Genomic DNA, 122,240 nt, shown 5'->3' with positions numbered 1-122,240 from the left:
CCTATTAAATTAGTCAAGGTGTTACCATTGGGTTCCTTCCTCATCACGATATTCATTTTACTTTCTTTTTTTTTTTTATCCAATTTGCTTATTGTTATTAATGTAATAATGTGTAAAGATTGTAAATTGTCTGTCTTAATCAAAAATCAAAAATAAGAAAAATGTTTATATTCATGAAAAAAGAAATTATAAAATAAAAATTATAATTTATAATTCTGAAAACATAAATATATTCGTCGAGAAGTCAACTTTAGATCGATTTTTTCAATATTTGGTCTCAAATTTTCCAAAACAAAAATAGGATGAAGATGACGTGTCAAATAAAAAAGTTGGACGAGTTCATAACTAAAATTAATTAGTGTTGGGGAAATTATTTTTCAGTAAATATTTCATGGTAAATTTAAATCCGTTTTTTAATATTCTTCCGATCATCACACTGACGGATGGTTAGTATAATATAGATCGTTGAAACTCGAAAACATTAAAAATGTTTAATTTTTTTGACCGGTTTATTATAATATATTATATTTGCTGTCTGTACTCTGTGGTTAATGTCAAATAGTTATTAAGATGACATATTGACATGGTATTTCCGTACCAAGTTTAAATAAAAGAAGTTGAGTATATCATTAAGACATTACGACCTTAGCTGGTCTTTAAATAATATTACCTATTACCTATTAATTACCAAATAGTATGCAAATGCAATCAACAAAATATACAATTTTCAACATAAATTGAAATAAATTAAATTGTGTATATGTGGCCTGCTAAAGTAAAAGTACTAACTAGTACCTTTTTTTTTTGTAGTAACTGGCCTAGTGGCTAGTGGCCTATGTTTATCATTGAATAATTTGAATAATTACATAAATTACATTTTTATGAAGCCACCCCGTGTAAAATATAAATTTTTCATTTGGTGACACTGTTGTATGGTTAGTACCACAGAATACCTAAGAAGTTTACCGAGGTAGTTTTTGGTAAACGGTTTGCTAACGTTTCACTTTTCCATGACAATTCACTATTGTTTGATTACATTTATACAATCCATTATTCCTATTTAATTGATGCGTCTGCCACTTACATTGGTCGTTTGCACAATTGCGATTGCCACAAATCACAATTGTACAATTGTACCTACTGACTAGTGACTACAACTGACTACTTAATAGCATTTTCACATTGCAGTATTGCACAATATTTCTGTCGGCTTTTTAGTTTATCTACATTTTTTATTATTTTCGTATAATTTAATTTAGTGAGTTTTCAATCCAAAGAATTCGTTCGAAACGTTGTCCATCAGTAAAATTGAAGTTCATGTGTGGTAGGAAACGCATAACTGAATATAGTGAGACGTAAGTTTTCATTAACGTTTTAGCGTTTAGGTGATGCTGTGATTTATACTAGCCACATCAATTATCTGAACCAAATTATGGTATAACTTAATAATGTGATTTATATACCGTAGTGCACCATGTCAAGAAGCAAGAGCCGTAGTCGCTCTAAGAGCAGAAGTCGCAGCCGTTCGCGCAGCCGTAGGACATCACGCAGCTATTCTAGAAGCCGTTCGGGGTCAAGTCGCAGCCGCAGTCGCAGCAGGAGCAAGACGCCAGTCGATAAACACAGGCTCCATGTCAGAGACATTGGTTAGTACTTAGACTACATTCAGCAGAACTAAATTCATGATTTATTTACATAGTTAAATCCGAACATAATAATATTTATTTATTATACAATAATAAAACAGTTTTAATGAAATAAATGTACCTCACATAACAAAGTTTTAATTAAGTATAGGTACCTAATCATTATAAACTCCAACTCTTAGATAATATTTAATTTTTTTGGTTTATTGGTGCTTTAATGAGTATAAATCAATCAAATTAAGTTTATTGAATTTATTTATATTAATGATATAGGTAGGTAGGTACATTTTATTAAATTGTAGGTATTTTTAAAGTTATGTATGCAAACATATTACTATGTATTGAAAATAATTAAAAAATATATTATTCTAAATTTAAGCTTTACTAAGTAAATTATCTGCCTACGATTACTAACGTCTTCTCCTTGGTATTTCACAAACAAATATCTTCACAAAGACCTAAAAATTCCTACACTTAATCAATTAGCAAAAGCACATTACTCTAAATTTCACTCCAACTTAAACTCTCACAGTAATCCATTAATAAAGCAACTTTCTTCCACCTCACTTCCTGGCAATGTACGCAGAAGACTAAAAAGGCAGTGGCCTAGAGACCTGCTAAAATAATTTAAAAAAAAAACCCACTACATCTAAAATGTTCTCGGTTGGGTGGTGCTGCTGAGTGCCTGCCCCTAAATGCTAATTTCTGTTATTTCATATTATATTAATTATCAAATTTGCCCATTGTGCATAATGTTGTATAGATTGTAAATTACTTAAATATATAAATTTAAAAAAAAAAAAAAAAAACCTAAGTAAATTAATTTATTCCTATGCAACATGAAAATATTTTATATAATATATAATATGATATTTACTAACAAAATCTTCTAGGTTATTTTTTTATTAGATAATGAAATATATTATTGTAAATTTCAGTTAATTACTGATGATGTATTTATTCACTGAATTAGGAAGCAGCATAACGAGACGTGATATTGAAAAAGAGTTTGAACGATATGGTACATTACTTGAAGTATGGATGTCAAGAACCAGACCAAGTTTTGCATTTGTTGTATACAAAAGAGATAAAGATGCAGCCGAAGCACAAAAACGTACTAATGGAATGTAAGTTGTGGGAAATAATATTCAATAATTAATATATTGTTTACATTAAATTATATCTAAATCTTCAGCATAATTATCTATGTTAATAAGTGTATAAAATTAATTATACATGATTTTTCAGTTGCTAAACTTCAAATATGTGGTACAAAATATTTTTATACTCACATTTATTGTCTATTAGTTAGTATAGAAAATGTATTGTTAGCAGTTAGCATTTAGCTGTGTTTAGAGGAAATTGATCAATTATAAAACTTAAAGATAAGAACATTAACTGTGTTTATGTATAAGGTTATTTTTATAGTTTATTTATTTTAGCGCGTTTTGTGATTATAAAATAGCCCAATTTTAAAATGCTCAACTAGATAACAAATTGAATTGATTTAAAAAACCAATATGTACCTTGATTAAGTTTCATATTAGTCCAATTCACTATAATTTTTAAACTAACAAAGATTAAATTGTTAGATATGTCTTATACTTATAAGATGATGATTACAAATGTAGATATTATACTGTCCTCTTAAGATGATGAGATGATTAATTTTACACATGTTTAACATTCTATGTTGTTATACTCAATACAATGTTATTTAAAATTTCAAACTATGGACTAAAATTAATCAACACCAGGCGCGGATTCAGAGGGGGGCTATGGGTGCTCGAGCACCCCCTGTCATCTAGCCACCAACAAAATAAATTTTTATTATAAATTATATAATTTGTTATTTTTCAAAATAAAATTAATAATAATAATAATTTGGGTGCTTTTCTTATCGCCGTCATTACGACAATAATAACTATTATTGTTAATTGTTTTTGAAGTATACTCATGTGAATATAACGACACGCGTCGACGGTGATAAAAGAACCGATAACAATTATTATGAAAAAAAAGTTAGCACTATAATAAAACAAATAGGAAATGGTAATATTTAAATAAATAGTAAGGTGTAACAATTTTTTTTTTTTGAGCACCCCCTGTTAAATTTTTCTGGATCCGCGTCTGATCAACACATTATGCGTTTACTTGTCAGGTTAATTTTTAATATTTTAATTTTAACTTAAAATTTATGTCAGCTCTTTTTTCTCTTTCTTTCCCAGGTAAATTATTTTTATTTTTATAGTTTTTGAATAATTTTAATAGTTAAACCACCCATTACAAAATTCATGGAGAATATTATTTTTAAGAGAATGACAAATAATAATAATAATAAAAAGCGGGTAAGTCATGGATGTCGCTCTGCTGTACAGATGGTTACTGTAATGGATGGAATTAAATTTGAATCCCATGATATTATATAATTGTATACGAATAACGATTCTGAACAGAAACGGTTTATCTGTCTAGGATATAATAAAGATTATTAAAAAATTTCAAATCTTAGATATAAAAGGAAAATTTTTTATGATTTTCTAGCATAAAATAATTTATGAATTATCATGATAATATGTAGGTATGTTGTCAAAATTCAAACTTTGAATGCTTGTAAAAAAAAATTGTGATTATGCATTTCTTTTATTTTTCAACTGCTATTGTAAAAATATGTTAGGAACCTTGTATTAAATTTTCAAATCTTAGATATAAAAAGAAAAACTTTTATGAATTTCTATCTAAGATAATTTGAACATTGCCGTAATTTTTAAGTATTTAGTCAAAACTTGAATTTTAAATGCTTATAAAAAAAATTGTGTCCATGTATTTTTAATATTTTTCAACTGCTATTGTTAAAATGTGTTAGAAATCTTGTATTACATTTTCAAACTTTTCTACCCTACAAATAAATTTTTATCGATATTTAAAGAAATAAAAACCAAAAAAGTTGAAAAATTAAAATGTCAGTAAACAGCTCAAAACAAATCTAAATATTTTGAAAATTTTATCAAATATAGAAAATGCCTACATAAACATTCAGTGAAAATTTCAAGTATCTGCAGTAATTTGTTTTAGAGTTACACCAAAATGAGATAATTGCTAAATGAGAAATCTAGTGAAAATCCAATGTTCTAAGAATTTAAATTTCAAACGCTCTTAAAAATGTAATAATGTCTGGTGGAAATTTTTTTTGCGAAGAAGATTGACAAACTTGTAAGGAATCTTGTATTCAATTTTCAAATCTTAGATTTTTTTTTTTTTTTTATTAAAGTAGAAAAAAATATACAATCTGTATAACATAATACAATAAGTAATTTAGATAATATTTTTACCAGTCTGGAAGGCTTGAGGGAAGGGAGAGTCCATTGACACTACTTCCAATATGAACTTTGGTTAAATTAAATTTTTATTGTACATAATAAGTGTATTTATAATATAATTTTGATTTATTTAGTTAGAAGATCACGTGGCCATTTTCGTTTTAGACGACGGGGAGGGTTGTCAGGTAGGGTTTTAGATGCTAGCTTGGCGACTAGAGGATTAGGATGATTTAGGACATTTTTGTGGAAGTTATTGTAGTTGTACAAAGCTAGTGCAGATATCGTTGGAACGTTGAGATCATGGTGTAGGGATCTGTTACTTACATACCATGGAGCGTTTGTGAGGAGACGAAGGTTTATGGATTGGAAAGCTTGGAATATTTTCAGGTTAGACATTTTTGTAGAGCCCCATAATTGGATACCATACGTCATTGCCGGGCGTATCAATTGTTTATAAATTAACATTTTGTTTTCAAGTGAAATTTTAGAGCGGAGTAGTTGCCTTAGCTTGTGCAGACGGAGATTTAAGGATTTTCGTTTTAATTTTATATGCGTTGCCCAGGTCAGTCTTTTATCTAGATGGAGACCGAGGTACTTGACTGAAGTGCCCATAGGGATTATTTTGTCATTGAGGTAAACGGGGGGAATATTTTTTGGGCTGAGAGTAAAGGTAATATGAGTGGATTTGCTTTCATTTATTTTTATTCTCCATAAGTTAAACCAGTTTTGTAAGTTTGTTAGGTGGTCTTGGAGGTTATTTATGGCAGAGTCTAAGTTATGACTGGATGAGGTTATTGCAGTATCGTCTGCAAAAGTAGCTAAGTTGGTGTTATTTGATTGAGGTAGATCAGCTGTATATATATTGAACAAAGTAGGTGCGAGAATGCTGCCTTGAGGGACGCCTGCTCTTATAGGATGAATATTAGAATACTCTTCCTCACATTGTACTACGAAGGAGCGGTTTGTGAGGAAAGATTTTAAGGTGAGGTATAGTGGAGTGGGTAGAAAGAGAAGTTTATAAAGAAGGCCTTCGTGCCAGACACGATCAAACGCCTGTGCAACGTCGAGAAAAACCCCTGAACAAAAGTTTTTTTGCTCAAGGGAAGAAGCAATGTTGTCAACTATTCTGTGGATTTGATGGAGCGAAGAGTGATTGGTTCTAAAACCGAATTGAGCGTTAGGAATAATATTTTTTCCATTTAAAATTGGAAATCTTAGATTTAAAAAAAAAAAATTTATGAATTTATAGCTTAAAATAATTTGCGAATTATTGTGATTTTTGCGTATTTTGTCAAAATTCAAACTTTGAATATATGAATTTCTTTTATTTTCTACTGCTATTGTAACAATATGTTAAGAGTCTTGTATTAAATTTTCAAGCTTTTCTACCGAACAAATAAATTTTTATCGATATTAATTTAATAAAAACTAATAATGATTGAAAATTGCAAATATAAAATACTTATGAATAATTCAACTTAAGCTTAAAATTGCATGGTGGATAGAATATAATTTTCATGTATTTCATTTGTATTAAAGTTACATAAAAAACCAAAATCGATTTTGTTGTAAATTGATTGTGCGTAAAATTTACCGTTTTACCCTTAATTTTTAGTTTGTTTATCCCGATTATTTAGAAAAATATTAAGAATTTTTTACTTTTGACCCCCCATAAGTCTCAAATAGATTCACTTTCTGATCGAACGAGGTACTAAAGTCAAAAATCGAAGCACTTTTACTGCCCCAAAAAGTGATGACAGATACAAAAAATTAAAAATAATAAACAAAATAAAAACACATTATGGTAAAATCAATACATTCATCGCTCTGCTCAGAATCTAAAATCCAAGGCTGGGCAAGTTAATGATTTTTTTTTAACTCAGTTAAGTTAATATGAGCCAATAACAAAAAGTTAATTTAATTATAGGTTAACTCAGTTAAGTTAGAAATTTATTTATTTTTATTTTATTTAGTTAAAAAAAAAATTAAATTTTTTCTACGTAAACTTTATTATTTTACAAATCCTGAAATCCCAAAACTAAATTTTGGACTATAACTATAGAAACATTTTTATACTTAATACAGCATATTATTGTATTTCATTGAACTTTTCATTTCTAAAAAAAAGAACAATAATTACATATATATAATAACTAATAAGTAATAAATACCAAAAAATAATGAATTGGTTTTTGTTTATTTTTAGTCTTGTTTGATTTTTTCCCGAAATGATGACTTCAGTTGTCACTCGTTGACAACAATAATATGTTAATATTTTATTCATGAAAATGAAATTGACTGAAATAATGAAATGTAAAAAATTAACTTAACTTCTTCCGTAAAATGAAAATCAACTCATTAATTTCAAGTTAATTAAAAAATAAATTTAATAAGTTAATAGTTAAGTTAAGTTAATGAATATCCAAAAGTAACTAGTTAAGAGGACGTTTCACCCGCATGTATTGTCTCCGTCTTACAAGTGCGTAACATTGCAAAAACTGTTTCACACGGGAAACGACCGAGAAAGATACAGTTATAACTAAGTTACAAAATTTTCACCACATAAAGAGGAGAATTTTGTCTGTGCAATATCGTTTTTATTTTTTCAATATCAGAACTACAAAAAAAGTTATTCATGTTTAAAAAACACAAAATTAATGTATTATAAAACAATAAGAATTTTTTTTGTATAAGTTATATTGAAAAAATAAAAACGATATTACACAAACAAAATTCTCCTTTTTATGTGGTGAAAATTTTGTTTCTTAGTTATAACTGTATCTTTCCTGGTTCTTTCCTGCACAAAACAGTTTTTGCAATGTTACGCACTTGTAAGACGGAGAGAACGCATGCGTGTGAAACGTCCTCTTAAGTTAAAAAGTTAAGATGAAATTAACTTTTTAACTTGTTTGCCCAGCCTTTTAAAAATCTAAATATTATCTCAGAATAATTTAATTATCAATTTTTTATGTTGAATGCCAAGTCAAATAGTTATAAAAAATAAAAATAATATTCCATACCCTCAAAAATCATAAAAATAAAAAATTTTAGTTGAGTATGTTTATCCATGTTGCGTGTGGGTCTGAGAGAAATAATTATTGCACTGACATCTTTTTAAGTGGTCCCTTTACACCTGCTGTGTTGTCTCCGTCTTATTTTTAAAATTGTTAATTGTATGTACATCTTGTAAGACTTATAGCTCGCTTCAAAATTATAATATAATAAAAAGCCCATTATTCATGGGCCATGAGGTTATCTAAATAATAATCTTACCTTTGAATTTATAAGAGGCCAATTCACTCTGATTTTTATGTTAACGGAGCTGAATCAAATCTGCTTAGCGTAGAATTTGTTTGTAAGACTTAGACAATACTGCGGGAAAAGCGGGTCCTCTTAAATTATAGTAGAGCATAAATCATTTGTATGAACCAAGAGAGTAGTGGAAATTAAACAACAAAAAACAAATATAAAAAAGCGGTTAAGTAGATGTTGCTCTACTGTACAGCAGGTTACAAGTGAGTGTTACTGTAATAGATGGTATTAAATTTGTATTCAGTGATACAATATTGTGTACAAAATACGATTCTCAGCGGAAATACTTGTCAGTTTAGTACACAAGCACAAAAAAATAAAACAATTATCACCGTAAAATCAATACAATTATTACTCCGCTCAGAATTTAAAACATTTTTATTTAAAATTTAAACACAATTTTTCTTTTTCATTGCTCTTAAGTACTTTTTTTTTGTGCCAAATATTTAATTATTACTAATAATAAGAATTAGATTGTTCATATAATAGAATTATTGATTCCAATACTGAAAATATTTTGCTTTGGAGTTGATCGCATTTTCTTTTGTATCCCTAATAAAATGAGAAAAAATATAACTATTTAAAAAAAGTTTATAAACAAAAATTTGGTGTCCACCATTCCAATGAAAATAATTAGCTACAGTGCTCTCTAAATATACAGGGTAATTTTTTTATCGAAGAACACTCATTATTTAAAAAAGTATTGATTTTTTTCAAAATATTTTTTTACATAGTTTCAGGTTGTTAAAAAACAAACGTTTTTATTAAAAAATTATATTTTTAAATATTTTTTATCCTTATCATTTTTTAAGTTTTTTATTTTACTTTTTTGAATGACAACATAGAGCTTTAATTTCATATTCCAAAGCGAAATATTTTTCTAAGTATTTTGATTCATAAAAATTGAATTTAGGACGAGTAGTTTTTGAGTTATAAGTATTTAAAGTTTAGACAAGTGGAGTAGTGGACAAACATTTTGCGGGGTAACCTCGTACCATTCCACTCTGCCAATCTAAACTTTAAATACTTATAACTCATAAACTACTCGTCCTAAATTTGATTTTTATGAATCAAAATACTTAGAAAAATATTCTGCTTTGGGATATGAAATTAAAACTCTATGTTGTCATTCAAAAAAGTAAAAAACTTAAAAAATGACAAGGATAAAAAAATATTTAAAAATATAATGTTTTAATAAAAATGTTTGTTTTTTAACAACTTGAAACTATGTAAAAAAATATTTTGAAAGAAGTCAATACTTTTTTAAATAATGAGTGTTCTTTGATAAAAAATTACCCTGTATATAAAAAATAGTTTACTCTTAGTACTGATTTTAGTGAATTTAAAAGTATACTTATATGCTGTAAAAGTGACAAATTTGTTCTCTTAATAGTCTTAATAATAACTAATTATAGATAATAAGTATGTAATAATATGTACCTATATCATATTATGAATATTTTTCTAAATAATTGGTTAATGTTTCATCCTATGTGTTTGTATACAGGGAGTTGTATGGAAGCTTCTTAACTGTTAGTTTTGCAAAAACACGTGGACTCAGTCGCAGGTCATCAAGAAACAACAGCTACCGTGATTCACTTAGATGCTACTCTTGCAATCGGGTAGGACACTTCTCACGTTCCTGTAAAGAAGTCAACTATGGTTACAGACGTTAAGGTAATTATGTTCAATGATTAGTAAATACATTTTTCTTTGGAAATATATTAATTCTTATTTATGATGTGTATTTCTCTTATTCTAACTTTATATTGATGTATAACTAATGAATATCAATTAACTTATACAATAATACATAATCAATTATTTTAGTTTCGCTAAAATTTAAAATAAGAAATTAAGAAACGATCAGGCATTGGTTAATCAGTAAAATAGTTAAAATATAATTTATATTATATTTTCATATTTTCTAGGTGTTGTAATACTTGATAAATTAATCAATGATATTGAGATTTATTTTGTAAATAATATTATAATATAATATTTTATTGGTGTTGGTTCATTTTATTATAGAGGTGTTAAACTATTATTGCTTGCAGTTTATTTAACAGTTTTTAATTTATATATATACTTAAATATGTTTAAAATGTGTAAATTATTTAAAGTTATATTAGTTTTTATACCTACAATAGTCTCTTTTATAATATCAATAATTTAAGTTTAGTTGTATTTTTAAATACCAAGTATGCAATCATTTAATGAGTTGAATTTATGCTTGAATTCAACTTTTTAAAAATTATTATGAGGTACACAAAATTTATTTTAATTTTAATTGAGCAAATACATTTTTAAGTATATTATTTTTTATCAGTTAACATGCTGTTTAGTTATTGCTAACGGGGTGTAACCGGTCTATTTAACTTATGCTATAACTTTGTATCTATTAAATATTTTTAAGTTTTTTTTTTTTTTTTTTTTTTTTTGTAATGATTTTAAAGTTCTGTGCTATAATTTGTAGATGTTGTATTTTATTTTATTCTTTTGCAACTAAAATTAAATAATTTTAATTTTGTATTAAATTTTTTTCTTATAATCTAAGATAGCTTTTTTTTAAATAAGTATTTAAAAGCAATTTTAGCGTTTAAAACTATTAACTTGGTTACATCATTGATTTTTAAACAATTTTTAAAATTTGTTAAAATTCTAATTTTTTTGTTTATCTGTGTTTTATTATCATTAAAAGTTTAATTAATCAATTACTATATGTTTATATGATGGCGTTAAATGCTCCCACTATGTAGTTTAAAAATTTAAAACCGTTTTAACGTCATCATGTAAACATGGTAAATTATAAATACATATATTTTATTATTAATCATGTGATGCATACCACTACCATTAGTCAAATAGACCAGTTATACTCTGTATATAATATGCCATAAAAATTATTGGATTGTTAATTTTAAATATTATCATATGAAACAAAATCAGTAAAAAAAGGAATAACAACTAAATAATGAAGTTGAAGTAAAGGTAGAGTGTTATACTTGGTTTAAAACCTTATACATTAATTATTTTTTAGCGAAATATTAAATACAGACATGTGGCTTTATATTTAACTTTTGCCTTTTATGTGTAATATCATATTATAGTATATAGATACCTAGTTAATAAACTAGATATATTTTTAAATTTTGAAAATGATATGTAATGCAATAATTTACATAGTTTAGATGAAATCTATTATGTAAATAAATCATCAAAATTTATTTTTTAATTTTAAACTTCTTAACAAAGTGGTTCTTTTATCAAAGAACATTCATTATTTTATAATGTTTTTGAATAACTAAACACAATTTGTATTTCTTATTTTAAATTAGAATATTGATTGAAGTGATTTGTGATGTGAAATCATATTAGGATGAGTAGTTTATGAGTTAATATTAAGTATATAAATGTTGGTTCACTACTCTATATAAACTTTAAATATTTATAGCTAATAAGTATCCAACTATTGCTTGGATTATTAAATAAAAAATATATGTCCTCATAGATACACAACAGTAAAAAGCTTATAAAATTATTAAAATGTATAAAATATAATAAAGAGTATTATTTAAAAAAAAGTAATAAATGTATGATAAATTTTTTCAAAAATGTTTTAGATAAAGATAGTCATATACAGTAGTCATTCGATAATTTGAAAAACTACATAAATCGAACTTATCGATAGTTTTAAATATCTGTCGGTAAGACTCACACCTACAATTCAAATTTTTTTCCTGAATCTATAATTTGAATTTCCTTAAATATGAATATATGTAAGTTCATATGTACAATCTATTATTAGAAATGAAACTAATAATGATGGTGATTAAAATATATTATCATATTTTACTTACCTAATCTAGATAATTTTCACCTCTCTTTAATTTGAATTAGTGTATTTTCCCCTGATTTATTTGAACACTCAGGAAGTCGAAAACCTCTATAAATTGAATTTTTAGCTCGGTCCCCTTAATTTTGAATTATCGAATGACTACTGTATTATAATCATCTTATATATTCTATTAATGAATAGTGAATTAATTTATTATTATTGTTATTTAGTGTAACTAGTGTATTATTTATATCTGTGATGTTATACGAATTACTATCAATTATGTTACTTGCTTTGAAGAATATCTTATTCTTATTGCTGCTTTTCTAACACTTAAACTCTAACTCTCTTACTAAAATTTTATTTTTTTAAATATGAAGAAAAAGACAATTTCTATTGTTAAAATAATTATATTATGAGCTATTTTATAGTTCAAGTTGAAAAGTTATTTATGTTTCAGACAGTTCAAATTGTGTTTAAAAAAAAAAAGTATAACATTGTTTATTTCCAATTTTATTTACTAATGAACTAAAAATTATTTTTTAACTCAATAAATTTTGCTTTAAACACTTCTCAAACAAAATGTATATTTCTACAATATGAAAACATATTTTTTTTCTTGAAAGTAGCTATTTTGTTATAAATATTATGGCATGTGATTTTATTCTAAAATAGTAGTATTGACAGTAATTATTTTGAAGTTGATATTTTAGTATTAGACAAATAATTTAAAAAAAGATTATATCTCTTTGACTCTTTATATTTCCTTTTATATTTAATTTTAAAATTTTGACCAATACAAATAACTGATTAGTAATACTCTCTTGACTTGAATATCATATTGCATTTTACACATGTTCATAGTTTTAATATATAAAATAAGATGTTTTTTTTTAAATTTCAAGTTCAATTTACTTAAAGGCAAACAATTCATTTGTAATATATAATTGTTATATACATTTACCATTTTAAAAATTTATTTTTTAATAAAATTGTGTAAAATATCTACCACCCACAAATATAATAAAGTATAAAATTCTTCTATATTCTTCCTGAACTCTCCAATTTATATTTTTCTGTAAATAAACATCAGATTATTTTTTATTGGACTAATTATTAGCAAATAACATCTGTAACTTAATTTAACGTAAAATTTAAAAAAAAGTAATATAAAAAAAATTTTTTTTGTAATTATTTTTATCCTTTTGATATCTGATTTAATTTTATCCATATAAAATAGTTTGAATTTTATATTCATATAGGAGGAATGTGAGTTGTTATGGTTAAATGAACTTAATTGGGGCGTCATTTGCCAATGATGATGATGGTGTTGTTGATATTGATGGTGTTGATTTGATGGTGTTGATTTGATGGTGGTCATGACACCAGTATGTTCCTCATTGTTGGCACAACATGATGGTGTGGTAGATTTTTATACAGGGCGAGCTCATCAAACGCCGTCCAATTTGTCAAAACTGTAATATGGTAGGTATAAGGTGTGTATTTAATCAGTGAAATGGAAAGTCTAGGATGTATAATTTTTTTATTTGACCTGTTCTATAATTTATGTTGTATTAATTTGTACTGGTAATAGCCTATGTCTCAAACAATTAATGCATGCTAAGAAAACAATAAATATTTGATTTTTCTTTTAAATGTTTAACTATTTGTTGTATCCAGATAACAAATGTATTATTTATTTATTTAATATGTATATATACATATAATATATATTATTTATATTTTCATAAAATATGATCAATATTGAACATTTAAAATATTATTACATACATATCATATATAATATGTATATATGTATATATATATATATATATATATATATATGTCTATATATGTATATGTACACTGTAAAGGATATTCTCTGAAGACAAATGAATTTGAAGTGGTGTGGTAATGAAAACTATATTATCATAGCAATACAAAATTACTATGTTTTCATAGGATATACTGTATAATGTACTGTATTGTATGTATTTATGATGAATATTAAAAACATATAAAAGAAAAAAAGTTATTTAAGGTATTTCTTCAATTTAAATACTACAGTATATGATTTTACAATAGACTTTAATATTTTTATTATTTTCACACTATATAATAATTGAATTTTAATTACAAAATGTATTTATGTTTATACAGGTGCTGCTGACTCGACATCACCTACGAAAAGGATTATTTGTTTATAATATTGAATAATATTCTCACATCAGTTTTGAACGATAGTAGTTTATATTTTTATTTTCATGAGCCAGAACTTATATATTGGTTATTATGTATCACTTAATTGATTTTGTTTGCTTATTTCAACCTGGATTTTTTTAAAATATTATTACACCTACTTAAATGAATTCAATTTATAGGTATGTTATGAAAATAAATCTTTTTTTATAGTTGAAATATTTTTTTATATTTTACCCACTTAAATAAATTAAAATAATTTATTGTCATTACTTAAAATTTATATACACTAACTAAAACAGCATCCTTCTTTACAATTGTAATTAATTTACTATTGATTTTATTTAAACAACAATAATTTCTCCAATGAATATATTGGTTTTACAATGGTATATTTATATGTATGTGTTTATTATTCTTTTAGTCTTTTGGATCAGCAAAAATGCTTAAATCTTCAACTTTGATAGTAGTTTTTGGTAGCAAATCTTATTAAGTTTGTACATTAGATTTATAACACAAATTTTCTGCACTTTTCAAAATAGTCTAGAAAAAACAAATGATAAAATTTTTTTTTATCTATGTAGTTAAAAAGATTGAAAATAAAATACAAGATTCTTCATAAATTTAAACTAAAAATATATATTTTGCTCATAGTTTTAATTGATATTTAAACAAAAAATAATTATTTTAGTTATTTTGTTGTAAATCAAATTTTGTCAATGTTGGGTTTATAAGTTAATAAATAATAATAGTTTTGATAAAATTATAAACATTTATCCCTAATATTTGATAATTCAACTTAATGTTCTTTGTTCTTCATAAGTAGTTCATATTTTAACAGAAAAATAAGTGGGTTAGTGAATGTCTGTAGTACAGTAGGTTTCAAGTCAGTTACCTACTGTAATAGATGGTATTAAATTTGATTTCAATGATATAATATCATTGTATATGAAAAAACGGTTGTGAGTGAAGACGGTTTGTCAGTCATGGATGTTTTATACTATATTAATTATATTGTTATTATTAAAATAGATATTAAAAAAGAATTTAGGTAGCTATGAAATAAATCTCAAATTAATCAAATCAGATTCATTATGTACCTGGCTCATTCATACAACATACTAAAAAGTTATGGTATAAGTCAGTAACAACATTAACTATTAAAAATTAAAATTAGGATATAAAGTATACTCTAGAAATTTCAAGTGTCCACTATGAATAATTTTTTTTAACTATAACATTATAACTAAAATTGTATTAATTGTATTAAGTATTCAAGCTTTTTGACCTAACGAATAAAATTTTATTGACATTAAAAAAAAAAAAAATGTCTATAAATAACTTATAAATATTTGAGATGTTTTGAAAATTTTATCAAGTTTAGGAAATACCAATATAAACATTCAGAGAAAATTTCAAAATTCTACAGTCACTCATTTTTTATTAACTAAATAATAATATCAGTACAAGAGAAATCGAGTGAATATCGAATGTAAAAATTTGAAATTCAAACGCACATAAAAATTTAATTTGACTTTTTGTAGACAATTTATTATTATTTCGAATTGGTATTTGACGCTAAAACTGATCAAAGTGGAATATTTATTATACATGTAGCATGTAGCTATAATAGCATTGATTTTAAAGTATAATTATATTATATTATTATCAAGTATAAAGTATTTATAATCAATGCTAATAGCCATGTCGGCACTTAATACATATATTTATAATATTACATACGTTTTTAATTTTATTCAGAACATTATTAGGTACCTATATGGTATATACTAAATTCAGGTATATAGGTGATAAGTACCTATCAAAAATATGTATCATGATTAATGACATATTAACCGACTACAGAGTGATAGACTGATAGCATTAATTATAGAATAGATTTTATAATCAATGGTGATAGCTACTTCCCCTCAATTATTCTAAAAAATTGCAGTTATTATTTTTAATTTTTAGAGTGTTTTAATATGCATGAAGTCTGATGAAAATATTTTCAAATTCTTGATATTTTTTTACATTACTTCAGGAGTGACCTGTGGAGGTACTTGCTTCTGTTTTTCAAATAAGAACCCCCCTTTACTGCAAATTAATTATTAATAATTTTTTGAAAATGTAGATAGATATTCAAAAATTCAAAATATGAACTAGAAGTTTTCGAGATATTTAACTTTTAATTTCTAAATTCTAAGCCTAAATTCATTTAAATTTTGAATTAGGTACCTACATCAAAATTTTCAAAAAAAAATATTTACTAAATAATTTAAAGTAAAGAAGGGGTTTTCATTTCAAAAACAGAAGTTTGTGTCAGCACAAGAAATTCCTTAAGTAGTAAACACAAATTCAAGAATTTAAATTAATTAATTCTTAAGAGAAAATATGTTGCTATGTGATCATGCTTGATGAATCACTCTGTATATTAATTAAGTATTACCGGTACATCATCTTATAACCATCCATAGAACTCATAAGGGTTAACACCTATCAAAATGTTATATTATAAATTAGAATTTATGTGTTTCATAAGTAGTCTGTATTCATCTGTTTGCTTCATGGTAGATCTAAATATCAGAATAAAAAAAGGAAGGCTAGCCTTAAACATGAACCTATAATAGCATCATGGGCGCCCATTGGGGGGGGGGCAAGATAGTGCACTTGCCCCCCTCTGGACAAAAAATAATATAAATGGGTTGTGTATGATGAGCATTCATCATGAAAGAGTGAACATAAACAAGGATATTTTCATTCAGGATGTCATTAATATGTTTGGAATAAAACGAAGACATTTGAATTTCTTATTTACCGATACGGAATAATATATTAGAATATTAGATTATTTTATTTGATTTTCTATTTTTTTTCTATATTAATTAAAATGTTTTTTAATCAACTGTACCTATATATATATTTATTGGTAGATAATAGATGTGTAGGTGTAAGTACTTAATATATATATATATATATATATATTATATAGTAGTTACTCGATAATTTGGAATTTAGGGGACCGAGCTAAAAATTCGAGTTACTGAGTGGTCGAATAATCGGTGAAGAAATTAATTCGAATTAAAGATAGGTGAGAAATTGTATGTAACCTAACCTGTTTCACTGTCGCGATCATTTTTTTTTTTTGTCAACGATCTATAAACACGTATACTTTACGGAACTCATTCCGACTGACTACGTTTTTTATTCGATTTCAACAACTGTTTGTTTTGGTAAAACGGTACGATTAAAGTTTAGGTTAAGTAGGTAAAGTAGGTACTATAATTATTATATATTTTAATTGTTGTCGTTATTAGTTTCATTGCAAGTACGTAAAGTAAAATAGATTGTACATAATCTTTATACATATAATCGTGAAATTCGAATTATTAAAGTTATTGGTTCTGGAAAAAAATTCTAATTGTAGAGTGTATTCCACCGACAGACATTTTGAATTATCGAGGAGTTCAGAATACATGTATTTACTTTTACAATTATAGGTTTTCCAGGGTACTAAGCGTTTCTGTTCAGTTTATGGAGTACCCGCTATTATCGAGTGACTTCTGTTATATGAAAACGTCAACGCATATTGATACGTCTGTACGTGTTTATATCTGCTTACTTTAGGTATATAGTCACTGGTATGACTTAACGCGATAACTGTCAGATATCTTTCGAAAATAAGCAGCCAAGCAGGAACCTATAAACTGCAGGTCTATAGCTAGCCATTGTAACTAACCGGTTGTACACAAACGTGGCAAACAAAGTTTTGAAAGAGCTTATGGGTAGGTGTTGGTAACCATCTATATAAATATAATGGTATATCCCACGATATACCTACACTATTCTCGTGTATTTAGTATTTCTATTTTTATGTATACCTATATATTTGTGTGATATGGTATTTGCGCGCACGCTCGCTCGAGAGTTGGGTTATTGTATATTACGCATGTGTTATTGCGTAATTGCGCGCGCACGATCGTTTGTGTTTGCGAGAGCGTATAAACGCCAAGAGCAGCCATCAGCATCCGCTGGATAGAGTCAGATAAGCGCGGCTACGACACGGACACACTGGAGCCGCAAATGCTTTGGTTGACGTCACGCGCGGCGTTGTCAGTACAAACTTTCGAACGGTAGTGCGCCCATCGGCGGTGGGGTGATGTGTGCCGGGGTGGTGCATGGAGGGCGCAGTAGTGAATTGCGCGCACGCGCACGCTTTCGTGTGCGTGTGTGCGCGTGTAAGGCAAGGCCGAGAAATTTGTCGGCGAGGGTGGTAAGAGTGAGCTGGTGGCTACGATGAGGGGAGGGCACGGCGACGGTACGGTATGTGTACGCTTTCCCACGATCGTGTGTGTGTGTGTGAGAGCTTTCCTGTTTGTGTTGTGTGTGTGTGTGTGAGCTTTTCCGATCGTATGTGCGGGTAAGCGGGTCGTGGTGTCGAGGGTAGCGGTTGACGGAGTACGGGGGGTAGTGGTGCGTGCTAGGTGCGCGCGTGTCAGAAGGGGAGGCGCGCGATTCGGCCGCCGCAGTGTATAATAGTGGTAGTAGTGTAGCTCTTGCAACATTCCGTGTACAATATCTTTCTTTTTTCTTTTTTTTTTTTCTAAAACAATTTTTTCGCTTTCCACGTCTACCCATTAACAATAATTATAATAATATACACATTATGTTTGGTACAATATCCATCGCGTTGTAAATATATCTATGTATAATACATAAACAATATAATATATAATCATCACGACAATTACAATTATTATTCATCTGATCCGCTGCGGCACTTCGACCCCGTCAGCGCGACCGCCATGTTACCGGAATCTGGTGAGCACACACACACACGCACACGTACACACATACACACATACACTCGTACATACACACACACACGTGCACTCACACACACTAATGTAATATAATATAGAATATGTAATAATATGTATATTCTATCACGATATATATAACGTTATATATTATATCGTATACGCCACGGTATTTTTTCAGTTCTTGCACTTATCAAACATCATCGTCGTCGTTGCCGTGTAATGATCGTCGTTTCGGATTGTAGTCTATTTTTGACGTTTTATCGTTTATTTTTAATGTTTAATATTATTATCGCGGTGTAATCGTCGCCCGTTCGTATCACTGGAGAACATTCGCGTTCGACGATTATTCCGATTTCGTCTCGGGGGTAGGTAAACGCGCGCGCCGGTCTGGGTCAATTTTTTTTTCGGCTCGCCGTCGTGTCTATAACAGTTGTAGGTTTGTAGGTATACGCACTGCGCTCGGACCCCACGACGATACCTTCTCGCGTATCGTAAACGCTGTCGTCGTCGTCGTCGCTCTGTCGGGATGGTTCGTTATCGCAGTTAATAATATTATTTTACGACGATTTACACCACAACGACAGTTCGGACGATACCTTGGATGTCGGAGTGATATACGTGACGAAAAATGAAATCAAAAAATGTTATATAACACTGTCAGCGACAGACGACCCACGGGAATACCGTCTATTACAGTGATAAGTGGTATCGACGTATTATTATTATTGTGACAATATTATAACACGTCTCCCAAAAGTCGTAATAACGTTACCTACACATCATTTTTACCACAACACTCCACCACCGCCGCTGCAGTCATGTTGTCGCCAATCGTGCACTTTTCGACTATGGATAACTGGACACGCATACTACATCTGCACTGTCTACCGCAGGATGCACCGCAACGATGAGCATCTACTTTAAATAATATAATGGATTCGCAACGGTTCCGATGATGTTTTCCAGAGTAATTCGTATATATTATGACATATAGTATGCACACTCGCACCATTTAGATTTCCGAAAACCGACCCTCCATCGTCTCCTCACCGCCATCGCAACGTGAACGGTCAATTTTGGTCGTCCGTCGATGCTGTAGCGTCTCTCTTGTTTATTTATTTTTTCCCGATAGATTTCTCAAAACATTCAATTGTCATCATGTGTGAGTTCTCTCCCACGATGGACACGGCGGTTCGTTTATGTGCTCAATAGTAACAATAGTTCGAAATGATCGTAAATCGCGCGTAATCTTATCGCCAAGTCGATCGTATTTTTCGTGTGTTCTTTATCGCATAAAGCGCTAAACGAGTGGTACGCGAGTGTAGCAAAAGTCTAATACCCGTCGTCCTCCGATCGATATGCGTCTATGATATATTTTTTTATCGATGTCGTAATGTATATATCATGAGGTACAATATTATTACAGTAGTATTAATATATAGTAGTATACAGTAGCATAGTAATTATAACTAGTGTTAATATATAAATTATTACAATGGTGGCAGTAGTATCAGCTAGTATCAAACACAATACAATGGTATTTATGATGCATTATCGACTATTAAAGAATTGTAAATTTATGGTTTGCACTTTTCTCCCGTAAATATGGACGATATTTTGTTAAGTAATAAACTACATTATTTTTTAATTTATAATATGTAAAATCTTATGATTTTGAAATACATCCCTAATAAGCCATAATATAACAGCAATGCAATCAATAAGTTGATTTTAATAGCTATATAATATAAAGTTTTTACTTACACGTATTTAGTATGCGCTTTACGGTTAAAATATTTTAATTTTCACAGATTAGCAAACAGATAAAAATTTGATAAACCGTCAATATTGATTTTCACACCTATGAAATAAATATAACAATAGTTATAATAGTTTTTATTATTTACTGACTTTTAAATAGCACTATATATAGTTATAGTTTATTCTATATAAATGTATAACTGTATAAGTCTATTAATATTATCGATTGGACACATTATTAGCGTTGATTTAGAAGCCATTGAATATGTTATATACATACAACATATAATACTTTTATACATATCAAATAGGTAATACGATAATAAGAATGTTTTTAATGAAATCAACTTTAAAATCTAAATGCGTACAATAAAATGTATTTTGAAGAATAAACTACCCAATAATAATAGTTTGGAAAATAAAGTATTGATTAATATCTATTTTAGAACATTTTAAATGGTATTTTCTACGAGTTTCATGTTTTTGTAAGGGAGTGAATATTATTTATTTTTGTAACTACTTTAATCAGATGAATTCATAGTTACCGTCGTCTTGTTAGTTTTAATTAATATATAATATATATAATCTAGTGCATTTTATCATATTATCTAATTGTGGTTTTACCTATAATGTGATAACAAAGCTATTTAAATAATAATCGTTTAATGAGACATTTATATATTTATGTGTAGGCTGTGATGTGTGACAGATAGCAACAATGGCGGTGGGCACGTACTACTGAAGCCCACCCCCACCACAACCTGGAGCCCTTAACCCAGGCATCGCTGGTGCTCACCATGGCGGTCGCCATCATCCTCCTTAATATCCTCATAATCGCTACGTTCACCAACATAAGAGGTATTATTATTATAAGTGTTTACCATTTATATGAATTACTTACTGACATAATATTGTTGACATCACTGAGGTAGTTTAAGACACAATTTTTCAAAATTAAACAAATATAAACGAGTTATTTTAACATAATGTAATTTCCAAAAAAAAGTATTAAGCTTTTTATTTGATTAAATCCAATTTTTCTAACTACTCACTGTCTGTATATAATGTAATAGGTGGAGGAGAGGTGATGAATGTATACTTGGTGTCACTGGCTCTAGCCGACCTGCTCTACGGTGTGCTCGTAGTGCCATTTTCCGTGTATCCTGCACTTGTGCAACAATGGGTTTACGGGAAAATTGCTTGTAGAATAATCGGATACATCGAAGTCGCACTGTGGACCGTGTCTGCATACACACTTATGTGGATTAGTGTGGACAGGTAATGATTTAATGAATTTTGATTTTATACAGGTTATAATAATAAATAATGGTTACTCAGATTTAAAAGTTATTGTTTCACCGGTAAACCAACAAAAACTACAAGATTTGTTAATTGAATTGGTTCCATAAAAGTTAAAACATTTTATTCCAGACACACAATATTAATAATGGTGTTAAATTGCCTATACATGACGCCGTCATAAGACATATCGATTGACTGCTTTTAAAAATAATTATCGAGTACTGGAGATTATTTTAAATTATTAATTAGTTATTGGCAACTTGAACTATAATTTAAATTTAAATACTGCATTTTTCCCAGACAAAATGAATTTAGTTCCTTAAATCATAGTTTTAAATGATAATCGCTATAGGCCTATAGTCTAATATTATATTTCTAAAAGAGAAATCGTCGAATATTGAACTAAAAGTTTAATATTTATTTATAAATAATATCCCATTATTACGTTATTTGAATTTGAAATAAAGAGAGTTGAAGGACAAGTTATAATACCTATAGGTTGATTTTTATTGTTGAATTTCTAATTATTCAGCTTTATCAAACTTTGTAAATGCTTATAAAAATAATAAAAACTTTGGGTTTAAAATATATATCAAATTATATTTGTATATTAAATTTTAAAATATTAGCTATTGAATTTAGAAAGTTTAAATTAAAATTTAATTTTTTTTAAATATATATTTTATTAATAGGTATAAAATCCGAAAAAAATACTTTTTATTTCCCCTTTAGGAATAATGTCGTGGTTTAATATATCACCTATCGTCAGCTGATATAATGATAATTTTACAGTGAGTTTGTAGGCATCTTTATGCTATACAATTGTATACAATATTATATAGGTACCTAACATAATAATAAAATAATTTATGTTGTAAATTGTAAATTGTTACGATATTTATATATGATTTTAAATGTCTTTTCCATCGGGTACTGATACGTTCTATTTATTCTATATTCAGTGGTAAAATCTCAATTGTACCAATTTTGTACGTACGCAAAGAATACGTTCCACGTACTCACGCACCTGCACTAGACACTACCCAAACATAACGATTAAATTGTTGTATGTAAATTGAAGGGAATTCCTCGTATATTTGTTTTAAAAATTACTTCTTAGTTATTATTTTATTTTATATTCAATATTATGTAATTATTAACATTTCAGACAATATGTATTGAACATTATATTATGGTTTATCACTATAACTCCAGACACATATCATTTCTAGGGTCTAGCACACCATTTTTTTTATTCTTAGTTCCACTCACAAAAACTGTATAATATAGTTATACTATCTACGAGGGAAATATATATATATATATATGTATAAATATGCTGCAGTTTGATTGCATGTCTGAGTCGCGTCTCGCGTGTTCTGCATTTCTGCACGTTCGTTTTATCGTAGGTATGTGTTTACATTCTTCTCGGAAATGACTGCAGCACGGGGAGGGACAAATTATATTCACCAAAATATAACGCATCAGACATTTTCGTGTGCACAACACCGCATTATGATGCCATCACATAAAAATACAAAATAGCTTAGTGAGTCATGAAATTATGCAGTGGTATCATTGTAGTTAACGTGCATCGTATTGTACTAATCCACTTTCCATTTTTCTGATTACATTTTTTTCGCTCACGATTGGATATCAATATTTAGTAAGTTCGAGGTATGACAAAACTCAAGGAGAACATGTTCTGCAGAAAAAAGTTTGAAATATTGAATTTTAATATAATATTTCAGAGGGGGGGGGGGGTTCAATCGGGTTCGAGATTACGACAAATTTAAGAAATCGACGTTCGATACATTAAGAATCTATTATGTATTGATATAATGAAAGTTTATTGTACTGTTAATAGTTAATATAATACATTCTTACAAACGTAACCAATCTAATATTATACAACAATGAAGATTTGATAGGGTTAATTATTAGACATAGCAAATTATATATTAGACTTTAATATAGCGTGATATAATGTACAGTTCTAGAACCACGTCTGTTTATATTTACAATAATAAATGATACGTTGAAGTATAATATATGATATAATATTATTAGATGTTAGATATTTTACAATACATATTATACAAGATGATGCTTTTATCGCAGAACACTCGACATTATTCTGCATATAAATCTATTTAATTTACGAGAAGTCATAGAGACATAGATTGAAGTGTGCTCGAATCTCGCTCTGGCTGCAATGCACACAACAATACGACATAATTTATTTTATACACGGACACTACATGAATAAACCCACAATGGAATAATACGTGTGCGCGCGCGATGGTTTTTCACAGGTACATAGCAGTACGTAAACCGGTCCGGTACTTTACGGTGCAGACGCGCACCAGGTGTCAGTGCTGGATGGCGTTCACGTGGATATCGTCGGCGATGCTCTGCAGCCCACCGCTGCTCGAGTTCGGTGATCCGGTATTCGACCAGGACACGGCGGTGTGCATGCTCGACTGGCAAGGCATGGCGGCATATTCGGTGACGCTGTCCATACTGGTGCTGGGGCCCAGTCTGATCACAATTCTGTACACGTACGTGTATATTTATGGTGCGATCAGACGGTTGCGACGTGGCTTTCTAGCACACGACAAGGTACGACATAATATTATCATATATCGACGTTATAAACATATATAAATTATATATTAAGACGATATACCTATATACACGCGTACATAAACCATATAATATTATAGACACGTACTGCAGCCCTGAGTACACTTGCAGGACGTTATAGCCGGAGGGTTTGAGTAAATAATAACTATACGGACAGTCGTTTAGGAAGGTCTGTGGATATATTTCAGACTTGTTAAACATCATCTATACTGAGTGACCCAGAAGTCAATACTTGATTGTGCACTCCCACCAATAAAAAATTACAGCCCTATCTGTTATAACGTTAAAATATTATTGGTTATTATAACTACACTGTGGATTTTATATGCAATAAAACCCTCTATCGTATACTTATACAAATGTATAGAATAAATGCGTGCAATATGCATAGATAATATCAAAATATGCACCAAAAAGGAAATGAAAAAAAACCACTCAATAGTTTGTTTACACCTGCAAACGCAGTACATTCTTACTTAATATAAACTCAAACTATCCACTGAAAATAATAAAAATAATAAAGTTCTAAAATTCATGCCTGCAAAATGTAATGTATATAATATAGGTACTCTTTTTCTTGTTTAACTTTTTATCAAATGTAGGTTAAAAACCTGTGTTATTGAAGCCTTAATAAACTATATATTAAAAAAAAAGTTTGTTTACGATTTATATATTCGCTATGTACGTCCATTCAAAAATTTATATAAAACTAGCAGGTTATTTAATTATATTAATTAAATAAAAAATAAGTGTTGTAGTAAATAATAAATATTAATTGTTCATAAATATGAGTAGGTAAATGACCAGTATTTATAGTTCTCATAGGCCATAGTCATAGTAATATATAATCAAGGGAATCAAGCAGCGTTAAGTTATTCATTATGAAGGTATGGAATTTGTCTGCTTGAATACAGAAATGAATGATCTAAATTATAAGACAGTATTTAAAGTTAGAGGACATGTAACTATAGTTATTGTATGCGTGCAAACGATTAAACGATGTATTGTATTAATTTTATCAAAAGCTCGTTAATAATGATTCACTTATAACCACTCTCTCTCTCTCTCTCTCTCTATATATATATATATAACGATAACTAGATATTCATCCGGGTTAATAGTGTGAATTATCGAATTCATTTCGTGTAGATGAAAATGGAGATTATATGGCAAAAACACCAAGAATCCATGAAATATGCATTTCTTGTAGAAAAAGTCAATTATGTGCACATAATCCATGATATATTTTTAAAATGGGTATAACTTGCCTATATATAAATATATAACTTAGTTCTAATAGTTTATAATAATTATACATACTGATAAATATAAACAATATTTATTAGTCTAAACACTGTATTTTTTAAATAAATTATAAAAATCTGAGTATAACACATAATACTTAAATAATCATTTTTGTGACTTGGTGGTGCGGACGGTGCATCGCATAATTTTTAGTCACAAATTTACTCAAAGAGCCGTAACTCGTTTCGTCCAAAACTAACTTTTCCCGTTTCGACCAAAGCTATTTTATTCGTTTTAAAATTAAGTATACAATGGATTTTAAATAATATATATTATATTATATAATCTATCCAGAGTAAATCACGAGAGGAAGCGATAAACACAATATTTATTATACACTATACAGACTCGTGGTTATTTTAAATTATATAAATTTAATGCTGCGATTTTTTAGTTCATAACTATATTATTATTATTATTAGTTATTAGACAATTATACTTTTAAGTATTGTGTTTTTAATCCAACAATTTGAGCATAGAATTCAGCGAGTATTCAATTAATAATAAATGCATATAAATCGTTTCACTTGTGTTTTAATAACAAAGTTCATTCTAATTTTATATTAATCATAATTCAGTTAAATTAATAACTTTGAAATTCCCAGAAAAACATGAAAAAAAAACAAGAATACAACGAAAAAGTATACTTACATATATGTTGAGCAATTACTAGACTATAGGAATGAGTGAGTAAAAAGCACGTGTAGAAATTTAAAAGTAAAGAAATAATGATATTTTATATGGGTAATTGTAACAATGTAAGTATCAATATGATTTTTTTTTTTTTAAATTTGACTATAAACATTTTAGAAAAAAATATTGATAAATTATTTTATTTAAAAACTATTGCCAATTTAATTTTAAGATGACTAAAATGGCTTTAGTCTAAACAAACATCTAGGTGGAACGGGGCCCGCCCCCAGCATCGATTAGTGCCACTAGTTCCCAGACGGGTGACCACTATGTTTCTTAGTGACAAATTCTTGTTACACATACACGTGTCCTAAACCAATCGTTACCCGTTACAATAGCTGATGGCCATAGTTTCTGGACTCAAGATCAATAATAAAATAAATCTCTGAAAAGATTATATTTCAGTTTCAGTAGGTATATATTAAGTACTAAAAATAATTTATATGATATTATATTATACTTAAACAAATAACATAATAAAAAGTATAAATTATTTTCGTACCAAAAAAATATCACATTTAGTGCGTGGCTCACATTTGTCATCTTAGCCGAGGTTGGCTCTATATTTTTATGTTTTTAAAATTAATTTTAATAAAAAATAAAAATATTAATTATAGATCGTTGCCATCAAGATTTTCTATAACTGTTAGTTCTATTGCATTTTACAATATATATAGTACCAGCGTATAATACCGTTCTTTACTATGATCAAATAACATTTTTTGCGTAATCAAAAAATGTATACGACGTTATTTTAAATGTTTGAATTTTATTAAATCATAAAGAAAACGAAATATGTACAGTTATTATTTAGTTATATTATAAATAATATCAAATAAAGATCCATTTAATTTAATTTTTATATATATTAGGATTCGGGTGGTGCTGCTAAGTGCCTGCCCCTAAATGCTAATTTCTGTTATTTCATATTATATTAATTATCAAATTTGCCCATTGTACATAATGTTGTATAGATTGTAAATTACTTAAATATATAAAATTAAAATTAAAAAAAGAAAGTATATATATTAGGATACTTTCTTTGCGTATCTACCAGATTTTCAAGTACTATAAATTGATAAATGCTAATGTAAACACTAAGAACTAATTTAGTACATTGAAACTAAAACAAATAATTTACTTCATTAGAGCTCAGGTTGAAAACTCTTTGATTTTAGATTCGAAATTTATATAATATATATATAGTGCGTTGGTTAGATATTTGCATGCTTTAAAAACCTTAGTTCACCTTGGCAACACTTTAAGTTTTTAAATAATTCTCAAACTTGATACTTTTTTTTTTTGAAAAATATTTCTTAACTTTACTCTTGGTTTCTATCTGAAGCTTAACTTTTTAAAGTTCCTGTGGATTATTTGACTTTAAGCTGATAACATGAAACCTTGGAAATCTTAATGGTGGCATAATATTTCTTGAAAACTTTAATCACATATTTCTTTTTTTAAGTTGTAGGTTAAAAATATTTTTTTAACATTGAAGGTAAAATATTGAATTTATTAATGAACTATTATAATTTTTAACAAAGCAAAATCATTTTTAATTAAATTTAGCTTTTTATGCATAATTATATATTGGGACAGGAAATGCCCTTTTCTGACTTTGAAATTAAAATATTCACAAATAAACTAGTTAATTGTGCATACTAATACTATCGTAGTAAAGCATACAATTTCAACAATTTATTGTATGTATATTAGAAAATAATTTATTCGGGTTCTAGTTAAATTTATCAAGTTAAATTGTTTAAACAAAATTACGGTAGATTTCTTATTCAATTTTGACTATAATTAAAAAATTAAAGGGTCTGTATCCGTTTGTCCTTAATTTAATTTTATTGGAATAGTGAACCTGAAATTCTCCCAGCGCTTTTTACATAATATATATACGTGAATAATATATTGTTTTACACTAGTCAAAGTGTCATATATTCGTATAATTATTAAAATAATATAAAACTGCAATAACCAAAATGATTGAATTTTTAGTTGTAATTGTAATTGTATTCATTATATTCGGTGACAATGTTATAAAACATGAGATTCTTAGCCTAATATAGTGTTTATAAATTGTGTGACCAATTGTTTTTATATTTAATCAAACGAATCATTTTAGTTTTACGATATTTGTAGTATTATGTATGGTGAAAAAAATCAGTATAATCGAGTACATACCAAACTGATACTAGGTATAAGTAATATATAAATGGCATTGTTTGTAAGATATAGTTCATTCTATTAATATTGGATAATATTGTATATTATAATGCTAATTGCTAATCAATTATATATTATACAATATTATAACTACAAATTTATTAAATCATCACAATAAATACCAGACGGTCCTTTAAAAAATTACCAGTGGTTAATATACAAACATCCACTTTCTCATATTAATTTATTTGTGGGTTATATCGATGTAGTTATAATATTAAGTTATATTAATATATAATTATAATTATTATTATTATTCTAATAGTCATCGTATCAATAATTATCTCGTTGTACGCAGGAATACGTAACAGCGTTGTCTGAAAACTTGTCCAATCCCACACACGTCACGTCATTCGTGTTGATCGTAACGTTTTGGATTTGTTGGACACCATTGATGTCCATCAAAGCATACCAGCAACTAGGTGGCGTACCGGCGGTGCCCGGCCATGTCCGTTTCGCCGCCCTGTGGCTGGGAATATCCAACTCGGTATGGAAGGCGTTTGTGCTCATATTTCTTAGCCCGCAGTTCCGTGTCATGCTCAGATTGTTGTGTTTGACGGTATTTTGCAAACGGAAAAGTCGCGCAGAACTTGAGCTATTACAACTCGACATGGAAGATCACTTCCTCTAAGTTAAGTATTATGTTGATGTTTTTTTTTTTTTTTTTTTTAATAATCATTATTGTTGAACTTTGTTTTTGTTATTAATCGAATGTTCTTCCCGAGAACAATCATTCGTCCATTTGTTTACGTTTTATTCAGATAAAAAAAAAAATTGTTTCAAACGAAATCTAATTTATTAAAATTGTCGTTGGTTGTATACCCCCTAATTCATGAAGAAATCCATGGACTAGGATAATTTTTAATAATTTTAGTGTGCCGGTAGAGCCAGTAATCATACATGTCATACTAAATGGTGTTTTTCGGAACATTGTAGAAAAAAATTATTTTTTATAGACTGTTTTTAAATTATTAACAATTATTTTGGAACAACTTGTAAATTAGTAGATCAGTAAATCACGTATAAATATATATTTTACGGACAAATTAAATTTGTATGTATAATATACATCAACAGAAAGAGTTGGGCAGCAATTTAAAGAAAAATAACGTTTCCTTCTTAAAACTTTTAACAAAATACAAATCATACTAAAATACCGGGCTTCCAGTCTATAATCTAATATATGCATAAGTTATCAAATTTAATCAGTTAAATGGAGATAAATCATTTTCAATTTTCAATAATTTATCATAGCCACGAAATAATGCAAGATACATTGGTATTTTTATTTCTTCGCCCAACTCTGAAATCATGGTACCTATCACATTTTATCGTGGTTTTAAATACCATTCCATAAAAATATGCCAACAATTTTTAAATCGCACTGAATTCGTTTTGTTGAGGTTAAAAATGTATGAATATATAGGTGTAGTCTAAATAATATGTAAACAAACGAAATGCGTATTTTAACAATAATCACTTTTGGAATTATATTTTAATACGAGTTGTTTGTTCCTATTGTAGTATTATTATTATTATTATTATTATTATTATTATTATTATTATCATTATAATTATTATTATTTTTACTATAATGACTTGAGCCTGCCACATTTTTAATAAATCGTTCAATTTAATATATTAATTGCACCGAATGAAAAATAAGCAATCGATATAGTTAATAACATTCTCTAAGTTCTAGTAATACTAATAAGTATCGATATTTGATTGAGAAAATTAAATTTCTGAAAAACACCAACTAATAATTATTATATGTTCATGTAACAGTTAATATATGATATATACCTCTATATACTTATATGATAGAAATAATAATCAATACAATTTGTTTATAACAAAAAGGAACAGTAATCAGCATAATATTTTGTTAGAAAACTCATCTAAAAATATAACTTTAAAATATAAAAAGTTTTGCTTAACTTGTTTAATATTCACTTTGTTTCATAAATAAATTAAGATAAATAATGATTTTATAGAAAATATCAAATTCTAATAATGCGTATAAGTTCAACATACTATTGTTTTTTAAATAAATAATAATAAAAATTCTCTTGTCCTAAATTTAAATAATTTAAAAGCACTTGTTATGAGAAAAATATAAACAATTTGTTATAAAATTTGTATTCTATCTGTAATCTGTTCTATTTGATTCGTGTTTTCAACTATCAAAAATGTTATTTGCGTTTTATACTAACTAGAGCATAAACCAAATATTATTGATTACAATTATAAAATCACAGTATACGACAGGGTTAGTTTACTTAATTAATATTTTGGTCTATCGTCTATTTTTCATCATAATATCATGTTATTAATTACTAACAATATCTAGTAATCAATAAAATATTTTAATAATGTGTAGGAAAAGTTCAAGCTTCATTATAATAAAAATAATATGTACTTTGGATAATCAACGAGGCTCAATGAATATGTTTGATTGTAGTTAATTTTAGTAAGAAAAAAATTAGTATTATAAAAGTTACCAGAGAACTCTTTTAGGTTTTAGGCGCGCAGTTATTGTGATAATAGCGTTATGATAAAATTAATATTGTTGACTTTTTTATTTATTCGCTCTAATCACCACTTCAGTCATTTAGGCGCTTACAAAAAATGAGATACGGTCGACATGATTTTAATTATAAATGTTAGTTATAATATGTTTATATAATTCGATATACACTTCATGGGGCCGGATCGACCAACATCAAATATTTTGCGACAGCCCTTTTTTATCTGATGTACAATATAAAATGCACTTAAATAGAGAAATTATTGTATTGATATTATTGTATAAACATTAAGAGGAAAACGTGTAGCTTTTACATCATATAGAAATGTTTTATTGTGATTAAATTGACCTGCTCGTACATAATATGTTGAATTTGAGGGAGTTGGTATCAAAAAACAATATTTTAAGCCTGTTACTAGATGTTTTTGTAAAAATATGCTTACATTATAATCATTAATGAAGCATCGCTAAGTCAATATTTTTTTCTTTATTGTTATTAATTATTATTATTATTAATATTATGAAATATATATTATGTGTATATAATTTCTTTAAAAAAAAAAAAAAAATGTTTTCGATAATTTTTAAATCGAAACCGTTTACATAGAATTTTCATTAAAAAACGGCTTTACTTTGATACTGACTCTTTCAACTATACTATTCGTTGTTGGTTATTCATTTTATTTTTGAATTGATCATTGATCAGTCGTCAAGATTGTTATTATCACTGCTGTACTAATATACCGATATGCAATCAATTTGTACGATTAAAACCACATATATTGTTATTTATTTATATAAAAGTTATCCTTATAAACATTAATTAAAAGTAATCGTAGATCGAAAATACATTTTTATCACTCCTGTATTTTTAAGCACCAATTTTGGTGGATACCAAAAGTTAAGCGAAGAAACTTTCTTATAGTGAAAGTTGACTGATAAACATTAGGAATACTACTAACTTTTTTTAAATCTATTTTAAACAAATACTTCATTAACATGAATGTTGGACAATTTTTCAAAATACTACTGTTTTTTGACAATATTTTCTTCTAATTCCTAAATGACATCATGTAGTAAATTGAGTAATATTTGGTTATAGTTTGCCAATTTTTTAATTTGAACTAAACCAAATAACTGACATGCTTTTATTTATTTTTTATTATACATATATAATTGATCATATTGTTATTATTATAAGTGTATGTTTAAGACTGAATCATTTAGTAGATTTTTGATTAGATTCGTTTGTTTACATTGTTATTATACAGCTAATTATTATTATTATTTTATATCATTAACATTTGATTATTTTTAATTGGCTTAAATATTTTAAAGAAAATGTTGATATATGAGTTCTTTGGAAATGAAAATGTCCACGAGTTTATAAGATCGAGTTATTTGTGACCTAAAACGCTTTGTTGTATATTAATTATTATAATTATTGTCTTTTAGGGTGTGCCGATTGTTAATCAGTTTTTACAGAACTATGTGTGCATATATTATGTCGGGATGATAATACCTATTACACATTTTTCTTTTTCTTTATTTTATAAATAGTTACTCACTATACACATCAAAAAGTTCACGAGCAGTTATTGTTTATTGTCATTATAAATAATATATTGTAATGTGCTTTAAGAAAAAAAAATGTAATATTTTGTTAGTACCTACATCATGTATTATTATGTATGTTATTTCTATTCTTTATTCATTATTAGTATGATAATAATATTTAATGTGCCATAATTTTGTATGTTATTCAGTTGTTGGTAGTGATTTTGAGATAAAATTATAGTACAAACAAGGTTTTTTCAACTATATTATATAGAAATCCGGTGTTTTTAATCATGTGTTATTTTAATACAATATTTATTACCTTTTAATGATAATTTTTTTTCTTTAACGAATATATTTTAACATGATATATTGTTAACAATAATGGAATATTAACTCATGATTTTTTTAAAGTTATTTTTGTTTTAATAACTATAGTAGGTAAGTATCTACAGTAGTATACTCATAACTGTATGGATATGTTATATCTTAAATTTGATTTATTTTAGTATTATTTTTAAAACTATGGACATCCATTTACAGACAATATGTTTCAACGTCGGAGGAAAAGAGTTATATTTTAGTATATTAAACAACTTCAACGATAATTGTAAAATAACGGTATAATATTATTAATATTGCTATAATTGTTACTGCGCAGTAAGCAGAATGATAACATTTTATCAGCTGTCCAAAATTTATATCTCACGATACGACATTTTGAAAATCAATACGTTTTACACAGTTCTGACATAACTTTAACACTGATGCTCTAGTTTTATTAAAATACACACGGTTCGAATTTCAAATGATTAAATCATCTTATTATTCAGAAAACGTACACCTTTGACTTTAATAATGAACAATATCATCCATTTGGAATAATTTGTAATGATGTTAAGATGTTTCATTAATCTGCCTTCGTCTTAATCATAGTTTATTTTTTGTTAATGTATGTAAAATCTTACAATGTTATATGGCAACAGTACCACGGTAACATTAATAAAATCGATAGATAAAAGTTGTAGAGTTATAAGTATGATTAATAACAATACATTATATGATATGTACCTATAGTCAAAATGAAATGTCTATATCTAAAGTCTTTATCAACTCAACGGCTTCTTTTTTAACATCACGCTGATACCATCGATATCCAGCCCGAACCTTCTATTTGAAGTTTGAACATACGTCTGTAATATGGCTCATAGTTTGATTGTCATCCCCACAATCACATTTCTGGTTGTCTTTTACTTTAATAATTGGACATCATATTATGTCCACAACTTCCGTGTCCGGTTATTATTTGGATTTCCATTCTTGATGTGGTAGTTCAAACCCTTTGAATCTTTGGATGAGATTCTTTATCGAATTATTATATAATGATGTTGTACTTAATAGCCCCTCCTCCCGAACTACAGGATTACTACTAAATTAGTTTTCCGGCATTGATCCGTCATAGTGGTTTTCTTGACTTAAATCTTATCTCAGTCGAATTTTTGTATCAATAACTGTACATACCTCATAATTTTTTTTTTGTTATTTAACCGTGAATCCACAATTATTTTTTACGAACGTCTAAAGTTAAAATTCATCAAAATCTCAACAATTTTCAAATTTTTTTGATGCAAAAAATTATGAAATATTCAATTTTATTCAGACGAGAATTGTAAATTTAAAACAATGGTTTTCATTCATTTTTCATACTGTAACCGAAAAATCTAAAAAATATATAACCACAGTTATCTTTTTACAGACATTTCAAGTTCAAATTTGGATGAAATAACATCATTAAAATCAAGAATAATGATATTAGTTATTTTGTTGTAATTTAAAAATATTATTTGTGGTTATTTAAGACTTTTAGACTTTAGAGTACTTTATTATTTTGTACACATTATATACACTATAGACCAGGGGTCACCAACTGGCGGACCGCGGTCCGGATACGGACCTCGAGCACTTTTTTTATGGACCGCGAGCTCGTTTTCATTTTACATTGATTAAGTTCATACGCGCCAAACCGGCGAGGGAAACGCGCCGTCGTCGGAGTGACGCGTATGAATTTGACCAATTTTTCACATTAAAAATGAAATATTTCAAACATAATCTTTTTTTTTGTAAATTCAATTTAAATAAATAAATAAATATAAATACAAATTTTAAAATGTATATACCTATTTATTAATGTGTGTAAAATACAATGTGAATAGATAAATAAATATAATCACAAATTTATAAATTATGTCATTGAAACTGTTTGGACCGCGTAAAGTTTGGTAAGTTTCAAAACGGACCCCCATAGAAATTAGTTGGTGACCCCTGCTATAGACTATATAATATATACAGTATATGTCAGTGGCGTATTTACAATTTTTGATTAGGGGGGGGGGGGTGTCATATCATAATACAATAATTTATAAATATAATTATTATTATACTACTATTACTAAGGTCTCCAGACGCATTCAATAATTCTTTGGGGGGGGGACCCCAGCACCCCCCCCCCCATAAATACACCACTGGTATATGTTACATATACACTAATAAAGTATAAATTTTCAAATGTAATTTTTTTGTTAAAAATTAATCTGACTTACAGTTGTACTAATGTCTAATTGTAATTTAAATTACAATTATATCATAAAATATACTTATTATATTTAGTTATATTACAGGCTGATCGAATATCTTCGCTGAGAATCGTTATTCGTGGTAAACAATGATTTTAGGTTATGATTGAATTCAAATCTAACATATCCATTACAGTGATTTACTAGATATCTACCTAATTATAACAGAGCGTTACCCACTTATACCCATCTTTTTTTAAAGATTTTTTGGTACATATATTTTAAATTTTAAAGTAATGAAAAATGAAAATACAAATACATACAAATATACAAACATATAATACAAACAAATTACATATACCAACCTACATTTAAAAAAAAGCAAAACATTTATAAGCGATTATTTGAACCATTTGTATTATATATATATATTTGGGCTTTTCATTTTGAAATCGTTCGACTACTATTACCTACATGTATCGTAACTATGGTAATTGAAATATAAATGATAAACCATCATGCATTCACCAGTTATAAGTATAAATTATTATTATTATTTTATTTCTACAATATATTTCAGAAATGTTACGGATTCAATTTGAAGTCTTGAATTCAAGCATAAAAAAATATGTGTTCGTGAATTTAGCCATATGTATTGTGAGTTTATACTATATAATATACTATATACTAGCTGAACCCGTACACTTCGTAGCACGTTAAAAAGCCTACCTCTTAAATGTCTCAAACTGTGTGTTAAATTCGTTATAATACTTGTGATCATGCTTACATCATTTTTTATATCTATATATAAATAATGGTTAAAATATACTAAGTAATAATCTTACACTAATAATCAGTTTAGTTTATCATTATGTAATTTTATTCGTTTTATTGAGAAATGTCTGACTCTTGAAGTATTCAATTGAATGATATTTATTGAAATGCATTTGGATACACAATAATTTTTTGTTCTTCCTTCTGGCGCGTATACAAATAAATCAGAAAGGTTTCCTCTGTATAAAATTAACTATAACCTGATAAAATAAAATATTTATGCTAAAAATAAGTTGAATATAATAGAGTTTCGTTGGTAGAAAAAAATGTATCGTGAAATAATCTACAAATACCAAGCTTAAAAACTTGAGCATACAAAAATGCCTCACCTATTCTTTTATATGTACCTACCTATAAGGATTAAATAATATTATACAAACTATGTTGATAAACAATGTCGATAATCTTACACCAGGTGTTGACGTATTTCAATATGATGAATTCAATAAACTACATCGCAATCGCAATTATCGTCGGTGCTATGTTGAAGGTAAAATCGAATCTCTCGTATAATACATTATGCATTATATAAAACAGGCAGTCAAATATTTATAAATTTATATTATATCGTTTAAAAATATTTTTAAAATTATTTACAGATAATAATATATATATATTTTTTAGGGCAACACCAATCGTGCGATGCCTTACTCACTGTTCCTAACGGCAATTGGATGCGTGTTTGACATTTTTTCTGTTCTTTTCCGCTCCACTAAGTATACATAACTATATTTATTATTATTATTAAATTCTTTTTTTTTTCAATATTACAGTTACAGTTAATTTGTTTATTATTATTATAATACCAATTAATTGGCACAGGATAATTTAAAAATAAACATCTTATGTTGAAGTTATGATAGTTCGAGTTGGGCCTATGTCAAATTCTTCCATTATATTATGTGCATTTTCAGTGAGTATATATGTATATACATTATTAAAAAATAAGTTCCTTTTTTAGTAAAATAAATAAATTTAATCATATTTTTAAATATCATTACTTATATAGATTAAAAGTACAATTTAGTATTTAATAAATGGTTTTATATATATATACCTATAAAATTTACAATATATTCCTCATGGCACAATGAATAATAAATGGTAATATTTTAAAAATGTGTCTATAATAATACTATAAAATTGTTGAAATATCATTAAATAAAATAAAAATGAATAAAATCGTAAAAAAAATTTTTTGGGATGTGGATAAAAAGTAAAAACCCTTCATATCAAGAGTTTTATTGAAAAAATAAAATCACGCTCCACCACCATGTTGAACTTCATTTACACCACTGACGTGCTTATATAACTTAACTTTTGTGTATATTTTATATAGTTTTCCTGTACGTAATCTTCTACATATTGATGCTATATTGTTATTGGCTGCATTCCATGGCTGTGGCTCAAAAACAACAAATAAGACTTCAATTGGGCTTATATGACGATAACAAGAAATAGAATCGCGCTGTTCAGAAATATCTACTATAGATTAAATTAAATTGTATTTATTAATTCGTGTAGCATGTAATTATGATTAGTATTTACATAAAATAATAATAGTTAGTAAATAATTGGTAATAATACAAATCAAAAAAGGTGGGCATTGACTGGACAAGTGAGTATCACTGTGCTGTATAGTACCCAATAGGTGTAGCATTATCCACCGGAATGGATGGGTTCAATTTGAATTCAATGAATTCAAAGGTATATTATTGTATTCAAAAACGATTCTGAGCGAATACGGTCCTGTTGGCCTATATTGCTAAATATATTATTCGATGTATTTATTTATATTGCTACTAAATTAATTTATTTTACAAATAATAATACTGTACGTTGAATTAATCATTGCCGAAAACATTGAATTTGAAAATTTCATATTGTGTATTGTGTAAATGAAATATGTGATACGTGTATGGTGTATTGTAATTATGATCTAAAAAAAATAAAAACCGTACTATTATATAAATTGTTGTATACTAAACGTACGAATACTCAATACTCTTTTACTTAAATAATAAATCATGTTAAGGTTTATATTAGTAGGTAATTTTTCTCTGACGTGGTTGCAATACTATCCATAAGCTGATGACTATGTGTCACCAAAAAGTAATTACATAATTATTTATAATCACATTGGTACACAAATAATAATATGTATAAACACCAACACTCCCCCCTCCCCCAAAAAAAATAAAAATAAAAAATATAATCAAATAGGATTAAATAAAATAGGTGCTTGCACAAAATAATATGTATTAGTATTGTATAATAAATAAAAATAATAAAAATACAATTGTGACTTAGTGTGGTGAGGTGGTTGATCGCAGTTCCTTGTGTGTCAAGTATCATCCAGCGATGCTAGCTCCGATATGGGTAATCATCTGGGTTTTTAGCGACGAATCCTCGCTCAATTTACACATATTGTGTTACTCTTACAGTCTTACTAAAACCCAATTATAATACTTAAAAACTAAAAAAAAGAGTAAAATTCTACATTTTTTTAAATATTATTATAATTCTTTTACCATTGTAATAATTGACAAAACATATGAAAGTATTGATGTATTTTTGTCTATAAATTATGAAACCGCTATTATTTTTGGATAATGAATAGCATCATCTGTTATTTGTTAATGTAATGGTATCAATAAGATAGATTTTCTCGTGGCTGCATGTTACTTGCGTCCCCAAAAAAAATATATTTTTCAGGTAGTAAATTTGACCGGTAAGTTGCGTCCCGTTTTGGGGGACGTAAGTCAGCCATATTATTATCATCGATATTATTTTCAAAAATCATTAAAATCAATAGTATCGTGTCACTAAAATCGATAGTTCATAAATTGCTGTACTGTATACATGTATACGATGTATACATGTGTGTGAGTGCGTGCGTTACTTACAATATATATACAATTTATCTATGATAGGTACTTTATGATAGTATATTATATTATTAACTTATGTCATATGTGGGTATTATTTTATTTGATGAAGGTATGGGAACATGTATACATAATACATCTTGTTGGTTGTTAGATTCGATAAGATATAGCAATTTCGTCGATAATCTTTTGTATTTTACTCGCATTATGTTTTCACATTTTACTTTTGTTCAGTATGATTCGGTCAATTCGTCTTATTAGACCAATAGTTGTGCAATTACCACTCATCAAATTAAAAAAAAAAAAAAAGTTAATTTAATAAAATACGAATTTTTAAGCTATGGAAGAAATGTGTAGTTCTAAATTGGGCGCGAATAATGGCTAGGTTAGGTTTTATATTATTATTATTGCAATTGAATTGAACTGATAATTTATTATAACCATTTTTATTTGTATTAAATTTGTATCATCAATGTACATTTTTATATCGATTATATCGATATTTTCGGGACGCAATTAGGTCATAGAAAAAGGTATACCGGGACGCAAAATACGCTATGACCTTTTTGAATCTTTTTTTTGCGGGACGCAACTCACCTACTGATAATAATTTCGGACGCAAGTAGTATGCTCCCATTCTCGTGAGTTTCCATCGAATTTTAGAAGGATGATATCAGTGATTTCTTCTGCTGTTACATTTCTCGAAGAGATAATATCTCTTTCACATAGCCCCTGGTAAGATTTATTGGACAGATTAAAAATGTCAAGATAAACTGCAAAAATCAACTTTTCCCCATTATTTACCACCCGTCTAATCGTGGGATTGACAGAAACGTAACCATTTTCATTTTCTTAAGTTCCATTTCCAATTTTCAACAACTGTGCTGGATATATATCGTCCCCTCCGCATTAATGACATCATCTTGAGTGCCCTTGGGAACCACTGGTGTCTGGTAAGGTTCAACGAAAATTACCACCGAAAACAAATGTTATTACACCCATAACCTTATTGTTACACCTAAGACCTTTTAATGTCCGATCAATTGCATGCTTCGATATGTGGTCTGTGACTCTTTGTACACGCTTATCCTAAACAACGAATAATGTTTCTATAAATTTAAATTTAAGTGATCGTTCTTTTCCATACAACTCTTATAATATTAAAACTATTTATAGTTTATAATTTCAGAAAGTGTATACTTACGACAGAGTAGGTAATCTTGGTAACATAACTGTAATTAAATTGTGAATTATATATCACTCGTAGGATTATTTGGTATAATGTTGTGGAGAAAAAAAATTGAAAAATATTTAAAAAGTGGTACTACCTAACCTTCAGTAGTCTACTGTCAGTCTGCCAGGAATAAAAGTAAAAAATTTCAGCCAAATCGATTCAGTAGTTTTCTCGGTTAGCGTGGTTGTAGAAAACTCCTTACAATTTTATATAATAAAGTAAGTACAGATAAACTTTATGAATTTATAGACTTATAGTTATATAATTTATATATTTACTTTACTTAGAACATATAAATTAAATAAAACCGTTAATTAGGTAAGGTTGCGTTGTCAGTTCAACCTTCAATTACGAAAAAAAAGTTAGGCTAGGTACCTACACCTACACTTATCTCAATTGTGCTTTTGGGAATTATTTGAGGAGTTTTCTATGGCCCTACACTCAATATGATAATCTAATATTATGGTAATATTCACATTATAAACCGTTATACTCACCTAGATAATATTTTCTATGCGAGAATTAGTAGCCAAACAATATAGTAAACACACATTTTTATAATGCAGATAAGGTGAATGATAAGACAAATCATGTTTATCTATAACAAATATATGCATGATCCATGATTCTATAGCTACTATATAGTTACATTGTTGATTTTTTGAAAATTTTCTGTACATGAAGAACTGAATACACAAGATAAACTAGTTTCACATTTCTAAATTATATATTATTTTTTTATCACCTATTAGTTGTTTGATATTTGAACGATGGATAATATGGAATATCTTGGTGAAATTGAATTACCCCCAAAACAAATTAACAGTCAAATTATGATAAATATAATCGAAGGGAAAGATTATTATAAAAGCCATATTGACACTTATGTTATTGTCGAAGTTCCGTTATATTTTCGTGATAAAACAGCAACCAGTAAACCATCAACTTCTCCATCTTATTTCAAAGTAATAACTTATTCTTAAATTAGGATTTTTATTTTTATTTTATTCTTTGATGTAATATATACTACTATACAATAAGTGTTATTGAATAAATAAAATATTCTAGACATTTATAATTGATCTTCCGACATCGTTATTGAATAATGTATTGAACACACACATAACCATTACCGTGAGTTATAATAGATTATTGTTATAACTTAGATCATAAAAGTGTTTATAAATGTAAATGTATGTTCTACAGAGCGATTGATTGGACGAGTAATTTATGAGTTATAAGTATTTTAAGTATAGACAAGTGGTGAAGTGGACAAACATTTTGCGGGGTAACCCTGTACCACTCCACTCTGCCAATCTAAACTTTAAATACCTATTACTCATAAACTACTAGCGCTAAATTCGATATTTATGAATAAAAATACTTAGAAAAATATTCTGCTTTGGAATATGTAATTAAAACTCTATGTTATTCAAAAAAGTAAAAAACTTAAAAAATATAATTTTCTAATAAAAGCGTTGGTTTTTTAACAACTTAAAACTATTTAAAAAACTATTTTGAAAAAAGTCAACACTTTTTCAAATAATGAGTGTTGTTTGATAAATCAATCACCCTGTATATTATAATATTTTATATTTTTGAAGGTATGTGAATCGCATAACATATCATCGTTGACAAAAACAGTTATTCTTGGGAGTGTTGTTTTACAAATGTCTACAATTTGGTCAGAACCAGGTAATCAACAATCTAATTTAACCATTATTGATAAAGTCGTCAATTAGCCATCAATGATGACATTATAATAAGATTTAAAACTTAAAACCAACAACTTATTACAAGATGATTTTTTTTACAGTTAACAATTATTATCTTGAAAATAATTTTACGTTTTTAAATTATTTTTTGCATAATTAGAAATCATTACAAAGCAAAACATATTCTTAGCCAAGCGACGAATGTATTGATTTTACAATGATATAGGTATATGTGTATATTTTTTTATTGTTATGTTTGTAGATTTGTAGTAGAAAAATCGACTTTTAACTTCAATTTATTTCATGGCAGAACAATTATCCTAATTGTTACCTTTTGGTGGTCAAAACTAAAAATTCCAAGTACTTTTCAAAATAATCAGGTGTGAGAGAGGGGACTATGGAAAAACGAATATTTCTTTTTCTTTCCTGATTACCTTGTAGCTTGTATATATATTACTGGGAAATTTAGATCTAATTTTTTGATAAAATTTTCCTTTAAAGTTGAAGATCCGAGCATTTTTTTCTTCTATAAAAATATCATCATAGTCCTCTTAGCTAGTCCATAAAAAAAAATTTTTAAAAAACACAAACAATTTTGCTCCACTAGACTATTCAAAATTTAAAGCTAAAATGTCAATACTTTTGAATAATATTTGTATGTTGTAAATAAACTCCAAATACTTACTGACCTATTTATTTTCAACAGACAAATCGTTTCGTAATAAATGGTTGGCTTTAATTGATTACGGAACAAATGACTTGGGAATTCGAGGATATTTAAAATGTGATATAGTAATGTTCTGTGAAAGCCATACGATTAATAATTTAATCCTATCAAAACCATTAGGACCCACAAGAGAAGATTTAAAATTTAATAAAAAGTTTGTAAAATAATATGAATATAAGCCAAGAGATATTTATTGTTTAAGTAAACTTTAATGTACTATTATTGGTATACACACAATATTTATATACTTATTTGTTGTGAAAAATTATGCAGCAAGATATTTTCTTAGTATCGATTTCATTGTATAAAATATAAGTACTTATTTTAATATTGAAAGTAAATTTATTGAAGATTTTTTTACAATCATATTAGTACCTATGTTTTTTCAAATTCAATTTTATACTTACACAGTAAAAAATTAGCCTTAAAACGAGTCTAAACATTTTGAAAATTGTATCATTTGTAGGAAATGATATAATAAACATTTGGTGAAAAGTATCTACGGTTGTTTGTTTTTGTATAGCAATAAGATAATAAGAAAAACATTTGCTGGGAATTTGTTAACCTACAGCTGAAAATCCAATGTTGAAAAACTTCAAACTTCAAACGGTTATAAAAAATTGGTTAGACTTTTCGGAAAACTTTTTTTTTTGTTAAAGATAGGAAAACTATTATGAGTCACAAGTTATGTGAAATTTAATACTGAATTTTAGTCTTAGACATAAATTTAACATTTTTTATGAATTTCCAACTCAAAATAATTTTCAAATTCCGAGATTTTTATGAAAATTGTCAGAATTATTATATTAGACACTTATGAAAAATGATTGTGGATTTATGCTCAACTACTTATTAAGTATATAGTTAGCGATATCTGATTAAATCGTAATGAATATATTTAATGCATAAATATAAATTCTATTGTATTTATATCAATATTGTTCTGCATTACTACTTATTATTTATGTGTACGGTATACTATAACAGTTATAAATATATGTTATACAGGTATAAACTATAAATTATAATCAGCACGTTTATTGTTTAGTGATTTATTTGTTCCGAATGGATTTAAAATGGCTACGACGACTCATTTGGCAAAATATACTATTAAATTACATAAGGGTGAAGTGATTCGATACTTACATGAAGAAGGTCCTAAATGGCTATCGATTGATTTCGGAGAAGCACCCAAAGTATCTATTCATATAGAAAAAAATTAAAAAGTAAGTATATTTAATTAATTATTTTTCAAATAGACAAGTATATTACTGAACTTGAACGGAGCAGAATTAAATTGGAACAAAAAATACTCGACGATAAATATGTATCCTCCGTTATGCCCCATTATAATCTTTAAATTAATTTTATCTGGAAAAATCATTGCTAGCAGAATGATATCCATGCATGATTTCATAGGAGAAGGTTGTTTCAAATTTAAACGAATAATTTAAAAATATTTATCAATCTAATATAATTACAGATGGACTTCCGTGTTTTGGTCCAGCTTTCTTGCATTTTACCACATTGGAAACTCAACAGTATTTTGGCAGGATATTATTATCTGTGGAAACTGAATTAGTACCATTTGAAATTGAATGCATTGAAAGATTGCAAATCGATGATATAGATTCAATTCTTAACAAGGTAATAAATGAGTCATTAATGATTCGTAATATGTATATTGGAATATACTGTCTAGTAATTAAGTATGTACAACAAGATATTTGGGTACCTAAATCCTAACCACGTACATTTGTCAGTTTGTCACATCAATTATTTGAATTTTTAGAAATTTTGACCTGCATAAGATGATCAAATTCAATTTTTAAAATTTTAATATAGTATTGTTCATAATTCGTGCTGCTGGGTGTTATTGAGTGTACAGTTTAAAAATTGAAACCAATCATATATCTTACAAATTTATATAAAAATTCGTAAAATTGTTATTTAAGCTCGATTTTTTTTAAAAATATGTTTAGGACTTAATGTACATTCAAATTGTAATATTTGGTGTTATTATGAGTGTTAATCAAGTACATAAAAATCTCATAAAATCAAAAAAGATGACAATATCAATGGATTATGGGGAATATAATTTAGTTACGGAAAGTGAAAAAAAACTAGGTGGGTACCTACTTATTATTTTTATTATTAATGAAAATAAATAACTAAGAACATTTACAATCTTTTAAGTTAAAAACAGTAAGTAAGTTTGGTGTGAGCTTATAAAAACTGGATAACGTGATTTAAGGCGAACAGTGACATGACTTTTGTTTGATTGGATTAGATTATACATATTAGTATATTGTATATAAGTACTATAATACTATTATAGTACTATAATAATACTTTTTTTATGAAGTCGCGAGGCCAATTTTTTTATAAGTGACAAGGAGAGTTATCCGAAAAATAAATAGAAGAGATATATTATATTATTCATAAAGTCGCATATATTATATGCACACATTTACACAAATTATTTAATATGATTATGTCTTGTTTGAAAGTAATTATTGTTTCGTTTCGAATAAATAATATATGTCTGTGTGTATGTATAAATATACAATAGTACCAACTACCAACTAAGAATATAGTTTTCTGAAACAGTTCAAATTATTAATATATTCAACTATTCAAGTTATATGCATATCTAACTATTCATGGTCTTCGTGTGTTGTAAATAATAAAATTTCAGGAATTATAAATGTTTTAGAGCTTTTTACCACGCAGACACCAGAATATGATGTAGTAAGCTTAGAAAATGATTTTTATAAATTATTGATTGAAGAAGATAGAAAACCATGTCTATTTTTGGTAACAAATTTACCAAGTATTGAATATTACGAAATGTTTTCTATGAATTTATTATCTAAGACTATTAGTAATATGGTAAAATTGTTTTTATGATTTCATTAGAATTCAATTTACAATACAATATATAACAAAAATTGTTTCTTCTAAACAGGAAACTTGCATTTTTAAGGTTTGTCATCAACTAAATTATCAACAGTCTATTAAAAGTAAAATGGAAATTATTCGTGGAATGATAAAGAAACTAATTGTATATCTTGAAAGATTTAAACAATCTTACGATAAACATATAAAATTACATAAACATATTCATACGTCTTGTGTCAATAATATGGTATTTTGGTTATAATTAATATAATAATTCTAGTTGAATAATGTTTTAAATGAATATTGATTTTCACCATAACTTGAATATATTAAGGGTAGAATACAGTTTTAGTCCAAAGAATTGTAATACAATTTGGCTTAACCTCACTTATAATTAAATTTATTTTTTTTTTTTAAACTTTAACCAGCAAAGGCTATACAAAAATTAAATTTAAGAATTATTTATCGTACCTATACATTTATTTAATTACGTTTGCTGAGCTCAAACAGGATCTTAATACATTTTTACTTATGAACTGCAGCTACATTCATTATAGTAATATATATTTCTAAAAAGAAATCTAACGACGACTGATCAACTTTTAACATATTACTTAATCGAAAAAAATATATTTATGATAAAATGATAATATTAAATTTTTTTTTTATTTCGTCAATTATGAATTTAATGCCGCAGTTGTGATGTAAAAACACATGAATTGTATAGAACGCGTATTCGTGCCCGAGGAATTGATGTTTAAACGTTTTGAATTCAAATAGCTAGTCAAAAAAATAATCCAAATTCAAAGGATTTTTGATTGAGGCGGAGGGGTAAAGCCGTAGAGGCTAAAAATTTATTTTGAAGTAGAGGCATAAGTAAAGTTACGTAGCTCATTCCCCCACAAGTCTAATATTGTACCAGATGTATGCTGATTCCGTGGGTATATAATATTTCAGATGCAGTGCTCGACTTGGGGGGGACGCAGGGGAACGGAGTACCCTAACTAATTATTCAGAAATTGCAGCGTACCCCTACTTTTATTTTTAAGGGTAACGCATGGGACGCTAAATCATGCCATCATTGCCATCATTCTGAATTTTTAATTTTTATCAAAATTTACGTGTTAAGTGATAACATATATAAATAAATAGTTTTTTTTTTGTTTTGTTTCAATTGTTCTTGAGTTTGTTATATTTGATTTTATAAGTTAAAAATATAATATACAATATAATATTTACATATTTTTTTTTTTTTTAATTTAATTATTCATAAATATTTCCTATATGATTCAAAGAGGTGTATAAGGGGGTGTGGGGGCATAGCCCCCACGGCTTTGTAACGTTTGACAAGTGGTGGGGACGCTCTTTTTTTAAAAGTTAACAGAGTCTCCCTACTTTAATTTTGTCAAGTCGAGCACTGTTCAGATGGTGATTTTAGACTTTCCTGATATTAATCACCATGCAGTGAACTCATTCAATGCTAAACTTCACGGGTCTACTTCAGTACTATTTGATGTGTAGCTGAAGTAAACACTCCCCAGTCTGTAATAACTTCGTTTGTGCATTACATTTGTTTTGTATTGTCGAATAGAATACTAGCTGATACCCGTACATTTCGTTGCCTTTTAAAAATACCCACTCTATATGATTCAAAATTTTTGGTGAATTCATCATTTAAACCAGACTAGTCATGATCAAAACTTCCCGTGACAGAGGTTGAATTCTGAAATATCCTTTCCTATTATAGTGGGTGTCCGCATCATAAAACAAAACTACTGTCCAAATTTCATACTCATAGCTTCAGCGGTTCCAGCTAGGCGATGATGAATCACCCAGGACAGTCATTTTATATACATATATAGAAAATATGAGTACCTACATACAAATTTAAAAAAATTAAAGTTTTTAAATTATAGTAAATAATAACAAACTATTATAATTCCTTCAAGTAGACATAATTTTGATCGGGAAGAGTTTCCTATAATTAATATAGTTAAAAAAAATGAAAGTTTAAAAACCGGTAATGTTTACCTCCACCCTTTTGAAGCACCTTTAATTCAAATGGCAATTTTAATACTTGGCTATATTTTACGTGAAACTTTCACAGAACAATGAAGACATTTTGATTTTCTGAGAGTGCTGCAACGCCCTCGATCCCTGCATGCAGCTATAAGTTACGCCACTGTGGTGAACACTCAATATATTTTATAGATTTCAATTTAAAATCAAAAACCTTTCGATAACTAAAATGTGACTAAATCATTAAGTATTTCTCTGAATTATGATTATAAGACTATTCATTAGATGATTGTACTATGCTTACAGGAGTTATTTAAACAATATTGTTCAAAAGAAATTAAAACAGTTATGAACCTGCTTACATATTATACTGAAGCAGATGTATTAATTTTAGTGAACAAAATTAAAGATACGTTTGATCAATTAATTATTTGCCATAAGAACAAAGTAAATATTTTAAGTTTATTGTTTTATCTTATACATATTATATATTTATAACTTATTTTTTTATATGATAAATTTCTGTGTTATGTGTATTTATAATTTATCGATGGACAATTTGTTAAGTAAATAAGAAAAAATAAATAAATGTTTCCAAATTTATAAAAATTATTAAATTTAAAACACTGGTTATCTTTTTATATATTTTGTAATATGTATATGTATCCCGCATACAGATTTTTATTTGATCATATAAGCTACAACTATAGAGTGATAATCAAGTAGCAATTATTCTTTTATTTTATTTTTATTTTATTATTATTATTATAAGTATTTATAACTTGATTTTATTTTCAGTCGTATAATGGCCCACCCAATATTTTCTTAAATTTACGTAACGGAAAACAAATTATATCGAGATGTCAAATTCAAACAAGACACTTTTTGTATTCTAAAATTTCAGAAAGTAAAGGAAAATTTTGTAAACGAATTCGGCCTTGGTTTTTGGTTAGTAATTTATTTGAGTGAATTTAGTTAATATAAAACATTTATTATCAAAAATGTATTGTTGAATTAAATCAATTTCGACCATAAGAAAAAATAAATATTATAAATGAAATCTTCATTTTTTCATTTTTTTAACGCACAATTATTTCAAACTGACAGTCAACTGAAAAAAAAGAAAATGTATTCGATGGAATTGTGGAGACTGTATTTTGGATAGGACCATACGAGGATTTTAATGTGGGAATAAAAGAAATTCCCGGACTTCTATATAATAATTGTAATGATCAGCTTTGCTCGCAGTATCATTTCAAATTATATGATAAAACAGTAATTTTTAATTATTTATTAATGAATAGGTAATATAATATACATGTAAATTATGTATTCATATTTTCACCAAAACTAATTTAGTTCTTACAAATCAGAGCACATTTAAGTCAAATTGCTTTAACCGAAAAATGTTATAAAAGATACAGTCAATTAAATTTAATGGCACGAGTAATTTTTAACGGACATTCAATGACAACCAAAGTATGAATATTCTGTTGGGTCTTACTAGTTACTATTATGTAATAATTAGTATAGTTATTAACTATTGAATACAGTGTCGTAGTCAGTGAGGGGGGAGGCAAGAACTTTCCCCGAAATTTTTTCATGAACAATCGTATATGATAAAGTATAAGAAGTAATATTGTGATAAGTATTCTAGTCCTACAAAAACTTACTAAGCAAAAACAATTTTATGGTTACGACACTGATTGAAAATGTTTAATTATTGTAAAAATAACGCTACTCTTATAATTAACTAAAATTATTTCAATATGATGTGTTAGGCGATTGACTTAAACGTATCGACGTCATGGAATGCATCGATGTTTTTTAAACCAATTGTGTTCACGAGGTATGGAGATACAAACAAAAGTACACCGATGTGTGTAATAATTCAATTATGCCACATGGGAACAAAAAATAATGAACTAATAGAAGTAAATATAAGCATATATAAGTCATGATAAAAATTAATCGATTAAATCACCTGTGTGAAGTTAGCCCCCCCCCCACATTTCATCACAAAACATTCAAAATATTTATAACCTTATTTTATTAATTTGTAATTAATCGTAACCAAATTTTTAAAATTTATAATTAGTTATTGTTCAAAAATTAAAACTAGTTAGTAATAAGGGGCTAACTTCACACAAAATCAGTTCGACTCAGGCAATAATATTGTCTTTTATAGGATGTCATTGCTTTTACTGTTATCAATGTGAAAGAGATTTACAATGCTTCACGTAAGACGTTAGATTGGTATGACATCGTGGATAGTTCAGAAAAAATTGGTAAAATGTATATGGCTGTCGAAATCACACAAATCGTGTCTAATGAATTAACAGAAACCTTTAACGATTTGACCGTTTCCTTATTGAAGCATGTGCAACCTAAGCTTCGTGTTTATCAGTTAGTTTTTTTTGTTATACAAAAAATAGATAAAAATAAAATGTACTTGGCAACATATTTTATTACAGATTAGTTGTACTGTTTTGGGGTTTGCGTCAATTAAATATACATTTGCACGAGCCATTTGTCCGGTTGATATGCTCGAATTCAAGTATTGATTCTGATATAATAAAAGATGTTAACTCTTTTTCAAATTTCCCAAACACGGTTGATAAACAATTTTTAACCAATTTAGTGAGTGTAAAATGAATAAATATTATTTTAACAATTTGAATATCTAACAAAATATCTTATTTTAAAGGAATTACCTGAAGATTTAAATCTCTTACCTCCCATAAATTTTCAACTTTTTACTAAGTCTATCATAAAAAATGCTCACGTTCCACTCGGAATATGTGTTTCTCAGACTTTAGATGAACTTATGGTACCTGCTATATCAAAAACTCAACAAAAAGAACGACCAGATTATTCAAGTAAAATAACTTCATAATTTTTGTGATTATTATTTTTTAATCAAATTAAAATAGTTTTAGAAATAGAAGAAGACGACGACGAAGAGGAAAAAAAAACAAAAATTAAGAAAAAAATCAAAAAAAAAACCAAAATCAAAAAAAAAATTAAAGTAATAAATGCTTTCGATAATTAAAAAATATTACTTGAAAGTAAAATGTTTTACAGGTTAATTCAAAATTTAATTGCAATTTCTTAAAACAAAAATTTGATAGCAATTTTCCAACTTGCTTAAAAAACATTATTTTGTGGATAATTGAACACATAACAATTTTTTTTACGATTTTATACAACACGATATGTTATATACTGCCATGTGTAAATGAAATAACTTTTTGGATTTCAAAAAATTTTAATAATTTAATTAGCTATTTTGGAAATAAATATTATCCATTGATTAACGATGAACTCGAAGAAGACGAAAAAGAGTTCAGCTGGTGGACAAAATACTACATGTTTAAACATCAAAAGGTTTTAATTCTAATAATCTATATAATAAAGGATTAGCCATCGTGTTTTATCGTTTTCCTATACCTATGTTATCAGTACGAGAAAATGAAAAAAACACGTTTGGCCTATATTATATAAGTTGATTATTGTTTTTGAGCTTATCACATATAAATAACATATTTTTCAAAAATATATATTTATCGATTGATTACAGAAAACATTTCAAGAGAATAAACGTGTAAGTCTGATGTTAAATTTTCCAAACAAATTCCTCCCGAGAAAATTAAATAAAACCAATAATCCTGAATATTTTTCAAAAACTAAATCTACAACAATACATGTATATAGATTAAAATCAATGACTAATAATTATGAATTAAATAAGATTTTTTTATTTCAATTAGTTATACGACCATGAACTAGAAAGCGTTCCGGAATTTAACGGATTTGAAGATAATTTGAAAAAATTCAAAATCTACGGATTTGATAAAAAGGATAAAAAGGCAACAGTTATTGCTGTATTAAAAGTAATTATTTATTATAGACATATTACGAGTTATGGCTTATAAATGTTCCATCTTAAAAACCAGTGACAGCTATAGCACCTATATTTGTCTTAAAAGTAAAATACAATTATATAGTTATACTGTTACTATAACGCTACACAATTAATTGATCCCATTCATGACGAATTATTTTACGCCCGTATTAGTAATTTGTTTCTCATTTTTCCTCACACATATATTTTGCTTACTGCCGTAGCATTTATGTACACTTTCATTTTTGTTTAAATTTTCTATATGTGCGTATTCACATAGGGAAACGTGCATTTGTACCCAATACCAGTTGGTAGTGACGAACAAGGCACACCTCAAGAACAATTATTTCCTAAAACTACGTCTCAAATATGGCCCGAACTGAAATCGAATGCGACGTGCAAAGTCGTTGTACGTATTTATATATTGAGAGCATACAACTTACATCCTGGCGATATTAGTGGACTATCAGATCCATATGTGGAAATCGTCTTAGGGAAATCCATTCGCATATCGGATAGCAAAAATTACGTTCCTAAAACGTTAAATCCTGTGTTTGGCAGGTAAATATAAGTTAGACAGAAAATAAAATAACGTGTTCAGAATATATCATAGTTCAATAGTTGTACTATGCAGTTTGAATATAATATATAAATGCGGTAGGTATATTATCTCGTTTAGGATTTCTTTGTTCACTTTTTGGTCAATTTTGGTGATAGCAAAATGATGATAGTCAAATAACTGTATATAAATAATTAATTCGATTTTTATAATATTACAGGGGTGGACAACTTATGGCTCACGTCAAAGTCGTATACGGCTCGCGTATAATTAAAAAAAAAAACATTTACTTATTAAACGATAAAATTATAGTTTATGTATGGATATTTCAGCACTTGATACCATTGTACTTATCCATGTGGCTCGTGGAGGTATTCATGTTGGCCAACCCTGTATAATATTATTTTTAAATTCGCCAAAAAATATTTATGAAATTAAAAATGTATAGTCATTCAAAACATTAAAAACTCAAGCGATTGAAATTAAAAAAATATAAAATTGTTTTCAAAAATATTGTTCTCCAATAACTTACATGAATAAAAAAAACTACACAAAGTTAAGATCACTTTGTGGCCCACGCGGCCACGCATACATAGACCTGTATACCGTATACTTATTTGTTATGTAAAAAAACCATTAAGAATTTGTTGAATGTATACGCAATGAAGTAGTATATTAATATATATTAATCTACATTAGAGTGATCCTTTAGAATACACGTGTTAATTTATCAATCATAGATGAAATATAATAAAATAATATAAAGAATAATAATTTCTCATCGATAGTATATATAGATATTAAATAATGTATAATACGAGAGAATAATTTGAATATTGCACAGATTAGTATGATAATGATTCACATGTGGTTACTGGTTGGGCTATTCAGATTCAAGAATGAAAATATATTATAGATAGTAGGTCCATTTTATTTCATAAAAACAAGGATACTGCGGGCTCCAGTGCTCCACTGAAACTCGTGTATGAGGGCCCCCAATTATATTTTATTTATTTTTATTTGTAAAAACACATTGCAAATAATTTATTTCCATAACAATATATGTAAAATGTGTTTTAAATTTCGAAAAGGTGTTTCGAAAAAGTAATTTCATTCCCAGAATGTTCGATGATGAAAGTTAGAATTATGGATTACGATAGAGTTGGGAAAAACGAATTGATCGGTGAAACGACAATTGATATTGAATCAAGATATTATAGCAAACATAGAGCTTACTGTGGACTACCAAAGCAATATAACAAGTAATCATTTAATTCCGATTTCCGAAATGTTTCCTAAGACTAATATTAATATACCATGCGATTAATAAAAAATGAAGTCCAAAACAAATTCACTTTAGTATACCGAACTAAAGTCTCGAAGTTTATTGAAAGGAACCTGTTTTAAGCGTTTAAATGTATAACATATAGCTAAATAATCTGTACAATAACAACAGCATAATCGATGTCAATCTGTCATAGTACCAATATATAATTTTGATTATTGGATGGTGCAGAATAATTATTATTTTACTAGGTCACTTATTGTTATTACAATAAGCACTATATGGTTGAGATAGCTGTAGGCGAGTGCCCGATTCCAATGCTAGTGATGATCCCTACAATTTCGATCTGTTCTTTTTTTAATTATATATCTATTATAAACGGTAAAATTTTAAATGTGTTGTATTTATATTTATGATTTTTTAATATAAATATTTTAAAAACTTTATCGATTATGTTAAGGGATGGATACAATCGTTGGAGAGATAGTGAAAAACCTTCAAAAATTTTACATAAACTGTGTTCGTTATACTCATTGAAACATCCAATATACACGTCGAACAGTGTTACAATTGGTCTCAAAATATTTCAAGTTCACGATGAAAACACTGAATCCGATAGACAATCGTTGGCATTGTATGTATTAAACCATTGGCAAGAGATGCCAGTTGTTGGTTATCATTTAGTGCCCGAATATGTAGAAACTAGGACATTATACAATCCAGATATGCCTAACTTACATCAAGTATGATAAATAATAATACCTACAACAGTTTTCAAAAAAAAAAAAATTAAATTTATTTAAGGGCACATTAGAAATGTGGGTTGACATGTTTTCTAAAGATAGCAATATTCCTGAAATGGTAGACATTAAGCCACCAATTGTTGAACTCTACGAACTTCGTGTAATTATTTGGTCTGTCACTGATGTAAAACTCGTGGATAACAACTTTCTTACAAAAGAAAAACACAGTGATATTTATATCAAAGGGTTCACACAGCTAAATTTATCCGGTTAAACTTTTATAAAGTATTATACTTATTTGTCTTAGGTGGTTACCAGGTGTAGACAAAAGGTCTACAGACGTTCATTATCGATCACTAAACGGCGAAGGGTTGTTCAACTGGCGATTAAAATTCTTGTTCCCTTATAATAAAACAGAAAATATTATTGTCTACAAAAAAAAAGTTTTTTTCGGTTTGGACTACGAAGAACAACAGTTTTCTCCTAAGTTAAATCTTGAAATTTGGGATAACGACCAGTTATCACCAGATTTGTACATAGGTAAATTCGACATTCCGTGATAAAAGTTGTAAGTTGTTTGCATGGACTCAAGTCTCATGTCCAATACAATTTAGGTTCTTTAACTTTGGACTTACGCAATATGCCTTGTGGAGCGAATTCGTCGTGGATGAGTAACCTATCCAAAATGCCCCGAATAAACTTATTCAAAGTAAAAAAAACAAGTGGTTGGTGGCCATTCATTTCCACGGAAAATAATAAAAATACTATTGTAGTAAGCAATCTTCTAATTATTCATAAGCTTTTTCTAATTAGAGAATTATAGAAAAAAATCTGTTAATTATGCACGATAAGGGAAAATTAAATGCCGAAATTCAAATAATGACTAAGCAAGAAGCGGATAAATCACCAGCTGGATTTGGTAGAGATGGGCCCCAACCTTTGACCGTTCCGAGGTAATTATTTTTTTGCTTCATAATAATCAATAAATGAATGCGGAATAATAATCTATTATTTAACATCGACAGGAGACCTTCAACTCATTACTTAAAAACAATTATGGATCCATTTAAATTTGTATTCCGAAGTTTATTCTCAGCAAACAAAAAAAAGTTTTTATTTGTCTTATTACTTGTTTTTGTGATATTGTTTTTTCTGATAATGATTTATGCGATTCCAGGAAACTTAATAAGAATACTATTTGACAAATTATTCAAAAAAATATAACATTTATTTTTTATTTTTTTTTATTTATTTATAGTTAAAATAATGTGGTAAATTAAATCTGAAATTAAATAAAACTTAAATCTTTAAGCATAATTAGCGTTGCATGGTTGTTGAATATAGTTTAAACAAAAACCGCGATTACCCATGTCATTCGGCATTTCCACAGCATTTGTGTGAAAAGATAATCGAAAAGGTCGGACACTACCTGTGGACAAAACGTTATCAAATATTCAGAATGGTTATTAAATTAATAATTTTTAGTCACAGATTCTTTTTTTGTTCAATCTGTTTCAAAAAAGAACAATAAAAATAACTGAGGTAATAGATAGTAATAAAAATGAAAACAGATTTTTTAAATTTTTAAATATTCTTAAAGACAATATTTATAATTTCTTGATAATTTTTTGAACGACCTATACTTAAGGGACACACTAAGAAGATACAAACTTCTGTTTTTAAAATGAGACCATTCTCCCTTTTCTACTGTAAATTATTTAGTGGATAATAAATCTATTATAATATGTGCATATATCTTATATAATATCTGTTATTGATTAGATGTAATTTTTACGTCTTGTCTCTCTGTACATTAACTATTTAGGAATGTAAACTAGCTTATTCTGCCAAACTACAATGTATGTTGTCGTGTTGTCTGTACACACTCATAAATCTATGCTGTATCTGTTTAATATCTAAAATAGCTGCTTAGAATTCATAAATAATAATAGTAATGTTATGAAAATGTTAATGTGTCAAAATCAAAATTCTAACGTGTATTTTTATTTTTTTGTGATATTTAACTTTGTATACTATGAATCAGGTTCATGATATTGGGTTCGGAAGATGTGGGAACTATCATCGTGACTTTAAAATTGTAGTAATTAACATTAATAAACTATAATATATTAATATGCTATATATGAACTAGTTGTAATATCTTCTTGTTGCATAATTTTAAAGTTATCAAAGTATTCTTACTAGTAGCTAATAAAAATAAATATTAATAAATATTAATCTATCAGCTATAATTTATAAAAATGTTCAAAGTAAAATAAATACTAGATTCAATAATAAATTTATTTTATATTATGTAAAACTATTTTTAAGAACTATTATTCGTATTAGTATACACATTTTATTAGCTACCAAGGTGATCTTTAGAATTTAGAATTAGATAGATACATTAATATTTTCAATAAAAATTATCCATAAAATAATTTGCACTAAAAAATGGTGGTCCTTGTTTGAAAAACAGATATTCTTTTCGCAACAAAACTTTCCATAAAAAAGTAGTACACCAAATATTTGGAAATACAGTATTAGTTTATTTAAAAATCCAAAACTCAAAATTTTAATAACTAATGTCTTCATGGGTATGGTCGAATTGCACTTGGGCTTAAAAAAGCTAATGATCAAACTGCACTCGGGTAAAAAGCAGATAGTGGTTAAACTGCACTTGAACTCAAAAAAAAAGTATTTCATTAAAATTATCATGCATTTGGAAGAGTTAAACATTTGTAAACACTCATTTTCTTTTCCACTTACGGGCCTAGGACTGACAATGATTTTAATTATTGACGTGGTTAAAATTGATTGTTTTTTACATCGCATTATGTTAATTATATTTTTATACATTATAATTATTATATTCTACATTAAATTATATTATATAAGCTGAACCCCGGGCACTTCGTAGTCCGTTAAAATCCTACTTCTTATGTGGTTCATAATGTGTGTCAAACTCATTTTATGTGATGGTGATAGCAGTGTATTTTTATACATAATCATAGATAGCGGTTAAAATATATTACAATCTTACAGCGATATTCAATTTCGATTTTTGAATATCATTATGTAATTTTCTTCGTTTTATCAGTATAATTTTGACAATTTAAGTATTCAATTGAATGATAATTAGGCATATCACTTTCTAACTTAGCCTATCTTCTCCCCATATGTCTAATACAGTTCTGTACCAAATTTTGTCGCAATCGGTCCAGCTGTTTAAGAATGTATATAGAACAAACAGATATATATATATATATATAGCTATCTATCTATATAGCTATATCACTATATCTATGATCTCTGTTTATTATTTATTTAAATGCTTTATAATATATGCATAATTTATACTTATTTCCAATAATCACGCTTGGATAAATACTGCTATTATAATTATATCAAATTTCGTTACAATTGGTACACCAATTGCAATTGGAATGCATAAATGATAAACAGACAGAAATCCATTTTTATTTATTTTATTTTCATATGAATTCCCCATTAAACATACTAACGCTTGTAATCTATTAATTAGATTAATTAAATTAATTACCTAATTAAATAGAGCACTTTTAGTTATTCATTACTTGAATTAGGCAACGGTGTAGATCAAATTATTACAACCCTAATGTGATATAATTTAAAACAGTTTTAAAACAAATTTGTCTTAACTATGAACATTTAATTCCAATTGGTAAAATAAAAAATAAAAATTTAAATGGTTGCCATTGATTACAAAAAATATTATTATTATAATTTAGCTAATTTTTTGCTAGACAGATGGTACCACTGTAATTTCATCACCACCTCGTCATATTCCTCTAACCCGGTAACTTTCTCAAATTTTTCATCCATAAGATAAGATCCTTCTCCTGACAATTACGAACCCAACAAAAAAATAATGAACCAATAGCCAAAGCGGCCCAGCCGTTCTTAATTGATGAATTATTATACATTTTTGGCTCCATTTATATATATATATAAATAAATATATAGATAATATTATATTATACATTTGTTATTATTTTTTTTAAATCATCAAATAAAAAATAAAAAATAAATTATTGTCATTATTATAATTATTTTTTATACATATTGTTATAAAATATAAGTATTAATATTATATTTTAATTGATAACTATTTATGATCCAATTAGGTTAGATTCTTTTGTAAATTTTTGTCGACAATAATTATTCGAGTTATCTAAACGGCATTCACAAACTAATATTATATAATGCTATTAAATGGTGTAGCGTTCCAAAACATTATAATATTCGTAATATTTTTAACGGGTTTTCATTATACACGTTCGACTTGTAACTAGTTTCCTCTTTTTTTGAACAAGAGCAGCAGTTCAACCACTACCTGATTTTTACCCGAGTGCAATTCGATCATTTCTTTGTAGGTAATAAGAAGTACAATTCGACTATCCTGGTCTTCATTAAAGCAAAAAAAAATGGGAGTGAGCATGCTTACATCATTACTCTGTAGTCTGTATAGGTAAGCCGGTACGTTTAATATATTTATATAACAGGTCAACGATTTGTTAAGAAGAAAAACCTATAGTATATGTATACCTGCAACTCAATACATATAATAAATAGTTACCTACGTATGTGATAAATTATTATATGTCAATATAAGTTGTTGTGAATAAAAATATCATCAATATTATGCTGTATTAACATTTTAAACAATATATTCTTACTCATAACGGTCGTTGGAATCGTAGTGTAATCCGTGTTTAAAGTGCCACCGCATAGTCTGTCCACGCAAGTATTCATGCCGGACGCCACGGGCCCTTGCTTACTCGAAACACACGGTATAATTAAGTAATCAGAATTACACGGGCTTGATCCAACACTACCCACATTCGCTTGTACCGGATTTTGACCCAACGTATTTCCCGTCAACGTGAACGCGTGGCTTCTGTTGTTCACTATAACATTAGGTACATATATATTTTATTCACAAAATACGTTTTTAAATGATTAGTTATTTCTCGTTGTTTGTTTCTCAACCAGTGGACATATTAATATCGTATGCTATTATACAATCGAAATTCAGTCCACTCACTTTGATCGTCGCAAGCTGAATACTGTACGGAACAGAAATTTCGCTCCGTCCTCAAGCATATCGTATAATCCTGGTTCGACAAATGAAGGCCGGATGAGGATTCGTAATTAAACGACTTCAGCGTACCCGATACTCCGGTGTAATATTGCAAGCAACCGGTGTCGGCTACAGTTGAACACACAAGACATAAAACATTATTGTAAATACTTAAACAAATCGGCACCTATATGAATAACAGATAAGATATACACCAAGGTAATAGCCAATAGGTAACTACTCGTAGTAAGTACCTACACCGACAAGCCGATACAGGGGAAACCTGTGATTTTAATGCATAGTTAAAAAAGCCATATAATACTCAATAATAGAGTGAATAATGAAACCCGAAATAAAAAATTATCAAATACCTATTTGTAAATTAAAATCCTAATATTATTATAAATAATATAGTAGCTAGGTAAATTAATTTATGAAAGTTAGTCAATTTAGTTCTTGAGGTTCACAACCTCACAAGAACTTAATTTAAAAATACTTAATTATTTAAATTATCCTATAATAGACTTTGAACATATCTGCTATTGTTGTTGGCTAAAATTAAAATAGGTATTTATTAGTAATCGCGTGTACTTGTGTAATATTAAAAATTGTTTTTATGTAATATATTATAATATACCTGCCTACTTAAAAACATACTTAATTTTTATATTTTTTTGTTAATACAATTTTTTCATTTAGAATTAAAGTTTAATATAATTTCATATTTCTTTATTAAGTTCTAAAAGAAAATTTCTACCGTGGTGTAAACATTGTGTGTGTAACTAACCTTTTGTGATAGAGTCGCAAGGTATCTGGCTAACTTTTATCTTCCAGTTTCTTTTTAAAAATATGCCACTTGTAACCATTGTCAGTATAATTGGACTTGTTCCCGTGCCAGCATCCACGTACACTATATAGTTAATCAAAACATTAATCAATCTCCAATGGTTATTCGTGAGTGTTTTCATAAAATGCGTCATTTTTTAAGTACTGGTCAATATTGTACTTAGTCGCGAGAAAAAATTAATTAAAAAAATTCAGGATAAACAAAAATGTTTCTGCTATGATTAAAAATGCGTTGTGCTATATATACGTACTGTGGCTACCGGTGTTCAGTCCGCAGATAACAGGTACGGGATTCGACCCAGAAACGATGAACTGATCATTGTCACATTGGTGGTTGACTGGCTCGGGTCCCGTAATGGAAAAACGTTCAAAATCTAATCTAAAAAATGTATTTGTCACGATGATCAATTCATTGGTCCTATATATTATACTATATCATGTGCATTATGGTATAACGCATAATTTTTTATATTTTTATCGTTTTCTATACACACCTGAACTGACAAATATACGGTGATAATTTGTGTATAGTCACTTGACACGTCCCGGTGTTATTTAAGCCGTCTGGATATCCTGCGTTCACAAAATATGTGCCGTTTTCCCGGATGGTCTGGCCACATGTAGACAACGCTAGATGTGTATAATAATATCATACGTATAGTACAAGGATCGTAAGGTAACTTAATCAAACCTTTTTTTATAATAATCTAAAAATATAATGACAAACGTAAATGTCGGATAATTTTGGGTGTAGGTATAGGTAGGTACAAGGTGTGTAACAAATAGAACTGACTTTTGGACAAACTTTTTTTCACATTAATATTTTTTATTTATTTATTTATTTATTTTTTGTTCATTAAGTGAACCTAGCACTACATGTATAATGCATTTTTTATGTTTTATTTTTTAGTGCTGAAAATAAAAAAAATTAATTTAATAAAAAAATTTTTTGGATAAACTCATAATAGCCTATTTGTGAATCTGATTATAAAAACAATTTTGATGGTAAAAAGATTTATCTAAGTAAGGTAGTTTATTTTTTAGACTTTTTAGAATTCAATATTTTTTTGGTTAAATTAATTTGGAGTGCAATAACTTTTAAAAAAAATATAATTTTTGAGAATTTGCTGACATGAGTATATTTCTTAAATTATTTATTTATCATATAATATTTAAAAAAGTTGTCATACGATGAATTGGCATAATTTTTTTTTCTTTTTGATCAGGCCTTCTGTTACACTTGTGATTTTTTTTATCATGAACCACTCATTATTTCAAAAAGTATCAATGTTTTTGAAAATATTTTTTTACAAAGTTTCATGTTGTTAAAAAAAACATCGTTTTTATTAAAAAATTATATTTTTAAATATTTTTATCCTTATAATTTTTTAAGTTTTTTACTTTTTTGAATGACAACCTAGAGTTTTAATTTCATATTCCAAAGCAGAATATTTTTCTCAGTATTTTGATACGTAAAAATCGAATTTTGGACGAGTAGTTTATGAGTTATAACTGTTATAAGTATTTTAAGTTTGGACAAGCGGAGTAGTGGGCAAACATTTTGCGGGGTAACCCCGTACCACTCCACTCCGCCAATCTAAACTTTTATAGGCGGCACTTGGTAGAAACTTGTGTGCGTGCAAACGTTTATGGTAATAACATTCACAAATCCATAAGGAAGTTGCCCCCCCAGTACCCCCTAATATATATTGCTACAACAAATGTAGTTAGAAAAAAATGTCTTTATTAATAACTATTAATTGGGTCTCTGTATTTTAAATATGTACATGAATTTGTAAAAATATTATTAAAAAACAACTTTTTATTTTGACATAAACAATATGATCTATTTGACTATTTTGAACCATATCGCTATTTAGTGACGAATTAGCTTCCTGCATTATTCAATTATTATCATATTATTATTATTATTATTTTAACATTTAATCACGGACTAAGATTTTAGTCCGTACAATTAATTGAGTAATCAATCATAAATTTAAATTATTAAAATGATCCATGGTTATTTTTTATTATCAAAATTACATTATATCAGTAAAATTGTTAACAATAAAATAATTAAAATATTTTTTACTGTTGTGATTGTCTGTGTGTGGGTGCAAAATGATATTTTTGCCACCCCAGAAAAATTGTCGTGGGTGCAACTGCACCCTCATGCCCTCCCTAGATGCCGCCTATGTAAACTTTAAATACTTATAACTCATAAACTACTCGTCCAAAATTCGATTTTTACGTATCAAAATACTTAGAAAAATATTCTGCTTTGGAATATGAAATTAAAACTCTAGGTTGTCATTCAAAAAAGTAAAAAACTTAAAAAATTATAAGGATAAAAATATTTAAAAATATAATTTTTTAACAAAAACGTTGTTTTTTTAACAACATGAAACTTTGTAAAAAAATATTTTCAAAAACATTGATACTTTTTGAAATAATGAGAGGTTCATGATATAAGAATCACCCTGTATATGTATTGTGTGGTGGAGGTAGATACACTGTTAAAATACCCCGGGAATTTTCATTGCTAATTTTATCGTGTCTATATTATCTTGTGACTGGGGTCATTCTATAAATTTGTGACCGAGAGCGTTACCATTGCGGTTATCGGGTTGAAACCAAAAAAGTGTAATATTGTATTGTATTTTTCTGGCCAAATTCGCGTTATAGTTGCGATGACAACCAAACAAAAACAAATATGATACTAATACCACATAATATATGAAATATATATTTATATATTATATATTTCATATATTCTGTGCTAATACTATTAAAAGTTATTTTAAATGAATAATCTTAGTGAACGATGGTTAATAATAATAGAATTACGTTACAATACCAACCTGATTATACTTTTTAGATTCTAAGCATAACGATAGTAATTCATAACTCATAATTTTATTAGTAACACATTACTTTCATTTCGACTAAAATTAGTAACCACAAGACATAATATATACATGCACCGATGTATAATTGCATGGAGTGTGAATACTCTTTATCTTTTATTAATGGGTTGTACAATAATACCTTACTATTCAGGAAAAAATTAGTAACTTTGTCCATTTGCTTTAACTTATAGACTTACAGTACCTGATTAACTATACTATTAAAGTATTAACAATCTTACTAATCAAAATCTTATCATTAAAATTATAGCTATACATAAAAAAAAACCAAGACCCACACCCAGCTTCTCAAAAAAGATGATTCACCCATGCTCTCCCGCCTGCCTCATTGTGTGTAATATAGGTAATTAAATAGAGTAAATTAGTTAAAAGATATTAATCCTTCAATTTCTGCAACAGGCGAGTTCAAGCAGTAAATATCATAATATCCTTGGCATTTTCAATTTTGTAGTGTATAGGAAATGTGTGTCAAACACTTTTCTATTCGACAGTACCTCAATGGTGATTGAGTATAATATTATTGATATTGGTATATTATATTATATATTAGTCTAAAGCCGGATTCACGGCTACGTCGTGTGTCGTGCCACAGTGCTAGGGCGTGGTAACCATGGTTGCAGTTAGGTCCCCCACACCATATTTTTGGCCCTGGTACAGAACTAAATCCGGGCCACGGATATTTTTCTAATATTGAAGTAATTTTGAAGTAATTATTTACGTGAACACCGTGACTCTCGAAAGTACCATGGGTCCTCCCCCCCCCCTCCTTGTGAGGACCCTGACTGCAGGTAACCGCATTTGCTTAAAAGTTTAGCCGAAGCCAATCCTCGGTATACTCGATCGCAACTAGGTTATTACAATATTACACGATATGATGGGTATACCTAAAATATGACATTCAATCACACTGCGATTCGATGGACACGACGTAACTGTGAATCCACCTCAAAACATTTGATCTTACACAGACAGCAAACGCCATATGAATTAGCGCACGACCCAATAGGCACTCCTCGGTTTTGATAGCATTCGGTTGATGTCATGCAAATACCGCTGTCGCCGGATGACGAGTAACATGGTTCGTTGTCAAATTTGACGATTGTGAACAGCGAGAGCACTATAATAAAAATACGGTCAAAGAAACAACAATATCACAATTATTTCACTTGGTTCCAAGCGAAACTGGTTTGATTGTTCTATATAAGCAGGGCTGTATTGAAGAGGGGCGTACTTATAGCGATATTAACAAAGAAATCAAAAAACAAATTCATCCGTTCTAAAAAATACATTCTTTAATTATAATCCGATGGGTACCAAACGGTGAACGAAGACAATGAGTATATTATTTTATTATATTATATTAAAGTTGTTTTATTCTGTTTAAATTAAAAATGTTTTGCTTAAAATTATGCAGTGGTCACCGCCGTGATCTGCCACGGCCACATCACCGCCACATCATAAGCTCGAGAACTACGTACAAATCGTACCATACTACGGAATCATAAATATAGCTGATGAAGTATTGTTTAGATCGCCAGATCAAAATATATTTTACGGTGGATAAAATAGATATTCATTGGTGGTTTTTTTTTTCATAACATGTTGTTTGAGAAGTAATAAGTAGTATGGAACAAAAGCATATGTTTTTAACTAATTTTCTGGGACATCAGAGGTATATTTATGGAAAATATAATGTACCTATACACTCAAAACATTATTTACCAATACTTCCCCGCAAAATAATATTATAATCTATACAGATAGTATAGGTGTATACTTATGAGTTATGACTTACGTCGATTTTGTCTTTTTAAACTTGACTGTCTTTTTGTTGCTGCTCTTGAGGAACGGTTACCTTTAAAGATTTCAACCGCCCTATCATTAATCGTCTAAAATAGAATACAGAATATTATTTAATTTATTCAGAAATAAAATAATAAGATTTAAATTTAAAAAATAGGCCAACGTGAAGTTAATACTTAATCTCTTAGAATACAATTTAATCATCGAACACCGAATACCGCTGCAGTGGCATAAATTGGACTCAATTTCTGGTGGTGCAGAGAAATATTTTAATTTGAAACCTCCCAATACGTGAACTTTGGAAATTCCCAGCGGAAAATTGTTTTCCCATATCCCAGTTGTAATTAATTGTTAGTATAAAAAAGACTCGTGTATGAAAGTTATAACTTTATAGGTAGACACTTGTTTAATAAACAAATATGAACTTTTGAAAATAGAAGCAGTAGGTATACAAGTTATTATGATTTTCTGTTGGTGCAGAAATAATACAAACTCCTACCACAATATTTGAAATGTGGTGGTGTGCAAGTGCTACATTTTCATCACCCAATGGCCAATTTACGCCACCCGGATACCAAATACCTAATAACAAACAGTGTCATAAAAATAATGTTGTGGACGGCACTAGGACAACATTAATCTTTAAGACATAGACGCAATTAAGTGTGGGCTAGGGGGGCTTAGCCCCCAAATATTTTTATTTCAGTTATTGTCAATATTGCCAAATTTCATAAACAAAATATACACGAGTTAAAATTCTAACCCTCCCCTTCCCAAAAACAAAAAATTTACCCAAGTTGCACCTATGCTCTATACAAAATTAAAACAAATTTTGCCAAAATATTATGCTCTAGACTAAATTTTAATTATCAAAATATACTTATACCTACATAAATGGATACTTAACCTCATTCGTTTAAAATGATTCATTGAAAAAATTCGTCAAAATAAATGTTAGTATTGAAACTACTATACTGAGCCAAAAAAAAAAAGTTTCACACAGGTCTCTGTGTTTAGAGTAATGTTAGCTAGGTGTCATTAAAAAACAGTCAGACTATAGTGCAACTAATTTTGGACGTATATATTAATTAATATTATATATAATATTATAGTGTATTGCGAATACGCAATAGGTAGTAGGTAGGTACCAATAGTAATGTAGTATAACATATAAAAACTACCGTTATCTATTTAAAAACTTTTGAGCAATAAATTTCATTTTTATGATATACGAAGTGATCCACATTTAACGTGAGACACGTATTATTTTGAAAAATACTAAGGTTTTTGAAAATATTTCTTTTACGTAGAGATTTATAAATCGTTATAAACCAAAAAGTTTGGAAAAAAATTATATTTTAGATTTAATGCGTAGCTATTAATGTATGGTATTTACAATGAAACAGGGGTGTGCTCAGAGCGTGGTTTTAAGGGTTTAAACTACCCCTAATTGACTCTTATTTTTTATAAAATAAAAAAACATATATTATATTCTAAAAATTTAAAACAACCCCTAAAAAAATAGGTCTGTAGTAATAGATATTAGGTGATAATTGGAAACAAGTCAAAATCCATATTTGTTATGTAGGCCAGTGAAGCAAATGTGCTAAGGCAGCTAAATTGTAAACTAGATATAACGCAAAAGAAATAAGAGACGGGGGAGTCGTGGTACGCGATTACTACGATATACGTTGAATTGATTTGATCTGCTTGCGTGTATGTCGTTAAAAGTGTGTTTTTTTTAAGTATTTAATAAAGGATTTTTAACTCATTGGATTGTTATATTTGGTGTCGCCATGTACATTTGAGTCTGATTTGAAACCGATTAACTTATGGTCTATTAGTCAGATAATTAGAGGTAGAAATACAACTGAGAAGTGCGTATACGACTGCTCATTAACTACTCGTCTAAAATTCAATTTTCATGCATCAAAGTATTATAAAAAAAAATATTCTGCTTTAGAATAAGGAATTCAAAATGCATTTTGTCAAAAACTAATTAAAAAAAAAAAAATTAAATAATAATAACAACAATAATTGAAATAAAACTATACTTATTAAAATATTTTTTTTGAAAAAAATTGTTTTTAATATTAATATTTTCAAAAATATAAGTAGATATTTTCCAAAATAATGAGTTTTTTACATTAAATGGATCACTTTGTATGTAAAGCATACAAATTTGTTAGATCAACATTCAACATATTATGATAATGATAACGGTGATTTTTATTTCTTTATACCTACTATACTACATATTCTACGTAGGTATTGATTATTAACGTTTTTTGAAATTCCTAATGATTGTCTTGAGTCCAATGGATCATCCGGTAAAAACTTTATTTTCGTTTGACGCTTGAATAAAGCACAACATGAAATTGAAAAGTAAACCTATTTTATATTTTTACCTAAAGGCTAAGGTAGCAAGTAGGAATATAATTATCATTACGAATTCGGAATTGGTAGGTAATATTTATATTTATATTTACTTACAGTATTTGAATTTGGAGTATCAAATGACAGATTCGAAGACGACACGAGAATTGGTATTGCTAAACTTGTTAAAACGAATAATTTTAGTTTTGAACTCATCACGAATTCAAAAAACGATACTGACATTTGTTACGAAAATTGTAAGTACAGAAATTTTTTGAATATAGTTATCTGCCAAGACACATTTTACCGTTGTTTTACAATATGTGTATGCAATGTTTATAACTGAGCTCGTTATTTTTATACGAAAAACGAATTCTATAACGCCATTGTTTCGCTACACACAATAATAATTATCATTTTCACTTAAAGTATACTTACCTGCTAAAACAACAATGAATGCTGAACAACTCGTTATGCACACATTAACATTATAAGTCACTTCAGTCTTCAATTACGTTCCAATGATTTCTTCTTTTATCTTTGTGACAATTTTCCGGTTAAAGATTTAACGGATGTTATCATTGTTATACAACTATATAGATATTAAATTCGTAAAATATCACTTTAATGTAGTTAATTACATAAATTATATAATGTACCTACATATATATTCACTTAATTAAAACTAATTAAAAATGTTACAAGTTACTAAAAATACAATATTATATATGTACCAAATTGAACATAGAAAAAAAAAACTCCTTACTAAATAATCGTTAAGAAATCGCTACAACCATCAACCACTTATATTGTGTTGTCTCCGTTTTACAAACGTACAACATGACAAAAATTGTTTTGCGCGAATTGTTTTTCCCTAACCACTCCAAGCGGTAGTCTATAAGCTAAGCAACCAAATGTTCACACTATATATTATAAAGAAGAGAATATTTACTATGCTACATCGTTTTTATTTTTTCGACATCACAAATACAAAAGTGTCCTTATTTTGGGGACGGAGATACATTTCCATAATTTTTTACCGTATTTTTATTTTAATCTTTTTTCCGGATACCACAGCTAATTCATTAAACTGAACAAAATAATTAAATTGTTATGATGTCCGACGTCATTTAACGGCTACCAATATGGTGCAGCACCATTGAAAATGAATATTTTTAAAGGTTTTTAGACAAATAATTTTTAATTTAAAAAAAAAATCGAATGTTTCATTTAGTATCATGTAAATTGAAAAATATTAAACTCTATACTTTTCTTAATTTATCAATTATAATTGGAAAAGTTTCACTATGAAAGCACAAGAAAATTTAATCACATAGGTACTGTCTTGTTATTTTAATAACGAAAACTCTAAATACAGATTCTTTTCATTTTTAACGCTATTGTAATATTATAATCATATCGAGCATTGATTAAAAAAAAAATTTTCTGAGCGGAAATTTTAATAAAAATGTCTAAGCATGTCTTATTAAAAGTCGATAGGTACCCACTTAATTTCTACAGGATAGTAAAAAGCTATATGATAGTAGGTACAACTTTAGTATAGGTACTACAAATTAATAATTTCCAAACTTAAGAGGCGAGAACCATTTTTTAACTTTATTACTGCCAGCAAAATGTTTAAGAAATTAAAATATATAAACTAATTGTTTGGAATATTAAATATAAGTACTGATAATAATATATTGTGTAAGCTTAAAGGAGTTGTGAAGAAATAGGTTAAAATATATAAATATCAACACATACGTAGTCGTTTTTATAACTTTTTAATAAAATACGTACAGGTTGTACAATAATCATAATAATAAAATATATATACTAATGTTAATTATAAATCAATTTAATTCGACGTGGTGAAAATTCTTTGTCTCATCATTGTGTTGTATGTTGAAAACAATGCTCCGAAGGTGTATACAACTCCGATTATTAAACAACCTCCGCCGTATACGTAAAACTAGAAAATTAAAAAGTAATCTTTAGGTGTACTATACACAACATGCAAAACTAATATTTATTATAATTATATACTGTTATACATAAATTATATATATTATAAAAAAAAATAAAAATAAATATAAAAATAAATAAAAAAACAGGCATTCCACGTCGCCTATAATTCGATTAGTCCAATAGATTTAGTTTTAGTTTTTTTTAATCACTATAAAGACTTACATTTTTGCACTACCTTCCTAAAGTCTTCAAATATTATCAGAACCCCATCGAACATAATAAGGGAATTTAAATTGCTTTATATTTGTTACTTCAAAAGAGTTAAGGACTTAAATTATATATTTAGTTGTAGGAAAGTCTTCCCTTTCAATAAATAAAATCATAAATTAGGTAGCACGGAGGAAAATTGTGATTGAACATTTTATTGTGTATATAAAATATAATAATATAGATACGTTTCAAGCGCCAACATTATATCACAATAAAATATCATAAATCGTTATTCTTAGTTTTAACACAGATTTAATAAAATCTATGGTTTTAATATATACATTTATGGCTGGCAAACTAAATGGGACTCTCTACCACCTAACTATGCTGCATGGCATAGACACATAGTTTCCTCAATTCCCAAACAACCTTGGTTTAAAGACCTCGAGATTTCTAGGCACCTAATCGTATCCTTCACTCGTCTTCGCAATGGTCATAGCTTACTTCCTCACCATTCTTCTAAACTTAATCTAAACTCTTCCCGTCTTTGTATACTACATCACGACGAATCGATATGCGATCTTGATCACATCCTTTTCAATTGCCCTTCTATCATAACTAATAGACAACTCCTTTTCTCTGTTCTTTCTTCTTTAGGCTATATTTCTCCCGATTCTAATCTTCTTCTCAACTCCCGTTACATCTCTATCATCCGTTCTCTTATCCAATTCATTCATACCGCTGGCTTCCTCATTTAACGCTAATATTTAATTACATTGTCTGTTTCCTTTTTTGATACATAATTATTTTATAATTGCTTTGCTATAATTATTTTTTAATAAAAGACAAATAAAAAAAAAAAAAAATATATATATATACATTTGTCAAAAATTGAACTTCAAACACCTATTAAAATTTAATTTGAGTTCATGTAGTCATTTTATGAGGAATCTTCTTATATAAATTTTCAAATTTTAGGCACAACAAATTTTTTATGAATTTCTAACTAAAAATAATTTGCTAATATTTGATTTTTACGAATTCTGTCAAAATTCCAGCTTCAGACACTCATAAAAAATTACTGTAAATTTACACTCAATTATTTTTTTAATTTCCACTAACAACAACTTATGATGAACTTTGTATCACATTTTCAATTTTTTTGACGAAGTGAAAATTGTTTATTGACATTAATCTAAAAAAAACTATTAAAAGTCGAAAACTTCTAAAAATATAGCTCAACATTAGTCACAATATTTTCTGATGTACAGAAAATGCTAATGTAAACATTCAGTGAAAATTTCATTCATCTATACCAGGGGTCAGCAAGTAATTTCCTTTGGAGATTAAAATAATAAATAAATGTGGTCCAGAGAAAAAATTTCTAAAAAAGTAGGTTCTAAAATAGTCATTGTATAATAGTGTCAACCAAAATATATACACTATTAAAATAATTAATAACTTTATACCTGTGTTCTAATGTCTAACATGAGTCCTATCGGACTATTAACAATCACAGTCAAACACGTTTGCAATAATAGTGACATGAATGTGTTAACTCCAAATACCAATGCATAGCTGTCTGCAGGTATATTTTTAGCCACTTCACAACTAAAACAAATAAATATTTTTCATAAGATGATCAACAAAAACACGTAATCAATTCAATAAATAACTTAAAATTGAATTCCAAAAATGTAAAAGAAAAATATGTTAACCTACTACTAAAATTAGATTTTATTAGATTTTCTTCGTTAATAAAAATATCTATACATTTTTTTTTATAAAATTTGCTGACACAATTATTTTAACATTTAAAATGAAGAAGAGTATTATTTATTCATTATTCATTGTTATTATTTCATTTATTATTCGTTATTCAATACTTTGAATTGCGCTATACATACTTTGCTGCTGTAGCCATAATATGATAAAATGTTCCAAACATAATGTAGCCAATGTATGCATGCGATAACAGTGTATCTTGAGCCATTATCAACAATAATATGCCTTGGCCTAGAGTTAAAATTCCTACTAACCACCAACTTGGTATTGTTATGATACCGACCAAATAAACTCCCAGTGTACCTTCAAAAAAAAATACATTGACACGTTTAAAGTGGGTACTCATAAAACATTTTATTTTAATTTTTTTTAATATAATATGTAACAAGTATAAGATTAATTACTTTATAAAGATCTTGTTTATTAAAGTATTAATAAACAATTGCATTAAACGGTAATATTGACGCAATTATGAGGTCCATTTTAGGATTTTAACCACATAAGAGTATATGACGTATTATTGTTTTTATGACAATCTTCTTAATTGTACTGTTCTTCATAAATTTAATATAATGTTATGTAAGACGTATTTTTGGAATTGGTAATGTAAGATACATTTACCTTCAAAAATTGAAATGTTAGCGGACAAAACGTATTATTCAGATACGTTTATATTTATATTTATATTCATACGAAGATATAAATCTGTATTGAATATTGATTATAAACATAATAGGTATTCTAATTTATTTCTGCTATTAAGAGGACGCCACACACACATGCATGTGTTGTCTCTGCCTCAGAGTAGGTATAACATTGCAAAAATTGTTTTTTGAAGGACAACTTTTCTCTCTCTGAAGAATATTATCTGTGTCGTAGCGTTTTTCTTTGATCAAATAATACAATTAAAGTTATCAGTTTGAGAATATAAGATTTTTTTTGTTTTATTTGAATTATTTATTAAAAATTATTGATTGGTGCTATCAAAAGATTAACGACACGGATAAAGTTCTTCTCTATGCGTTTCAGACATATGGTAATTCTATACTATAAACATTAAACACATAGGAAATAAAGTTGTCTTGTGCAAAAGAGTTTTCGTACAAGGTAGTATGTCTGTAAAACGAAGACAACATGCGGGTGACATCCTCATTAATGGTACATCCACATTATTTAAAGTGGTCTGAGCGATCATTTTCTGCAATGCGTGTATGAAATTTAAACATTGATTACGAACTTCAACGCTTTAAATGTGTTGCACTTCATAACATTACAATAATAAATAAACTATCCAGAACAGGAATATCACTATTAGCGCATGTAAATAGCGTGTCTATATAATGAAAAGAAATAGCATGCAAATCAGCATAATATGACTATTAAGTCATATGGATAATATATTATAATTTATAGGTGTGTTATAAACATCTATCTTTTGATTATAGTTACGCGACAAATTAACGCATTTCAGGAGAAGTCTATCATATATGATATAGTGTTCTTTTGCCGCTAAAGTATAATTTATAAGCATTACCATTTTTATTACTAAATATTTAAAACATTACAAGTAATTATTGTTATAATTTGAGTAAGGTTTAAAAAAATGGCCCACTTTTGGAGCCGACGTGGGACATGAACATACGGTCCCGAGATTAAGAGTCTTGTCGTTGTCTACCAACTAAGCTAACCTAGAAAAATCTTTAACATTATAATATATTATGTTCTGTAGCATAAAATTATTCCTAAAAATCAAATTGATTTAATCTGAAAGCACAAAATATATTGGGCAATTCTAAATAACCCTTCCCCAAACATTTTAGACCTCTGCAGTTGAGGCAAAGAATGACACTATAACGAACTTAGATTTTTTAAATTCTTCACTAAATTTTAAATTTTAGTACCTGTCAAACAATTATTAAAATTCTTACCTATTTAAAAAGAAAAATAATTAAGCAACAAAAATAGTAATTTACGTACTTATTATTGTATAAATAGCTTCAATCAATCCATTATCGGTCACTTGCAAATCCGTACCATTTAAGTATATTTCTTGCCATAATGATTGGGAATACGACATACACTATAAAAATAAAAATTGTTTAAGAATTAAAATTTAATATTTCAAATATTTTAGATAATAAATATAAAATAAAAAGTAAACTTAATTAATATATATATATATATATTATTTGAGGCAGTAAATTTATATTTTCATAGATTATAATATATTTTAATAATTATACAGAAAACAATAAAATAGGTTTGATTTTAAGATAAGAACATTATTATCTATTATAGATTTTCACTTCAACTTATAAATTAGCTTAAATTATGATGGTTCTCTCAAAAATCATACAATTTTAACTCTCTTTCAGATTGTGAATATTAATATGAAAAAAATGAAAAGATGACCCGTAATAAAATAACAGTGCCTGTAAGTACTTATAAATATAAATTTATTTTTTTCATATATTTAAAAGAAATTAACTAATACAGACTAAATGTATAATTTGTAACACTTAAAACAATTATAACTGATTTTTTTTTTAAATTGCTATATTTAGCATTAACATAAATCATATTACTTAATTATTTAATTCTTTAAATTTTCACTTTCTTAACATTTTAACTTTAAAGCGTATTTTTGTACTTAGAAAATATTAACTTTCAGTAGGTATATTAGGGAATGGCTTAATATTACACTACACAACTAAAACAATTTTTGAACAACGACTTAAATTTTAATTTCAAATTCTAAAAATATTAAATTAATCACAATAATCAACTAGGTACGTATACATATAATAATACACATAATGTGAATTGTGTCACTAAATAATAGCACATTTTTACTATTACCGATATCTATTAGAATGCTACATTGCTATTTGCTACTAAGTAAAAGCACCATAATATTACTTAATCTGGGTAATCGTTTTTTTTTGTGGATATTTGTTTAAAATTAAGAAAATGTCTGATATCATATACATTCAATAACTAATGACTTTCTACAAGGAACTAATAAATATCGTACGACACACTTGTGGCCAAGTATCATATTACTATGCACACGAAATTAAAATCACCTTTATACAAATCACAAATATTTATGTATATACAAATATGAATTCATATAAATATATATATTATTAATGCATATGACGATGTAAACATAATAATATTACTATCATGACCGTTGAGGTTATTGGGAGTTCCGATGTATAATATTATTATTATAAGTATACAAGTATATTATCTACATTATATTATATTTTAATTATATAATATTTTAATTAAACGGGATATATTTACTTTATTTACTCACAAGAATCCTAATTTCATGCGTTTAACTACCTATCACCGGATGAGGTGAAATTACTATTAATAAATTATTACTGTGTATCTTCTATTTTAACTAAATATAGCACACACAATTTTATGAAAAATAACAAACAATTTAGCGAGATTACAGTACGCTACAGAATATAAAATATTTATATTAGTGGAATTTCTTAGTATTACTAAAAAACATTTTTATCGTTGTATTTAAAACAAAAGATAAATGTTTTAAATCAATATTGATAAAACTGTAGAATTTTTTTCAAAAAATTTTTGTTTTAAGAACTTATTTATAGAACATTGCCTTATAAACCTACTATATTTTAAACACAATCAATTATTCACCACCTATATTATTTTTAAATTAATATTATGTTAAAATACTCAGTTAAATAAACTATTGGTACGATAATGTAAATAATAAGTTCGACATCATAGATGAACTTTTTAATTTTTTAATAAATATTTTATCAAAATTTCCAGTTTTTTAAACAAAATCACCAACTGTTCATTAACTTCCAAAAACATATAATAAAATATAACTACCATATTTTTTTTTTTTATAAATGTATCTTATTAATTGTGATTTAAAATGTTGAAAAGTTAAAGTGAAAAATAAGGACAAACTAAAACAGCGCACAAGTCGGACATTTTTTACACCACTTTCAGTTTATGTATTACAAATTATCTTTTAAGCTTTATTTATCATACATTTTTAAATCAATATGTAATTCTATTGTAATTATTATAAATATATTTATTATATGCTTATCTAATAATAATGAAATGTTTATTAATTAATAGTAAGTATTGTATATTTTTATGGTGGATATTTAAATTTAAATAAAATAAAAAAATTAGATTTTGAAATTAGATTTAGATTATGAAACAGTCCGACTTGGCCCTTTTCATAGAGCCACCACAGGCAAAAATAGAAATAAGAAGAAAATTAAATTAGCGTTTAAATCAAATAGACGCTGTAATTACCATGTATATCTGCTTTGTTGTAGATTTTATACGAGACAATGATTTATATGTGTATGAGAAAGTCATGATGAAACAGAGCATAAACCTATAGATCATAATCATAATATAATGTTAATTATTTTAACAACTATACTATAAAAATAAATATTCCCAATAAAAATATACGTCTTATAAATTATAAATTATTCAACTTGATTATTACAAAATTAATCCGAACCTGGTAATAAAAGCATGTGCCTAAAGCCCACCAAATGGACCACTGAAGAACATAACGGTTTGTGAAAGCCGTGATGAAGTCGGACCACAGTCTTTGACACACAGATTTAGGTTTGGATACGTTAACATCTATGAATTATATATTATATTTATAATATTTTATATATACAAAAAAGTATAGTAAATGCAAAAGATGTATTTTAAGTGCATAGCTGTATGTAAACTACTCTTAAAAATTGTCAGATCACCATGTTAGTCAAACTCCACAACCCTTGTCATTGATTTTTAATAATATTAGTATTTGTAAAAAATAAATACATCTGTACCTATATAAAAGTAAAATGTACATAAACACTTATTAGTTATTTATAATATAATACAACTGTAATGCGAATTTTTTTTCATTTAACTCATCAACTCTTAATTTAGAAAATTAAAAGCTTACCTAATATTTTTATTTACTTTTATTTAATATTGAAAAAGCTATTTTATAGAAAAAATTAGAAATCTATATAATCTATAGATTATTATATTAGTCAGTATAAGCAGGTCGAAAAATAAATTGTATGTTGTAATTAGTAGGATAATATCAAATTAAATTTATAAAATCTATAAATATTATTTTACTACAGTAATATAGATCGTAATAAACCATAATTTTATCGAAAATAATTTCATTTTTTTTTTAACAATCTATACCCTTGGGCACAATAAGAATATGAGATATAATTTAAATTTTAGAATACTTTAAGTGTTCAATTACTATACGTAGCGTTAATTTTGCAAGAGATTATTAATAAGATAAACATACTGTGTACATCACATTTACTACTATAGTATTATGACGTAAATTGTATATTTGTATAAAGGCCCTACTGGGGGTCCAGTTGTCTGGATCCCACCCCCAGCTCCAATTTTTCAAAAAGTAGAAAAATTTTAGTTGTGAATATTAGATACTGGTTATTATGTCTAAAGAATAATTTTAAAGCATTAGTAACAAAAAGTGGGTAAGTGGATGTCACTCTGCTGTACAATAGGTTACAAATGGGTTAATGTAATGAATGGATTAAATTTGAATTCGATAATATAATATCATTGTATACGAAAAACGATTCTGAGTGGAGACGATTTGTCTGTCTAAGATATGTAATACTATATTAATTATGTTGTTATTATTTCAAAAAAAAATGAAGATACCTATAAAATAACTTCTAAATTAATCAAATCAGATTCATTATAAACCCAACTCACTCAACCATTCATAGTAGGTATATACAATTTATTATAAATTATTAATATAAGTCATTAACAACATTAACTATTAATATTAGAATATAAATGTATACTTGGAAATTTAAGTACCTACCCACGAATAATATTTTTAAATTGAAACTACTAACTACATATAATTAAAATTGTAATTCTTGATTATTTAATATGTAATTTCATCCAAATATGAACTTAAAATAACTATAAAAAAAACTGCAATTGCCCGACAACCTCTTTGAAGCCCTCAGCCCTACCTATGACAACAGTACAACACTAACAAACTAATCACATTTTTAAAACAAATTGATATGTATAATCTAATTTAAGAACCTATTGTATAACCATATTTTACTATGTACTAAATACTAATTTTGTTACAAGCTAATAACCTTAGCAGTTGAAGCTGTACCATGAATAAAAAAAAAAAAAAAAAAAACTGTGTTTGAATAGTTTTTAGATTTTTTTCGCCGTAGAATTTACTACTTGTTTTACATTTTCAATCCTTAGCTATTATAAAGTTAAACGTTTTATACATTTTTTAAAATTAAATAATTTGTAAATTTTCATTTAAATACATTTTGTCAAAATTTGAACTTCAAACAGTTATAAAAAAAAACGTGCCTATGTATTTTTAATATTTTCCAACTGCTATTATATCAATTTATGGAGAACCTTGTATTAAATTTCTAAGATTTTTGACCCAATGAATAAAATTGTATTGACATTTATAGAATAAAAAACTAAAAGAATGGAAAATTTCAAATGTCAATAAATAACTTAGAAATTGTTGAGATATATTGAAAATCTTATCAAGTATAGGCATTTATAAAATAAACGTATGGTGTTAATTTCAAGTTTCTACAGTTGTTCGTGTTAAATAAAAATATCAGTACAAGAGAAATTGAGTGAATATCCAATATTGTAATTCAAATGCTCATAAAAATTTAATTTTACTTTTCGGTAGACATTTTTGTTTGATAAAAGTAGACAAACTCGTGAAGAATCTTGTATTTAATTTTCAAATCTTAGATTTAAAAAAATTAATTTTTATGAATCTTTATCTCAAAATAAATTGCAAATGTTCGTGATTTTAACTATCATTGTGACAATATATTAAGAGCCTTGTATTATTTTGAAGCTTTTTCACCCAACGAATAAAATTTTACTGTCATTTAAAAAAAAACTAAAATGATTGAGAATTTAAAATGTCTATAAATAACATGAAATATTTTAAAAATTTAATCAAGTATAGAAAACACCAGTATAAACATTCAGTGAAAACATGTGTCGTCTACGGTAATTTTTTTCAGAGTTACACCAATATCTATTGTATCTAACTTTTCTCAAAGATTGATTTTGCGTAAGAATTCTCGTCTTCCTTAATTTTTTTTTTTCCCCGATGCTTTTAAAAAGTACTGGAAATTTCAAAATTTGACCTGCCCAGTACCCAATGCACTAACTAGAATCACTTTCCAACCGGAAAATCTACTGAAGTTGAAAATAGAAGCATACAAATATATTTATCCAAACTCTAAATTTTTAGATTTATTAAACATTCTTAAAGACCATTTTTTCAAGTTCTTGAACTGAATGTATTATTTAAAGTGTGCTGCAGTCCTGCAGTAATACAAACTTTAGTTTTTCAAATGAGAAACTTTTTTTTTTACTGTAATTTATTTAGATTTATAAGAGGATATATTATTTTTATATATCGGTGTACATATTCATAATTAAAATAGTTTTATGTAAAAACTAATAGCCGAGTATTAAAATGTATATGCTAAAAGTAATGTCGCTAAAAATGGTTTTATAAAATATAAACTATATTCGGTATTAGATCTAGTATATTTAACACTTAGACCATTTTTACAATTTATAAATGTTGATAGATTCACATTAATTATTAAACATTTTTAAATCATCATAGACTCCCATATCTTCAAAACCCATTATCATGGTCCAATTATCCTTAGATACCTGAGTTGAATAACTCGAACATTACTCGTTCCAATTTTGATTTTAAAACGTAAATAAAAATAATTTTCAGAAAATTAGAATCTATAGTATAAAAGCGGTTCTCATTCAAAAAATATAAGTTTGTATATCCATTATACACTCCGTACAAAATAAAAAAAATCTTAGGAATTTGAAATTGTGGTTTTAAAGTACACTTGAAAATTACAAAACTCAGATTTTGAATAATTGCATTCTTTTACAAAAAAAAAGGATGAGCATGTTTGGTGATTGTATAAAAAGTATTAAAGTATAGATACAGCAAAGATATATAACAGCTTCAATAATTAGATAGACATTTAAATTAAATGCATATACATCTCATCATTATAAAATATATAAAATATAAGAATATAATATGTATTCTATACTGCACAAACCGCACATTTTAAAGATCATGAGGCTTCATCATATTAGGCATAAAAACTACCAACAAATTTAAGATTTTGAGCAGAGTGAGAAATATCTTGATATATATCTTCAACATTGACGGTCGTTTTCAGGTTGAAAACTTAAAAGGAGGAGTGGGTACAAAAGTATAAAAGTATAAAATCCCGAGCAATTTTACTAAATAATTAAAAAAATTAAGAAAAAACCATATGGAAAACGATACATATATACAGAACACCAATTTACGACCAAATTAATTTTGTCTTTTAGTTGTAATTCAAAAATGAAAAACTGTAAGATTAGTATAACTTTGTCTTCACTCAGGATCGTTTTTTTTTTTTTTATAGGTACTATGATTTACCATTTAACTCAAATTAAACACATTGACAATTATATAAATAAGTGATACTCAACAGTAATAATACTGAATATAGTAATAACCTACCACCCAACAGACTGAGTTCTCAAATACGAATTTATTATGGAGACCAAATAATTTTAGATTCTGAACGGAGTGATGAATGTATTGATTTTACAATGATGTGTGTTTTTATTTTTGTTTGTTTGTTTTGGTGTCTGTTTACAGCATAACTAGTCGAAATAATGCTTCAATTTCAAACTTTGGGGGTGGTTTCCGATGTAAAAGTGAATATGCTTGATGCATTATAGAGGTCAAAAGTAAACCTTTTTACAAAAGTTTTCAAAAAAATCGAGAAAAACAAAAAAAATGACAGAAAAACGGGAATTTTTACGCAAAACCAGTTTTCGATCAAATCGATTTTTTTATATGGTTGTAATTCATAAACTAATCACTATAAATACTTGAAATTTTCACCAAATGTTTATATTAGTGATATCTATATACAATTTAATTTTCAAAATTTTGACTATTTTTGAATTATTTATAGACCAATGAAATTTTCGATTTTTATGAGAATTTTTTTTTTGAAGTGTCGGTAAAAAAATTTTAGATGACCAAAAATACTTGAAAATTTAATACAAGGTTCCTTATGAGTTGTTCTTATTGTAGCTAAAAAAAATTAAAAATCGTTAGTTACAATTATTTTTTATAAGCGTTTGAATTTTAAATTTTTAGGAAATAGCGTAACGATAACGATTAATCGTCAACCGATTTTAAACATTTGTTATTATTCAAAAAGTATATGTAGTAGATACTTGAAAATTTTACCAGTTATTAAGATTGGCATTTTCTTTACATGATTTAATTTTCAAAATATTTTGACTTTTTTTTAGATATTTATAGACAACTAAAATTTACAATTTTACTGAAAATTTTTTTTTGAAGAGTCGATACATTTTTTTTGGCCATATCAAAATACTTGAAAATTTAATACAAAGTTTCTCATAAGTTATCCTTATAGTGATTAAAAAATTATAAGAATACATAGGCACAATTTTTTGTTATTAGCATTTGAAGTTCAAATACTGACAAAAATTCGTCAAAACCATGAATATTTGCAAATTATTTTGTAGTTCAAAATTCATAAAATTGTTTGTATTTATATCTAAGGTTAAAAAATTCAACACTAAGTTTTCCATAAGTTTTGCTTCAAATAGCTATAGAGAAAATTTGAAGCGTCATTATAGGAAAAATGTTTTGAGCGTTTGAGTTTTAAATTTTTATGAAATCAGGTATATTTATGATATAAGATATTATGAATTATGCATGCAATGTTTTTGGAAAAATTGATTAACCATGCCTTATTCAAAATGCGTCCTAATTGAAAAATAATAAATTTGTTTCAAAATAGAATATAATATGACAATATTTAAATATAATATATCCTAGACTGACAAATCATCTCCGTTCAGAATCGTTTTTCGTATACAATGATACCTATCATTACATTCAAATCTAACCTACCCTAGTCAGAGGTCCACCCCACCACCTAATGTACAGCAGAGCGACATCCACTTACCCGCTTTTTGTAATTTGGTGTTAAAAATTATTCTTGAAATGTAAGTTTTAAATAATAAATAATTAACATTTTTTTACATCATAGTTTATAAATTAAATTTTGAATTAGTATTTTGATATTTTAATTAAATATAAATTTTGTTTTCAGTCGTTAACTTATCTGATAAAGTGATAAACCTTATAGTATACCTACCTATTCTATAATTTTAGCTAGTGAATTTTTCGTTTAGGTACCTTCATACCGCAAACATGAATTATTTGTAATATAAACTTTTATTATAAAGTATTTATTTATTCAACACACATGCATAATTAAGTGATGAAAAATATTAGTATAAGACACTACATTTGCTAGGAATTTATTCTAGGTTAGAGCATCTTACCTACCGCAAACAATTTGTAGCTAAACATTTATCACTATAATTAACCAATTAACCTCAAACATCCCCTCAAACCAATAAAGCCGTATGGAATGCACCATACAGTATATAAATTAATTGAAGAATCAATAGCTGTATATTCTACAATTCTACAAAAGATCTAGTGGCTCAGGCACAGCACCTATTTATAGGCATGCGCAGGGGATGGGAAAAGATCTCAACCGGTTTGCTAGTGACCCTACAAGTTCATGGCCGTGATGGACAGTGGTTGCGGTCCAAGCCACGTAGAATTGTTGTCTAATGTGGCTGCAGCCCAGGGTTTAATGTTTAGACTTACGTGATATAGCGGCTCTAATACTGCGGTAAGGCCCTGCTTTCACTCCCCTTATAGTAGGAAATCGAGGACGATTATCGTATCGAATCATGTTCAACCTTTGACGAATCGGAATTACGAAAGGTAAGCAAAGGGGAAATAGTCGTCTCCCAGGTCTAGTGCTAACAAACCATTTTTAAACGATTAAGAGTACGTTACAGTGGAATTTGTTGTCTCCGTCTTACTGGTGCGTAATATAACAAATTTACGCTCAGCAGAACACTAGTAGCTCCTTTAATTTAAAAATTATAATGAATCGACCTATAATGAAATTTTTTTTTTAACCTGCTGAGCATAAATTTGCTATGTTACGCGTTTGTAAAACGGAGACAACACATGCGAGTATTGCGTCCTCTTAAGCGAAAGAACACGCTGATTCAATGCTTACCCATCCCTCCCCCATCACCATACTAACGAAACCGGTACCCATGTGGCGGGATGTTGCGTAGGGGCACCAGTTTTGGTCGGTGCGGCGTGTACACTGTACTCTCGCAGAAAAGAGAATAGATAGTGCTACCGGAGTTACTGATCTTGACCGGGACATCAATCCAGGTGGGTAGCTGTCCACCATTGCAACCCGCGATCGGCATCACTATTCACTATTTGATCACGATTCAGTGAATTGTGAACTTCAACGCAACTTGAATAACTTTAAAGGGTAATTTAAAATATAAGGTTGTAAGCATCAGTTATTAAAATCGGGAGATAATCGTGTGATTCCTTATTATAAAGATCTGTGCACTGTGCACGCCTATGCATCTATCGAATATTATTTTTATTATTAATAATTTAATATTTATAGTTTTATTTAGGCAGAACGCGAGGCGCGGATAAGACTTTTTAGATTCTTGTGCTTTAACCGTTTAACGATTTTAGAGGCTAATCAGCTCTAAAAATCGACCCTCTGCTTTAAAGCATTGACGTTGTATATTGACCATATTATCATTAAAAGATAACAAAATAATATTATAATAAATAATGATAAATATGCAATATCTTCTAAGTGAATCTTACATTGGTTTAGGTTTTAAGCAAAGCAAACTAGAAAGCTATTAGTTTTACAGAATATATTTTAGGCATGTAAATTATTTTGAAATAATTAAAAGGCTGAAAATATTCAAACATTGTCAATCTCTATGAATTTATAGATTTGAAATGTAGTATTCAAATGTTGTACTTTATCTAAGTTCTTAAACTATTCGAGTGAATCTCAATAAATAACAAACTAAACAGAAAGCATAAATATTCATTAAAATACAGAAAAACAAACCAACTTACTCAAAATGCATCTTGGAAATAAAATCAAAATAAAACCATCAGACAATAAGATACTCAATTATCCAAATATGTAGCAAAATAATTACTGTCTGTAATACATTTTTATTGTTTAAATAAGTTTTGTGGGTACATTTCAAAGGTGACTACAATACTATTTAACCTCATACAATCTTCTTAACTTACTAGCTATCTTTTAGTGCATAACATAATAAAGAGTGTCTCATATTAAACACATTTACTTATCATCAAGGCAGATCCACACTCAGGATTTTAAGCCAAAGAGAGAGGCCTTACCAATTTTCTTTCTCCTTTACTTCTCTTTGCACACAAATACCCAATTAGGATAAATTTGACTTTCATTATATAGACAGTCAACAGTAATAAACAACAATAATAATAATTATCATATAATAATATATAATCGTATTGTAATTCATCTATTACGACAGCCTACAACCGTTCGACCTAACTACCAATATATAATTGTCACAAACCTTCACATGCACAACTATTCATCAGTATCTAACAAATCAAATTAAAAAAAAATATATCTTAATAGTAATATATTTGTGACACAAATATATACATAATAATGTACAATCTAATATAAAAAAAATAGTTTTAAGAGGGAGCTTCCATTCCAAATCCTCAATCTCAAGTTTGCCAGTCATCAAGTATGGTAAGCTACAATCATTTGACTTGGATTTAAAAATGTTATTGAAATATTTCAAAGTTATTAATTATTAAGCACTAATATTCAACTGGAAAACTATTAAAAAATAATGCATTCAATTTATAATTAATATATCATATTTTACTGTAAATGTTAAGCAGTAAAGCTTATGAAACAAACAATAAAATAAGCTAAACATATTAAAAAATTTATTTTATGGAAGAATAAGTATCTTTTTTACCTGTACTATCTCTTATGTAAGTATGTTCAGAGCTTTGATGAAAATATAAGCTACTTTTAATTGAAGGCAATCCAAAAGCCCAAAATATTGATGCAGTTGCACCTATAATGAAATATATATATGTAAAATTAGTTAATTCCAACCCTCTACAAAACAAAATAAGAACAAAATGTTGTACCGGCTAATGTCAAATGATTTAAATTAGGTACAGTTAATATATGGTTATCAATCAACGTTTGAGCAAGCAATGCCGATACAAGTCGGCCTATAAGACATGCCATTTTCATGTGGCTGGAAACAATTTTATAATATTTTTTATCTACTTTTGAGTAAACATATGTATAGTATGCAACTTCACAGGCAATCATGGTGCCATAAAATACTTCCATTATCTACATCAAACAAACAACAATCGTATTAGAAATTATTATATTTATTAATTGTTGATAAAATAAATAGAATAAGCTAAAAGTTTTAATTAATAATTTATCATAAAATATCTGAATGAAACTTAAGTAATATACCTATAATTATATTATAAAATATAATAATAATAAATATTTAAGAACTAAGAAGTATTAAAATCAATTAAAAACTTTATGATTTATATGATGTCATACCCGCATGTATAGTACCTATTAATTTTACTAATAGATAGTATAGAACATTTTACATTTAGAAGAATCCTCAAACTGATATTTTTAATATTTGAATTATTGACCTATAATCAAATTTAAAGGTATGAATATGATTTAGAGTCCCACATAGGAATTTTATATTTTAATTTTGAAGCAAGCTATAATTGATAATTTTGAATTTTAAATGGTTAGAAGATTAATAACAACAAAAAAGTGGGGCATTGGATAAAATTCTTACCATCTGATTACATCGTTCTTGAGGACATCCTCCAAAAAATACAATTATCTTTAAACATCCATGATAATTTATAATTTAAGTTAGGATAAATACTAGTTAGGTTAGGTTAAATATAAAGGAAGAGTAAAAATAAAATGTTACAATATTATGTTACATATATTTACTACAAATAATTTTAAAATGATTATCAGGTGCTTGACAAGTAATACAAATAAATATATTATTCTAATGACAATATTTAATTTACTTATATGAATACCTAAATTAATTAATAATTTATATACAGTTAAGAAATTTTTACAGCCCAAAAACTAGTAATTACATTTTTAAATAATTATTTAATGACTTACCCACCTTCATGTCAGTCTTTGTTCTAGTAAAAATCAAAAATATTTGAACAATAAAACTTGATAAAGCATTCAGTATAACAATTGGTTTGTAACGTAAATAATCAGTAATTAAAAACATAACAATTGTTAGGCCAAGGCAAGTATAAGTGGACACTGGAAATATTTCTTGAATTACCTATAGTAAAAATTTAATTAGAATCCTTCAATCTTGTGATGAATCAAACATGCATTAAACATTTTAAATATTATTATATTAAAATTATCTTACTTCTTCATTTGTAAAATTCATAGGTGGATTTGTCAGGTATTGTGTGATGTAAGGATCTTCAGGTCGAAATTCTTTCAGAAATCCAAACACAGCAATCCATATAGACTGGATCAACCATTTCTCCATTTTGAAAAATAATTTCAATTCAATTTTGTCATATGTACATATTTTTATAATCGTACAGCAGACTGCTGTTAAGAATCACATAAAGCATTATGTTGTACACTTATGTAAACAAAACTTGTAATATTTAGACTAATATGAAAATTGTAAGACATGTTACACCATGATGTATTATTTAAATCCATGATATTAACTCGAGTAGGTACCTATTTAAGATAAGATAAATAAACGAATACGTAAATAGAAATATATTAATGTTATGCTTATTTTAAATTATTAAAAAATTGTGCATTGATAAAAAATTAAAAACTACACAATTTTTTTTTAAATCAGACAACTTACTTTTCCCATAGTTTTATCTAAACATGACCTCGAATACCGATAATCGATAAAATAAATATAAACTAAACGCGGATAAAGCAATTAAGCGTAATTATTATCAACTGAATTACCAGGTATACACGAATACATGATACATAATAAGCAACAGAGTAGAGTTAGACGTCTGTAACACGCAATTATTGATCTAAATCTATGTCCTGTGATACAAATTATTACAAATATTACAGAATGTAATGTAGGCACTTTCGTTACAATAAAATTCGATCAAAACATAAAGTCATAAACGTGATCATGTTATGACAACGGTTGTAATTTTTTCGATAAGCGATAACTGATAAGTGATAACCAATAACCATAAAATATTATGATGTAATAAGTAATAATTATTAATAATATCCTCGATACATCGGTATTATTCAGAAATACAGAATACAGTGATTTGGATTTATATAATAATAATTATATCATTTATATCCCTATTATATTATAATAATTATCCATAAAGTATAAACTAATTTATAATAAATAGTTCCCATACAATATATTGTTGAAGTCGTACTTGTCAGTTCCCATAGGCCCATAGATAAGGGAAAGTATTTAAAATTTAATGTATCTTTCCTTTATTTATGGTACTTCCGGGACGATACTGGACACTGGTACCACAGATTATATAATCTGTGCTGGTACTACGATAATACCACAGAATAATATATTATGAAATATATTCTGTGGTAATACCTTGTAAAACCTTCAGCAAATAATGGATAATAATATACAATATTGAATATATTATCTATGACTCCATACGACAATTATACCAATTATACGCATAAATAATATCTATGATTGTACATTTGTACGGGACAGTCAATGATGACACGTTGACGTAGACCACGAATTCGTGACATAGACATAACCACCTGAAATTGTAGACAGTGGTTGCCTATTCGGCAGTACTGCAGTAGTGTAAATAAGTTGCCTGTATGAAAAACAATTGAAATGTCTAGTCGAATATTTCTCCTTTATTCGAAATCCCGTTAGATTATAATAATAAAAGGCCTAAATAATTAGGTAACCGGATACAAAAGCCACCGACAAAAAAGTCATGGACAAAAGAGCCACGGATAAAAAATCCGTTGATAAAAAAGCTATGGGATAAAAAATCCATGTTATAAAAAAGCCACCGATAAAAAAGATACGGATAAAAAATACACGAATTTTAAATCAAGTATCATATGAATTTTCAACAACAAAATTACTTGTACATTTTATAATAAATAATAATACAATAATATAAGAAAAAAAAATTGTATACATCCGTTGATATGTTAAAATTGAATACAATTAATATAATTTAGAAAAGTTAAAATTTACAATTTAAAAATATAATATAAAATAACAAATAATTAAAATAATCTTATTGTGTAATAGCAATAGCTGTCAAATATTCGTCTATTGTACGCTGTGTTAAGCCATCACTACATATTTTATACAATTTTTCTTGCATTTTTTCATACGTTTTTTTTTAAATTTTTTATTTAAATTGCCTATAGCGAATTGGGCTAACTTTGTTTCATCAGAAGACAACTCTAACCTCATTTTCTTTATTAATGTCCAAATAGAAGGATGATTGTGGCCTACTAATTTTGAAAAACGATGGTTCCACCCTTCTGTTTCGTTGTTAGTTCGATGTCCATTATCAAGGGTAGTTTGATAGACATTCCATATTGATGGTGGATAGAGCGGTGCAATATTTCGAAGTCTGATACCATTATTAGGATTATGCTGAACACTTCTATAAGACCCATGGACATATGTGGTATCAAAATAATCGACTAAATCAGTTGCCTCCGGTGGCATAATTGTTCTTAAAAAATCCATTCCCTCTAAAACTTTGTTTTCTGGTAAAAATGCTAGACTATCAAGTTTTCTACAAAATACACTAAAATCATTATTATTTCTATACATATTTTCAAGTCCAAGATTCTGTATTTTTCTATGTGTGCTTTGGATAAGGTGATAAAAGCATCCTTTAATACAAATATGGTTTCCAATTGTATTTTTTAATGCTTCAATCACAGCCTTTTCAAAATCCACATGTACTATAAGAGGATCAAGATAAATTTCCCTCTCATTGCATTTTTCTAATACAATTTTAATTAATTGTTCGTAACTAGACTGGGTTTTTCTTTTTAATAAGCAAAATACAGGTGTAATAAATATTGTTTTTACTTGAATCCGTATTACATATAGTTGTTGGAATTCCGTCGGCGATAGTGCAAAGTTACCATCCATGAACCATTCTTCAGCTTCTGATAACAATTTTAAGCCGTCATCTGTGGCGAAAATTGTTATACGTTCATCCGAGTTTGAACCATTGTCGTATAGCAAAAATCTTTTAAAATTAGATAGATTATAGATACCTAAATAAAAAAAGGGACACATAGTTAAATTTTCATGTCTTTTTTTATCCATGGCTTTTTTATCCTAGATCCAAATAATTAAGGCCAAAGGGTCGTCCTCGGAAAAGATTTGGAAGACTTTGGAGCACAGAATTGGAGGGAGATAGTACAGTATCGAGATAAGTGGGGTGATTTAGTGATGGCGGCAAAAACTCTTGGAGAGTTATGAAGAAGAAAAAGAAATAATTATTTTTACTATTTAAACGTCTATACAAAAAATCTGAACTAAAAATAAATATGTCATGTATGTTTCAGGGTATATGTAAGTGGTTGGACATGTTCTAAACATGGTTTGCGGCGAAATGTCCAGGTTCGACTAAGTCATTTTAAATGCCTTAATAAATAATTGGCTACCAAAGATAAAAATAAAATTATCTTTCCAAAGTTTACCTTTTTACGTACCTATTTACACATACGCATGCGCCAAACGCTGTACTTTTCTTTCCTACGTTTTCGTGTTGGATTATCGCCTCTGATTATTGTTATTTTATCTTAAATGTTCACATATCCACAATTGTGTTGTCCCTGTTACCTATAGGTATACCTACTTGAGGTGGTTTTGCATATCAAGTCGATGAGGGATATTTTCGATTTACGGAACGGAGTGACGTAGTCATTGCCGAGGGATATTGCGTGATATTGTTTTATTTAATTGTGTACCTACATAGCGTTATAGGCTTATAGCAAATGTTTTGAAAAATAAAGAAATTTATTTACCTACCTTTATAGACTGTATAAAATTAACTAAAATTGCAAGTCAAAAAACCTTATGATTCAACTTTGATAGTATATTCTTATTTTCAGGCTATAAAGGCATCATGTTTTATAAGTCAATAAGTCCGGGAAAATAGGCCCCCTAAGCCCCCCCCCCCAAAAAAAAAAAACTTATGTCATACATCACATTATAAGTGTAAATATATAGAAGTCCAATAAAAACCTAAGCTTCAGCCCTCCCCTTTCCAAATCTCACACTTATTTGTGCCCTGTGCCCATGACTGTATTATAGGTACTAAGCGCACCCAAAATGACATCCAAATAAATTGTGGTATGAGTATATGACAAAAAACTAGACAAACAGTTAAATATTATCAAATAATTTGTGATCTAAGAACATAAACCCAGAATTTTAACATGAGGATCGGCTCACTGAGAACTAAGCTTACTATCATTTTGATAATAAGTTATAATTATTTTAACGATTCTCTTACTCTAATATGTGGGAATACTGGGAATGCTTGTCAGCTATTCGAATACGGTGGGAACTAGTGCCAAATTTCTCGATATAATAGGACTAAGTTTTTATACCTAACACAAACATAATATAATTATAACACAATGTCTTGTACAATTTTTTAATATCAATAAATTTCATATTTTCAATAAATTAAAATATAATTTTACATGAGTTACTCCAACTAAAATAAACACTATTTAAAATTATTTGCTAGTAATCTACTGATGATATGTAATATTTTGTATTGATATCAATAAATAACAAAAGCTTAACGCCCTAATATTAAAAATAATATGTTTATTAAACATATATAAGAAACACTAGTACAAAGAGATCATAGGTGTAAAAAAAAAAGGTTGATATCAAGAAAGAAATATCAATTTTATATCAGGATAAAAAGATACTTTCATTTTCTAAATGAAGTGATTTGCATAAATTCAAAATCGTTTTGCCCAGATATATTCATGATTTCTATGACAATTTACCACATAAACAAGAATTAAACTCAAAAGATTGTTGGAGAACAAAAATGTTAATTTATTTTGACTATTTCTAATATTGTATAAATTACAAAATAATTCTTGAATAAAGATGAGTTTTATTTTCAATTTTGTAATCATAATGTTTGTTTTCACTTTTTTTTAAATTTAATAAAATGGTTTCTTATCAACATATTATTTTATATATGTTTATATGCATATTATATCCATAATTATTACCTGATTCTAATTTCACTTAAGAGTTATACCCACATGTGTTGTCTCCGTTTTACAAATGCGTAACATAACAAATTTTCCGCTCAGCAGATCACGTGTAGGGTGTAGTTCTGTTAGTTTAAAATTTAGAATGAATTGACCTCTTATAAAAATTAAAGGTTAATTCACTTTAAAATTAAAATATAACTTACTTTTAATAAATATTGATGAATTCAAAAAAAATAAAATGCAGCTGATATGACGTAACAAAATATACTGATAATATATATGTTTTGATTTTAAACTACTCAATGTCTTAATATATAAATAAATTATTTAAATGTATTATAATAAATAAACATTTAAATTATCCTGTTAATTATAAGTTAGCATTATACAGTTAAACAAAAACTAAAACTTTATTTTAAACAGTTATGCAATTTTTTTTAAATTATTAAAGATTTGCTTTTGAACACTTGGCCAACTTCAAATGTTCTCTTAGTTGTTTACCTAAGCCATCGTCAATTTGAGTGAAATGATAAATTGCTCTTTCCTAAAAATAATAAAATATAGAATAAAACATATTATAATAATATATTATAGCATAAACAATTAAACTGTTAAAAAAGAAGTAAGTACTTGTAGAAAATCAGCTGCATGTTTTAAGTTATCTGTTATATTTTCAACCAATCTAATTTGTTCATCTTTAGGTAAAACATTTCTATAAAGTAAACCTGCCTGGGTATAGTTGTCATCATTGCTTGAGTCATATCTGTAAGATAAAATAATGAAATAAATACATATAACATTTTATAAATAATAATGTACATAATTGTATTTACATACTTGGCAACAGCTCCAGAAACATTGAATGACGACATATTAAAGTGAGGTTGCTGTTCTGGTCCAGAAAAACTATTGGGATAATAGTTTGGTGCAGATCCTTGATTATTATAAGCTTGAGGTCCATCGCGCTGATAGTTTGTGACTTTAGTTCGGTACGGACAATTCACAGGCAACTGCAAATAGTTTGCTCCTAAACGATGACGATGTGTATCACTATAAGAAAACAAGCGTCCCTAAAATTCAAAAATAAAACAGACAACAGTTAAGTATAAAATATAAATATAGAAAATAATATTGACAAAAAATGTAATATAATAACCTGAAGAAGTTTATCAGGGCTAGGTTCGATACCAGGCACCATGTGCGCTGGGCTGAAAGCAATTTGTTCAATATCAGCAAAATAGTTAGTAGGGTTACGATTCAACACTAGTTTGCCAACTGGTATTAATGGGTAATCCGCATGAGACCAAACTTTTGTAATATCAAAAGGATTGAATTTATTAGCATCAGCTTCTTCAAATGTCATCACTTGTATATACAAGGTCCAAGTAGGATGGTTGCCATTAGCAATAGCATTGAATAAATCACGGTTTGAATAATCTGGGTCATCAGCAGCAAGATCACGAGCTTTTTTAACATCCAAATTTTTAATACCTTGATCAGTCTAGAAATAATTGATACAAAATGTTTAATTACATTTAATTAATATTAGATATATATATTAATTTGATAATATACCAAAAATTTATTAATAAGCTATTATTGTTACCTTGAAATGAAATTTAACATAAACTGCCTTATCAGAAGCATTGACCATTTTAAACGTATGAGATCCATATCCGTTCATATGACGATATCCATCTGGGATTCCACGATCTGAAAACAGTATCATTACCTGGTGTAATGACTCAGGACGAAGAGTCAGAAAGTCCCAAAACATATTTGCATCCTAAAAATTATTTTTATAATATAATTCTGATACTAATCACATTGTATATTAAATTGTGTAACCTTTAAATGGGTAACTGGATTTCTCTTTTGGGTATGAATAAAACTTGGAAATAAAATTGGATCTCTTATAAAAAATATTGGTGTATTGTTTCCAACTAAATCCCAAATTCCATTTTCAGTATAAAACTTTACAGCAAAACCTCTTGGGTCCCTAAACAAATCATAAAATATATACCATTATACATTATATGTATATCAAACATGGGCGCAAATAGGGGGGGCTTGGCGAGGGAGCTAAGCCCCCTTATGTGAACTTAGCCCCCGGATTTATTTTTGTATTAATGTAATTTTTGTAAAGAAAAAAATTACATTATGACTAGTAGGACTAAAACCCCCTCTATAGAAATTCCCTATTTGCGCCTATGATATCATATAACATAATAAGTTTATATTTATACAGGGTTAGACAAAAAAACCTCTCATATTTCAAAAATCAGTTACAAATAAACAAACAAAGATACAGAAAAAATTATTTTATTTTTGAATTACAAATACTATGCCATTTTTAGTATGGGTACATTTGAAGATTTTTGTGCAGGATTCTTCTTACATTCCTATTAGAAAGTCCCATGACAGCTGTATGTTTAACTGCTGAATGCCTTGGAGATTACTAGATGGACACCCTCACATATGTCATTTTAAATCACAGAACTACCATCATGAATATAATCCTTTTCGACAAATTGTGCCTACTAAAAATGGCACATACGCCACTATTAATTGATATCCCCTTAATAGTCTTACCACCAACACAACTCACACAGTATTATCTCTAAATACGGAGGTTTTTGCCGGACCCAGATTATACATCACTATAGATTTAGTAGGTTATTATTTATCAATTTTTTTTAATAGCCAAACTTTAATAAAATGTATAAAACTAACCTATTGAAAAATTAAATTATTTAAAATTTTAATATATATAATTGTTTTACAATAATGTCATTAAAATTGTATTTAATAATTTCAAAACTCAAAAGCATGCCATTTAAATACTTAATTATGCAAGTACTAAGTATAAGTAACTGTAGGTTCATGGTTTAATACATATTCGCCAACCATCTAGAAAGTTTTTTAAACATTGTATAGTAAATAGGTACCTAACAGTATCAGCTGATCCACTCTCTCCGCCAACAGTTGAAAATCTTACAGCAACAGGAGTTTGTTTTCCGATGCTTGAAAATACATCAGCCTTACAGTATTTTGAAATATCGTGGGTTACTTCAAAGTAACCAAATGCACCTAAAATACATTTTATTTTTTGAAAATATAAATAATAATATAATATATTATTAAAAGTAATTCCAACCTCCTCCTTTTGCATGTACGACTCGTTCTGGAATACGTTCACGGTCAAAATGTGAAATTTCATCTAAAAGATTATGATCTTGTATAACCAGTGGTCCATTTAATCCAGCTTGAATTGAATTAGTATGATCATCAACTGGCGCACCATTCCCAGTTCTGATAACTCCAGTATTCTGAAACATTATAAAACCAATAACCATATTAGTCATTATTTATTAATGAATAAAATTTGATTTTCAAAGTAAAATTGAAAAAAACAAATATGTTGACAATCAATCTATTTACAGGGATTATTAATCAAATTATTTTTCTACAATCTTCAAAAATATAACTTTAATCATATTAACCTAACATTTTACAATTGTAAGAGTAGGAGTGTACTAAATGTAGGACTTCATTAAATTACTTGATACATTTGTTGACATATATCAAATATAGCAAAAGTATTATAAAACTTTAACTTCAAAGTAATCAAGTGTTAAGTTTCTATAAATTAAAAAAACCTGGTAACTATCGTTTTGATGTAGACCTGTATATATGATTCCCGGACGAAAAGTCCGGTATGGAAATAGTTGGACAAAAAGTCCGGATTCATTGATTGCCGGACAAAAAGTCCGAACACATTTTTAGTGTCGGACAAAAAGTCCGAAAATACAAAATTGTCTATTCAATTTTCATTTATAATTATAATTTACCTTATATTATATTATATTATATTGTATTTCGGTGGAAATGTTCCAATATAATTTCAAAAAAATGTCCGGGCATTTTAGTAACTTCCAAAGGTAAGCTTAAAATTTTTTTTAAATGTATATTTTATATTTTTAATAAAACACTTTTAAACATTTAATTAGATTATTAAATTCCAACAATTGAAGTTGAACATTCACATGCTGGTGATAAGAATCTAGAAACAATCGAAAAAGCCAAGTCTGATTTAAGACGTATAACTTTTTTTTTAAATATTATTATTATTATATTTGGATCAATTTTTGTATTGAAAATTTTTTAAAACATATAACTCATTTTAAATTATTATTTTCATTATAATTATTATCGATGTTTTATAATATGTTATCTTAAAAACATAATCCAATGGATTTCTGTTGTATTTATGTTAGGTATAAGAAATAATAAGAATAAGAAAATATAAATATATATATAATATTATAATTACACAATTATGACAAATTAGACAATTTTGTATTTTCGGACTTTTTGACCGATTACCTGTATATATAGCCATATAAGGTTTCAATTTCAGTAGGTACCTTGTCATTGAATAAGTGAGTTAATGGATGAGATAAATCTAAACTAAATGATAAATCATAGAAATTTGAAAGTAGGTATACCGAATACCGATTACGAAAATCAATTATCAATGGAGATTGTGGACAATGTGCCAATGTGCGAAGTGTCCAGCTTCTTACTTTTGAGAATATATCTATTTTTATATAATATTATAAATTATAATAATATACTCGAAAATATTATAAAAACACTCACTCCAATATACAACCAAATATTTGTATCACTTATCGATTATTAGCATTCAAGATTCTAAACAAATTTACATTTAATAAGTGGAAATTCGAAGACGTTGTACCCCCGTAATATGTTGTTTTCGCCTTGTTAACATATTAATGTATAATATATTAAAATGTAAGCCCAGCAGTAAAAAGTATGTATTTTCACCTTAAATATTAGAGTGAACTGACTTATTATTATTGTAGGTATTATCAAATTTAAATGTAAGAACATTATCTGTATTGTTTTTTCGTTGATTTTTTACGATATTTTTTTTCAGCGAATTATGAGTATTTTGAAATATTAATATTTTACATACACAGAACTCACTTAAAAATTTAAATATCGTAAAAACCAACAAAAAAACAGAGATAATTTCCTTACTTTTAAGTTAAATAAAAGGCAAATTCACTCAATAGATATTTAAAATTAAGCTAACAAGATAAGTAAGAACATACAATTATTGTAACTACTGGACGTACATTTTGAGTATAATACGTTAGTAAGACCGATACCTATACATGGCACTGGTACGACACAACGCCCTCTCATGAGCTTAATTATGGCTTGGCCCTAAGTCTAGATTTCAATCGTGGATTGTTATAGATTTTCAATAGATCCTAAAATAACTAAACAACGGAATTGAATTCAAAAATGTATTAATACTGTACGAGTCAAGTACCTAAGTATCATATGAATTATTACATCCCAATAATGAGTGGCTTCATTGAAAAAAACCTCATGACCTGTTAACTTTGATCTAATATTCTTATTGTGTATAGTATAATTTATACAGATTGTTTATTACTTGTAAAAAAAATAAATAATAAACATCCACACGAATCACAAATGTTATATAAAGGAAACAACAATTATTGTATAATCAAGGATTTCGAAATTTATACCTAGTACCTAGGTACCAGCTATCATTGTATAAATCATATTAGTGCCTATTAGGATTGCATATTGTATTTTGTAATGGTATTTACTTAGAAGATAGAACTAATTGATATTTATTGTAACAAAATTTCATAATTATTATATTTACTATTTAGTAACACATAATGTACTTATACTGTTTACACAGGGCGATTTAGTATTCACCAACAGTATGGAATGGTTGTGTGCTCAAATTATAGATCCGTGATATTAAAATTATAAGATACCTATTATAATTTATAGAGGCTAAGAAGACTTGAAAATTATAATATCATAATACCATATTTTATAATATGTAAAACATTTCCTAGTAAAATAAATAGTTAAGTACTAAAATAATTGATTCAATATTACATTTATTTTATAGCATTATAAAATAACTTTTTTAGGACTATAATCTTTGATGAATATATTTTAATAACTACTCGTTTAAATTTTGATTTAGATACATCTACATTTTCATAAAAAATAATTTAAAGTAAAAATGTTGATTCTCGATGTATTAAAAAAAATATCATCCTTAAGTATGCCTAAAAATTATAAACATTAGAATGCTTATTGAATATTGAATATAGGGATATGTTATATAATATCTAAATATTGACACGTTAATTATTATTATAATGAATTATAACATATAAGTAATGACATTGTTGACGATTTCTAACGATTTTTTTTGTCAATATTAAATAGGTAATAAACTAATTATCTTTAGTAATAATAAGTTCATTTCAGTGGTATGCCGAAGGTCTTATTTAGAAGTAATTGCTCCTTCAAAATTGTTGGTGGATGGGTAGTTCCCCTCACCACTGCCACAAAATATCTAGCTACCTTGGTGATTACTTATTAGATATATAATACAAAATAGAAATAAACTCTGTATATTATGTGTCTTACACTCTTACCTACTTAATATATAACATACGTTCTGCAATGTACTGCATAAAAACTTATTAATTTAGTTCAAAAATTTAGTACTTAGTAGTAAATTACTATACCGAAAACATCAGTTTGTCAATGTAAACAAATAAACAATCGTCGCCGGACGGTTGCATTGCATTATTAAGAAAACATAAATAAGCAATAAGATGGTTTTGTAACTAAAAAGGATGGGACAACCTCATATACATTGACAGATGCGGATCCAGAGTAATTATTAGGGGGGGGGGACATTTTATATTATGGACATAATACAATATATAAAATTCAATATTTCTATACTATTATAATTATTAGGTACCATTTACCATAAATATTTCTTAATACTGCAAAGGAATAAACTTTTAAGTTTTAACTACAAATTAAAAAAATAGGTTGGTACATTCGTAAGAAAACTCAATATATAATTACAATAAAAAATATTAATTATGGAAACAAATTTAAAATTATAGAGCAAAATCTAATTTTCGGTTGGTTTTTGAAAACACGTCAATGACTCAATATAAGCTATAAACGTGGCCGATTACAATTTTATGAAACGACGACCGGTGTCTGTCACGTCGACGTGATTAGAAATTACCGAATTATAAATAGAACGATTCGCAAAACATTGTAGTTATTTATTATTAATTATAATGTACATAAAAACTAAAAACTAACAGCCTAAACAGTTAAGTTTTTATATAGTCGCTATAAATAAAATATAATTTTTATCATTATTTAATTGTTCGTTTAGGAACATTTTTTTTGGGGGGGGGGGGGGGGCATCGCTACCATGGCTCCCCTTGTATCCGTGCCTGTGCATTGACATGTTGTTGACGTTTTCCTAACGTATCATATACCAAAATGTAAAGCAATTTTTGAACCAACAATAGTACCTTTGGTTAGATTAAATAATATTAGGAGGACCCTGCTACACCCGCATGTGTAAGATATACCAAAAATTGTTTTGCGTAGGATAGAACCATTCAGGCTGTACTGCTGTAGTAATATTGCTAAGACTCTAAATTGATATTCAATACAATAAAAAACATTATCTGTGAAATAACGTTGGCTGGGGGGGCTTAGCCCCTTCTAAAACAATCTTATGGTTTTACAATATAATAGATTGGAACTTGCCCATGTGTAGTTTTTGCTCACCTGAGTTACAGCCCCTTCAAATTTCAAACACTATTTGCGGCTTGCGCCTATGCTAATACATTAATACACACATACGGTCAATTGAATTAATTTTCGGCCAAAACATTGCATTTGAAATTGTAATTAAGGACATAATATATAATAATATAGGTACTTGGCTTCAATCATCCATTAGCAATATTTTTAAATTACAAAAAAGAGTTGTTATCTTTTAAATATTTATTTTTGTCCAAATTTCAACTTCAAATGTCTATAAATAGTTCTAAAAGTCTAGATATTTTGAAAATATTTATGATGCAAATATAAGCATTTGGTGATAATTCTAAGTATCTAATTAGGTTGTTTGTTTTTGGGTTACAGTAAAAAAATCAAATTTTTTTTCGTAAACTGATTTTGCGTAAAAACTTCCATTTCCTTCATTTTTTTCGATTATTTTGAAAATTACTGGGAGTTTTTAAGTTCTCAGCTAACCAACTAAAAGCACCAACTAGATCCATTTTGTTATCACTCTCAAAGTTGATGATCAAAGCATGTTTCCACCATAAAATGTATACACACACAAAAATAAAAAATAACATAGCATCATAAAATCAATACATTATCAATTATCATTATTCTCAATACTTAAGAGGACGTTACATCCGCAAGTGTTGTTACCGTCTTACAAGTTACAATTGCGTTACAACAAATTTTACGCTCAGCCATTCCAAATTAGCTCCATTAGTTTAAAATTTAGAGTGAATTGACCTCTTACAAAAATTAAAGGTAACATTATTATTAAGGGCTTCTCATTGGCGATTTATTATATTTTAATTTTAAATCAAGTTATGTGTATTTTAAGATATACAAAAAATTTACAATTTTAAAAATACTCATAACTTGAGTTAAAATTAAAGTATAACAAAAAGCCTCAGTGATAACCTACTACCTATATACTACTACCTATATAATATTATAAAATATTATAATAAATAATTGAAAGTTATTTATAGATTTATGCAGTGGCGCCGAACCTATAACCGAAGAGGGGCGACCGCCCATCTTTTTTTCGGTGGGTGGGGTTGTAGGGGTCCGTGGGTACCCCAACAAACTATTTATGAATTATGTTCCTAACTCCTAACTCCTGAGCTATTAATATATATGGACATATGGTATACAACTTGTATGTTTCATTTTCTACGATCAACTTAATTTGAATAATAACAAAAATCGTTCGATGATAAACCCTTTGATAAACCATTATTTTTAAGTTTTAAGCTTTACAAAAACATTAATTAGATATCTTGAAACAATAAATTTAATCTAACTTAAAAATAAATATTTGAATCAATATGCAATTTCATTAAAATTTGAACCTCGATTACCTACTCTTTAAGTCTCCGTCTAAGTATAAACCATTTATTAAGTGTAGACAAAAAGATTAAACAAAAATCAATTACATAAAGTCGGTATTGAATTGATGTTTATAAATAAACATTGAGTAAAATAATTTAAAATATGTATTCTTTGATGTCTAACCAAAAATTTATATTTTGCATTAATTATAATTTATAACATATGATATTATGAATTAACATTCAACTAACGAAATTGTTAATCTATAAATAATTTATAATTTAATGTCAACAACGCTTTAATTCGCCTTGTTATGTATTAATAGGTATCTTATAATTGATATTACCACAATAGAACAAAATATAAATATTACAAGTTATTTTTATTATGGATAATTAATTAATTTATAGTCATGCCATCATGGTACTACTTAAATTACTATTGCGTTGAATAATTATCATTGTGATTTGTGTTATAAGTTATAAGTTATAAATATTTAAAAACTAATTTCAAACCAATTATTATAGACAAATCAAAATAAGATTTTAATTACCAACTGAAAGTTGAGTGGTGTAAGAATACAAAATGTTTAGTTTATTTTTACAGTTTAATACTCAACAATATATTAATTTTACAATTAAACATAATCGAAATTAAAATCAGTAATAAGTCATAACTTTTTTCGATGTCTTTTTTATTTCTTTAATATGTATTTATTAAGGTAATCATTTAATATTATATATTTATAAAATGTGTGTATTAAATATTAATGCATTAATATAACAACCTACCAATAAGTAGAGAACTATAGTCTACAAAAACAGTGATAATAAATAATAATAGTAATAGAAAAATAAAATTCTTGATGAATATAATATAAAAATTTCAATGGTATTCAAATACATTCTTTTTTTACTTTTTTTATTCTTACACAATAATAAGTTGTTGTTTTCAACATTTTGAAAAAAAAAAATGAATTCCAATGAGCATGGAACACATATGTCCTGACTCCATAAGTCCTAAGGATATAGGTCAAGTACCTATCTCTAAACTTGATTTACTAGAAATACTTTTACTACAATAATTTAAAAGAATCAAGGTTGATTCCTGATATATCACTAATCATTAGGCACAATAAGCAATCAATATTGGTACTTAAAATAAATTGAATCACTATTTAAAAAATTAAAAATAACTAGGATGTAAAAAAAGGTTGTTGATTTATTTTTAACAGAATTTTTATCACTTAACATTATTTTATTATTACTACAATATAAATCAAGACAAGCAAGTTATTAATTTTTAATTTCAATCACTTGTCTTAAAGAAATCTAAAATAGGTGTTTTCAAGGATACAATCAGTTCTATTCATTATCCATTAACATTTAATGTGGGAACTAATACATATTATAAACAGAAAAAAACTGAACAAACATACAAAAGGTCATTTATTTAGTCTGGTTTTAAAATAGAACAGTGCGAGTAAAAATATTTTAATATTCATGTCCTTAAATCATTATTAATGATAAAATATAAGAGAGTATAATTATCTAACATAAAACATCCCAAATAATATTTTATTTAAACAATGTAAATTGTTATGGTCACTTGCCTTCACCAATTTGTGAAATTAAAACAATATAACCTAATGTATGTTAATTAAAACCACAGACTAGGATATAATATAGATAAGTAGTCTGTGTTTAAAACAATTACTTGTCATAAGTTTAAAATATAAATGGTATAATACAGTGGCGGCTTGAACTTTTTTTCCCTCGAATCACGTTTAATATTTTTACACCACTCACTCTAAAATATAGTTATTAGTTATTACTTATTATTTTACATTATCTGCTGAGTACACATATTATATTTATTATTTATTATTTAATATTTAAATACCAACCTACAAAAATGGTCCAGTCTACTTTTTCCTACCATAAAACCTACCCACCCAGTACCCACCCACCCATTAATATTTTTGTGAATCACGTGATTCAAATATACTCCCTTCTGCCACTGGTATAATATTATAATAATATGTAGAATTTTTATATATATAAATTAAATAATTTGTCCTCATAACAACTCTAGTTTCCAATTAATTTAATTAAAAAATAAAACTTGTTTTTTGTCATAAAAAATAAGTTGTATAATAAAAAGTACAACTTAATAGAAAAAGTAAAAAAAAAAATAGTATAGATAGTAACATACATACTATCACACAAATTTAAATTTGACATATTATTCAACAGTCGGTAGATATTTAAATCATATTTTCAATTTGTATATTTTATATTCTATGAACATACCTATTTAGGTTTAAGTATCATTTGTTTGAGTGTATACGACATAAGTGCATTGTGCATCGATAGCATCATACTTCATATAATGGTTTTTAAAGTTTTATTGCAAAGGAAGGTATCTGCTTAGTATAAAAAGTACCTGGGTACTTATTGTATGCAAATTAAAGAATAGTGTAACTATGAAGTAGCAATATAATAAATGCTTATTGACAGCGTAAAATACCAAGTAATCGTCTGGTACGTATAACGTATATGTAAACATAGTAATTAAAAGCTGTCAGTAATGAAATTTAACTTAGTGTCATAATACATAAGAAAATTGAAAATAATGAGAATTTTAAAACTTGCTTTTTTTATATCCCACAAGTTTTTTTTATCATTTAAAGTAAGAAAATTTTATATTTTTCCTCATAATTTATATTAATATAGCTGTAATTACGTGAACATTTCTAATTTAATTTTACTACTTTTGTACTAAAAACTGTTTATTTAAAAATGGAATATAACTACTATTTTCTAAATAGAATTTTAAGTTTGAATATGCTAACTTTTTTAGTTACAGAATAATATAATTAATAAAATTTATTTTATTTAATTTAGGTATTTTTTATAAAGTCAAAATAAACAATTTCTTGAGACTCTTTTAATACAAGGAAAAATAGTAAATTTTAAATACAGAAAAAATATTGCAATCATAATATGTAAACAATTCTAGAATGCAAGTTGCAACATATTACACAATTATTAATTATAATCACTAAACTATATCCTATAAATGTTTTCATACCTATTTTGTACAGTCTAGTCGCAATAACTTGTATCTCAAAAGGAATAAAAATATTAGAATTATCAAGACTCAAATGTATAAATTTTCATATAAAATGTATAAATCTTATTTGTCTGATAAAAACTTATAAATTATAAATTATAAAGACCAACTTTGAAATAGATTATTTGCATATTAAATACAAAAATGTTTATTCAAGATATGAAATATTTTTTTAAACTTATTAGTACTTAAATTTAAAATAAAAACAAATTTTATTAGAAAAAGCATTTATTTTGCATTTATATTTATATTGATATACCGTTATTACTTCAATAGGAATTCATGACTTAAAATTTTTCTTGGTTACTTTACAAAACTAACCTAATGATTTTAGAATATACTATACTCTAAAATCAATGCTAATACCTTGCCTAATAAGTACTGATAAATTATTCATTATTTATTACTGTAAAAAACTTATGTTCATATTATATATTAATCTTAATATTTTCTTATTATTTATTATGTAATAGTGCACAGGAACTTGATATGGGTTGAGCCAAAGAAAATGGGCCTTAACAAACCTAAGCTAACTTTCCCCTTTTCAGAAAAAAAAATTTAAAAATTAAAATAGAAGAATTTTAATGCAAACTATATATTCGTAAAAACTCATATTGGTTAGTACTACAATAAAAGTTTTACAAATAGCAACAGTGCCACATTACACCTAGAACACCCTGTGCATATATATATTTAACTAGGTAATCATTTTTGGATTCATTTTTTGATATATGAATGCCCGAACTAAATATTATAAGCACCTATCAGTTTTTTATTTACATACTGAATTTATTCAAAATTTTATTTTTGTAATTTTTAAATGGATACTAAAGGAGCAGATTCTTAAATATTAAATTTTTCAAGTACTTAAAACAAACTATGGTTTAAGGATAATAATCCAAGACAACAGGCGTAAAAAATGTAGGCTATAATGATTTTAAAATAAGTTATTAATAATATAAATATATTACAATTATTATAAATTGCCTTATATAATAAATAACTAAGGTGTTTTAGATTTTATATATGATAATTATTTATAATATCTATATGGCTATATAGCAGTAAACATGTCTTAGTTTAAATAGTTTATAATCTAACATGAATTTTCTATAGATGATCATACATAACATTTATTAAAACTAACTATCTATATAACAAATATAAGATTTAAAATTATTTAAAATGTAGGTAGCATATTATATTATATTCTACATTTTAGTGTAAGCAGAAATCTTGTGAACTTAAAAATTAACAAATAAAATGTAAAATTTGAATCATTGTGGTCACAAATTATTAAAATAATACCTAAAAACTTGTTTAAAGCCAATATGTAGTAGATTATAATAACTATAATTTGTTAATTATTTTTATCTATTCAAATGTTAAGTACAACAAAAAATTAAGATTTTGTAATAAGTTTTAATAGCTATATGATAATTTGAATATTTAAAAAAATTAAAGATGACTTAAAATTAATAAATTTAAACGATTATAATATCATACCCAGAAATTATCTAGGTATCTTGAAACAAGAAACAAGATATAAAATAAACAATTCTATCGTACCTATTACATTTTACAAAAATAATTAACAAAAAATAGATTTAGACAAATGTTATAAATTAGATAAATCATTAAAAAGTATATATTATACTATTTAGATTTTGTAGTTTTATATTAAAACATGTAATTATTATGAGAAGAAGATAACCTTAACGGTTTTGTATATTTTCTAAATTGTAATTACTAATTGTTATATCTACTAACACTTTATTCTAAGTACTAATAAATAAAGGTTGAGATTAATTCAATGATAATTATTTAAAATTTAAAAATAGGTATAATTAATTATATAAATGTTACATATAGGTACTTACCTATACTACTAATCATTATAAATAAAAGACAAATACATGTATAATATTTCATATTTGTTTCTAGGTATACTAGTATAGTGGTAAAAAATTAAATAATTTATAGGTATCTACTGAATAAAATTCAGTAATAATAAACACCTTAATAAATAATAATTAAATATCAGATAGTCATAATATAATAATTTATTACCTCAACAGATTTTTTAAAATCTTCGAGTTGTTTATCAGCCGGCTCTTTAATGTCAGACATTATTATTGTTTTGTTTTTATTAAATGTATAAATTTATTAGCGGTGTTTGACTTCTTCTATTAAAAAAGTATTATTTAATTTATTGTTACAGAGACACACGTCACACTCCTTCGACCATAGACCGCACACTGGCAACTACTAAACGTCTAAAACTCTAAACAACCAAAGTACCAAGTAAAACTGTTCCAGTCTACAGTCAACAACACAGTGGCGTAACTCGTAACTGCTAAAGCATACCCATCACCATAGGTATTCCACGCAGTCTATACTCACAATAATACGTGTACAATGTATTGTGAATATTCAAATATAGTAAATACTGAATAGGTAATAATCGATGTTACAATGTCACTCTGACACCGCGTGAATGTTGTTTAGCCGCTTTAGCGTCCGTTACGTCCACAAACCACTGTCGACAATAACAGCTCCACACTCCACTCCACTCCACTCACACCATTTTCATAGACATCTATTAAACTATGTACTTTATAATAACGTGCATTCCGGTTCCCACTATGCAGTAATGCACTAATGCAGTATTCCACAATCGATTAACGTCTGTTAACAATTAATAATAAAACAATCATTAAAAAAAAATATATCAACAAATAATGTGATACGTCATAACTAGTATGTCTATGGTCATAACAAAACTAATCACTTTATAATATTATCATGTTTCTGTGATAGCGCGGGGTGCAAGAATTTCTTGTTCGTGGTCGGGTCACAGTCGGGCGGCGTCATCATAGATATTAGATAAACGCCGATAAAGTTGGCGTTCTTCATAAATCATAGTTCGTATAAATGTATAATACTTTAATGTAATGTTGAATTTGAATGCATCATTATTCATTGGATATCTATAATTGACTATTATACTATAGGTATACATGACAGAATGTATTTTGTCATAACTATATATACATTTATAATCGCTTCAATTTTCAATAATTAAATGCAGTTCAATTCAGTAGACGACGTAAATGGTTCAATGTTACATTCGACACCAGCACGACTACACGAGTGCACGACCTTCGTCCAAAAATTGTTGAATAAAATATGAAACGATTAAAGTTCTGCCTGTTCTTCTGAGATTTCAAGGTTTTTCTTTTAATAGTTAAACGGTTAATTGATGACGATAAATATCTATTAGGACATAATATAATATCGTATTTTTATTACATTCCGATCGGCGATTACTATTTTGTGTATTGTGTATTTAGATAATTATCTAACCATGTAACCTAAAACGGCTAAAACCTACCTATGTTAGTTATCGTATTTGTAATTTGTGTAGATATAGACCATAGTCGTATAGTTCAATTCAACTGCTATAATTTATTTACCGTTATTATGACAATATTATACATATTAATTATCATCGCTGATTGATACTTGATAATGGTTATACCAATTAATAAATTTTCGTTTTTTTCAAATTATTTTATTTTTTAATAAAGCAAGAAGCCGAAAGTCAGCGAATTCGTACTGGATTTACTTTCGATTAGAGATATAATATAAAAACAATTATAGATAAAAGTAGTATAACTAGGTACTAGCTATAGGTAGTAGCACTTAATATATTTTTTTTAATCGTAATTTTTGTCCTTTATTTATTTGTTAATTTTTTTGTCCAACATCATATTAATTTGAAGGAATCTTCAACATAAATCATAATTTCTGACTATAAATTAGATTAATTTAATAAAAACTATAATCTATTATCTATATAGTAGTAAACTAAGAGTTAACTTAGTTCTTGCTAAAAAGTTAAAACCAGGAATATTCTGATACAGTGATATACCTATGTATTAATTATTTTTATCCACATAACAACACAGTTCTTGATAAAATCGATTTTTTTTTTGTGATTCAAAAAGGAATTATTAAAGATATTTGAAATTTTCATCAAAAAATTATAAGGATATTCTTGATATAATTATTTTTTCAAAATATTATTTAAAATCTACTTGTTTGTGTAGTTTTTAGATTTTGAACATAGCACTGAATGCTTAGCTTGTTAGCTTGTAAAACGATGTATTTTTTTTTAAATATTTTTTTTTAGTTTTGTAATTTATTTTATTTTAAGGTAGTCATCGCCTTTCAAGGCAATACAAATGCTGATTGAATTTTAATGATAAACATTTTCACCAAACGTTTGCTGAGGAATTGTATATTAAATTTTTAAATATTGCATATATTCATATAAGTATAAATATATAATGATAAAAATGATAAATATGTTAAGAAAAATATAATATACATATATTATTTTCGTTATTTTGATGAATTTTGCTCAGTGAATATTTTAACTTCACATTTCAAAAAAGGTTGTGATTTAGTTTTTAAAATTAATTATGCTATTCTAGTTTATATACCTTCTACTTTTTAGTAGTTTATAAAATCTAACTACTGCTTTACCTAAATTTATTTGTTGGCATTTTCTTTTTTTACTGCTATGATCATTAAATCGCTTAATCGTCGTCACGCATTGAAGATCTAAGATAAGATTTTACTCTTTTTGAACTTCTAACTGGAAGAGCAAGGCTGTATTAAAAAATTTAATGCATCTGGGCATATAATTTTTAACCCCAGCGGTGCATTGTAAATTAAATAATCCAGGCCAATAAGACACAGAAAAAAATAGAAGAGCCAATGTATACCTTGTGCTCCCCTCCCCAAATGGTGCCTCTACCAGACAGTGGCGGCGCTAGGCGTGGGCGGTGTGGGCCATTGCCCACGGCCTCACACCTCAAAGGGCCTCGCGTTCCATAGGGCTTTATAATTAACCATAGAGAAATATGACAGAAGTTAAAAAAATTTTTAAAAGGGCCTCTTTAAGTCCACTTCGCCCACATGTAACTTTTACCTCGCCACGCCACTGCTACCAGAACGGCGGAAACCTCTCTCAAAGATAAAAATTTAAACATTTTTTTTTACTTTTGATAGTATAAAATTAAAAAAGACACATCATTGTAAAGGTTATAAATTATAATACATTCATCGTTCCACCGAGCCGTAATCAGTGCGTTTTTCTTTGACTCGAGTGGTACCTGTTCTTACTAGTTACTTCAGTATATTCTATAATTCTATATAGTCCATACTGGAGTCTATATTGACAGTGACCTAGGTAAGATTGCATATTTTTATAATATATTTTAGTCTTGTGTACATTGTCATTTTTTAGTTCACAAATATACGACCTTGAAAAATGAGAGCCCTCTGAACATCGGGATGAAGATCGTGAAAAAATCGTGTCTATGTATTTTAAATATTTTTCAACTACTATTGTTACAGTGTGTTAAAATCCTTGTATTAAATTTTCAAGCTTTTCTACCCAATAAATAAATTTGTATCGATATTTATAGAAAAAAAAACCAAAAAGGTTGAAAAATTAAAATGCCAGTAAACAGCTCAATACAAATTTAGATATTTTGAAAATTTTATCAAATATAGAAAATTCCTATATGTATAAACATTCAGTGAAAATTTCAAGCATCTGCGGTCATTTGTTTTAGAGTTACACTAAAATAAGAAAATCACTAAATGTGAAATCCAATGAAAATACAATGTTGTAAAAATTAAAATTCCAAATGCTCATAAAAATGTAATTTCAATTACCGGTAAACATTTTTTGTTGTGATAAAGATTGATAAACTTATAATGAATCTTGTATTAAATTTTGAAATCTTAGATTTAAAAAGCAATTTTTTTATGAATTTCTAGCTTAAAATAATTTGCGAATTTTCGTGATTTTTACGTATTTTGTCAAAATTCAAACTTTGAATGCTTATAAAAAAATTGTGACTATGAGTTTATTTTATTTTTCAACTGCTATTGTAAAAATATATTAGGCGCTTTGTATTAAATTTTCAAACTTTTCTACCCAACAAATAAATTTTTATCGATATTAATTTTAAAAAAACTAATAATGATCAAAAATTGCAAATACCTATGAATAGTTCAACTTAATTCAAAATTTTTTGAAAATTGCATGGTGGATAGAATATACTTAAACATTCGGTGAAAATTTCATGTATCTTTGGTCATTTTTTTTAAAGTTACATCAAAAAACAAAATCGGGTTTGTCGAAAACTGCAGATTGTGCGTAAAATTTCCCGTTTTTCCCTTAATTTTTACTTTTTTAGTTTGTTAATGCCGATTATTTACAAAAATATAGTACCAAAGTACCAACTAGATTCACTATTTCTGATCGAACGAGGTACTGAAGTCAAAAATCGAAGCACTTTTACTGCCCCAAAACGTGATGACAGACACACAAAAATAAAATAAAATAAAAACGCATATCATGGTAAAATCAATACATTCATCACTCCGCTCAGGATTTAAAATAAAATAAAAATCTCTCTTTATATTATTAATAATTAATATAAAATATTTTTTTATTACCACGGTTCTAAGCAAAGCTATAAATATCAATGATATCACGGCGTCTGTAGTCGTAGTTCTAACCGAACTGCCACTATAATCATCAGGCTATACAACCATAGAGCTTTACCGCTTTACGTCTATACGTCTTAATTGAGTTAAATCGGATTCATAGTATACGTCACAATCGTCACATGTCGTCAGGTCGAGGTCGTGTCGTTTCGTGTTCAAAACTACTTGAACTCCAGAAATTTCACGATAGATCATGGTTACTGGTTATAGTGATTGATACCACGGTCCACGATTACAACGGCCGATCAGAATACGATATAAAGAACACGCTACACGAAATACGACGTAACTTTGAATCTAGCTATATTATTTAGGCCTATTATAATCTATACACATACATAATAATTGTCATAATTCATAATATATAGTATATAGTATATACCTTATACCTACAGTATTAAATATAATATGGTCAAATAATGGTAACTCGAAGTTGAAGGGACAAGGGGATAAAAAGTCACTCTGATATAATTAAGCCTGGACATAAATGAGTTAAAAAGTAAAGTAAAGTTAATTTTAACCTTTTTAACTTTTATTAAATTCATTTTTAACATACCTAACATATTTTCATTGATATAAACTTAATAAATAACGAGTTATTTTTAATCAAATTCAAGTTAAATTAATTTATAAATACCTAATTAAATAATAAATAAAATACAATTATTATTGATAGTGCGCATATTATATAACCATTTCCTAGAATAGGAAACAAGAAAATATATAGTTAAATTTATTTCTTGTTCCATTACCAGAATTCTTCAAAAGATATTAATTAGGTAAATACATGTATATTTAGCAATAGTCATATGCCCAATATAGGACATTGGTATATCGTATACATAATAAAGATATACCATATCATACTGCGGCCATATGGGTATATCATAATAATACTAATAACTAATAAGTAATATGATATTAAGAGGACGTGATACCCGCATGTATTGTCTCCGTCTTACAAATGCGTAACATGGTACATTTTTCGCTCAGCAGAACACGTGTAACTCCGTTAACTTAAAAATTAGAGTGAACTGACCTCTTATAAAATTTAAAGGTAAGATTATTATCTAGACAACCTCATATGCTTTTTATTTTATATCAAATTTAAAGCGAGTTATGAGTATTTTAAAATTGTGAATTTTTTGTGCATCTTAAAATACTCATAACTTCCTTTAAAATTTAAATGTATTAAAAAGCATATGAGGTTGACTAGATAATAATCATACCTTTAAATTTCATAAGAGGTCAATTCATTCTAATTTTTAAGCAAACAGAGCTACACGTGTTCTGCTGAACGTAAAATTTACTTGTAAGACAGAGACAACACATGCGGGTATCACGTCCTCTTAAACTATTGTATTGATAAAGATACAAATTACAAATGTAAGATTCTCAAAAACATTATTATAAAATGTTTTTGTCCTAAATAAGTTATTATTAAATTTAAACCAATTGGGTTATGCTCATATTATACATTTTGTATACTTTTGGTACCTGCCATATAATTATAATTTATAGGTATTCATCAGTATCTAATAATTTAATTATATTCCTATGCATAGAAAATCTATTGCATATTTTCCTTGTTCAATAATATTTATGATTTTTATTATTTTAAACCTTAATACTGGGTATGTATATATACAGGTGTCCCGTGAGGATTTACCCATTACGATATCTCCCGAAATAATGGTGATATCGAAATTTTGGTTTTGTAATAAGACTCATAGGACTCATAAGAACTACAAGTATTTCATATTTTAATTTATTTTTATGTATTGGTAAAAAAATTAAAAAATATTTTTATTTATTTAATTATTTCCAAAAATATTAAAGATAGCCATTTTGTAGAGTTTATTTTTCTGAAAATATTGACGTTTCAAAATTTTAATTTCATTAATTTGCCGATTTTTAATATTTTTTTTAGTTTCGAGAAAAACTGTGAATGACACCATAATGTTATCAAACATGTGACCCGCAGCGCTCGTGCATATTCTCATACGGCCGTCCTAAAATCAAGAAATTAATGAAAATAAAATGTTGAAACGTCATTATTTTCAGAAAAATAAACTCTACAAAATGGCTATCTTTAATTTTTTGGAAATAATTAAATAAAAAAATATATTTTTTAACTTTTTTACCCAAACATTAAAATAAATTAAAAAATGAAATAACTTTAGTTCTTATACCTGTGAATCTTATTATAAAACCAGAATTTTGATATCTTCATTATTTCGCTAGATTATATCGGCGATATCGCAATGGGTAAATCCTCGCGGGACATCACCCTATATAGATATAAAAAAAAAAAAAAAAATAATAGTATTAATTTAAGTTAATAAGTTAATTGAAAATGTTCATATAACTTTTAACTTCACTAAGTTATAAAAAAATATCTTAACTGTTAACTTTATACTTTTTAAAATGTTTTACGTCAACTTAACTTAGTTTAAAAATTATCATTAACTTGTTCAGGCTTGGATAATATATACCTACCTGTTCAACTATTCAAGACATTTAGGTAACTCGAATTATTAACCCAACCTAACCTCAAGGGGAATATAAACAATTAAGTTGTGAAGTTATTCGAGTTATTGGCACGATATTATACTACTATAGTATATATAAGTATTCATATACATATTATAAATCATAATATTATGTTAAGTAACTCACTGTTTAAGAACAAAAACTAAAATGTGTAGGAGGTAAGTTACTAGGTATTGCCCCATTGCCATTTGCCACACCATATAGTTCATTAATTTTATAACTCATTGCCAAGTATAAGAAGCATTTATAAGTATAAAATTACTTTCACCGACGTCGTATACTTAAAATTTGAATAATTCAATGTCACTTGGCGCATATATTTTATATAGTATATAATATATATACTATACTTATATACTACTTTATAGTGCATGTAGGTTCAGATGATAATCTAGAGATTAATGAATGATATATTATATCAATAATATGCTTGTTTATTAAGTAATAAGAACAACATATAAAGAACCTTGTATTACATTTTAGAGCCTAAACTATTCAATTTGAACATTTTTAAACAACAAAATAATTAGAAAATGTTTATATGAATTGGAATTATTTTTTGCAGCATTTTAACTTGAAATGTGCATAATTTATTTATTGTTTATTAATTTATTATTTACTGTTACAATTAAGAGGAGTCTTGTTTTTAATTTAATTTTAATTTTTTTTTCGGTATCTCTGCAGGGCATTAAAGTTTTTTATCGATATTTTAAAAAGAAAATTTGAACATTTTAAACGTCTATAAATAGCTTAAATTTAATCTAAATAATACTTTAAACTTTTGATACGTGCAAGTTATAGTGGAATATTACAATATTTTTTGAAAAATAACAAAAATAGTTGTATGATAAATTCTAATTATACACTTGACAATCCAATGTGATTGTTGATCAACTGCAAACATTTCCATGTTTCAGAGGTTCAGACGGTTTTAAATTCACAGGTAAACTATAAAACTGATCGAGGGTAGCTTCACTCGCTTCTATACAGTTCTATAATTTATTGCTTTAAGCAAGTCAGCAAATCCAGTTAAAAAGTAAAATCTCAATATGGAAACTTTCAAAGTGCTATTTCATAATGGAAGTGTTAGCAGGCAAGGAGGTATATAAACTGTTATTAGTACAATTTAGTTGTTTTAGTTACCTATATTCATAAATTAGTATTTTTTTTTTATTGGTAAAGCATCAACTACATAGGTTATGAACTTTAAAAAAAGTATTAAATTTTTACAATTTTACATGTAATTGTGCAATTCGATTTTTTTACGGTATACAATTATGTTTTGGTAGTTTGAAAATGGACCAATTGCTTCGTACAGGTTGTCGGGAATGATAATAGTATTATTATTATACGGTTATGAATTTTGAAATTAAAGCTTTGAATGCTTTGATTATATACAAAAATCAATTTAATACCTAAATAAGATTATCGCTAACAGTTCCAGCAATTAAATATATTATGAATAAATATTACATTCGAAAAACAATTCAGATTTGTTAACGTTCAACATTGAAATTTGAAGTATTAACATAGGACAATATTATCCTCAAATGTTCATACTTCATTATTCCATGGTTCCAATTCCACCACCAATTTACTGCATAATGGAACCTATCATAAGATACAATTATATATTGTCAATGGTGACTGGTGGATACCACAGATTTTTCAAAATAATTTATATCAATATCAAATCCAAATGACAAATTCAATTTTGACTTGACACTTAAATACTTATACTTAATAATTTATTATCCTCAATCAATACTATGGAAAAAAAAATCAAATGTTACCCGCCAATCACCGTATTTTGTTTAAGCTTCTTCACATCTTTTTATTCCATAGTAATTTATATTGTTTCGAACTTCATACTTATCATTCAATATTTAATTTTTATGTTGATTTGATAAATTTAATATGTAATATGTATAATTTATCATTTATCATGTCATTTATTATAATTCAAAATAATCTAGGCTAGAGTGCTAGACCTCTAGATCAGTCACCACTCACCACCTTTTGGCAATCGTCATTCATCACCGCCGCTTGTCCACTGACCACTCGTCAATCGTCATACAATACTCACCACTTGCTTATCTGGGTCGGTACTCGCCAGTGTAAAATAATTAAATAATGATGTTCAATGTAATATGTAAACATTACGACATTAGTATTTATTAATCATTGGAAGAAGATACCTACTTGTAAATTAAGAACGTCTGATCTGAAGATTTTCAAGATTATAATTTTTGATAGTTTCGCAGGGTATTCTGAGGTTGAATCATTTTAATGCTTAATGTATGTTTATAATTATAACAACATTACAATAAATAAAAAATTATATATTTCACAATCCTAATCTATATTTACTATTGAAATATAATTATTGATAAACAATCCTTTTTGAAATGTCAAAGAAAAACATTGCTGCATTTACATATAATAAATAAAAGTCACAATTTTTCATCAGAAGATCTAAATAAGAATTAAACTTCAAAGAAGGATGTTGTTCCAACTGTTAATGTTAATGTGAGTTTATTAGTATTATTGAAACTTTACTGTAGTTATAATTGAAAATGCTTTTGTTAGGTAGAAGTCAATAATTTATTGAAGTTAAAATAATTGGGTCTTGTATACTTACTAAGTAAATTTTTTTTTTAGAAAACTTCAAAAAGACAAATCATAGTATAATGTTCTGAACCTTACAGACTACAATGATTATTTTTGCTGAAGTAAATTAAACCTATGAAGAAGCATTAAGAAACAATAATTGCTATTAAACAAGGTATGTGATCATTTAATTATCGACTTTGTGTAAGACATAGTATTAATACCCCGTACTATAACTCGCTTCTAGTCGGCGGTCAATTGTAATTTTACTTAACTATTATAAATTAATCTGAAAAAAACTTCACAAAAAATATTAATCACAATTAAATGACAACATCACTTGAAAATTTATACCATTTGAATTGAATATCTTTTATGGTAATTAGATAAATTTATCCTATAAATCAGATTACATAAGTACTAGTTTTTTATGTCATATATAAAATATACTTATAAAAAATAAGTGTAATAATATGATTGTGCAAGAATAGGGTAGGTATATTTTCGTAATTTAATTATTTTATGTTCAAACAATGTCATCATGTTAAATTAATAAAAAAATGTATTATTTTAAAATGTTTTCATGATTTAAACAACAATTTTCTTTTATTGGTAACTTAGTTCTTTTCATAAACCACTTATATTATCCTTAATTGTAATTTCGCTATAGATATTTATTATTTAATATGTTACAAATAATGTTGTAACTTAAGTATATATTAATCTAAACAATTTTTTTTTTTTAAGAAGAAGCAGAAGAAGAAGTTTATATTCAGACTGATCTGCACAAGTGTGATTGTTCAGCTAAAAGTTTACATACCAACCGACTACCATATTAAACAAAAGTAGTAGAGTAAACCAATTTTTTAAAACTGGTCGCACTATTTGACGATTGGAAAATTTATCAGGTTTGTTTGTTTTTTATTTATTTATAATTAGTTTTCACTGATTTACTGAAAGTAAATACTGATTAATAATAATAAGATTGGTTTAAGTAAAAAGAAAAAAGCCTTTCTGTGTTCATTAATTATTCGTGACTGATAGTTTTTGAATTATTTAAATCATTAAAATAAAGTTGTATATATCATAACATTCATAACAAACATTTTGTACAAAATAGTGAATATTAAATTACCAGATTTCTCAAGAGAAAAATAATATTTATGGTAGAATATTATTTATTAATCTTATAATATAAATTTAATTATTTATGCTTTCTTTTCAATTCAACAGAGTTAAATTTGATTATATTTTGCAAGAGAATTTTTTTGTTTAATAGGATTATGGTAATTTGATTAATCCATACAACTTATCTCATGATCACATAGGAATTTTTAAACGTGCTCTTGTTTATATTTGATATTAATTTTAAACAAATGTTATAAAAATAAATTTTAATCATTAGCTATTTGTACATAAATGAAAAATATAGATGAAAATGTTAAAAAAAGAGGTAATATTTTTTATAAATATTATTGAAAAATAATAATTAGCGTATAAAATATTTAAAATATTTGAATAATAAAATTTAGCATATTATACATATTTAAAAATAAATTTAGGGTTTATCGTTTTTTCCCAAATTTCTTTGGAGTTCAAGACCCAACATTTTTTTTTTTTAGCACCAAGGTAACAGGTACCTATTTTAGGTTTATATCACAAATGTTCAGTTTCTTAACTATGATATTTTTGGATACTAATGGAATATATAGAAATGTTCAACAATGACAAGTTAATAAATTTAGTTTGAATTTGGCAAATACTTTTGCCAGAGTACAGTAATACACCTATCTAAGTAGTATTTCATGTTTAAGTATTTAAATACTTGTAAAAACAAATTAAGATGCATGAAAATTATTTTCAGTAAATTTTCCATTCAATTTCTACAATTTAAAAAAAAAAAATTTATTTATAACGATAATAATTTTTATTTTTGTATAAATATCTAATTTTTTCAAGATTAAATTATTACAAATATCTTTATTTATTACACAAAATCTAATTATATATCTATATTTTTAAATTTTGAATATGTTTATAAAAAAAAAACTGACAATTTTAATGAATTATTTGAGAATAGACTATTAATGTTATAAATAATATTGTAACTGATTGCATAAAGTAGTTCAATATTTGATAGTTTGTTATTTAATTATTTGCTTTTCTCATGTTTCATGAGATTATTAAACCACTCCCATTCTTCACACGTAGTGTAGATACTACCTAGTTATAATATCTGTACATATATCAGTGTTTTAAAAATAAGTTGTCATTAAAATATAAGATAATAAGATTATACTAAATGATTAACCATCTTTATAAATAGTATTATGGTTTTGTATGAATTGAACTACATTTTAAGTATTTAATTTAAAAAAATATATATTATTATCATAGTTAAACATGTATAAAAACAAAGCTTTATACCAATCAAACAAAGTAGGTTCATTTTGTTATTCATTATAATTTGTAAATAATGAGTTGTTAGAAGAATCCTCGAAAAAAAAATTATTTAGTGTTGTATGAATATTGTATTAAATTTCAAGTATAAAAAAATAATATATTATTTTTATTTTTAAATTTTTTATAAATCGCCCCATAATATAAAACAATAATTTATATTTATTAAATAAATATTAGACATTATACATTACTGTGTGTACATACTAAATTGAGTATTGGTTCTAAATTTAAATTTAAATTGAACCAAAACTTAACTGAAATGAATCATTATATATTTGGTACAAATAATTTTTTAATTATTAGTATGATTATTTGTGTTGATTTGTTTTAAATAAATAACTAATTGGGCTTTCCTTAAAAAGAATTTGAATATAATGAAGTAGTTTGATTATTTTTTTTAAATTAATTAATTTTTATACAAGTTTTATTCTTAACACATTTTAAAGTGTTAAGTATTTTGAAAAAAAAATATTTTAATTGTACTATATTCATCAAATTTGATGCTATGTAATTGTACATAATTAAATTATATAACTCTTAAAATCTTTTGCAATAATACACTATATAGATAATACTTAAGTGATATAATTGCACATAATGTAACTAGTTTTGAACAAGACCAGCTCATTTACATAGAAATAAATTATTGATAGATTTTGAAAAGCGTCATTTTACGGAATTATTAGTTATTCGTTTTATGTTTTGGGTGAATGAATAATATTTTATTTTTAACATAAATATCGAGAATTAGAGACCTATGTACCTAATAATATATATATATATATATAATATACGAGATAAATTTTCGATAGAATTTTTTAAACCAATTTCCGATCTTTTTGAAACTTGAGCTTTTAGAATGGTCATGAAGAAAAGTCAAATTTTTAAAAATTGTCCTGCTCTCTCCCCCATACCTCAAAACTACCTTCCCTGACTATGGGTCCCGGTGCAGCACAAAAATATATTCACCCCCCACCTAAACATTTCTGGGCGCGCCATCGCTTTTCTACGCATACATAAAATACAGGAGCCAAGTACCATACATAAATCAGGTTGGCCAACCTAAGCGCATAACTTGAGAACATAGACTTCTCCCTTCTCCCCTCCCATTCTTGCTTTGCGTTCTATATAATAATAATAATTATAATGCGGTATAAAATGTTCCGCCATCATTATAATAACTAGTGATGCCGTTTATCTTTTTTTTTTTTCATTTCACACTATATAGAAATTTGATGACTGCCTTATGCATTTTTGCTGTTCACACGTTTCTTATGATTATTTATTATTTTGTTTACACATTTTCCTCTGCTATGACCAACATTGAAGCGTTTTGTTTTGTTTTTTATGGGCTAATGTTTTTGTAAACTTTTTCTGTTCCAATAGAGTAGTTATGATCGCTATAATTATAGCGTGTAGATGATTTTGTATGGTCAAATTGGTCAATCAAAGGCAAAGGCACGCGTCTCATGAAAAAAAAGAATCATAACCCTCCCCTCCCACCAGCTGGGTACCTAGTACCGAGTGTTTAGTGACTACTGGCGTTACGGCGGCAACAATTTTCAATATTTCCGATCCGTCCGCTGGTTTTTCCTTCGTTCCGACATACGCCGTGTTCACTGCAGGCTGTAGATCTCTTCCCGCCGCCCCGTTAGTTCGGCAGTTTAGTTATACTGTAGTACGTTCCCGGTCGGTTCTCCGCCACTTCCTTTTTCCTGCGCTACGTCATAGAATTTTGTGATCACGTGACCGGCAGCGCCATCTTGCTTGATTTTGGTATTTTTGTTGGCTCCCTGTTGGTAATGCTCTGATCGCTCGGCTCGACTACTGACTATTTCATACGGCGGGCATCGTTACTTACTATATCTATACCGTACCAGTGTACTACAACTACCAAAAAGGCTTTCCCCCAGTTTGCGTGACGTGTGGCTTTGTGTTTGTGTGCGAACGTAATTGTAATAACGTCTTGTGCCCGTTAGGACAGACGCATTGCCATTAATCCGCTGTCGTGAAGTTTACGGGTTTTTTTTTTTTTTTTTTTGTAATATTTATATCATATCAGAGGTACCGGAGCGGTATTGTATTTTTTTTTTTTTTTTAATATTTTGTTTCCGTTCTCGAGATAGTGTTGGTTGTTATTACAAAAGGTGCGCGAAAATGATTTCCGCGATCGTCGTTCCGTACGCGCGCGTTTATTCGAAAACAAAAATGTGATCCAATTTACGAGAACTGTACATGAAGCGAACAGCAGTGCGTCGTCATCGGTCCTCTCGCCGCTGCGGCCTCGTTCGTGCGGCGCGTAAACAACTCCGCCGGATAACAACCGCCACACGGAGGGCCACTTTACCCCTTCGTCGTTTTGATATTTAATACACCTCTCCTCCATCGATCGATCGACGATCGTGTTAGAACGTGAGTGTTGTCGGCGTACATAATATTACAATTATTACATTACACACAGGTACGCGTATCGTCGTTCGTCCGCGGTCATTTCGTTTTTTTTTCCTTTATTACGATTTCGATTTACTTTCAGATTCAATAATTCTGTCCGTGCTCAGCGAACTTTTCGTCTTTGGGCCTCGCACGCTATTTGGTGAATTTGTGACGACGGAGATTATGACTAAAATACACCGCCGACGACTTCGGTCGAATACATCGATACACGTACTTTGTAATAATAACATCGTAGGTAGTTTAAGACATAAGTAGCGATGACTGATGACTCGTAATGAAACTGAACAATTCCGCGTTCTTCGGTGTCATATCTGTCGTTTTCTAAAGCGGCGGTGTTAGGTTAGGTTTTCAGAGTCCGTTTAGCCGTATACGAATATTATTTTTTCGTTGTTTATAATCAAACAAATCTTATCAACGCACCGCGGACGACAAACTGCTATTCTCGACGGAGCACAAATGTTAATCAGACGACCGATGACGATTAACCATATTCTATTTCATTTCTAATGAACCGACGGCTGATTACATTATAATTAAATGTTCAACATTGTTTCAATGTTTTCCATGCTCGATTCTCCCGAGATTGCTCAGCATCCGAGTTGGGTCCCGAATTATTTTGGGTACTATACGTCTACACTAGTTGGATCCCGGAATTTTATAGTTACTACACTAGTTGGGTCCTGAATTATTTTAGCTACAACGTTAGTTCTTGAATAATTTTTGGTAAGTACTACACTATACTAACCTTTTCCTTCCCATTTTAACAGACTTTGGACTGTCTATAATCTATTTAGACCACAGGTATGGTTAAAAATGTATTTTACAGTTTTATTTTTTTGTTTTCCTTTTTGTCCGTTAAAATATAAGTTATTATAATTTCTATAAAAAATAAATCACTTTTGTGTTGATAGAAATATTAAAAACAAAGTATAAAAATACCTCGAAAAATACATATTATATAATATAAATATAGCCATATAGGTGTAAGTGAATAAATATTAACCTATTATACCTATTATATGGCTATATTTAAATTAAATAATATGTATTTTTATACTTTGTTTTTAACATTTATAATATTTAAAAAAACTGTAAAAAACATTTTTAACCATACCTGTGGTCTAAATATATCATAGACAGCCTGTTAAAATGGGAATGAAAATGTTAGTATAGTGTAGTACTTACCAAAAACTATTCAGGAACTAGTGGAATACCTAAAATAATTCGGGGGCCAACTAGTATAATCCCTGTGATTAGCCCCTAGTATTTGGGACCCAACTCGGTTGCGCCGGAGCAATTCTGGTTGGTTAGGCGTTTCGATAACTATTTTTTTTTTTTACTGATTCGGCTATAAACACTAATTTAGGTCAATATTATTAATCAAATACACTCACTTAGTAGGTATAAGCAGATCATTCCAGATGACGAATTTGTTGTTATTTGTTTGTAATATTGCTGACTTACTATTAGATTTTTTGGTTTTCAACAAACGTTGAATTACACGTTTTGATATCCACCCAAATTTAAACAATCTAAAATCTAGTAAAAAATAATAGAATTATTAAACAATTTTTTTTTTAAGTATTTATATTCAAAATATAAATTAAACTATTCAATATATAAATTAAGCGTAAAATTTTGAAATTGTTTAAACAAATAATTTTATATAGGTACTCACATAATTTATTTGTCAATATTAACTTGAACTAGATATATTATGTTTAAATTTATATTAGTCATAACTTAAATAAATAACAAATACTTTATAATATTCGTGGTTTTAAAATTTTTGAAAAATTGCCTAACTTTAAGCCTTTAACTAGCTGGATTTGAAAGTATATGCATTTATTCTGTACTGAAATAAAGTTTTTTTAAATTGTAATACTTTTTGTATTAAATAAAAAAGTAACATTTACGAATTTTACTATAAAAAAAAAAAAAAACAGTTTCAATAAGTAAATAGGTAAACATAATATTATATTGGGCATGGTTACATATAGAAGGTAAGCTATCCAGTGAAAGGATCCTTTTCGATGTATTTCAGCAAGATTTTACAAGACCTTATTTTAAATGTAAAGGTCTCGGCACCAACATCTTTTAAGGTGACGAGTTAGGTTGTCGGATATCGTGACTATATATTGTCGATCAATTAGTAGATTATGTTGCAAAAGTAATTATGAGTAGAACTTTTTATAGTGTGTTTTAATTAAATTTTCAAACGATTCGATGTCTAGGTCTTAATGTAGGGTAAGATTTGAGACATACCAAGGAGCATATTGGTAAGGTTAGGTATACATTGTCAATTAATATTACAATTTAATACTAATACCTAGCTATTATTATTATTACTATTAT

The 122,240-nt window shown here is 27.2% G+C and overlaps 9 protein-coding genes and 1 pseudogene across 19 annotated transcripts in view; 6 read left to right on the top strand and 4 right to left on the bottom strand.

The window, feature by feature from the left end:
- The first annotated feature begins 1,069 nt into the window (after positions 1 to 1,069).
- Positions 1,070 to 14,534, top strand: LOC107161893 (uncharacterized). 3 transcript variants are annotated; one of them, XR_016190394.1, is made up of 6 exons: positions 1,070 to 1,355; positions 1,469 to 1,646; positions 2,620 to 2,773; positions 9,786 to 9,955; positions 13,379 to 13,601; positions 14,277 to 14,534. XR_016190394.1 is itself a non-coding variant. In XM_089220323.1 (5 exons), exons 2-4 carry the CDS (start codon positions 1,475 to 1,477, stop codon positions 9,952 to 9,954), a joined length of 495 nt encoding a protein of 164 aa, XP_089076449.1. In that variant the 5' UTR covers positions 1,073 to 1,355; positions 1,469 to 1,474; the 3' UTR covers position 9,955; positions 14,277 to 14,534. The 3 variants fall into 3 exon arrangements, 1 of the variants encoding a protein (XP_089076449.1); XR_016190395.1 differs by having other exon boundaries at positions 13,379 to 13,612; XM_089220323.1 differs by lacking the exon at positions 13,379 to 13,601 and having other exon boundaries at positions 1,073 to 1,355.
- A 4,313-nt stretch (positions 14,535 to 18,847) lies between these two features.
- Positions 18,848 to 33,431, top strand: DopEcR (G-protein coupled receptor DopEcR). 3 transcript variants are annotated; one of them, XM_089219327.1, is made up of 5 exons: positions 18,848 to 19,136; positions 21,592 to 21,757; positions 21,973 to 22,177; positions 24,517 to 24,823; positions 29,376 to 33,431. In XM_089219327.1, the coding sequence occupies exons 2-5, from the start codon at positions 21,697 to 21,699 to the stop codon at positions 29,706 to 29,708; spliced, it is 906 nt and encodes a 301-aa protein (XP_089075453.1). In that variant the 5' UTR covers positions 18,848 to 19,136; positions 21,592 to 21,696; the 3' UTR covers positions 29,709 to 33,431. The 3 variants fall into 3 exon arrangements, with proteins under 3 accessions (XP_089075453.1, XP_089075455.1, XP_089075454.1); XM_089219329.1 differs by lacking the exon at positions 18,848 to 19,136 and adding an exon at positions 19,181 to 20,105; XM_089219328.1 differs by lacking the exon at positions 18,848 to 19,136 and adding an exon at positions 20,115 to 20,547.
- An 84-nt stretch (positions 33,432 to 33,515) lies between these two features.
- On the top strand, positions 33,516 to 38,521 carry LOC107161896 (uncharacterized). Its single transcript, XM_015508492.2, has 5 exons — positions 33,516 to 36,394; positions 36,987 to 37,061; positions 37,196 to 37,287; positions 37,426 to 37,484; positions 37,911 to 38,521. Exons 1-5 carry the CDS (start codon positions 36,320 to 36,322, stop codon positions 38,030 to 38,032), a joined length of 423 nt encoding a protein of 140 aa, XP_015363978.1. The 5' UTR covers positions 33,516 to 36,319; the 3' UTR covers positions 38,033 to 38,521.
- Positions 38,522 to 42,288: 3,767 nt separating this feature from the next.
- On the top strand, positions 42,289 to 44,358 carry LOC149058876 (fer-1-like protein 6). The gene is made up of 3 exons (XM_089218979.1): positions 42,289 to 42,388; positions 43,115 to 43,289; positions 44,184 to 44,358. The coding sequence occupies exons 1-3, from the start codon at positions 42,364 to 42,366 to the stop codon at positions 44,356 to 44,358; spliced, it is 375 nt and encodes a 124-aa protein (XP_089075105.1). The 5' UTR covers positions 42,289 to 42,363.
- Positions 44,359 to 46,181: 1,823 nt separating this feature from the next.
- On the top strand, positions 46,182 to 55,788 carry LOC149058875 (fer-1-like protein 6). Its single transcript, XM_089218977.1, has 21 exons — positions 46,182 to 46,283; positions 48,362 to 48,502; positions 48,854 to 49,003; positions 49,163 to 49,330; positions 49,415 to 49,534; positions 49,837 to 49,989; positions 50,244 to 50,461; positions 50,530 to 50,695; positions 50,763 to 50,934; positions 50,989 to 51,083; positions 51,140 to 51,442; positions 51,636 to 51,761; positions 51,826 to 51,948; positions 52,240 to 52,520; positions 53,610 to 53,780; positions 54,264 to 54,546; positions 54,608 to 54,792; positions 54,854 to 55,086; positions 55,161 to 55,318; positions 55,399 to 55,499; positions 55,572 to 55,788. Exons 1-21 carry the CDS (start codon positions 46,182 to 46,184, stop codon positions 55,768 to 55,770), a joined length of 3,648 nt encoding a protein of 1,215 aa, XP_089075103.1. The 3' UTR covers positions 55,771 to 55,788.
- LOC107161895 (uncharacterized) lies at positions 55,773 to 68,271 on the bottom strand. Its single transcript, XM_015508491.2, has 9 exons — positions 67,741 to 68,271; positions 65,240 to 65,333; positions 64,409 to 64,561; positions 61,009 to 61,144; positions 60,766 to 60,893; positions 60,456 to 60,578; positions 59,633 to 59,797; positions 59,265 to 59,495; positions 55,773 to 55,975 (listed from the first exon to the last, which is right to left on the bottom strand). The coding sequence occupies exons 1-9, from the start codon at positions 67,864 to 67,866 to the stop codon at positions 55,854 to 55,856; spliced, it is 1,278 nt and encodes a 425-aa protein (XP_015363977.1). The 5' UTR covers positions 67,867 to 68,271; the 3' UTR covers positions 55,773 to 55,853.
- A 1,117-nt stretch (positions 68,272 to 69,388) lies between these two features.
- LOC107161906 (thiamine transporter 1-like) lies at positions 69,389 to 86,941 on the bottom strand. 2 transcript variants are annotated; one of them, XM_015508519.2, is made up of 10 exons: positions 86,644 to 86,941; positions 86,179 to 86,507; positions 85,915 to 86,085; positions 84,863 to 85,076; positions 84,685 to 84,786; positions 76,130 to 76,257; positions 73,564 to 73,666; positions 71,709 to 71,889; positions 71,271 to 71,412; positions 69,389 to 69,595 (listed from the first exon to the last, which is right to left on the bottom strand). In XM_015508519.2, exons 2-10 carry the CDS (start codon positions 86,302 to 86,304, stop codon positions 69,482 to 69,484), a joined length of 1,281 nt encoding a protein of 426 aa, XP_015364005.1. In that variant the 5' UTR covers positions 86,305 to 86,507; positions 86,644 to 86,941; the 3' UTR covers positions 69,389 to 69,481. The 2 variants fall into 2 exon arrangements, with proteins under 2 accessions (XP_015364005.1, XP_089075104.1); XM_089218978.1 differs by having other exon boundaries at positions 86,179 to 86,369.
- A 919-nt stretch (positions 86,942 to 87,860) lies between these two features.
- LOC149058874 (uncharacterized) lies at positions 87,861 to 89,943 on the bottom strand (annotated as a pseudogene).
- A 1,348-nt stretch (positions 89,944 to 91,291) lies between these two features.
- On the bottom strand, positions 91,292 to 105,956 carry Cat (Catalase). Its single transcript, XM_015508524.2, has 9 exons — positions 105,285 to 105,956; positions 94,201 to 94,372; positions 93,992 to 94,133; positions 92,892 to 93,042; positions 92,650 to 92,829; positions 92,200 to 92,544; positions 91,881 to 92,113; positions 91,674 to 91,806; positions 91,292 to 91,587 (listed from the first exon to the last, which is right to left on the bottom strand). Exons 1-9 carry the CDS (start codon positions 105,342 to 105,344, stop codon positions 91,489 to 91,491), a joined length of 1,515 nt encoding a protein of 504 aa, XP_015364010.1. The 5' UTR covers positions 105,345 to 105,956; the 3' UTR covers positions 91,292 to 91,488.
- An 8,324-nt stretch (positions 105,957 to 114,280) lies between these two features.
- Positions 114,281 to 122,240, top strand: part of MEP-1 (zinc finger protein MEP-1) — a 13,326-nt gene continuing 5,366 nt past the window's right edge. Inside the window, exons 1-3 of one of the 6 annotated variants that reach the window (XM_015508504.2) lie at positions 114,281 to 114,887; positions 115,020 to 115,143; positions 115,716 to 115,876. The gene's annotated coding sequence lies outside the window, so the exon portion shown is untranslated. Of the gene's footprint in view, positions 114,888 to 115,019; positions 115,144 to 115,715; positions 115,877 to 119,183; positions 119,893 to 119,949; positions 120,103 to 122,240 lie in introns of those variants that run through there. The other 5 variants (XM_015508498.2, XM_015508496.2, XM_015508501.2 and 2 more) reach the window with 5 other exon arrangements.

This window comes from Diuraphis noxia, unplaced genomic scaffold (assembly GCF_037042655.1).
Source record: "Diuraphis noxia isolate RWA-SAM2 unplaced genomic scaffold, SU_Dnox_SAM2 contig0002, whole genome shotgun sequence".
In the NCBI taxonomy this organism is placed as follows: Eukaryota; Metazoa; Arthropoda; class Insecta; order Hemiptera; family Aphididae; genus Diuraphis; species Diuraphis noxia.
Note: the sequence above shows the minus strand (reverse complement) of the source record. Positions and strands in the feature narration are given on the sequence as shown.

Excerpts from the sequence above, each read along its gene's own strand:
- LOC107161906 (XM_015508519.2), bottom strand. The coding sequence starts at position 86,304 with ATGGAGAAATGGTTGATCCAGTCTATATGGATTGCTGTGTTTGGATTT. Across the intron at positions 85,077-85,914 it reads GAACAAAGACTGACATGAAG|ATAATGGAAGTATTTTATGG; the intron begins GTGGGTAAGTCA and ends TGTTTGATGTAG. Across the intron at positions 73,667-76,129 it reads GCACATGCTTTTATTACCAG|TGTATGTCGTATTCCCAATC; the intron begins GTTCGGATTAAT and ends TTATTTTTATAG.
- LOC149058876 (XM_089218979.1), top strand. The coding sequence starts at position 42,364 with ATGTCTACAATTTGGTCAGAACCAG. Across the intron at positions 42,389-43,114 it reads TACAATTTGGTCAGAACCAG|ACAAATCGTTTCGTAATAAA; the intron begins GTAATCAACAAT and ends TATTTTCAACAG. Across the intron at positions 43,290-44,183 it reads GATTTAAAATTTAATAAAAA|TGATTTATTTGTTCCGAATG; the intron begins GTTTGTAAAATA and ends TTTATTGTTTAG.
- Cat (XM_015508524.2), bottom strand. The coding sequence starts at position 105,344 with ATGTCTGACATTAAAGAGCCGGCTGATAAACAACTCGAAGATTTTAAA. Across the intron at positions 94,134-94,200 it reads CGTACATGCAAAAGGAGGAG|GTGCATTTGGTTACTTTGAA; the intron begins GTTGGAATTACT and ends AATGTATTTTAG. Across the intron at positions 91,588-91,673 it reads ATGCAGCTGATTTTCTACAA|GAAAGAGCAATTTATCATTT; the intron begins GTACTTACTTCT and ends TATTATTTTTAG.
- LOC107161896 (XM_015508492.2), top strand. The coding sequence starts at position 36,320 with ATGTTACGGATTCAATTTGAAGTCTTGAATTCAAGCATAAAAAAATAT. Across the intron at positions 36,395-36,986 it reads TGAATTTAGCCATATGTATT|GTGTTGACGTATTTCAATAT; the intron begins GTGAGTTTATAC and ends ATCTTACACCAG. Across the intron at positions 37,485-37,910 it reads TTATATTATGTGCATTTTCA|TTTTCCTGTACGTAATCTTC; the intron begins GTGAGTATATAT and ends TATTTTATATAG.
- DopEcR (XM_089219327.1), top strand. The coding sequence starts at position 21,697 with ATGGCGGTCGCCATCATCCTCCTTAATATCCTCATAATCGCTACGTTC. Across the intron at positions 21,758-21,972 it reads TACGTTCACCAACATAAGAG|GTGGAGGAGAGGTGATGAAT; the intron begins GTATTATTATTA and ends ATAATGTAATAG. Across the intron at positions 22,178-24,516 it reads ATGTGGATTAGTGTGGACAG|GTACATAGCAGTACGTAAAC; the intron begins GTAATGATTTAA and ends GGTTTTTCACAG.
- LOC107161895 (XM_015508491.2), bottom strand. The coding sequence starts at position 67,866 with ATGTCAGTATCGTTTTTTGAATTCGTGATGAGTTCAAAACTAAAATTA. Across the intron at positions 59,496-59,632 it reads TTCAGCTTGCGACGATCAAA|TGAACAACAGAAGCCACGCG; the intron begins GTGAGTGGACTG and ends CTAATGTTATAG. Across the intron at positions 55,976-59,264 it reads GATTCCAACGACCGTTATGA|GTAGTGTCCGACCTTTTCGA; the intron begins GTAAGAATATAT and ends TTTTGTCCACAG.
- LOC149058875 (XM_089218977.1), top strand. The coding sequence starts at position 46,182 with ATGATAAAGAAACTAATTGTATATCTTGAAAGATTTAAACAATCTTAC. Across the intron at positions 51,443-51,635 it reads ACATGTTTAAACATCAAAAG|AAAACATTTCAAGAGAATAA; the intron begins GTTTTAATTCTA and ends GATTGATTACAG. Across the intron at positions 55,500-55,571 it reads CAACCTTTGACCGTTCCGAG|GAGACCTTCAACTCATTACT; the intron begins GTAATTATTTTT and ends TAACATCGACAG.
- LOC107161893 (XM_089220323.1), top strand. The coding sequence starts at position 1,475 with ATGTCAAGAAGCAAGAGCCGTAGTCGCTCTAAGAGCAGAAGTCGCAGC. Across the intron at positions 1,647-2,619 it reads GCTCCATGTCAGAGACATTG|GAAGCAGCATAACGAGACGT; the intron begins GTTAGTACTTAG and ends TCACTGAATTAG. Across the intron at positions 2,774-9,785 it reads CAAAAACGTACTAATGGAAT|GGAGTTGTATGGAAGCTTCT; the intron begins GTAAGTTGTGGG and ends GTTTGTATACAG.